This window comes from Mytilus galloprovincialis, chromosome 12, assembly GCF_965363235.1.
Source record: "Mytilus galloprovincialis chromosome 12, xbMytGall1.hap1.1, whole genome shotgun sequence".
Classification (NCBI taxonomy): domain Eukaryota; kingdom Metazoa; phylum Mollusca; class Bivalvia; order Mytilida; family Mytilidae; genus Mytilus; species Mytilus galloprovincialis.
In genome coordinates this window covers 11,683,176-11,827,354 of record NC_134849.1, presented here as the reverse complement: position 1 = coordinate 11,827,354, position 144,179 = coordinate 11,683,176, and the positions used below count along the sequence as shown (strand labels likewise).

The window sequence follows — 144,179 nt, the reverse complement described above, 5'->3', positions numbered from 1 at the left end:
ATTATCTTTTCCATCGTCAAATACTAAAAAATCAAACATGTATTAGATACCATCTGCTGTGAGCAAATATATTTTTTATCTAAACATCGCTTGTTCAGCTTCTGTGGTTCATAATTGTCTTTGTTTAATTTTCTATGTTGTGTTTTGTGTACTATTATTGTCTGTTTGGCTTTTTCTTTTTTAGAAATGGCGTTGTCAGTTAATTTTCGATATATAAATTTGATTGTCCTTCTGGTATCTTGTGTCCCTCTTTTTTTGACGGAGAAAACTTACGGAATATTACCTTTAAAAATAAAATATGCCATTAGCAGTTGATCATCAAACTTCAAACAGCTTATCGTTTACAAATACTATAGTGAATCTTAATTTCTGTCCAGACATTCGGTATTTACAATTTACATGATTTACTTGATATTTGTTTCATTGTTCACCAGTCCTTTTTAGTCTTTGATTATCAATTGATAAACATACACTTGTTTTAATGTATAGAGCGACTTGCTTGACAAATTTTGAATGGCTATATTTTTTACTGGTTGAACTGTTACACGTGCTATAATTACATATTAACACCAAGCCCACCTAGATCTGTCACATTATCCTACTCATAATTAAAACCATGACTTTCAGATTTCAGACGATAACACAACAATTTATTTCGAATGAAATATTTGCATGTACAATGTATTTAAAAATCTGCATGACACATATACTTCCTTCACTTCCTGAATTTTATTATGAAACTCTTGAAATCCTTTAAGATATCCTTTCTGTTTTTTTAAGAGCTGTATCTTCTTTGCATTATTCAATTCTGCTATTTTACATATGTTTATTGTTTGACCTATTCTTTTATAATCTGGTGCCAGCTGTAATGCGTAATATTATCTGAAAGCGGTTCAATTTTGCGTATACATATGTTTTGTGGTGTTTTATGCCCTTGTACATATGAATTACCACAAATTACTGTAAACCAACTTATTTTCGCGGATACTTTATCCCTTTCTAGTCCACTTCGCCGTGATTTAATTTCACAATTTCTGTTATTTTGAGGTAGTTAGATAATGAAAGATCAAAGTTTTCGCGACGATATTTTTTGCGTTATTTTTTGCAAAAATAAATCGCTCGCAAAATTTAATTGGTTTACAGTAATCGTTAACTGGACTGTGTGCTTTTTCTTTTGTGTATGTTTCTGTTTGATCTAGTTTGTTTTACTTACATTATTTGATAGGAAATCTCCTATCCTTTGCATGTACATGTACATGTTGTATTTTCAAATTTTGTTATCATGTTTGTCTGTGTCTATTTCTGTAGTAAATATAAGGGCAATTGTTTCTTCTTCTGAATTTCTACACATTTATACAAAATGTGACCTATTACAGTTTATACGGTATGGGCTCTGGTCATTGTTGAAAGTTATACATGTAAAGTGACCTGTATTGATACATGTAAGCATCTGGGACATTTGGTCCACATGGATAATTTTCAAATTGTCAATACAATCTCATTTTGTTTAATTCATACCGATTACTTTGCAATTAGTATTCCTATTTTAACAGTTCAACGCATAGAATTGAGTAGTACGTTGTGATTACGACAATTAGAACATATTCGTAATTGTATGCGAGATAGGTATTTAATAACTGTTAACCAAACCATGATTATATCCTGCAACTCTTTTTTCAATCTGTGTTTTTGGACACGGTTTCGTCTTTTGTCTTCCAACGTAGGTCCGTCTTGTGTCTTTTAACGCGGTTTCGTCTTATGTCTTCCAACGTAGGTCCGTCTTGTGTCTTTTAACTCGGTTTCGTCTTGTGTCTTCTGACATGGTTCCGTCTTGTGTCTTTCGATGCGGTTTGGTTTTGTGTCTTCCGACGTGGTATCGTCTTTTGTGTTTTTCGACATCGTTTCGTCTTGTGTTCTTGAACGCGGTTTCGTCTTGTGTCTTTCGACGTGGTTCCGTCTTGTGTCTTCCGACATGGTTTCGTCTTTTGTGTTTTTGTGTTTTTCGACGTCGTTTCGTCTTGTGTCTTTGGACGTGGTTTCGTATTGTGTCTTTCGACGTGGTTTCGTCTTGTGTCTTCCGATGTGGTTTCGTTTTGTGTCTTCCGACGTGGTTTCGTCTTTTGTGTTTTTGTGTTTTTCGTCGTCGTTTCGTCTTGTGTCTTTGGACGCGATTTCGTCTTGTGTCTTCCGACATGGTTCCGTCTTGTGTCTTTCGACGTGGTTTCGTCTTGTATCTTCCGACGTGGTTTCGTTTTGTGTCTTCCGATGTGGTTTCGTCTCTAGTGTTTTTGTGTTTTTCGACGTCGTTTCGTCTTGTGTTTTTGGACGTGGTTTCGTCTTGTGTCTTCCGATGTGGTTTCGTTTTGTGTCTTCCGACGTGGTTTCGTTTCGACGTGGTTTCGTTTTGTGTCTACCGACGTGGTTTCGTCTAGTGTCTTCCGACGTGGTTTCGTCTTGTGTCTTACGACGTGGTTTCGTGTTTTTGTTTTTCGACGTGGTTTTGTCTTGTGTCTTCCGACGGGGAGCCTGCTTAGTTATTAGGCAGTTACATGTACCTAATATAAGTGATATTATAGTAGGAGAGGTAAGCGCTTAGACTACGTATTATCTGGGTGATATATGATGTCTATGAAAACGCTACATAAATATTGCGCCACGAAGAGTAAAGATCATAATTAGGTGATTAAAGGGATCTCTTTTGATGAAAAGTGTATGTAAACATAAACAGACCGAAGTTAATAAAATATCTCAATTATTTCGACATGTACCGTCGACTATAATTGCTAGAACTTTTTAGCTCAATACTATTCATTAAGGGCATCATCACACATTTGTTGATTGTTACGATTTGTTTTTGTTTGTCCCAACTCTTAAGCCATATATTACTTTGTCTAAGAACCTTGAAACTCCCATTGTTGTTTAATCGTTTATTTAACTGTATAAGTCATATTCCCTTTGATGCATGACTTCAAATATAAAATTTCAATCCTGGTATCTTTTATGAGTTTATTTAATTGCATGTCTGATATTGTATTCATTGTAATAGAATATTACCACATCAAAAGACATATCCCAACTCAAAACCATTATTGCAAGTCTTTCAGGATTTTGTGATGATCATTTTTGTTCATTAAAACAAATCCACGAGATGTTAACATACGATGTTCGAAGTGTTGAAATTCATGAATTTGACTTCAGCAAGGAAGCTTAAAACTGGACTTTTGAATCGCATGTAACTAGGACAGTTTCATTCACACCACATCATTTTATTTCTATGTACAACAAATATGCATATATTTACACGAAGAAATAGTTAAGCACCCCACGTTTTTTTGAACTGACAAATATAACGATAAGGATCATAGGATCTCAGAACAATTGGTGGCACAAATAATAATGCAGCCTGTCAGGGCATAACATTAGCTTTAAGAAAACACAACAAATTGCAACAAAAATGATAGTTTAATGAATTGATTGTCACAATACCCGAGTCGAGTATAAACACTAAAACATGTCCATTTTAAGAATGGACCTTCTGAGTTTGTTATGCGTGATACTAATGCAATTTCACTTAGAAAACGTCGATTGTAAGTCTGTTAACGATATCCATAGTTCAATATTCAATATTGGATAAAACCACCACGTATTTGATGATCGCACAACCCTGCGTCTCAACCCACCAGATACCCGTCGGATTTCTTGCTGTGGTATTTGTCGCATTCCCGGTACATGCTGATTCCAACTGACGTAAATTTTGTACAGGCGGTTCGGCTGCCTGTACCCGACAGTCTTACGTGTCCCAAATATGATGCTCTATCGGATTTAAATCCGGGTTCATAGCAAGCTATGGAAGAGCAGTTCTTGTTTTGCTTAGATGAAAGCAATAACCGACCTTAAACGATGCGGCCTGGTGTTGTCATCCATAAACACAAGTTTTGCAGCTAATGGGTGGTTATCAAAATAAGGTACAACTACTGGTCGAAGAACTACTCTGATGTATTGATCACCATTAAGGTTTCCTTGTATAGTGACCAAGTCCAATTTACAGTCATGAGAAATACACCCAATACCATCACAGAGCATCCACCTTAAAGGACAGTTGCTTTGATATTTGTTGAGGTATATACTGTATTGTATGTCTCCAAACTCTCATTAGCCATATGTAGCATGCAGAAGAAATCGGATCTCGTTTGCATAAAGGATCTTGGGCCAGTTCCTCAAGTTCCAACCACGACGAGCTAAGCACCATGTCAAACGCATTTGTTGCAGTAAGTGAGTAAACATGGGATGTCTTATGGCCCTTCTTGACTTCAGTCCTGCTAATTCAACCAGTTCCTCAAGGTTCTGGTTGATAGCTGTATATGGAGTAACCGTTCTCTTTTAAGAAAAGGACTTGTTGCAAATGGCATTCGTCTAACCAGGCGTTGCAGTGCCCTGCAATGGTCTACCGGATCTTGGAAAATCTTTTACGTTACTGGTTTGGATGTGTACCCGCAGAAGCCTGCTGACTGCAGTATAATGGTAGGTCATGTGACGTCCAATAGCTTTATAAGATAACCCTGATGACTGCATTCCGATAATCTGCAATCTTCGAGCTTCCGATATTCGTCTTCGTTTCATGTTCACAGAGTGTGAATAAAATTGTCAAATCGCCGGACTTAAATACTCAAACTTTGTAATTTGCACTAGAGGAATGGTTCACGTGCATTATATGTTGATGTCTTACTGAACGGTAAAACCGGTATGGTCCCATCTTTTTAAAGGAACATTGATCTTGTTAAAATCAATATTCATATTCAAATTTACATTTTTGATAAAATACTATATTGCAATATATCAGGGGGTGCTTAACTCTTTTCTTTGTGTATTTTATACTGTTTTATTTATTCAACGCCACCAACATTCTTTCAAAAGAAAGATGCAAATATTTGTTATTTCTCTTCTGTGTTCGTATTTATTCGTTTCTAACAGATTTTTTATTAGTCGGTACGGCATATTTTAAGTTTTCTGTTATTATATTTCAGTGCAATTATTAAAACTATTGTCAATGTGTCTTGTGCAGTTCGACAGACTTACCAGTGTTACATATTATCTGTATTGATTGATTGACTTGACTTTACATTGTGAAGATCAAAGTTGTTGATGTTTAGTTTATTATAATTACCGACTACTATGAGGTATGGGCTCTTCCCATTGTTTGAAGACCGTACAGTTACCTAAACTGTGTCATTTGGTGTCTTGAATAGTTGTCTCAATGGCAATCATTTATGTTATATATGCATAATTACACAAATGGCTTTTCATACATATGAATAATCACAGAAAATTAAAGCATGACAAAAAAAAACGTTAATAGGAAAGAAAAATATCAAAGAGGCATTCACATTCATGAATAGAAATACAACTGACGATACAATGGCTCAAAAAGAAAAAAATACAAACAAACAAACAATAGCACACAAAACATGAAATAGAACAATAAAGACTAAGCAACATGAACCAAACCAAAACCTGGGGGTGATCTCATGTGCTCCGGAAGAGTGAGCAGATCCTGATCCACATGGGACATCCGTCATAATGCTGACTTAAGTACAAACCCGGTAGTAAGTATTTTTTGGTAGGTCACATTCGTAATAAGAGAATGGGGTTGTAGAAACGACATAAGGAAGACTCTTTTCAATTTAAAGTGGAATCGATGTTTTATTAAAATGTATAAAAAATGTAAATAGAACAATCATATAGAACGTATTGATTATATACAGTTAAAAACACTTGTTTCAAAGTCTAAGTTTCATCCATGCCCGTTGTTAGATATCTATTAAAGATTTACAGTTCACCATTTGATACAATGCATATATAATTTTCCAATTTAACTTTCAAAACTTCCCCATATTCTCATTTCGTCCGCTCGGCTAAATCTTCTACCTGTTTTTACTGAGTTAGTAAGTCCATGTCGTTTCAGTAATTGAATTACTGATGTTGATCCCGATTTTATAGCGTACATAAGCGCAGTTCGTCCTGCATTGTCAGTGTCATTTATATCTACATTATTGTCTAAGAGGCACTTTATGAAATCAAACTTTCTTTTTTCATCAACGTTCATATGGCAGGCAATCATTAGTGGTGTAAGTCCATTTGAATTTTTACAATTGATTGTTACTCCACCTAAAACTAAAATCTTCGCAAGTTTAATGTTTCTTGTTGACAAGGCTGTAAAGAGCAAATCTTCGTTCGTCATCTCTTCTTGAATCGACTGGTTGCTTCGTCTAACGCCACAAAAGTCTACAAAATGAATCAAACCTGTCCTTTTATTGGATTGTTAGACAACAAGTTTAACACCTTTCAACAAATACATTCATTATTTTACGCCTCGTCGTTGTTTGATTAGAGGCACTTGATAAAATATTTATGACTAATATTATAATACAAAATATTGCTGAACCAATACAGCAGAATCATACGATGTTTATCACCTTTAACTTAAGGATGGTAAGAATAGGAAAACAAAGAAAAGAAAGATGATTTATCAAAATATCTTGAAAGGGAAAGACAATTATGTAAATAAAAAGACAATACTCCTTTGCAACACGTTCATAATATCCAAGGTCGGTTAAAATGCCGATGTTGTATTAAGTATTTACACATAATGTTTAAATGATGTTTGTACTACAGTTAACTAAGAAAGTTAAATCCCGTGTTCTGTTAACATAGTTTAGATTTAAAATTTGGTGAATTGCTCTTGTCTGCTTTTCGTGTTTTACTAAAATTCAAAAGTTTTATTTGCCAACGCTGAACATATATAAGAAAAATGTAATGCCCTGTTGTTACCAGCAATTTCTGGAGTGGAAGCAAGGGAACGCCAACATATGTCGTCCCATCGTAAATGCTACATGTATAGCCAATACCGATGTTTTAGCTGGTTAAACCGCTGTAACAGTTTACAACTCAGACTATCTATAATTATAACAATAAAATCTTAGATGTAAACAATAAGGAAATTCATCAATGAAACTGCGGATTTTAGGTACTTCGAATATTTTTTTTTTTCGAAATTTCACACAACCGTTGCAAAAAATTTAGATGGCTTTGTGTGTTTATCATTATAATAAAAGAAAAAAAAGTTTTTTATTGACCACAGAACTAAAAAAAATCACGCGTGATTTGTGCATGAATGGGAAAGTAGATAATCAGCAGGCTTACGCGGAACACCCACAAAAGGCAAGTACGTAATTAGCAAATAAAATATGTTGTCACTGAAAAAAAGAAGATGTGGTATGATTGCCAATGAGACAACTGTCCACAACAGACCAAAATGACACAGACATTAACAATTATAGGTCACCGTACGGCCTTCAACAATGAGCAAAGTCCATACTGCATAGTCAGCAATAGAAGGCCCGATATGACAATAAACTAAAATTCAAACAAGAAAGCTAACGGCCTATTTATGTACAAAAAATGAACGAAAAACAAATATGCAACACATAAACAAACGACAACATCTGAATTACAGGCTCCTGACTTGAGACTGGCACATACATAGAAAACGTGGCGGGGTTAAACATGTTAGCTGGATCATAACCTGGGACAGTGGTATAACAGTACAACATAAGAACAAACTATACAAATCAGTTGAAAAGGCTTAACTCATCAGAAGGACAAAAATACAGTTGGACGTGGCCGGGTACTTGTACATCCCGACAACAAACAGACACTAGGAATACATCTGAGAGTACTGGCAGTTATCTGACAGCTAGTTCAAAGCCACTAACAAATAATAGAATAAAAAAAATGCATCTAAGACTAACTGTCAATACGTACACATCTAACATCCAATGGATGTAGTGTAAAGACGTCATAAACAGTCAGCGAAAAACATGACCTTGTGCAATGCCAAGTTACAGGTATCGACAGATTGTAGATCCAAGAATGTGTATATGTATACAAAATACTACTAATATTTAGTTTGCTTTTAATTTACTGATAACAAAATCAATATTCTTACCAATAAAAACAATATCAAATGATCGTAATACAGTGTTGAATTGGTAACCTTTAAGAATAAGTTTATCTAAAGGAGCGATAAGTCAACAAGGATCGTTTCTAAATTTCCGGGCACGGTTAGCAGCATTTCCGTAAAAATGAGGATGTGCTATCCCATTTGAAATAAGTTTTCTACAGGTACAAGCAAACTTCAAAACCAAAATCTTTATATCTATGGAAAAATTTAGTATATAAAGGGAACAAGGTAACAACATAAGTTGTCTCAAAATCTTAAGATTATAGGTTATCTAGTATTTTACTTTTGAGGACGTTTTGTTGCTTTATTCGGTTGTACGCAAGAGCCAATGCAAATTTATTCCCCTCTAAAAATGTATTCGGTTTTGTGAGGTGTAAGGCCGTATGAATTTAATTAGATTCAAATGATATTAACTCTTAACAGGAGATGTTTCTGTGATTCACTTTATGACGGATAGACTTATTAAGTATATCTAGTAAAACAACAATACGATAACAACATAACTACTGTGGATTCATTTATTTTCGTGGGTATCAATGTTCGTGGATTGCTGAAAACTTGCATATTCGTGGATATTTGATTTCGTGGTTGTACCAATCGCTGTATTCAAGCCAATCGAAAATATGAAAGTCGTTGAACATTTGAATTCGTGGTTCACCTGTACCCACTTAGCATTCAAAGAATAATAATGAATCCACACTCCTGTGTACTTAATATGATTACTCTCCGGACCTTTGGTATTAAGTTGGTACTAATTTCATTGTTAATCTCACCTTTTTCAATATCCAATTAATCTTTCTGATTAACATATGGACCTGAAATTCCTTGAAGGCTAAATGTTTTACTTGTTGAACTGTCACTTCATTCAAATAAACCCGGTTGTATCGTACAAGTCATACCTCAATTTCATGTTTTCGGAAAACGATACCATAGTTCCCATAGTAAATGTCAAAACTGTCAATGCGCAGAATACATATATCTGATATGGGCAACGGCTACAAGATATTCATATGAGTTTTGTCTAGTTGATTACAAGAACTTGCGACTGCCACTAAATTTTAAAATGACTAACCTTTTATTTAACTTTTTAGAAGTGTTCTTTTTACTGTTTCATATTGAACTCTAATATATACAGAGATATGTAACTGTGTAGCTATTTTAATGATCACTTTGTACATTGTTTCTTTAATGCTGTTTAACATGTTTAACTTATTAATTTCTTTTTAAATCAGTTTAAATTCAATTTTAGCTTAGTTATGCAAGTATTTTATTGCTGGTTTTGATTTTTCTGAATGAATAGTAAAAAGATTAGGTTCTTAGAATTTTATTTAATTTTTCAAAATGCTTGAAATTATTTCTAATAGTGAAAAATTGAAAATAAAAACAATTGAACACAGGAACATTTTTTTTAGGATAAGTATTACTGAATTAAACACAAAGAGTTTAAATAATCAAGAATCCATTTCACTAAATTATTTCAATAAACTCAACAATTATTTATCATTTCTCAATGTTTGGATGACAAAGCTGTTACACAATATTTGTCCTGATCTTTTGTAAATACATAATTGGTTGGCGTAAAATCTGGTTTTAGCCTTTCAAACATATTTGGAGAAATCGGAATCATCACATTTAGCTCTTTCGTTACACTAACTAACAAAACGTTAACGTTAACATTAATTTTTTTATCCGTCTATTTTCTTTTACATGAGATGTTATGAGACTACAGCTAACTATTTGTTTTTCATGAGATGGTTTGAGACTACTTTTGTCTATCTATTGTATTTTTCCTGAGATGTTATGAGACTCGAGTTATCCTTTCTCTATATCATATATGCTGTTTATCATGTCTGTACGATGTTAATATTGAAGTAAGAATTAGAAAATAATTATTTAACACTATCAATTGAAAAATTAACTCTCTAAGAAGATTTGTTCTAATTTATCATAAAGATTGGTATGCTGTGTGCATATTTTGTCTTCATATCAGTTTTGTTTGGTGTTTCTAATCAGTCACGTTTCTCCAACTATAAATTCCTTCTTTGGATGTGCTGTTTGAAGGTTGAGACTTCAAAAGTAGAGTTAACTCTGCAAACTTTTGAATGTGGTTCTTTTTCAGAAGAAACTGATGCATACTCTGTCGGTGGGTGCAGGCTGTTAAAATCGTTTTGCATTTATTGTTTTGTCATAATACAGATAGAAAGTTGAAAAAGAAAATAGCGAATGTGGCCAAGAGACAACAATTCGACCAAAGAGCAGAAACTTCACCAATAAATATTTAATGCAGCGATAAAATACTGCAACCGAAGGCAGGCCTCAGCTGTTCCCTAAACCAAAATGTGAACTTGTTCATGCTAAACTCCGAAAGATGTAAAATTTGTTTGAAAGATTTCCGAGTCTGATGTCAGAACAGACAATTTAAAAACCAAAAAACAATAATAAACTAACAAAGGGCTACTAGCAGTAACTGACATGACAGCTCAAAAAACTAAGGTACACTGATTTAAAAGCTTATGTTATCATCATATGAAAAAGAAGCACTATTCCTCCTTTTAAGAGTTTAGTATCATTCCAAAGTACCAACGTATGTCATTCTTAATCACCTGACATCAGCATCATATATATGTCATTTCTATATCAGTTGTTTAACGGTTTCGTTAGCTTTTTAAGTGAACGCCGATATTTTTGTGTTTTGTTTAGAATATTACGGTAAACAATTGGATGTGAAATACCTGAACGTATAAGATGTCTGTAGGTTGATTTATAGTTAAGAATAACGTCCTTGGACCGATAATAAATCTAGGTAAATGTTTTGGCTTGTTTGTGTTATTGAAAATCCTGTTGTAACTATTTTTCAGTAATACTTTCGTAAATTAAATTCGTTGTTACATACACGACCGAATCGAACAAGTTGGGTATCAATGATGCTTAGAACAACTAAAAATTTAAAACCACCTCTTATGTTATAAAGTTTTGTATAAAGTTTCCCGTTAAAGATATAGACATTTAGATCCAGTAAGGGCGGCGTTTACATTTAGTATTAGCTATCTTTAAAGTCAGATTGGCAGATACATCTCTTTAGTTCACATACTGAATTCGGCGATATATAGTCAAAATATCTTAATGAAGGGCGAAAGTTACCAGAGGAACATTCAAACTCATTGTTAGAAAACAACTGTCAACGCCATTGATAAAATCGAAAGGTTTAGGAAGTACATCATCATATCATCATTAAACATTTCAATGCTAATACACTGATAATTGGATATTGAAAAAGGTGAGATAAGCGATTAATCAAATATCAACTAAATGCCAAATGTCATGAAAGTAAACATTGAAAGTGCACTATATACTATGTAAATATCATTACCAGTTTAATTCATGTTTCAAAAAAAGAAGCTGTAAGTATTGTACATTTTTTAACTAGTAATATCTAGAACTGTCAATCGTCAAAAAGATGCTCTGATTTAAGTACTTTTAAATAAGTGCATTGTGTTTTTGTGTATCTTTACCACGATAGTCGATAACGAGAACGAGTGTTGATATTGTCTTTTTGTGTATATGATCAGGGTTCCTTTGATAAAATGTACTGATGATTCATATGACATGTTGTACTTAGTATTTTCGTCAAAGTCTTTATTTCGATTACTTTTTTTCTATTCTTGTCGATGCTGTCAGTATTTTTGAATTTGTTATACGTTGTTTATGCAAGATACTGAAAATGTTCCAGATTTTTTTGAAGCAGTTATTGTTTTTAATCTTGTCATACACGTTTTATATAAATATTTGTCTAATTCTTACTCTACTTATACCCTTCCCTGACCTGTTGATTATGTGTAATAAATCAAAGTGTGGAACGTTTGATCGCAGTTCTTTATTGATTAAAATTCAATTACAACGTCAAATTGTCTGGGTTTCCCCTGAAAACCCTGTTGTTCCGCCATGAAAAAAGCGACCATGCATGATAACGTCATTTAGAAAGAACATATCTCTTTGGAAGTCGTTTGAAAACAAGGATTTATATTGTCTGTATAGAGTCTAAAATCATTAGAGAAACAGATTTCACCACCAAATCTCGTGCAATACGATATTTATCCAATCTCGAAAGTAAAATCTTAAATATTTAGAATGCTCGGCAAGCCTTGCTTATTAAATTTGAAAATTTAACTTTCTCGAGTGGATAGATATCGTATCACTCTCGATGCGATGGTAGAATGTATATATTTTTAACTACTAAGTGGTATTTTTTAATTATTATCTATAGTTGTAAAATAGAATTGAAGGCCGTACGATAACCTAAAGTTGCTTCACTTATGTCTTTTGGTCTTTGGTGACGAGTTTTCTGGATTACAATCATTGCATATCTTCTTGTTTCTATATAGTTAAAACATTGATGATAGAAGTTGCAATATCATCGGTCACAAAAGTTTTAACATCGTCTTCCTTAAATGTCCAGCAAAATAATTAAAGGATTCTACAAATGGTGGCCTTCGACAATTTCTGCTCGTTGGGCGGGTTGTTGTTTTTGATACGTTCCCAATCTCTTTTTTTTCAATTTTACAATGTTACATTTCCCAAATTTTTATCTCCCCTCATCACATCTTTTCAATTTAATTTTGTAATTCGATTGTTCCTGTTGGTTCTTACAATTTCAAAATTTTGTGTAGAATTGAGACAATGAAGGTGCAAGCGTGACTGATCCGTAACCGAAGCGGTGGGAATATTTTGATTTGATATAAAATGTAAAGCATAGAAATAAAAGCTGATATAGTTTTGAGACTGCAAACAGCAAACTACAATAAATATTACTATAACATTGAAACCAATTATACTGTACATGGTGTGGACTCATTTAATTATTCGTGTTTAAATTAAGTGATACAATGATTAATATTTTGATTAGATACATGTAAAGAATAGATATATAAAAGTTCAAGAAATTAAATGAAAAAAAAAAATGTATTCTGCAAGTTAAACTTTTGCATTCAATATGTGGATTTTTGGATCGTTCTCATCAGTAATCAGAAGGTTAAGGTCACACCTGTACTATACAATTGACATTAATCAGTTGGCTTAGGATTAGAAGCTATTGATCAAATATCAACTAAATACCAAGTGTCATGACAGTAAACATTTAAAGTGCATTTATAAATATGTTAAAAAATGGCATTTCAAGTTTAATTCATGTTCAAAAAGAAACTGCGAGTATTATACTTTATTTAACTAGAAATATCCAAAACTGTCAATCGGAAAACTGAACTACAGAAGAAGCTCTGTTTTAGGTTCTCTTATATCAGTACGTTGTGTCTTTACCAATATGGCCCATAATTAGAACGTGTGATGATTGTCGTTAGTTTTTGTTTATAAGGGTTGACTTGGGGAATTGTACTGATGGTTAATATGATCTGTTCTCCTACGTTGTGTTTTCTTTATAGTATTTAATACGATTACTTCTTTCGAAACACGTAAACCACGTAAACCTATCATGCTGGTTATCTTGTATGACTACATAAATAGGGTCGATAGACAACTATCAAATCATTTGTAACAAAAACTGAATTAGTATTTTTGTGATTTTACTTTTCAGATATCCAAAATTTAAATCTAGTCTTGTAGCAAGACGCATACAAATGATCACCATCTAATAATTGATTTTGACAATTTGGGATTTTTGAAAACAAATGTTTACTTGATATTATTAATTTCCTAATAAGTTAGTCTGCTAGTAATATGTATAACGATACTGTTAAAAGATAAAATAAATTTATATCGTATTGACAAATATTTAGGCCAAACAATGTCAACTTATGTTTTCTAAATGCAATCATGATAAACAGTTATTGTTGTGTTAAAACAGCTAACATGTATTACCATAGCCTACTGAAATATCTACCTTATAGACAAATCATCATTCATCTATAGAGTCTTTGGTGGGAGGGGGTACATAATCAACATATTGTTATAGATCAAATCAGTTAATTCATATATCATGTCAGTCAAAGGAACATTTGCGGAAACATAGGGTACTTTTGAGAATTGCGTTTTGTGAATTTGCCTAAAGATGACAGCTAACAAGTATATATGTTAATATAAATGGATTTAGGACACGAAGATTGTATATTTAAATAGTATTTTAACTCAACGCACATTACGAAGAATACAGTAAATGTTTGTAACGAAAACAAGTACTGTAGTATGATTAACGGTTAGCTTTGAAATACTCTGACATTTAGGACACTTTTTGAAATTATTATAAATTTTGTTTATATTTGTCATTAAGTATCAACGAAAATGTTAAGCTCAAATGTTATTTCAAGTATAGCCAAAACATATTTGAAATGTCACTTAGTGGATGTAACACATGTTCACTTATTATAAAATTAAAAGTTAATTTGAAAGGTGTATGATAAGCTTTGGTTAAAACATTGAATAATTTAGTATATGTCATAAAAATCAAAATGTCAAGAGTTTAAAAGACAATTACTCAAAAATTATAGCGAAAACAAGTAGATTTCACAATAAATAGGTGATAAGTTATCTGTCGAAAACTTTGACAATTTGAATTTGTCCATGCAGTAGCATTATCTTGTTAACTGTTAACTAGAATGTCGCTCATAGACAAAATTACATTGTTATAAAAACGCAAATGAACAAAACAAAAAAGATATCGAACGAAGTTGAATTAGCAGATGCAGAAGAAAAAACACATGTATCTATTTGAAACAATGTAAATCATCGATATTGATTTGTTATCTGTTATTTTCATTTCATATTGATTTGATTTTTTTATTTAAGTATCATTTCAATTTCCTTTTCTTTTTTTATTTGTTTTATTGACATACGTTTTTGTTTTGCTTTGTATTGTTTTAATTCAAAATTAAGGCCGTCGTTATCAAAATTGATTGACAGCGAATGAAGATGAAACTAGTGATTTCAATGGTTCTATTTAGAAGAAACAGGTTTGTACTGTAAGCTAAAACGAATTGAATATACGAGGAATTTGCACAAATTATACATTCACACTCATATATCAGAAACAAACTGACAACGGGTAAAAAAAGTAAAAAAGACAATTTAACAAACAATAGTAAACATCATAGAAAACAAAAGACTAAGCAACAGAAACCACCAAGGATTGGGGGTGATCCAAGGTACCCCGGGTGGGTAAGAAGATCCTGATTGACATATGGTACCCGTCGTTGTGTCCATGATATCATAAATTATAAACATATGTTTTAAGAAGTTTATTCAATGATTTTAAACATCAATAGTATAAGACAGTATAATTTAATTTCCAGGTACTGACACTAAACCTCAGTTAATTGTTAGCATATTATGTACAAAATGTGTTTTGTTTTCATTTACTCTCATTTACATTTCAGGCATAAACATTAATGCTTGGAGAATTTTTTTATGATTTACATTTAAATCCTTGGGTTTTGAGGGGATACATAAAATCTTTAAAATTAGCTGCACGTTTTAATCACATACTATAGGTAAGAAAATTCATGCTTTTCAACTATCAAAATTAGTGTTTGTCAAACTGCTATTTATCCATTCAAAACTTTCCTGTAAATTGTGTGCAGTTTCAGAAACCAATACATAGCATGACGTGGTATGATATGCTTTGTAAGTAAAAAAATACTAACGATAAAAACTAGAGGAACATTCAAAATCCAAAATTTAAAATTAACTAACACAGCCATGGCTAAAATTTAAAAAAAAATATGTTTTTTTTCTCGGTTGTAGATTTCTTTTAACTTCACCAATTATGAACAACGGTTATCTTCTCCTGTCTTTTTTGTGCTATGTCATCGTACCAGAACACAGTTTGACATATCCTTTATTTAATGTTAAATGTGTTAATTAAATGTTACAAACTGTTTCTTTCAGTTGTCAATTTATTTTTATTTAATTGTGAAAACTCATATAGTTATTGTTTACGACCACAAGAAAAACAAAGACTGAATTAAAACATCGTACCAAAACCATAATGACAATAGCCAATTTACAAATTGACAGCTGGATGCTGTTGAAAAATGAACAGTTACAGCTCTTATACAGTTCCCGTCAAATTTCAAGTTACAATTTGGAGTTAAGTATCATTCAGTACAGTCGAAATAATGTCGAAATAAAAATAAAAAGGATTGTCACGTGTATATAATAGACCTATTGGTGACCTTCCAATAGTCACTGTTTTCTCCAAAGTTGCTAAGACAGGACTATAAATCAATCAAGTAAAGGTCATCACTCAAGAAATTATACGGTCACCGTCATGAGCTGATTAGCCATTATGACAAAAGTGTGTCAGAAATCATATCTGATATTCTTCGTCATTCATAATTACCTTCCATCATTACCGTACTGAATAAAGAAATAACACGACTGGTGCTGTATACGGTGCAGGAAATGCTTACCCTTCCGGAGCACCTGATTTCACTTGAGGTTTTTAGTGGATGTCGTGTTGTTTCTTATTTATTATTATAACTGTTGTTGTAAATGTCTCTTGGTTTTCTGAAATGAACAGATTTTGCAAAACTTAACTTTTCATAAAAAGCGTAGGTTGGTGAACAATATATTTCCACACTTCGCAGTAGTTGTAAGAGTAAGTGCTACGTTGTTAACATGACCTTGACGAGAATGCATTCAAATTTATAGCACGCAAATTCAAACGTTATGTCAACTGTATGAAAACTGTATGAAACATTTCATTAGCACATTTAAATTTTACTGCACGACACTAGTCTAACACATAGCACATAGTTTATCAAGAACAATTTAGATTTTAGAAACAAATAAGACGTACAGTGTAGAAAAAAATTTCAAACGAACATCAAAACATATTTTTGATAATGTATAAACATAAAGGGACAAATGTGTATGTCATATTTCTGCCTTAAATTCATTTCATAATTCTATATCTAACAAATCACCATCTTATCCTCAGAAATAGATAACCTTAGCTGTATTTGGCAAATTTTTTCGGAACTTTTGGCCATCAATGCTCTTCAACTTCGTACTTTTTTTGAACTTTTAACGTTTTTATTCGAGCGTCGTCTGTAAAAGAAACGCGTGTTTGACGTAAATACAAAATTTCAGTCCTGGTTTCTATGAAGAGTTTATATATTAGCAATTATGAATTTTATATTAAGTAATTGATTTGAAATCGAATACTTACCCCCTCCACCCCTCTTTAACAAGGGTGACAGGAGATTTGAAATGTGGTCACAACAGGTTTTCTTCCGCTCAGCAACATTATGTATGTATGTGTCTGTCTCTATATACATTTAGAAGCCTGTAATTCAGTGGCTGTTGTTTGTTGATGTGTGCCTATTAGTTTTTCGCTCATTTTTTGTACATATATTAGTACTTTAGTTTTCTCGTTCGAGTGGTTTTACATTAATTTGTAATGTCGGGATCTTTATAGCTGACTATGTGGTTTGGGTTTGTTCATTGTTGAAGGCCGTATGGTGACCTATATAATTTATGTGTCATTTTGTCTCTTGTGGAGAGTTGTTTCATTGGCAATCAAACAACGACTTTTTTTATATTAACCCAGTAGAGCACATATTGAAAGCTTTTTTCACAATGTTTAATCTTATTTGTCAAATACAATCTGGATCATTCATTATTGAGTTGATGAAGTAATTCAAAAAACTAAAACAATCCTGAAACGCCTTCTGTCTTTTTAAAGGAATGAGGGTTATATTTTTGAATATAGTAAATTATTTTCTACACATAACAATCATGTCACATCCTAAGATGAAATCGACAGTCAAATACCAATGCCTTATTCTCATATATCAGAAGATTTAATTTTCACACTATATATGAGGGTCGTTGATACTAAAACACTTTATATCTAATAAATAATTAAACTTAACACACTCCCCGAACCATATCGTTTAAACAGATCTACAGAACATTATTTATATAAGGACTCACAATCCACCAGTAATTTCTTTGTTACATTATGTATTTGTGGTTAGTTTGTTTGACAAAATAGTTAACCTCATTATGCCATTAACGTATTGACATTTAGAGTCTCGTGATCTCTACATGTTATATTATAGATGTGAATGGCGAAGGAAAAATTTAAATCACTATTCGATGAACAACATCTACAAACGCATGTATGTAAAAAAAAAAACGAAAGGCCAATTTAAACAAAAGTAATAAAACCTAAAAAAAAACTTGTATATAAGATATGTATCTGTTTTATAAAGATAGATAGACAAAAAGCAAACTGTTTGTTATTTTTGATTATATTTTTAATCTTCATTAATTTTATGTTTTACTTTTTTTACAAATACTTTTCGTCTGTAATTTTGATTTCTGTTTAAATGAATAGCTTGACAAGTCATGTAGTAAACGTTAAGTTTGCTAATCAAATTTTACACTCAGTTGGTATTACGTTTCAACTTATGCGATAATGTCGAGTGTTGTCATGTTAAAAACTTTTAAAGACACAGTGAAGTGTTGAAATTGTATTCCTCATCAACCTACGCGCTTTTAAAAATGTAAAGAAGGGCAGAAACTAACTATTCCGATAATTTTTGAATGTTTGTACAGTGCATTTTAGCTGTTAGTCATTGTAAAATGCATATGAAATATGAAAATCCAATTAGAAAGGATATGTCTTTAGCAGTTCGACAAGAAATCCACCGAAACTCCAAAATAAAAGGTTACCATCTGCTGTACCACCTTAATGTATCTTAATTGCGTTGAAAAGCTACAAATTTATAAACCATTTAACAAGTATCTTTTGAGATATTTGGTATACCTTTGTGGACCTTTCAAAATTGATCAATCATACTAAAACAACAACACCGAAACGGTTTCCATAAAAAGCAAATCCAACCAGAATAGATTTCAATGATAATTATTTGGCTTACTGGATGTAAAACAAGTTCCAAAGATAGAAGAGAGATATTCAAAGTCACATGTCATAAATAAACAGACAACGCCGTGGCCAAAACTGAAAAAGACCAATAGACAAACAAAAGTACAAAAACACTTTCAAAAAACATACAAATTGATGACTTCAACTTCACCACTGAGAACGTTTTGGTTAAATGGATTCCTTGTAAGCCTTATCTCCCTCATGCAAAGCTCTGATTCCTGTCACGGATTTGGCTATACTTTTTGGACATTTTGGATTATAGCTCTTCATCTTTTATATAAGCTTTGGATTTCAAATATTTTGGCCACGAGCATCACTGAAGAGACATGTATTGTAGAAATACGCATCTTGTGCAGGAAAATTGGTACTGTTAATGTTATTATAGAAACCTTTTATCAATAAAATCAAGGATGTATTGTTACCTTTTACCGATCTAGGCTCTCGGCAAAATAAAATTTAACAGTAATAGGAGTACTAAATATCTGTTCGAATCATCCAATCCAGTATATGATTTGTTGGTACCTGATTCTTATTACAAAAATCATGCTCAAAGTTTCATGACTGCAAGGCCACATTTTGTTTATTGACTTTAATCATACTAAAAGATAACTCGAATATGTTGAAGAAAACAAACAGCATTAATCGATGACAATCTTTTAACCAATGGCAAAACAAGTCACGAAGCTATTGATAATATTGTTGACTTTAAACGTTTACTGTCGTGCTTATCTATAGTTATTTATTGAAGTTTTGAGGAGCATGAGTATATTAAGCCTTGTTAAGTATTCTGGATAAAGGAAGCTGGCTTGTCATGTTTTGGATTTTTGTCAGATTTTCGGAATCCTCTGGTTTTATCCATTTAAATGCCTTTAAAAAAATTGCCCTGTGACCCCAATTTTTCTTTTTGTATATCTTTTACATGTATAATGATAAGCCATCTGTAAAAGTCTTATAAAATTTTAATTACTTTTCAACAGTGTTGAGAACTTCAACTTGTCAATGATAAAGCTATTAAAAGTCAAGAGAGAATATTTTCCAGCCATAATTTTATTGGCTAATATCTTGAAAAAAAGCACAATGAACTATATATCTGTTTTGCTCTTTGGATTCCTTTATTAATCCCCTAACAATATATAATAGTGTTTTGAAAAGTTAATTTCTTTGAAACTGAGAAGCAAACTCCCTTAAGAAAGAAGGAGAAAAGATACCAGAGGGACAGTCAAACTGACAATGACACGGCTAAAAATAATAATACCAACAGACAACTAATAGTACAGAAGACACAACATAGAAAACTAAGAATAAGCAACACGAACCCCACCAAACACTTGGGGTAAGATCTGGTACTCAGGAAGGGTAAGCAGATCTTGCTCCACATGTAGCACCCGTCGTGTTGCTTATCTGTGTACAAATCCGGTAAATAGCCTAATTCGGTAGGTCACATTCGGAAAACGGGAAAGGTTATGTAGTAAAGACATAAGGAACATATCCGATATCATCTTTGAAATGGTTATTTTATAACGGTCAACCAACTCGTGATGGCGTCCGTAAAATTTACGAAGGGATGATTTCAACTTCAAAATTTGGAACTCTTGGTTTAATATCTTCCTTGTAGCAGCAGCAAATCTCTTTCAAGGGAATCATGAGAGGAAATACACGCCCGGGAATATCGTTTCAATTGGGAGATATATTCAGGTGCTACTGGTATGTTGCTACAAAGAAATAGAAAGATCATACAATTGGAAAGCTCATTTCATCTCTTTTGTCGTAAGGTTTTGTTTTCAAATGACCCTCATTGTCAATTTTAGATATAAGTCAAAATATGAGCCAGATTTAACTGTATCTGTAATAGCCTTTATCTCTAGTTCAATGGAATAGATTCGCTAAACATAGTCACCAAATTTTGTATTATTTAGTGAGCGAACATCATCTATATAGCAGAACGTAAATTTAAAGGATATTGCTTACTTCTTATCTGCTTAATATATTTCCAGTTCTGTTTTTGACTATTTATAATTTTCACGGTTGATGAATATAATGTACTCGTAGAATCGATTTTTATTAGAATTTGTTTTTCCTGTTTTTATTAAATAAATGATTATTTCACAAAGGGAGTTTACACGGTAAAAAATCATCATGTTCATATTTCAATTATTCATCAATCTTTATCAACAACAACTTCAGGGTCAAAGTTGTCGCCAGATGTAGGGATACAATTTGAAAGAAACATTTCTGAGGTTTGCTTTTCTGACATTCAAGTTTTGTTCATGTTGTCCCATTAATTGTGCTAGTACTCACACCTATTTCAATATATGATTGTAATTATTTTATATTTTTCAATTTGAATGTTTCTTTGGCATCTTTCGCCTCTTTTGTATTAACACTAAGCGTGCTAATGAAATCATGAACTGGTCTTTCTGTTTCTCACAAGGCTATAAGTCCTACTTGTTGACCTGTCACAGTTGGGTTTTGGTTTTTTTTTTTTTTTTTTGTTCCGGTTACGTCCAGTCTTTACTGTATAATTCAATTTTGGAAGTCATATGAAGAGGAAATATATATTTGTTTTCGCATTTTAATTTCACATCGGGAACAAGACATATAAAATCATGTTTAGTATATACACATCAATTAACAGACACTTTTTCAAAACAGATTATTTTCAAACAGTAAGTGCATTTTGTTTTTATTTTGCCTTATTATAGTTAAAATAGTTCAAATAAAGTCATTGTAATCATGACAATTTGGTCATATCTGCAGTCTTTTTTGACACTAGTAATAAAGATCAACCTGGTCATGCAGGTGTCCGTATTGCAATTGACGGAAGGACTTGAATTGCAGCACTTGAAATCCTTCATGTAGTGGTTAATTAGTATCCGTAACCACCTAGCTACTTAAGATAAAATAAAAGGAAACGCACAACCTGGAAAATACTCTTGGTATAATGCAGAAGCTACGTGATACCATAACATGAAAAAAGAGAAAGTTAACCATAGTAAAACTGTAATTTCATACATTTTGTTACACAATCGTGTGCGATAAATTACTGTGAAATCAAGGTCATATTAACAAGTACCCACGTGTACTAAAATCCATGTTTACTGTTTAGATAGTATTGATGATCTATTTACTCGAATGTAAGAAATCTCATTTCCTGCATAAAAAGGTAATCATAATTGTTTGAAAAATTTAATAATATATCATCATAATCAAATATATCAAATGTAATCAATTTGACTATTTATCGGGTTTGTAACATTAGCAACACGACTGGTGCAACATGTGGAGCAGGATCTGCTTACTTTTCAGGAGCACCTGAGATCATCCCTAGTTAAGGGTGGGGTTCGTTTTGATTAGTTTTAAGTTGTCTATGTTGGCTTGCGTACTATTATTTGTCTCTATGTCTTTTTCTCTGTTAGCCATGGCGTTGTCAGTGTCTTTTCGATCTATAAGTTCGAATGTCACTTTGGTAATTTTCATCACTTTTGTATGATGTTAAACTCATCATAGATACCAGGACTAAATTTAATATATACGCCAGACTCGCGTTTCGTCTACAAAAGACTCATCAGTGACGCTTGAATCCAAAAAAGTTGAATAGGCCAAAAAAAGTACGAAGTTGAAGAGCATTGAGGACCAGCAATTCCTAAAAGTTTTGCCAAATACAGCTGAGGTAAGCTATGTCTGAGGTAGAAAAACCTTAGTATTTCAAAAAATTCGATACTTTGTAAACAGTTAATTTATAAATATAACCATATCAATGACAATTCATGTCAGCACAAAAAGTGACTCCTGGGCTTGTGATACCCTCGGGGAAATAAATCTCCACCAGCAGTGGCATCAACCCAGTGGTTGTAAATAAACTCATCATAGAAACCAGGACTACATTTTATATATATACGCCAGACACGCGTTTCGTCTACAAAAGACTCATCAGTGACGCTCGAATCCAAAAAAGTTAAAAAGGCCCAATAAAGTACGAAGTTGAAGACCATTGAGGACCAAAATTCCTAAAAGTTTTGCCAAATACAGCTAAGGTAATGGGTTTCCTCAAATAATTTATGCGTACTAGTATTATTTCTAAATCTTAGGTTTAACCGTTATAACATTTTTGAATAAAAAGTAAAATAACAGAAATAACGATCTCTGCAGATATTAAAAACGGAAAGTCCCTTAGCAAATGACAAAGTCAAAAGCTTAAACACATTAAAGAAATTGATAACAACTGTCGTTTGCCTAACTTGAAGTTGATGTTTTACACATGTTAAATATTCAATCATATAAACAAGCGTTTTTACCTACTAGTTTAGAATTCATCATGAATTTTACAAAATGCTTTTCTGTTGGCGTTGCCGTCATACCGAAATGTCCCGACATACATTTCTTATTAAGTTTGTACCTTTTTCAAATCTTAAACAACATCTACAACCTCTACTTAAAAACTGCTAAAAAGTATTTGCTATAAATTATCATCTTAAAACTTTAAATCATAGAAACAGTATTATATAGTTATACCGGTCAAGATATTGACGGATATCATATATACATACAATGAAAATTAACCTTATTAATCATTTATTGATAGATTTTTACTGATGTTCGTCACTACTCTTTCTTTGGTTTTTCATTCATGTCACTTCAAGCCATTTAAGAGATACTTTTAGCATAGTCATAGAAGCATTATTTTTTGTTAGTCATAAAACTAGATTCAACCCACCATATTTTCTTTAAATGTTCTGTATTTTAACAATTTTGCATAACTGGAAAAGGACAGCTGTTATCAAATAGTTCGTTTCTATGTATGTTGGCGTTTGTTTTTGTAGCAGTTCAGTGTTCCGTTGGTCTGTTGTTACTTGTCTTGTAGTTGTTGTGTTTCTCGGTTTTTGTTGGTGACCGATATTTTTTCAACTGTTACGTATGACGCCTTTACACAATACACCTACAAATTATGTCGATTATATTGTAGTGATGTTAATTATTTGGTAGATAAACAGGTGAGACTGACCATGGGATAATTATCAAGTATAACCAAATATCAGTAAAGTGATTATCGAAGTCAATAAAAGTTGATAACAGATATTACAGCTCAAATAGTACATACAATGTATGTATCGTTGTTGAACAATAAACTTACAGAAGCATATCAAGTTATTGGCGAATTTAAAAATTTACAAAAATAGCAATATTACAAAACTACAAAAAAAATGATGCTTCGTTTATTTATAAAACATTTCTCTGTAAGACTACCACTTTTAATTTGTACCTTGTCTGAGATATAAATTATAATCCTGGTACTTTTGATAACTATATATAGGAAGATGTGGTATGAGTGTTATTGAGACATCTCTCCATCCAAATAAAAATTTATAAAAGTAAACCATTATAGGTAAAGGTATGCTCTTAAACACAGATCCTTGGCTCACACCGAACAATTAGCTATAAAGGGCCATTCAAACAAGCTATAAAGGGCCATTCAAACCAGTTATAAAGGGCCATTCAAACCAGCTATAAAGGGCCATTCAGACAAGCTATAAAGGGCCATTCAGACAAGCTATCAAGGGCCATTCAAACAAGCTATAAAGGGCCATTCAAACGGGAAAACTAACAGTCTATTCTATATAAAAACGAGAAACACGTATGAATAACATAAACAAACGTACAAACTACTGTACATCAAATTTTTATACAAATACTGTACTACATATTTTTATCGGAGCTTCAAACTTCTTCAGTTAGAACAAAACTGCGGCAGCTGTCAATATACTAATAGATTAATTTTCTATTTTGTTATAACAATAATTTATCCCACAAATAAAATTTGTTGCAAAATGTTCTGATGTTAGTAATATACCCTCATTTTGATATCTTGTTATACATATAGTGATTTGAGCAACATCTTTTCAGAACGAGATATTGTTTAACAATGATAAATTTGATGGCAATGTTTGTTAAATATCTGTTTTGTAAACTGTTGCTCATATCTATTTTGTTGATTTGATATGTGTCAAAATTGTCATTTATTGAAGACATCAAATGCAATTTGGTGTTACTTATTCTATTTTTTACTACGGAGGGGAATGTCTGTGATTGGCTATCAATCATTAAATAATTGAATTTTCAAGAGATTATGAAAACTCCCAGTGGGAAAAAATGAGTTACCGAGAACAAAAGATATTGCAATATTTCAATGGGACATCTAAGCTTGCAAAAGGTTAAGTGTCCACCTCAAACTAATTGAGGAATGCTTTGATTTCCTTTAAAAAACTTCATTACGACCGAATATTAATGAATATCTAAAAACCTAGCAAAAACTCCTAATTATGTTTAGCCTATTTTTAATGTCAAATATTTTGCAATTTCTAATTATAGTTTAGATAATAATGCTGTTCCTACTAATGTAGTTACATTTCAGAAAAAGAAAATAAATGATACAACACAAATCAATTGATTATAACAAGCTGAATCAAATCCAGACAATACTCACAAGGAAAAAGCCGACGATTTTGTGATTTTACTTTTTAATTAAAAAATAAGACAAATTTCTGAAAACAGAAGAGGTATCAACATCTTGTTTGGTCTCGGACATGTATGAAACAGTATTTTTAAACATGTTATACGTTAGCATTCCTTTGTTTGAAGACCAAGCATAGAACAGTACTCGTTTTCCCAACTGATGAACAATGATAAAAAGAAGCAAATATATCGTTTAGATACACTTACCATATAGGGTATCAACTTCTCTTTAAGTCGGACGACTAAATTACCGAATTAAGACCTTTGCGGTTGATTTATTTTTTATTTCTTGTCAAATAATAACTCTGCGGCTTATCCTAATAAAATATTCGTAGGAATTGAATTTTGACCTGTGAGGGTACGGATATTGGAAATTGAAAGTGCTAGACGAACTTCAAACACCGAAGCAAAAAACAATAGAAGACGAAAAAATATCGAAATTAAGTGAACAGCAAAGTTCTACTTTGAACTCGTTTGAATTTTGGTCCTCAATGCTCTTAAGCTTCGAACTTTATTTGACCTTTTTTACTTTTTTGGATTCGAGCGTCTCTAATGAGTCTTTTGTAGACAAAAAGCACGTCTGACGCATATATAAAATTTAATCCTGGTATCTATGATGAGGGTTTTTTTAATTGAAATATGCGAAATGCCAGCTCTAAATGAATGTTTATTTCCCCATGTATGTGAGGAATATGTTTTTTTGGCAAGTAACACTTCACTACACTGATTTTTTAACATCTTTTTTTTTATCATATTCAAAATTTAAACGAGTTGTAAAATGTAAGGTACTTATATCATCAATCTGTTTCTAATTGATATTTTTATAATTTCAAACAAGGAAGTTAAGAGTGAATGGGGAAGACTTGCATCAGGTGTTCGCTCCATGATATGCAATAATCTGATATTATCTAATGTTTGTCTTAGTATTAGTACTCACACTTTTTCATGTAAATTATCAATTATTAGCACCTAGTTGTACATGAAAACTCATATCTATCTCCAACACAATATCCTTTCTATTTTGATCTGTAAAATTCGAATGCATTTTTTCAATTCACAATTTACAATGTCATGCCAAATAATTAAAATCAACAATATACACATTCAACAGTATACAAAACTTCCGGCAGCATCATGTTTTGTCTCCAAGACACAAAAATATATCAAAGATAGTCCGACATTGACTTTGTAATATGACAGTTACTTTAAAATTGATTGCGGAGGCATCAAATTGTTCAGTTTCTAAGTGTTTTTTTTTATTGTAAATTTTCCTTTTTTTTACGTTTGTTTATGTCTAAATTAATTTGTTTCTTTTTTTTTCTAGTTTTACTATTTTGATATTGATAAAGAATGGAAGTCCCTTCAATCTAAGATATGCTTTTTTCAGAAAAAGAAACTTTTGAATAGAAGTGTTGCATTACATTCATATGCAAGCAATAATTTCAGACTTAAAACAACAACTTGTAAATCAACGCTGAAACTTGAACAATTATAAAAACTTTGTTTTTTTTTTCCATTGTAATTCTTTATTGGAGCTGCCAATGATGTTAGGGAGAATAAGAGTAGCATCACAGGACAATTTTGATAACCAAAGATGGACGAGGATAAATCTTTTGAAAACAAAACATGATGAAACAATTGGCAGAATTGATTTGTTTTCAGTAATCTATCATTTACATGTAAGAATTAGTTATGCTACTTTCATCGATCCAATATTTTTAAGAAAGAGGGGAACTATTTTTTAAAATATTGGACAGTTAAAGGTAACATTTTGGTTTCTCTCAGGTAAATGTTAGTCGAATCACTGAAATAAAGAACGGGTACAACAATGGAATGACATCACAAGAAAGTGTTAATAAGAATTTTAAGAGCGTAGTTGCAAGTATAACAAGAATATCAGAATAAGATTCAGAAAGTATAAAATAAAGTCCGATTTCATACATACATTTACTAGCCTTTACAAAATATGATTTGGCAATCAGAGGGATATTGTAGAGGTATACTAACACGTTTAAGGATATGTTTCGATATTGATTATTTTGTCATCAATTTTAGGTTCATACGAAGGGATTTGGATGGTAATTATGACATAATCATTTTTTTTATTTTTGACATATTTTTAGGCGGAAATGATGCAATAGTAATAGAAGAATTGTCCGGTATTAGTTAAATTTGAATACTTCACTGAAATTTATAAGTCTTAGTTCTATGATTCATGTATGTGTATATGTATATGTGTGTGTTTACTATATGCCATGAAATGGATTTGTATACACAATATGTGATTAATTACTAACTTGAAAGTTCGAAATGTTAATTGCAAAAAAAGGTCGAACATATTGTGTTTTGAAGACCTGTTAATATATCGATTTATGAATGATCTTCTTTAAGTTTACCAAAGACGTACATATTTTAATAAAGAAGCAATATGTGCGTCATTAAAATTTTAAAGGTCACTCGGTGTCATGTCTTAAAAGGCAAACAAGCATTTAATTATAATTTAAAAACTTTTTTATTAAAACACATGTCAAATCTAAACACTGTTTTTGATCACATTTATTTCAAAATTTATTTATGTGTTAAGTAAAGCACTATAACATGTATAATGACATTTTGAAAATCTAGATGTCTAATTTTTTTTTTTCAAATTGCCAATGTGCTTGGTCTCTTGTTAAATAATATTTTATTCGCAATTACACCATTTGTTTGTATTTGTAAATTTTCTTTTTTTTATATAAATCTACATTACTTTAGCTGTATTTGCCAAAACCTTTAGAAATTTTTTTTTTTTTTTTTTTTTTTTTTTTTGGTCCTCAATGCTCTTCGTACTTTATTTGGCCCTTTTAATATTTTGTTATTCGAGCATCACTGATGAGTCTTTTGTAGACGAATCGATCGTGTGACGTAAATATAAATTCAAGTCAAGGTCTCTGTGATGAGTTAATCTACATTTGGTTGGTGATATCTAAATATAAATATCATCTTTTCATATATCTTTCCTTATTTCACTGCACCCAGAAAATTAGCTAATCTTAAAAGTAAGTAAGTTAATTGTGCAATTTAAAGTATCAAATACATAATAATTGATTCACATTACTTTATACAAAATCAAACACTAAACAATATTATGCATGTAATATCATCATGTTCATATTGCATTGTAAGATCTAGATTTATTATGTTTTAAAATTAACAACAGAAATAAACCCAAACAACGAACAAAAAATCCGAAAGGAAATAACATAACAAATACATGTATAACAATAACAAGAGTTAATACAATAAGTCAAACATTTTAATAGTATTTTGAATTTGGCTTTAAAATTGCAGTGTTTTGTTTTGTTTAACTATTCTTAACACGCAGGACCGCAGAATTTATGCTCGTTGAAACTAAACACATAGCTGCAAGGAATTGTAGTGATAAGAAGATGTGTTATGATTGCCAAGGAGACAACTATCCAAGTATATCCTTTTTATTAGCGTACTGAAATACGCTGAATAAAAATTCAGTAAATGTTTAAAACCAATTATTCAGAAATCAATTGAATATCTATCCGCATTAATTTTCAAAAGTATTGATGAAAAGCTACGTCTGGTAAGTCCAAAGATATTATTGGCATTCAAGCATATTTTTTTTCTACATACGGATTCAATGTATATAAGTTTCTGTATATTTTTGCCTAAAAATAAATGTAAATATTTGTTAACTTCTTGAACACAAAATGTCCCTTTTTGTTCACATAATAACTTCATTCACACTGATTAAAAAAAATGGATGGTTTCAATGTACTTTTGCCTGCAGTTATGGAGATATAAGGTACTTCCGATTCATTGAAAGGTGGAATTCCGGTCTCGATTTAATTTAATAGGTATTCATATATATCATAAAGATACTTACAAAATAAGTGCAAACATGTCTACTTCTGGCTTACTCACGGACACCTCCGGTTGATATTTCTCAAGATCAGATGTCAACCATTAGTTTGCAAAGACCCTTTGGTTTTATCATGTACAAAGTTTGAGTTGTATTCAATTAACTTTAAATTTAATAATTTCAAGAATGATGACTCACATACGATGTCATTTGATTGTTTCAAACTAAATTTATCATATGTTCATAACAATCAGGCAAAACATTTTGCACTAGCTCTTATGTATATATGTCTTTAAAAGTGACAGGGGAGATCGATCATAAAACAAGACAAATCTAAATTTAGATTATGACCCTGACCTTTAACCTTGGCTTCATTTTTTTTTCAGTGAACCAAGGACCCTAGATCAATATACTTTAAGTATCATTTCCTTAGCATTCATCATTGTTATGCATTTGTTTGATTTTGTTCTGATTGAGATTATGACATGGTGATGATGGTTGTATCCCTATTTTTACAATTTTACTTATAATGTCTGTTTTGTTCACTCATCGTTATAAATATAGGGGAATTGATGCAACTGTCATACAAGCGCTATTAAACCAGGTTAGATCCACCATTTTCTACATTTTGGAATGCATGTACAAAGTCAGGAATAATACAGTTGTTGTCCATGCGTTTGATGTGTTATATCATTTGGTTTTGCCATCTGATTAGGGACTTTCCTCGGAGTTCATTATTTTTTGTGATTTTACTTTTAATAGAACGAGCCATTTTGTAAAACAAATGTCACTTTTTTTAAAGTTAAGGAGGAAATGCACCAACAGTGTTCGGGGAGATAACTCTTACATAGAAAAGTATATATACGGTTAAGCAGGGTATGTTTAAAAAAAACGCACACAATATGCGATATCAAATACCAACCGTTAAAGCGACATCTTGCGAAACAAAAGTTACACACAAGAAATAATTGTGGCGAATAAAGTAACAAAATAATCATATAACAACTACAGTAAGTCTTTCCACAGAAAAAAAAGGTACCTCATTATGGAATCTATGGACAATTTGGCTCGCACTTGCGCCAAATAGTTTAGCCCATGATTTCCACATTACAGCTGTAAATGGAAATAGATAGAAAAAAATCTTTAATTGTTTATCCTGCATTTGTTTTAAAAAATATCGTAAATATGAATTTACTCTATAACAGTTTTTATACCAAATATATACTAACTTGAAAGGTACCATTTAAATATTCGTCCCCATCTGATTTGTTTTTTTTTATTCTTGTATAAGTTTTTGGTTAAGCACATACATTTCCATTGCAAATAATATAACACGGATGTCCCATCAACACTATCATTTTATATGTTCAGTGGACCGTGACAATGGGGAGAAATCTCTAATTTGGCATTAAAATTAGAAAGATCATATCATAGGGAAGATGTGTACTAAGTTTCAAATTGATTGAACTTCAACTTCATCAAAAACTACTTCGACCAAAAACTTTAACCAAAACTTTAACCTGTAGCTGGACAGACGAACGGAAGAACGAACGGACGAACAGACGAACAGACCAGAAAACATAATGCCCATAAATGGGCCATAAAAATCAATCACATTGCACCAGATGCGCCACTTTTTGTCTCTCATTTTCATCTATGTTGGTGTGTGTCTTTATGAAGATAACAGGCTCTTTCATTTGTTCAATATTGTATGAGACATATATAATTCTTATCCAATAACAATCAAATTCTTTCCTTTTTTACGCTGCCATTTTGAAAAACAAAATTATATTCCTTGGTATTATAAATACAATATAGTCCCTTTTCTATATATAATGATAAGCTTCGCGAATGTGTTGCCGGTTTGTGATACGTAGATAGTGTTTATCTATGAGTACTGGAAAAACATGATGTTTTGTTTTTAATTTTGTTTTTAATTTGTGATATCGCATTAACCAATGCAAAGTACATCAAGTGTATGTTGTTGTAAACCTATTATTTTAATCAAAATATTTATCCGGGTTTTTTTCTGGGTCTTTAGTTTTGTTTTGTGTTTATTCCCTATCTTTTCGCGTTTTTTTTTAATAAACTTATAATTTGTTTTAATAACCACTGGATGTGAAATATGTTATATATGTCAAGTGATAAATGTTATTCTGAAATTAAAAATGTCACTTGGGAAGTAATCAATGTCAATTTTTAATAAGAAAATTATAATGTTCAGACCAGACTTTCGTATGTATCAATGAAATATTTCATGTTCCTGTCTCAACCAATTATAAAACTTGTTAAGCAAAATACAAGTTTTCAAGATCTTGGTCAAGGCTGTCCTTAAAAAGATTAGAAATTAAAATGCTACTTTATTGTGCATGTTTTAGCTTTACATCTATATAAACGAAGAAGTTGTATGGTTCCTAATGAAACAACTCTTAATAACAGTTCAAATGACACTATGTTATGGAAAATGTGCACAACTCACGAACAAGCCAAAAAACATTTTTGTAAAATATAAGAGGAAGCACTGCAGGCAATTAAGGAGAGGTATGTGCGTATACGATTAATTTGCACCATGATGCATCAGTTGGCCATTTACATGTATCTCAATTTCAGATCCAATGTTGTAGAAAGTTAAATAACATAAATACTGAACTCCAATGAAAATACAAACGAAATGTTCCTAATCAAATGGCAAAATCAAAAATGGTAAAACTCGCAAATGTACAACTGTCATATTCATGACTTGGTACGGACATTTTCAAATGTAGAAAAAGATGGTTTGAGCCTGGTTTTATAGCGTTAAATCTCACACTTGTATGGCAGTCGTATCAAATTTCATTATACATGTATTTACATCAATGCGTGAACAAAATAGACATAGGTAAAATTGTAAAAAAATATGTAAACGTGTACAAATCATAGGTTATGAATTTTTTTGTTATCAAATGTCATAATGTTTACTTGACAATATAATCAATAATTCAATTAATTAGTTTAATAAATGGTGTAATCATTAAATTACTTTAATCGTACAATTGACAAAATAATTGTTATTTAATCAATTACATTGAAGGTAATCAGACGCATCTCTGGTACATATGTATTAATAAGAAATAAAACGTGCACATGCACAATAGGGTGTCCCTGGAATGCTGCTTATGTCCATAACTTTAAACAATAGATACATGCAAGTACAAGAAATTGTTCAAATATCCACAAAAAAATAATAATTTATGTTTCGGAGGACACGATTAAATAATAGATGCATAAGGTATTAGAGGGACATTCAAGCTATAATACATAAATTGTGACTTGGATGGAGAGTTGTTTTATTGGAATCGTACCACATCTTCTTATATCTACAGACAAGCACATATTTTAGTTAGACAATTGAAATTGAATTAATGACTTTGCTGTACATATCTAAAAACGAGACTTACACAGGAATCGCAGACTGGTCTTGTTAAAATGATAGTGTTAAGACATTTACATTAAAAAAAACATCAATTTTCATCTGGTCATTTGCATTTGTGGACAAATACATTCCATATTATATATCTTTAAAGGCACAAACAAACGAGACACATACTAAATGATATTGACAAATTGAACAATAGTCTAAGAATTCTTATATATATTGTAATTTTCAAAAGTACTGCTATTGTTATTGAAATAAATATGCAGCAGCTAAACTTAAGTAAATTGCAGTATTTTATAACACACGCTTAAAAACAATTAAGGGTAACTTTCAATGTTTCTTCTCCTTTTGATAAAACAAGAATTGGTTTTGGCGGATATTATGCGTAATTATCAAGTGTCAATTCTCAACTAATTATTGCATAACTAATTGAAGGTACTAGTATTTTCATTTCCGTAATTTTTCTTTATACGGCTTCTTCAATAATTAAAAAAAATACATCTTGTCACCTACAATCATCTTTCTTATTTTGTTTTAATTGAGAAGTGATAACTCAAAACGCATATGGTGTTAATGCATGTTTGACACCAGAATCGTTTTGTAATGCCAGACAATATAAGTGCATAAAGACGCAAAGAAGGTTTTTTGCTGAGTGTTTATATTATGAGATGTTTACTCCTAGATAATGATTGATTTGATTTGTTTTGGAATCACATACCAGTCTAGTTAAAACAATAATATAACAGGTACAATTATAAAAAAATCTGTATTATTTACATTGTGTCATGGATCAAATTTATTCGTTTAACGTATGTTCACTTGTGTATATGTCTTTTGATTGAGTTAAACCATGTGATATGTTATAGTGTGGGTCTCTATGTTTAAATTTTACACTTTTACATATGAAGGTTGGTACTTAAAGCGTGTAAACCCGCTTGATTTGATGTTCAGTAGTTGTCGTTTGTTGGTGTTGTTCATAAGTTTTTCTCTTTTCTTGTTTTTATATAGATTAGAACGTTGGTTTTCCCGTTTAAAATGTTTAACACTAGTCATTTTGGGGGGCTTTTTACAGTTTGATGTTAGGTAACAGTCAGGACTCTGTGTTGGGGACCGTACTTTGACCTATAATTATTTTTCTTTTAAAATTCTTACTTGGATGGAGAGTTGTCTCTTTTACATTCCTACCACATTTTATATCTATAACTTAAGCATCAACCTTTATCTGGTTCGTCTGCTTTTTGGACAGTAAATGCCATGTTACATCTTAAAAGGCACAAACAAGTAAGACAATAACTAAATGATATTGACAAACTGAACAAGATTATTATTATCAATTTTATAATTATCAAAATTATTGCTAATATTATTAAAATGAAAATGAAGCAGGTTATATTAAGTTAATTCCAGTATTCTAAAACACACACTCAACAACACAATTTGTGTAACGTTCAAGGTTTTGAGAAAAAGCAATAAATGGTCTCGGCGGATATTATGCGTAATTGACAAGTGTCAACTCTCAACTAACTATTTTATCAAAATATTGAAAAAACAAATTTCATTTCCGTCCTTTATTTGCATGCGTCTTTTTTTTTTTAAATAACAAAATCACATGTTGTCACCTACAATGATCTGTGTATTTTTATTTTAGTTGTGAAGTGATAATTCAAAACGCATATGGTGTTAATGTTTGACACCAGAATCGCTTTTGTAAGACACAAAGAAGTTTTCTGCTGAGTTTTCAAGTTATGAGATTTTAACACCTAAATAGTGATTGAATGAATTTGATTTGTCTTTTTTGGATTTATAATGTATATGATTGTATTTTATCTAAATTGTTTAACCTAAAAATTTTATCTTTGCGACAGCAAATATTCGACTTTATAACTCTACCTAATTTTAATGGGTAAACTCAAATTAGAGAAATTTTGTTTCAGTATGGTCAAGCTAGAAATACATTTGTGTTTTGTCATTCTAAAAATGACAGTACGGTATATGTTTAAAGGGTTAAAAGTACATTACCGTAATGTGACTGGCTTGATAATTATTCTGATTTTAACACATTTTTACATAAAAAATGCCTATATATTCAAATTCCTCTATCTTAAGTCAGAAGTGTTTGACAATTATGTTATAGCATGCATTTACTTTGGGTGAAATACACAATATTTTCAAAGATTATAAATATGTGTTAATGTTAAAAAGATAGTTTGTTTTTCTTGTCTACATTGTTACTAGTTTGCCATATAACATGTATAAATTTTATAATGTTTTGTAACAAATCTTCTTATATGTTGTTATGTCATGAAAGTTCGAATTTTTATTTTTTTTGTTATTTATTTGAGAAAAGATGAATTTAAGAGGAGGAAGCTTAACAATATTTGTGTTATATGACAGTTCTTGTCCATTCGTTTTTGATACGTATTGTTATTTGATTTTGCCATGTGATTATGGACTTTCTGAATTGATTTTCCTCTAAGTTCAGTATTTTTGTGATTTTACTTTTTTATATAAGTTATGAAATATTTGATAAAAATTGCGTTTGTTGATGTTTGTGAACGTCTATGTAACGTTGATTTTTTAGATGATTGCCAGTTGTGATTGGTGGACGAAGCCTGATTGGAGGAAGGAAATTCATTCAGCAATGCTCAGGGACCTCAATGCTTTTCAGTTGACAAGCAATTAGAAAAAGTAGTACATATGTTAGACCCAGTTCGACGTCCGGCCTCTAATCGACGTCCGTACCTGAAATCGACGTCCAAATCTGAAGTCACATTCACAAATCGACGTCCAATATTTTGATACTTTAATCGACGTCCAATTTCATTTTTGTACGTTATGTATTGACAAAACGACGTCTGATTGATAACTGGAATTGCACATGTTTTGTAGAGTTCAACAGTATGGCAAGTGAATTTTCAAACATTTATAAATACTTTCCTTATAGATTTTTTGTCAACCCGAAATAGGTAACATGTATAATAATATTTATCTTGATAACAGTTAGTCAAATCAATCTACATTGTAGTATGTCATTCCTTTTCATATCAATAAATGACACGCGTGTACGTGTAAGTCAATGTAAAATCGACCGAACGACAAAGAAGACCAAACGACATCAAAATGACATTGGCCAGTCTTCAACTATACACAGAATAGAATAAAGACAACCAATTGGTTTGTGAGTACCATATTTCGAACTCTGTTTACACCTTGAGTGAAACATATACGCAAGAAACTGGCATTATGTTTCATGTTGTTCTGATACAACACTCTTCAGGGTTAGGGGAGGTTTAAGTAACACGAAACCCACCAGATACTGTGGGTAATATCGTGTGCTCCGGAAGGGTAAGCAAGTATATTAGTCTTATAAATAAGACCGTTAGTTTTCTAATTTGAATTGTTTACATTATTTATGCCTTTTTATAACGACTTTATGGTATGGGTTTTTATCATTGTTGCAAGCCGTACGGTTGCCTATAATTAGGCTTCAATATAATTACCAATATTCATTTTATTGGAACTCTGGTGGATAGTATTCGTTGTCTCATTGTAATTATACTACATCTTCTTTTTTTATGCAATCTCTAAAATTAGAAAAAAATGATATCCCAACCTATTAGATACTATAAAAAAGAAGAATACCGGTAGAAGGATATACATTTAGAAAAAAAAAGATTTCAATTGTCATGCACATGCTACATTTTGTATGTTAAAAGTCTTAAGATTTCATCTGATATCGGTTCAGTTCAATTGTGTAGTTTGAGTCCAAAACGGACGTCGATTAGAGAAGGTCAAATTTGGATGTCGATTAGAGAAGCCTAAAATTGAACGTCGATTAGATAAGCATAAAATTTGCCATCGATTTTGAATGCTATTATATTGTGAAGTCAGATTTAGACGTCGATTAAAGACCGGACGTCGATCTGAGTCTTACTCATATATCACTCAGCAAACTCAATTCTATTGAAAAGAAATGTGTTCAATGTTCAGATTATGAATAACTCTGCAATATTTTGACAATAGCCATCCAAAGGAATCCTAAAGAAGGATAATAAGCTCATTATTTTGATTACCTATAGCTCATTCAAATACAAAGACAGATTCCATCTAGTCCAATTTTTTTTTTTATATGAGTGACAATGCACATAAGAATGGGATTATGAACGTGATACTTATGAATATGTTAGCGTCGGGCATCATCGAAGATACTCTTGCTGAAGATGTCGAACCTGGGGCAAAATAATTTGTTCCATTAATGTTATTACAATACAATCAACGTGAATTTGAAGTTTTTATCAAACAATAGCAAAAACTGGAAAATTGAGTCAACAAATTTCTCAACAGATTCCAACCCACAACGTTAATTCAACAACATTGTCGAAGATATATGCCAACACTTGTAGCATGAATTCTCTCTGATAACAATATTAAGGGCATTCGATACAGTTACAGGGAGGTAATGACGTTGCTAACGTAAAATGTTATTTTCGCAACGTCAAACTATGACATATCGGGAAAAGATGCATTTTTCGACAAGTTTTTATCATTCAAACTGATTTAATTTGAAATGGAGTGCATAGACCCGTATTTTTCAAAACGACATTTTGTTTCATTTTGCAGGGATATTATGTGGACCAAATTTTATAAAACTGTAAATAGTGCAATTTTTTTAATTTGATAAATATACAGCAAAAAAATACGTTTTTTTTTTTTTTAAGTCATGACCATTTGATAAATAAGAGCTATTTCTGAATAAAAAATGCGTATTTTTTTAGAATACTTATAGAATACAGAAATTATAAATTATTTAACAAAAAACAATTTGTGTTTATCTTTTAAAACAAAAAAGTTATGGCTTTCTTTCGAAAGAGAAAATACGGCCACAAATCCGAATTTTGAGCAAATATACAAAATTTCGGCCTCATTTAACTCAAAAAGTAGCACATGAAGGTATGTTTTTTATTACATATTTGATTTAATCAGGCAAAAAATAGCCTTTATGGAAATGTTCATCAAACTGTAAATACAGGATCAATACTGTGTCGTATGCCCTTGAACTATTCAATGAAAGAAACTGTTAAAGATATAAACATGACCAATAAATATGTGGTTTATATAAATCAATAAAACGATTTTTTTTGTATAACGATTACTTTTATATATTTTCTTAATTAATTACGATCAATCCCTTTTCACGTTAAGAAAACTACATGTTTGTGTTGATGTCGAATAATAATTTACAGTGTACTAACTTGAAACGATTAAGCACATGACAATGGTGCTTATAATATATTGACGTATAAAGGCCGGATGGTAGCCTTGGTCTGTGCATTGCTGTATATGTATAGTGAACGCATGCTTACAATTTCCCTTAAATTGTATCCAAAATATATTTTATGTGTTTACATCATTTACTACGTGTCAAAAAACACCTAGATTTGCAAATATGTAAACGCAAATAGAACATGGAATAATGATATTAATATTAAGCAAATTAAATTCACGAATATGATGCTGCTTAACTAACTGAATAGTTTATAAACAATCAAAGTGCTAAACCAGTAATAATAGCTAACAAAGATCACATAATTAACTGGACATAATACATATCACATCTTCTTAGTTTAACAAATAAACAAATACATACCCGCTTTCTTTAACAAAACACGACGTCCAAAGCAAGACCTGGTATACAACTAGTTTCCGTTCAAATTTATCTCGCCGTAAAGTATTGAATCATGTTAAGAAATCAACATTTAAATTAATCAGTTACAAATGGTTTACCAATTAATAACAAGGCTTACAAAACCTCACCATGAATTGATAATCGAACAGTGAAAAGTTTTTTGAAATAGATATCGATACACATTTAAGTTTTTTAGGTTTTTTTTCCCGTTGTAAGTTGTAAAAAAGGAAAGAAATATTGTTAACATGGGATTACTTTAATGTGGCAATATTATATTGCTATTTAACATTTTTTACCCATCTTAATGAAAAGATACTGAATTAATTACTCTGATTTTATCAAATTGCATTAAGAATCAAAATCGATGTTCCCCTCCATTGGCAATATATAATTTATCATAGTTTTGATTGAAACACAAAGCAACTGGTTGTGTGATACCATGTCGACTGTCCAATGGTATATCTTAAACCTTCCCGTCTTGTGTCAGTCGGTGTATGTTGTTACAACCCTTTTAATCAGAGCATATATCCGTGGGGTTATTCATAGTTCCAATTTTTGCATCTTGCTCATAAGAGTCCCATCGTTGCAATGCACAGTTTGTAACCTTGATATAGTTCTGACCGCTTATACAGGAAAAGAATATTCCATTTTTAACTGCATGAAATTTCACAACACGTGAATCCATAGGGTGTCCTGTTGAATTTATGTGTCCAGTGTCGTCATTTAGGATTCTAAAATAGTAAGAAGTAAACAAAAGGAATGAGAAGTTATTTCAGATATAACGTTCAAATGAAAGATGACACATGCAACATGCAAACTGTCATTTCAATCTGAAAAATCAGCATATGACAAAATAAAATTGCGTTGGGAAAACGTCAATGTCTTGATCATTATTGCAAAAGTCTGACGTTACTTAGTGACTTTTAATCCAACATACATTCTTGCTTTTCAGGACAGAGCGATATCGGGTTAATATTTGATAGAAAGAAAAAGCATGTTTTGCTTTTCATCTGATTAAATACATAACAAATTACAGTGAAATTGAGGTAATGGTAGCCGTTTTATGCTCATGTTTTGTACAGAGCATAATTAAGACTACGTTTATCTACTCACATTATATATGTATACTTATATTCTTGAATTTGCACTGTTTGTATTTTGGTAACCAAGAGCACTTATGTTTCGTTTTTCTCAAATACTGTTTAACTTGAGAAACTCTTTCTATGCATACCCTTTTTGTATAAATACTCAAATGATAAGTGAATTGCTAGATTAATTCCAAGTGTAAAAAAAATCTGACATACATTATACGTGACATTATTAAAGAATAAGATTATGAAGACTTACATTCTATAGTTCTTGACGGAATATGCATACATAGAACCAGACACATTTACCGCAAGATAACACGGAACTTTCACTTCAATATCTCTTCCAGAATTTGGGACTGCTGATGCACACATCACGGATGTACACTTATTGTTGCTTGTAGCTTTATGTAGTACAATCAACCGATCCGGGTCTATTTGTACTATAGATCTTGTGTTAGGTTGAGTAACATATCCTGTATTTTGACTAGTAATAACCACATCATAAGGCTGGCTTTCCATTTCAAGCTTACTTAAATAAGTTCCAAAAAAATCAAGTAAAATCAGATTCTTATTGTCATAGTCACATAATAAAATGTTCCCCTTTGTTCCTGCTTTCCGAGTAATTCTTCCGAATTTATGGCTGAATAAAGTGTAGTACGAGAATCCATGTCTAACATCTCCTTGGACTGCCAACGCCTGTGCCATTCCTTAAATGTTCGGAAAGAAATATTATATGATGTATTATTGTCATTTGATAACAATATTGCTCATCAAAAAATCATATTGTAGAATTTTCAGTACATTTTTGGACAAAATATGGTGCTGTCAATTTAAGATGTATGCATTACAGTAAAAAGCAATTTCTGGGTCTTAAAAATAATTTTTACTAAAGTTTAAATGTGTAAGACATGATAATGTTTTGCGTGGATATGTTTACTATATTATGTATATCTATGTTTATCTGAAATAGATATATAAGCTGTGAAAACAACTAATTCAGAGAGAAACACATCATATTCAAGTTGCAAACAACAGAAACAATGAAATACTACAACAGCAACAAACGTATCAATTAAAGAGATGTCAGGTACGACACTTCCACTTCATTTTTGCATAAATCTTTAATTTGTTATGAAAACGGAGTTTGAAAAAGTTTTGTTAATATTTGTTTTTGGCTTTTTAATTGAAGTAAAAGGGAAGAGGTAGCGGTTTGTATTTGATCAATTCTAACTTATATACAAATTGAACGTAAACAACTCACAATTGTTACAATATTATTCCATGCATAATTGAGTTTAGTCATTCCAATTGATATTTTTTAGTGTTTCTTTCTATGTTGTGATGTTATACTACTGTTTCAGAAAAGGGAGAAGGCTTGATACCATTAAAACATGTAATCCCGCTGCAAGTGTTTGCAATTGCCCTAAGTCAGTAATCTGTATTTCAGTGTTTGTTTTTACTTTTTTATGTTGTTTAGGGAAATGAATTTTTAAATATTTTGGCCTCGAGCATTGTGAAGAAACATAAATTGTCTGAATGCACAACTGGTGCACTTACATTATTAGCTTGAATGTCATTGTGTGAGAGTCTAAACACGTTCATTGTAAAATCAGGATATAATCTTATTTAATAATATATTAAATAGGCACTCATAGTGATATAATAAATTCTTCTTCTTTCATAAAAATAAACATCATATAAAACTTCAAAACATATAAATGAACAAAAATTACTAAAAATAAATAACCTGTATCAAGTTGGTGTTTCTGTGTTTATCAACAAAAAATCATACTTTCAACATGTTTAGGTGAATTTTTTTACCATAAAAGATTAGTTTTCATCAGGAATGATTCGTCTTGTTCATTATAAGTTTTTCTATGCTGTGTTTTGTGCATTGTTGTCTGTCTTTTTAGCCAATTGTGGTTTTGTTTTGTTATGGCGTTTTCAGTTTATTTTCGACCTATGAGTTTAAGTCTTTTATCTTTTTTGTCTATAACTCGCTTTTCTCGTGATCACTAAAATAAAACAAGAATACCAACAACTTATGCTCCCGATGACCAATATGAACATTTCAGAGAATATTCGCATTCATCTAAGGTTTGTTTTTGCCTGTTTGGAGTTGGATTGTTAGTTTGATTCTAAGAGTTTATCGTTGATATATTAAAAGAAGGTTCATCTCAAAAGTAGGAATTTAATCTTCAATAAAGTTGGCAAACCAATATATAAGTAAATTGATAAAAATCGTTAGTCCCCTTTTATAACATGGCATATAGTAGGTTGGTCGGTTGGTAAACTGGTTGCACAACACAAAGTGTCAAATCATTCCTAAAGATGTATTATTCGAATGATTGAAATGTTGCATACTGTCAATTTTGACGGATTTTAAATACGCTAATCGATCGTTTGGCTTTGTATTTTTGGTTGAATGATATATTGATTGATAGTTTTATAACATAAAGAGGCGGATATTTCATATTGATTTGTTCATTGATTAAATAGTATGGGGACGAAGTCCCCTATTACAGCAGAAAATTCAATAAAAAAAAAAAAAAAAAAAAAAAAAAAAATCGGGAAAATTTTCCGAATTTTTCATTGTACTAATGAACTCAAAATCGTTCAATTTTTTTTTGTCGTGTTTTGTAATTTCCGGATCTGCGCAGAACACATAACTACACATAACTCTACTTCCTTCTTCCGGTCTTGTTGTCGTGAGACTTTGATTAGTCTAGTAAAATATAGGAACTCAAGGAACACAATACCAATATTTCATTTTTAATCATTCTTTGTCTTTGGTATGAATAAACGTTAGGCCTACCTCATGCATTGCGTTTCTTTGTTTACATTGAACATGACGTCATAACTTAAATAACGTCACAAGTAAAATCCCTAACAACAGAACCAAAATCGGAAACGTTACGGTATTTCCGTATCTTTTTTTAAACAAATATTTAAAATACAAAAAAAATAATTTAAACAAACTTTGTCCCCATTCACAGGTAATGCCTGCCTCATATTATGGGGACGAAGTCCCCAATAACAGTAGAAAATTCAATAAAAAAAAAAAAAAAAAAAAAAAAAATTGGGAAAATTTTCCCGATATTTTCATTGTACTAATGAACTCAAAATCATTCAATTTATTTTGTTGCGTTTTTGAAATTCCGGATCTGCGCAGAAATCTACAATGTACTTCCTTTTTCCGGTCTCGTTTGTATGAAACTTTGAGTAAAACATATATTGATCAGTCTTGTATAAAATAGGAAAGAACGCAATACCAATTTCATTTTTAATAATTCCTCGATATGAAAAAAAAAAAACGTTACCTGATGATAGCGTTTCTTTGTTTACATTGTATATGACGTCATAACTTAAATAACGTCACAACTAAAATCCTAACAACAGAACCAAAATCCGGGAAACGTTACGGTATTTCCATTTCTTTTCTTTAACAAATATTAAAGTTACAAAAAAATAATTGATACAGACTTCGTCCCCATTTACAGGTAATGCCTGTCTCATATTACTGTGACATCCAATGACAACCATTTATCTTAACTCACGAAACGATACATCTAGTATGCCCTTAATGAAGGGGCAGGCTTGGAACAAGTTCATCGATTAAAATAGACACGTGTTCAGGTTCATTCGACTAAGCGGGACATTTAAGGGAGACCATTCATCCCCTTAAATTATATTATTTCGTATCAGTATATATTAACTGGTTTTTAATTCATGATGTGTATAGTCCTGCAAAAATACAGGATAAAACACCGCTTTTTATATAATGTTCCGAAAAATATCCTTGCAATTTCTTCTATCACCGCAATGGGGAAATAAGAAAAAAATAGCATCTCCTCACAAAATGTTATTATTTCTTCCATATTGATTTTTCCTTTTTTCCCACAGATTTTAGGAATTTAAGTACTTGTTACGTAACTATGCACTTCGTTTTCATCAAATTTTAAAATGGACTTGGATTTTCAGTTTAAATGTGAATCTTAAAAGAGGAGCGAAAGATACCAGAGGAACAGTCAAACTCATAGATCAAAAATAGACTATGGCTAAATAATAATAAAAAAAAACAGACAAACAATAGTACACAAGATTGATTTAACAACGTATTTTCTGTTTTCCAGTTTCTACATCACGGGACTCAAATGTGTTAGTTTCTTAAATTATCGTTATAAACTTACTTGTTTGTTGATTATAGGGACGTGTAAATTACTTCCTTTGTATAGTATCGCACATTCAAATTTATGAAAGCCTTCATATGACAAATATGAAACTCATAGTTTCGACTGTGCCAATCTGCCAGAACAAAACATTTTGTTTCTACAAAAAAAGCTTTCATTTTTTTTTGCAGTTTTTTTTTCGCATAAAACTTTGTTGTATGTTTTTAATTATAGGAAAATAACCTAACATCATTTGAAAGGTTAGAAACGTTACACAACTTATGTTTACTGTCTGTATTTATCTCTGGAATTTGTTATCAAAGGTACCAGGATTATAATTTAGTACGCCAGACGCGCGTTTCGTCTTCATAAGACTCATCAGTGACGCTCATATCAAAATATTTATAAAGCCAAAATAGTACAAAGTTGAAGAGCATTTAGGATCAAAAATTCTAAAAAAGTTGTGCCAAATACGGCTAAGGTAATCTATGCCTGGGATAAGAAAATCCGTAGTTTTTCGAAAAATTCTAAATTTTGTAAACAGGAAATTTATAAAAATGACCACATTATTGATATTCATGTCAACACCGAAGTGTTGACTACTGGGCTGGTGAGAACATGCTAATTAGTCGTATATAACATGTATAAATACAGTGAGATCAGAGAAAGTCAAGGAAAATATATATTGATATGCAGCAAAGATTGACATTTTATAAGTTAACTTACTAAGCTCTATCAAACAGACACTATCTCGATAAAAACATTTAATATGAATAAATCGAGAAGACTGCAAATACTTGTACAAATCTCGAGACGACCTTTTCTTAGAGTTATATACAAAGAGTTGAAAGATTCCTACTGTTTAGAAATAGTTATCTTTAATTTTTAACCTGCACAGACAGACTTTTAAATGTTTATATTTACGAAAAGACAATAGATCCCTATTGAATGTACATGTGGAAAGAGCAGACCAGTGTGCTCGATTACTAAGTTGTGAAAAAAGTAAGCATACTGTAGAAAGGAGTTTGTACATGTAAATATTTTTTTGGGACGCTCAGACAATTGATGACCCGAAAGATCTTTCGATTTTGTACAATTTAATATTGTATGCATATGATTTTTTCCAATTTTCGCTCTCAATATGCAGCAAAGATTGGCAGTTTTCGAACTTAAGTTACACAAGCTTCAAAAGCAAATATCTCGATAAATACTGAATATAAAACATTGTGTATTCGAATGTATATCTTTAATAGTATAGTTTAACAAGTAATTTCTTTAATATGTACAGTTATGAACTATAAATAACTGTTGATCAGTATCGTCATCGGTTTTGTTTTTAAATGACTTTCTCGACTCATAATAAGAGTGAATTTCATTTCATTTAAATCTGCAAGCCTGTCAATATATCGAATCAACTATAAATATGTGTTGACGTGTTAACATAAGAAAATATTAATTGACTGACACTACAAATTTACATTTTTGTGATTATCACAATTGAGATTTTCAGTGTATGCCTAATAGTTAGATGTGACGTATAAGGAAACACCGTACTCGTTCTGAGCTTTTGTCTGTCTGCAATACACTTTGTTTTCGAAAGAGTACATGAAGGTTGAAAATCATGGGAGGAGCATAGTCTCAAGTGTTTATAGTAAAGAGTATATGTTGGTTAGTGGTTCGTTTTATAATGTTTTGTTTTTCTTTTCAATTTTAATAATTTTGCAAAAAAAGGGAAGGAAAGGGGGGAACAAACTTTCTAGTAGAAAGAACATGACGTTGTTCCATCAATTTGGTATTTCAACTGGCGGTGTTGTCAAGGGTTATTGAGTACGGTAACAGAATGATATCTACTGATATATGCAAATGTTATCTCTTATAAAATGGATAATAAAGGGGTGCATATTGTTGTTAATATTGAATATTGAATACGGATTTCACTTATAAAATTTGCTATATTTGAGAAAATGGCGGCAAACAGCTTAATGTTTTATAAAAAGACAACACTTTTCTATACAATCGAATGATGGAAAAGTGAAATTTACTCATATTTTTTTTTTAAGGACGATGACGGGGTTTTTAAGCGAACTCAACACACTTGTTTTATTGGACTGTTTATGAGGAAATCAACGGTCGATATTTCTTTGAAACTGAAATGTTTTTCATTCTTACATATTGTTTTGACAAAATGAACATTATTAACTATATCATATTTTTTTTAAGAAAAACAAAAATCCATGAAAAAACAATTCCACAATCTAAATTGATAGAAGTATATTTTCTTTATTATGATCGTTGGTTTAATATTTATGAATTATTAAAAGTATAAAATAATAACCAAACATTGTTGATATTGGGAAGAAACGTAAAATTGCTGTTGTTTTAGTGACAAAACGAAGTCGGTGATCCCACTTTTTTCATTCTATTTTGTTCCTAAAATAATATTCTACCTTAAGGCCAAAAATTGCAGTTAGAGCTAAATATGATGATTGTTCTTTAAACATGTTAAACGACAGTATGTGAAAATTTTTATTAAAAAAAGCATCGAAAATGTGCAACAAATATAAAAAGGTATCGGGGGTTGAACTGAAAATAAAAATAATATGCATTTTATTAAATAAAACGAAATGACCGTAGAATCACTCAAAAGTAAAGACAAATTAAAAAAATGAGTGTACAAAAATAGTTGAACCTTTCAAATAATACTCATGATTCTTAATATAATTCTTTAAATTCTAGTCATTCACTGTAGTGTTTGTTTGCTTAAATGTTCATATCACTGAGTCAATAACTTATAGCAGTATTTGGGACAAAATTTTTATTGTCTTAATTAGGGATACTATGCTCATATTTTGACTTTGAGCAGATTCTTTGTAAAATTTCTGATCACCAACTATCACTACAGTCATAACCATGATTACTTTTTAGTAAAAAATACAAAGACAGAGATAATTTATGTTCCAATTTTTTGGTACGACTGACAATGAGATATTTGTGCACCTGACTCTGCGGTTATGAATGTGATACGTATACGATAGTGACATGATTATGACAATTCAAACTGACGATTAAGCTCAACTGATCTCAAAACAACGAATTTAAAATAACAATCTTTGGGAAATCGTATGTACACTTTTTGCGACAATTATTTACGAGGACACGTTTAATCTATTTAGAGCTTAATATTATAAAAGTTATAAATATGAACAAAATATCAAAGTCTGTGGCAGGATTAAAAATGTATAAACGGTAGTTTGTGCTGCATGATTATAAATTGTCTGGATAATTCATTTATACTGTTGTATTTTGAAGATAGATTTAATTTGAATCAATTTCCTAATCTGGAAGGTCTCAATTCCACGTTGGACAACTTTTGTAGCCTGGGAAAGATTAAGCACTTGATATAAAGTTGGAGCATGTTTAAATGGTGACGAGGGTATGTAGGCGTCTATCTGCCTTCATGAATGGTAATTTGTATCTTTGCATCGCTGTTATCATTCCGTGCACGTATGATCACTCAATAATGATTTATATAAGTTTGAATCATCTCCATTTTACTATGTGTCAAAGCAACACATCTCAATTTTCATAATTATTAGTTAACAACACATGGAAAAGTATCTATAGATTTTAAATCATAGTAAAAAAACAGACTCTTAATATTTATGTAAATTATTATAATATATTGAAATTGATATAAAGCTAGTTGACACATGGTTAACTAAATGAAAGTTCGTAAACAGTGAAAGTGATAAAGCACCATTATGGCTGATGGGGATTACAGGATTCACTTACAATACTGGTCACTAAGAAGTCAGATTAAACAAACACGTGAGTCCCCTAATAAAATTGAGGTAAAACAAATATTTTGTTTGATTGACTTGATAAAAACATACAATGTGATTGGGTTTAAATTCGACTATACCTCCCAAAAACGTAAGTACCTGTTTGTATAATCCACATGTACAAGTAACACAAAAGTTCTAGTTAACCAAGAAACCAAAAATGAAATTCTGTTAACATTAAAAATCTTATAAAAGTGAAACTTAAACTAAAAATTTCAACATCGCCTGTTTGTCAAATATTTGTTATAGTAAAATTACAATACTGCTAATATAATAGCACAGTTATAACCGATCTCAGCTTACTAGATCGTAACAACTCGCATACATCTTCATTAATCAAATAACATCAAAAACCAAAACAGTCTTTCCCCAATCATTGACAACATATAATTTATCATAGTTTGTGTTGAAACATAATGCAACTGGTTGTTTGATATAATGTCGACTGTCCAGTGGAATATCTAAAACCTTCCTGTCCTGTGTCAGTCGGTGTATGTTGTTAGAACTCTGACCACTGACGTATATGTGTCCATTGTTATCTGAGCATATATCAGTTGGTGTAAGTATAGTTTCAATGTTGACAGTATACTGATAAAGGGGAAGTCCCGGCGTGTGTTTTGTCCCCTTTATGTAGCTCTGGCCGCATATACATGACAACAAATGTCCAACTTCTACTGCGTGGAACTTCACGACACGGGGATCAATTACTATCCCCTTTGAACGAATCTGTCCCTTTTCGTCTGTGAGGGGTCTAGAATAGTAAGACGTAATTGAAAAAATATGTAAATGACACTAAAACACGATTGTAACATATTGTAATGTTTTAAATATTTACTCAAATTTCTTAACTATAAACTATTTGTTAGCAAACTTTAAGTTTTTGAAATACTAATGATTGGCTACCTCAGGAATAGATTACATCTGCATTATTTGTCAAAACAATTTGTAAATTTTGGTCCTCAATGCTGTTCAACTTCGTACTTTGTTTGGCCTTTTTAGTTTTTGGTAATTTGAGCGTCACTGTTGATTCTTCAGTAATAAACTACCGTGTGGCGCAAGTACAAAGTTTTAATCCTGGTACCTATGACGAGTTTTTTTACAACCATTGGGTCGATGCTTTTGCTGGTGGAGCTTTTATACCCCCGGGTATCACCAACCCAAAGTAACTTTTATGTGTTGACGTGAATTGCCATTGATACGGTCATAACTAGAGATTAACTATAAAATATTGAATGACGACTTACATGTAATAGTCATTAACTGGATATGCGTATAAAGAAGTTTTCAGATTCACGCCAAGATAACATGGGACTTTATTTGGAAGATCTAGTCCAGAATTCGGGACTGCTGACGCACAAATCACGGACATACTAGGATCGATACTTGCTGCCTTATTTAGTACAACCATTTGGTCCGGATCTATTCGTAATACTGATCTGGAGTTCGGCTGAGTAATATATCCTATATTTTGACTTGTAATTGCCACATCAAATGGTTCACTTTCTACGTTCAACTTATTTAAATATGTTCCAAGAGGATCAACTAAAATTAGCTTCTTGTTATCATAATCGCATAATAAAATGTTCCCCATTGTTGTCGCTGCTATTCCAGTTATTCTTCCGAAATCATGGTTGAATGAAGTTTTGAACGCGAATCCATGTCTAACATCCCCAGAGACTGCCAACACCTGTGCCATCTCTACAATATTCGGTACGAAACATTATTTGACATATTCTATAATTATTTGATAACGATTTCACTCACTACAAATCATCATGTATACAATCTTCAGAAAGTTTTCTGATGAAACACGGTGTTGATAATTCAAGATGTACGTATCAAATTAAAAACAAAGTATGGGTCTTCAAAATATATATTGTTTATACAGTTTAAATGTACTAGAACATACACGCGAAATCGCGGGAATTTGGAACCTGCTTAAAAGTATGTAATATGTTGTAGGATGATTTTTTGTAAAAGAAGGAAAGGTAACAAAAGTATCTTAAACATGAACTGGTATCAATATAACGTTTTGAATTTTTCTTTACTTAAGTTTTGTCATGAACTTCATTGTGTAAAAATGTGTCGTTAAATCTTTAATAAAACATGATAATATAGGCTATTGTGATAAAACTGTATATAATTCAATAGTGTGATCGTTTTTGCTTTTTTATATATAGTTGACTTTTTACTCCTATTGTGGAGGTGTGCCTAGATTGACAGAAGATAGACAATACAGATACAGTCATTCGAAACAGATTCCACTAATAAAATAAAGTTTAGCTAAAAATCAAAATAATTCATGCATTCTGTAGATTTTTTTTATTCATTTTCATAGGGCCTGTGTCGTTAAATCTTAAATAAAACATGATAATATAGGCTATGCCTGTGTCGTTATTTACGTGACGATAAGTGAATGACAAAAATGATTGTGTTTATTTTCACACGGCCTGGGTCGTTGCTTACACTTGGGACAACATATAACGATTCAGGCAATGTGAAAATGGCTTGCATGAATCTTAAATAAAACATGATAATATAGGCTATGCCTGTGTCGTTATTTACGTGACAAATAAAACATGATAATTTAGGTTATGCCTGTGTCGTTTTTTGCGTGACGATAAGTGAATGACAAAAATAATTGTGTTTATTTTCACACAGCCTGGGTCGTTGCTTACACTTGGGACAACATATAACGATTCAGTCAATGTGAAAATGGCTTGGTTGAATCTTATATAAAACATGATAATATAGGCTATGCCTGTGTCGTTATTTACGTGACAAATAAAACATGATAATTTAGGCTATGCCTGTGTCGTTATTTACGTGACGATAAGTGAATGACAAAAATAATTGTGTTTATTTTCACACAGCCTGGGTCGTTGCTTACATTTGGGACAACATATAACGATTGCATGAATCTTAAATAAAACATGATAATATAGGCTATGCATTTGTCGTTATTTACGTGACGATAAGTGAATGACAAAAATGATTGTGTTTATTTTCACACGGCCTGGATCGTTGCTTACACTTGGGACAACATTCTTATATAACGATTCAGGCAATGAATCTTAAATAAAACATGATAATATAGGGTATGTAATGTAAATTTGCCAAACTTCTGGAAATATAAACGGAAGAGGAGGTTGTCTAAGAATAAAAGCCGGGGTGATGACGGACACATATCCGGACTTCTTTTTTTCCGTTTTTCTCCCAAAATAACCGAAACTGAATAATCATAAGAATGGATGACAAATGCGACTATTCATGGTACCTACAGGACATACAGTCACAATGATCAATTTATTGTGGAAGGAGGAGAAGCGACACCAAAAATGAGGTCTTCTCGTTTAATAGTATAAATAAGGCAATTGGAACTATTAGCTGGACATGTTTACTAATTCTGTGTTCATCTAGTACAGATATATGAATAGAACTGCTTTAATTCCTAAATTTCAACTGGCCAATTGTTTACATGATCCAACACTTAGACTTCGAGAACTGGATCATTTAAAATCATTATTATACATGCTACATGTATATAATCATTTCTTGACTAAAATTACGTTAAGATAACAAATCATCTGGAAACAGTTTTAATTTGATTTTTCAATTCAGAAAATGATGACTCATATTTGCCTATATATATCTTACGTATAATTTACGCGTGGATTTAGTAGTCGCAATACAGTTGCGTTTTGAAATTTAACAGAGAGAGATAAACTCGTTTGGATTAAAATGTTAAAATGCATTGAAAGTCATATGCAATTTTATGTGTTTAATAGCTATGCACATTCTATAATAAAAGTAAAATCACCATGACAGTTGCATTAAAACCCATCGTATTGACAACGATGTGTGAACAAAACAAACAGACATAATAGGTTAACATGTCAATTTTGGGGTTCAGCAGTCAACATTGTGTTATATAGTCTTAATTTCAATAAAAACAAAAAATATGAAACAAAGAAGCACAAAATGACATATAGACCAAACATGTAAACAAAGATTAAAGAAAATAATACATACATTTACCATTAAATAACACAATGACGGGATGAATAGGTACAGAGCCTCGTCATTTATGTATCAAAGAAACATAAGAAGGCATATAAATAAGCACATAAGCAAAAATGAAAGAAAAGAATACAAAAATATTAAATAATATCACAATAAAGGGTATTTTAGTACATAGCCACGTCATGTGTATCAAAGAAACACCAAAAGGTATATAGACAAATTACGTTAGCACAAATGTGTAAGGGTAGTGTGGAACCCAGTGTCTCGCATACTTTTGCTGTTAATCGCAGGTTTACAAAAAATGAGGAAAACAAAATATTCCTCTTGATAACATCTTATGATTGTAAAAAGCTTCTGCCTTAGTTTGGTCAAAATCCAGGATAGCTTTTGAATTAAATAAATGTTTAAAAATTTAAGTGCAGACTTTATGTTATGTTAACTTGCAGAAAAGCTTAGTCTATTTATAAATTAAAAACAGAAAAAAAGGAATAAATTTTTACAAAATTACCTTCTAGATAATAGCTTTTGATCATAAACAACCTTTAGTCCAAGTTTGGTACACACGACACATTCAGGATAGTTTCAGAAAGTTATTAAAATCTTACAAACTTTAACCACACAGTGAATGTTATGTTTCCTAGCAGAAAAAAAAACTAAGTCAATTTATAAGTAAAATACGGAAAAAAATGATGTTTTTTTACAAAATTTACTCCTGGATACTACCTTATGATCACAAACAAGATTAAGTCTAAGTTTGGTAGAAATCCAGGATAGTTTAAGAAAGTTATTAGAATTTTAAAATCTTTTACCACAGAGTGAATGTAAAAATGTGTCCTGGCCAAAAAACTATGTTTGTTGATAAGTAAAATACGGAAAAACAGGATTGTTTTTACAAAATATACCTCTGGATACTATCTAATGGTCACAAACAAGCTTCTGTCCAAGTTTGGAAGAAATCCAGGATAGTTTAAGAAAGTTATTGAAATTTTAAAAACTTTAACCACAGAGTGATACATATTTCGAAGTGAACATTTAATTATTGGCTGGTGATATTCCTTTGGTATCCTCTAACGGCGTTTATATATCACATTTCGCTCGCTATGCCCCGTTTCTGTTGTAACAGATGTAATCAACGATTATATCAACGACGTATTTTATGTACTATATTCTTTATGTGCCTTTCCGAAATTATGGACCATTAAAGCAGTAGTTGTCGATGGTTGCTGTATATCATATTAATGTGTCGGTCATCAATTTTCTTTTATTATCAGACCGTTATGTGTCTCGTTTGACCTGTTTTGCATTTGTTATGACTGGAAATTTTATAGTTGGTATGGGTTTGCTCATTGTTGATGAATGCCGTACATGCATTTACATAAATCACTTAATTTCTATTGTATTTGGTCTCTTGTAAATAGTTGTCTTATTGGCAATAATACTTATCATATATCATATATCAACCATGTGTAATAATCACTTGTCCTACATTATAATTTACCCACTACGTTACACAGCAAACCTTTAGTTTAACGGTGGTACAGGCCTATTAATATAGAAGTGGGTTTTGTACAGGTAAATTTAAATCGAAACATCATGACTTTTATTGAATGCATTACATACCTCGTATTGTTCCATTTACACTTACAAATGAACAAACAGAATAACATGATTCCAAGACATTAGAATTATGTGTACTAGTCATGTTGTTCAAAGTCAGTACCTGATAATGAATCTACACGGACTTATTAATTGGATCACTTTATAACTATGTCAAATATGTTCACCTGGGGACATAATAGACATAAGCAGACATTTTGTTGTAATCTTATTTTGATAATTTTTCAAACGCAGTTTGGTTGATGTTATGTAATATTGAATACTTATAGTTCCCTACTGTATTTATGATCACAGCATTGACTTTGTATTTAAGAGCAAATTAATTTAAATGGTGGGATTCAAATATATATATTCTTTTTGTATAATGACACAATAAACTTACTTGTTTGTCGAGATACGTGGTGTGTAAATTACTTCCTCCTCAAGTTTTTAGAAAATTCTATATTTATGAAAGACTATTTCAACAAATACAAAGTCCATCGTTGTGACTGTGAAAAAAATTATCTGAATACAATTGACTAACAGGTAATATTGTTCCGAAATTGTAATCAAAAGTAAAATCACAAAAATACTGAACTCAGAGGAAAATCAATACGGAAAGTCCATAATTACATGGCAAAATCAAATAACAAAACGCATCAAAAACGAATGGACAAGAACTGTCATATTCCTGACTTGGTACAGGCATTTTCAAATGTAGAAAACACATTTGTCGAAAAAGAAAAAGAAAAAAATACCATTGCTAACCTCCTTCCCAAATCGTATGTTTTCATATGTAGAACATCATGAACATTCTAGAGGAAAGGTAAACGTTTAAAGGAAAAATATAACCGAAATAAAAAACATAACAATAGCAATAACAGACACATTAACTGATTATATATGGATTATGTTTCGTTCGTCAAAATTGAATAAGCAAAAGAGAACAGTATTTACGTGTTATTGGGTACACTGTATATACCTTTTAAAAAATAGTTTAAATGTCATTATCGCATTGGTGTGTTATGTACAATAAACTATCTCATAAATGTAGTTCCAATGCAACCATAATAAATAATAAAATGATATAATAATGCTATATAATCATATGTGTATACTTTAGCAATTTCAGGTCTTGTTCCGTCACAGTATTTGGGATAGCTTTCATACTAAAACATGTAAAAGAGCGATGAAAGATACCAAAGGGACAGTCAAACTCAAACATCGAAAACAAACTGACAACGCCAAAGCTAAAAATGAAAAAGACAAACAGACAAAGAATAGAACACATGACACAACATAGAAAACTAGAGACTAAGCAAAACGAACCCCACCAAAAACTGGCGTATCATTTATACTACAATAACGAGGTCCAATTAGTTAGCCAGCATGACGTAAAAACGACGAGTCAAAGAATGCAACTTTATATAAATAACTAATATAGGACAATGGTGTTCACTGCATCATGACAGGCTCCCTTGTATTCCAAATAATTAATATTACCAAGTACTACCTAGTTACGTGTCGAATCCAATATCGATATTATTTGACTATGTCACCTGTTACCTGTTAACGTCTATGTACATTCCGCGTCTATCAGGCGCACCACCAAACGGGTATTTGGGATTTGCTAGATATAAACACATAAGTTGCGTCATTTTACAGCGATTAGCATTTCTAAATTTAAACACTAATTCTTAAAGCAGTCGGTTGTTGTATAGAAAAACCAAGACAACTTTAAACAGAAAATTCAAGCACGTGTGATGACTGGTATCACAACATCAAGTCTGAAACGTGGTTCAAGAATATTTTCGTTCGAATATCCCTGTTGATCTGATAATAGATAAACAGCAATACATGATTCAAAAATAGATTGATGTAAACATAAAAAAAAGAAACCTAACCCTCATACTGGGTAACGATTTTGTCTTATCGACTATCTGAATCGGAGGAATTTAGACGTAGTTGCTTACTTTATATCACAATTTGAACTTTTAGTTATCCACAGTGAAAAGTGCATCGCCTCTAAGAGATTTTTCTGTCTAAAGGCATGCACAATAACATGTTATGTGTGTTTTCAATGTATATTTATTGAGAGCATCATCGTTTCTTTTTCGCCAATCTTTTACGGTAAAGAACACAGTTGATATATACTCCCCGTGTCAGACGATAATTTTTAATGCATAATTTCAAGGCCTGCTGACTATTCTCAGGTATGAAAGTTTATGTTTATACCTGATATTTTCAACATCCTGTACAAAATAATCAACCGAATTAACAACTAAGGTCAATTCTTAGTAAATTAAAGTAAGAAAAACACCAATAGCATATCAAATGTATATGCATAGTAATCCATAAACTGCACCTTCGTTTTATTTTTTCATATTTATATAAATAAATGACACCTGGACATAATACAATTAGACAGAAACTCGAAAATACAGATAACAGGAACACAACTAGAGGTAATATATTGTGTATTTGTTATAGATATTGAAATACAGTTAGTTACATATATAAGCAAATACCCGATACGTCTCTCGGTAAACTCATATTGGAGACCCTATAAGAAGATGTTTTTAAGTGGGAAAGAGACAACCCTCCCTCATAGTCACACTGTATAAAACGTTAACAATTATAGGTCTAGATACAGCCTTCAACAGCTATACCTATAAAACTAAAAAACATGAATCTCGTATCAAAGTTGTCATTGTTACTTATATATTCAAAGCTGGTGTATCTTTCTGTGTTTATAATTATAAGTAATAACTTTAATGTTTCCTGCTAATGGGGTTAGATCGCCATTGTTCATCAATGCAATACAATGATTAGATTCCACTGCAAAATGAAATATTTACGGTAGATGTATGTTTCATTATACTAGTAAAATGTGTATTTTATAATTGGCTAACAACAATCTCGCGTCATTCTGAAAGCAGCCGTCATTTTAAATTGAATTGTGAATTCATGATGGTACGTGCTTCTACAATAGAGTGCACAGTTAGGGAAAATAAAGACTTGATAGTTATCTTGGTTTCATGAGTTAACAAAACGATGCTTGAAAACAAGATTATTTTCTTGTTTTTCTTTTATTTATCTTTGCACTTTGAAGTGTTTTTACAAAATTAATCTTTATGTCATTTTTATTTGTTCTTTCATTTATTTATTGGCAAAGAATTGAATTTTAGAGAAGGTAGACGAATAGCTTAAGTGCAATATTAAATATGAAATATGATTTTTTTGTTGGTGCTTGTAAACATTTCAACACCGTTTATTATACCATTGTTGCTGTTATGATTAATAGTCTGAGTGGTGGATGCAACTTCATTCAGCAATGACCAGAGTTCAAGCACAAAACCTTAGAGATGACAATCTTCTGATCAACGTAGTAGATGTACCATTCAGAAAACCCAATTCCCTCAAACAGATTTGTCTTTCATATTCAGATTTCTCTGCTATATGTTGACAGTGGCCGTTCAAAATAATTGTGTAGTCGGGGGCAGCAATACTTTTTTCTGTGAACTATTTGTTTACCTATTATAAGGAGTTGTTTCTAAACTGCTATGTGAAATATTTATAAACCGTTCACTGTCTGTTATCTGTTCTGTTATTATGGCAATGTTGCTAACTATTTTATCTGAAAATAGGTATCCGTTACTCGACACTAAAGGCTGTTCGCTTGTCATGTTTTGGAATTTATGTCAGATTTTTGGAATCTTCTGGTTTTATCCATTTGAATTCCTTAAAACAAATTGCCAATTGACCCCCATTTTTCTTTTTATAAATCTTTTACATGATATATAATGATAAGCCATCTGTAAAAGTTTTATAAACTCCTTGTTATTTTTAATAGATTTTGAGCACTCAAACTTGTCAATGGAAAAGCCATGAAAATAAGAGAGAACATGTTCCCGCCAAAATTTCAAAGGCTTTAATATACCCCTTATCCCCATTCAGTATATGTTAGTGTTATGAAAAACTTGTTATTTTGAAACTGAGTAGCGAACTTCCTTAAAGAGTTCACTGTTTTGACATTATTTCTCTCTGTTAACTGTTATTAACAACATTTATCAAGATTCACGTTAATCATATTACATTTGTTGTTATTCTCGTTCTTTAAAGTTAAACAGCAGATATATAACATGTCTTTGGACATATATGACTGCCAAAGATGTAAAAGATAATAGGACTAACGTGTGGGGTACTCTAACAGCACCTATTTATTGCAGTTTTTTCCCTCACGTGTATTTATGATTTGACAAAGGTTGTCATTCTGGGTTTATTTTGTATATGTTTGCTTATTTACTATATCAAACCACTTAAATTTAATTTTTAACTCATATTGTATTATAGAAAAAACGATCCAGGATTCTATAATGAGGAGTACACAAATGCATCCGTGCTAAAAAATCAACACATGTTTTGAATTATGTCTTTAAATATTTAGAACAAATTGAGATTATTGCATGCTTAGTTATAAAAAAATATAATGTTTGCTTGTCACATAGTATTGTATTGTCGTCTTAAGTACCGGTCTTTGTAAAAATCATGCAGAAGGTGATTTATGGCATGTCACAAAAGTATTTTTTTTGCCCTATATCATAAGAACTTTGGTAGATGGTCAAAATTCTGTCTGTATTTTCCCTGTATTATGCCCGTTGCCATGGTAACCACCAAATCAACATTTTGCCTGAATATGTGAAAAAAGACCCTTTTTGAAAATATAAAATAAGGGAATTTAAAGTCCCATAGAAATAAAGTTAATCAATACAAACAATATGTATATTTACAGTATTGACAAACAAAACCCCAAACTATATAAAAACGTTAAAATTTTGAATTTACTAAATAGTTTGTTTCCATAGCAACCATTTAAAAATGTGTTAAAATTCGAAAATGAAAAATTTCAAAAACTTTAAAATTTTAAATCTGTTTATCTCCCAAGACCAACAATACCATGACATGTCATTGACAAATTTTGAAAGACCACACTCTATATATTAAGAAAATAAAAAGAAAGTCGTGTGTTTTTTTTTTTCTTTAAAAAAAAAATTTAGTCAAAAATTGTCAATTTTCACCAAAATTCAGATTAACAATCAGATGAATAATCAAAAATTTTGAACTTAAAAAGCTAAAACATTCCATTTATATGTGCATTTCTGACACACATTTGTTAATTTTAAACGAGAATATATGATAAATGAAGATATACTTGTACAAAATGAAAAATCATCACTCTGGGTATGGTGCACCCCCCTTTTTTTTCGATTTTTTTTTTTTTTTTTTTTTCAAAATTATAAAATTTGTTGAAAGAAATGTAATATCTCGTTGTGTTTACTTGTGAACTAAGTATTTTAAGAATTTAAGCATAACACAACTTCTAAAGTTGAGGGCAGCATATGTACCCCCTCCCTTCAATCTTATATGTAAGATTTCTCAGAAGTTTAAAAAAAAAATGGTAATACGCATAACCCGTTGTCGTGTCTAAGACTGATGCTGTCAGTGAAAAAGAATAAAGTTGAATTCAAAACTTAATTACTAGTAAGTCTATGTATAAAGATAAGAGGATGTGTTGTAATTGTCAATGAGACAATTAACTCTCAACCAGAGAGCAAAGACATAGAAATAAACAAAAGAAGATCACCGTATATCCTTCAACAATGAGCATAACATGATTATCTATAAAACAAATCTTAAAGAACATTTAAAAAAAATAGCTCAGGATCCTTTCTCTTTCAAAATGGCTATAAAGAAGTTACAGTAACAATTTAATGCAACTCATTGTTGGTTTTTGAAACAGATTGATGCTTTAAAAACTTTAACCCTAGACTAAACAAGAAGACTCACCCTGAAATGTCTGGTTGGTTTTATTTATAATTGAATTACTTTTGAAACTCTGCAAGTGTTATGTAAAGATTTTAATACAAGTATCATATTAACTTAACATTATCGATGTTCTAAGAAAATGAGGTCAGGGTAAGATGAACTATGTCAGACAGACGAAAAAAAGAGAACGGAAACGGAAAATTCAGCATTTTTTCCATTTTTAAAGGGGCATAACTTATTGACAGTACCTGTTACACCAATAACATTCTAACTGTTCTGAATTTTATGGAAATAAGCATTGTGTGTAAGTTTCAAAACATTTGGTTGTGGCAAACTTAAGTTAGAGAACGGAAACAAAAAAGTCAGCATTTTTTTCCATTTGTATAAGGGTATAAGTCTGAAACGGACGTACTTACAGACAAGGGTATAACTTAATGCCCTCTTTGCTACAGTGGGGGCATACAAATTCTACATGTTCTATCTGAGGAAATATGTACCAACGATCTACATTAAATTGTGCAAGAATTTGTCAATGTTTCTATTGTATATGGTGGAAAAGGACAGCTTGTCTTTTATTTTTTTTTTTTAAATAACTGAATTATTATTTGTATACCGCAGAATAATCGCGTTTTTTTATGGTTCTCAAAAATATTTTCCTTGTGGCCCTGAGGAAAATTTGCTGGTCCGAACTATTGTATACTGTTTTGATTCTCAAACCTTTATGACAACCATGTGCAATGACCATTCTTGAATTTTGCCTAATTTAATCAATTGTTATATTTACATATTTTTATGCCCCCGCAGTGGCGGAGGGGGCATTAATGTTTACCCTTGTCCGTCCGTCAGTATGTCCCAACGTTGGTTTCTGTTCTCTATCTTTAGTTTGCCTCAACCAAATGTTATGAAACTTAATCACATTGCTTATTACCATAAAACAAGACTAAGTTTGGTTGTGTCACTTAAACCGTCCAAGAGTTATGCCCCTTTACAAATAGAAATATTGCTGAATTTCCGTTTCTGTTCTCTAACTTTAGTTTGTCTTTACCAGATGTTATTAAAATTATACACAATGCCTAAAACCACCAAATGCAGATCAACTTTGAATTTTGGTGGTGTAACTTTCACTGTTCTATGCAATGCCTCTTTATAGAGGGAAAAAGTTGCTGAATTTTTTGTTTTGTATTTCATTCTTTAGTTTGCCTCAACCAAATGTTACGAAACTTTTACACAATTCTTATCACCATAAAAGTTAGTACACAATTGGTAAGTGTCTTCAGTCATGTCCGTTTATAACTTTTATGATATGGAAGCGGGAGCATCATCTGTGTCCAATGGACACATTCCGCATTTATTTCAAATCTTTTAGATAAGTTAGATTATTATATATTAGAATAAAAAGAAAGGTTCTGTAGTTCTTCTTCAATTTCAATTTTAGCACAGTTAAATCGACATAGTGACAAATAAGTGTTTGCATAAAGGTTTCGATACATGTCGATTTACATGGGAGGTAAATAGTAACAGCCATTATAATCTGACTCTGCGCAATAGTATACTAGTCCACAAAAGAAACGATACAAGGCAATGTATTTTCCATAGATAATGAAATTGGAAACACTGTACCAAGATTAAAACTGTCCCATTTGTCTAATCTTTACAGAGTGTTATTATCTTATCAAAACCACTGATTTATTATAAGACAAAAAAAATATTTTATTTTTTTATTTTTGTTATATCAAAAATAGTATTTTTATAAATAAACCAGATGCTCCGCAGGGCGCAGCTTTATACGACCGCAGAGGTATTGCACAATACTTAACATGATAATTTTGGACCCCGATTTGGACCAACTTGAAAACTGGGCCCATAATCAAAAATCTATGACCATATTTAGATTCAGCATATCAAAGAACCCCAAGAATTCACTTTTTGTTAAAATCAAGCTAAGTTTAATTTTGGACCCTTTTAACCTTAATGTAGACCAATTTGAAAACAGGACCAAAAATTAAGAATCTGAATACACGTTTAGATATGGCATATCAAAGAACCCCAATAATTAATGTTTTGATGAAATCAAACAAAGTTTAATTTTGGACCCTTTTGGCCCCTAATTCGTTGGGACCAAAACTCCCAAAATCAATCCAAACCTTCCTTTTGTGGTTATAAACCTTGTGTTAAAATTTCATAGATTTCTATTAACTTATGCTTAAGTTATTATGCAAAAACCAAGAAAAATGCTTATTTGGTACCTGTTTTTGGCCCCTAATTCCTAAACTGTTGTGACTAAAACTCCCAAAATCAATCCCAACCTTCCTGTTGTGGTCATAGAGACCTTATGTTAAAATTTCATAGATTTCTTTTTACTTAAACTAAAGTTATTGTGCGAAAACCAAGACAAATGCTTATTTGGGCCCTTTTTTGCCCCTAATTCCTAAACTGTTGGGACCAAAACACCAAGAATCAATCCCAACCTTTCTTTCATGGTCATAAACCATGTGTTAAAATTTCATAGATTTCAATTTACTTTTACTAAAGTTAGAGTGAGAAAACCAAATGTCTTCGGACGACGACGACGCCAACTTGATACCAATATACGACCAAAAAATTTTCAATTAAAAAAAATCGAAATAAGAACTTAATTTTTTTCGTTTAAACATGGTGCGCTTAAAATGTTGATTGCCAACCGTCCTTGTGTCCATCTGGCTGTCCTTGCAGCGCTCGCACATGTACAAATAATGTCAGATTTTTACGAAACTAATACTTTAGGTTATTATAAGCAATATCTCAAACAAGTTAAATATTGGTGGTCAATCGACTTTTATAAAAACAGTTATAACCCTTGAAAATAATAAATTTATGGAAAATAGCCCCTTTAACGCTCCCACAGGTACAATTCTTGCCAGATTTTTAATAAAACTTATACACTAGATTAATATCAACAATATCTCGGATGAGTTCTATAATCATGGACAATTGACTTTTTTTAAAGAGTTATGACCCTTAAAAATATTAAAATTTATGAAAAGTGGCCTTGTTAGCGCTCTCGATGGTACAAATTTTTTAATTTTTTATTTTAAGTTTATTTCTGATAGAACGGACGTAGTTTTTTTAGGTCACCGTTTCAAAGGAACTGTGAATTTTGCCATCACTTTGCTTCCGTTGTCGTCTGTCCGGTGTAAAATATTTGAAACATTTCCACTGAAACTACTGAACCAATTTCAGTAAAACTTATAAACTGAATGATTCTTAGGATATCTAGAATAAAGTTTGTGTTCTATTTTCTATTTTGTAAAAAAACATGGCCGCCATGGGTAAAATAAGAACATGGGGGTAAAATGCAGTGTGTAGCTCATATCTCAAACACTAAAGCCTTTTAAGAGCAAATTTTCAGATGAATCTAACAACCCATTGTTGGGTTGCTGCCACTAAATTGTTAATTGTACGGAAATTTTGCAGTTTTGGTTATTATCTTGAATATTATTAATGACAAAGATAAACTTTAAACAGCACAACTTTCAGCAAAGTAGGATCTACAAATAAGTTTATATGACCAGAATTGTCAATTGAATCCTTATGGAGTTATAGCCCTTTAAAGAAATTTTTCACAATTTGTTCATCTAGTTTGCTTCCTTTAAAACAAATCTTCTTCTGAATATGCTTAATCAATTTCAGCCCAACTTGGGAGTTATAATCTTGTATAAATTTAGTTTTTTATTTCCTTGTACTTCAAGAAACTTAGCCACTATGGCTAAAATGGAACATAGGGGTAAAATTCATTTTTTGCTTTTGAAGAAAAAACGACAGATACAAAGAACATTTAAATGGAATTGTTAAGCCACTCATTGATATATATTGAAGGGACAAATAATCATTGATGCAAGATTTAACCAAAAATTACAGGTGATCGATTCAGGTTCTTTAGAGTCAATTTTAAAGACCATGAAATAGCATCTAAAGATTTTAAATTTCTGTTTGGGTTGTTCTCTCTTTGACACATTCCCCATTTCTAAAAAAAATCTAATAGAGTCTATATAAAAATGGTGTAGGGGGTTCTATTATTGACATCACCCTTTGAAGAAATTTCATGTTTTAATGCTCAAAATGTTCACAATTGAATTCCATCTTTTAAATTTTTTAATAATTTTTTGAATTTTGAAAAAAAGGGGGGGGGCACCATGCCCAGAAAGAAAAAATGTCCTTCTCTACAAAAACATCTCTATCAATCATATTTTCTCATTTATAATTACCAAATTTGTGTCAGGAATGCACGCATAAATGGAATTTTTTAGCTTTTTTAGTTCAAAATGTTTCAGTATTCATCTGTTTGGTAATCTGAATTTTGGTGAAAATTGACAATTTTTGACTAAAATTATTTTTTTAAAGAAAAAAAAACACACGACTTTCTTTTTATTTTCTGAATATATAGAGTGTTGCCTTTCAAAATTTGTCAATGACATGTCATGGTATTGTTGGTCTTGGGAGATAAACAGATTTAAAATTTTAAAGTTTTTGAAATTTTTCATTTTCGAATTTTAACACATTTTTAAATGGTTGCTATGGAAACAAACTATTTAGTAAATTCAAAATTTTAACGTTTTTGTATAGTTTGGGGTTGTGTTTGTCAATACTGTAAATATACATATTGTTTGTATTGATTAACTTTATTTCTATGGTTCTTTAAAATCCAATATATTTCAATTTTCAAAGGCTACTTATAGACGTATTTAGGCAAAATTTTGTATGGATGGTTTCCATGGCAACCAAGGTTGAAATGAAAAAATTAATACAGAAAACTTATTTTCATACCATACCTTCATCATAAACAAAATATAAAGACATTCGAAGAGGGGTCATGAATCGCCCATCAACAGGAACCTGCATGATTCTTACAAAGACCGGTACTTAAAAATCGTCATAGGATACCATTGTCATATCCAGTATCAATCACAACGGTCTTTGTGCTCACACGTTTGACGGCAAATATACTCCTTATAATGCGGTTATAGACGTACGTAATAGCCTCAACATTGCAGACATTTTTATTGTAGAAATCCGTATCTGGTGCATACACAATGATAATATAATGGTTTGAACACTATTATAAACGTGACTGTTAACATTCGATCCAACAGGAACAAACCCTGACAATTGAGCTAACAAATTTCTCTACAGAATTCGAACCTACATTTTGAATGAGCAATATTTGTGTAGACGTATGTCCCAATTTGTAGCCTGAATTCTATATGATAATACTGTACATCTATTCGATGTATGAAACTGTTAAAGTTATATATATGACCAATATACATGTGGTTGAGTTCAAAACTATCAACGATAGTTAGTAAACAGTGATAATATTACAGTTTGTTGGTAATTTATTACTAGCAATGCATGTGTAGTAAAGAACATTAGGTTATGACGCCCAATCATTAATGTGTTAAATTTTGACCAATGTTTATAAACTAGAGAAATTAAGAGTCCAAAAAAGTTTAGACACTCGTCTTTGGTTTAACGTATACAAAATGGTATTTGTTTCGGTGTATTGCAGTATACATACTTTGTCGCTTCATTCATATCAATAATGTATTTTATATGTTTAAAATATATCCATGTTACTATGCGTCAAAGCAACACCTCAATTTACTTATATTAAATGGCAAATGAAATAAGTTCTTTATATGTTATAAATATAACAGGCAAGATTTAACAATTGTTAAACATGCATATGAGCGTTTCATTTTGCCATTTGATTAGAGGCTTTTCCTTTTGAATTTTCCTCGGAGTTCACTATTATTGTGATTTTACTTTTTATGTCACAATAAACAAATTAAGTTGTTTTTTTATAATTATGTACGGTGCAGTCCGGTGTATCCGCGCACCTAAGACTTATGACTTCACTTCATTCAACTGATAAAACTAATAATTGGATAATTTTGTGTGAACACATTCATAATATACTTTTATTTCATAAAATCTTCTGTTTGTATGGTTTCATCCTCTGGATTTTGTGTAATGTGTGTCCAAAATTAGGGAAGCCCCTGTTCTGAGAGTTCCTTCAATGTCCGGTGATTTCGCGCATGCCTTCCAAAAATAGCTTATTTGGAATAAAGGAAAGATTTTATATTACGAAATATAGCTCAGTTTGTACCAAACACACTTCCAAGGATGCAGAGCAAAAAATATTTCAATCTAATATTAATTTGACGTAAATAAAACTAATTTTGTCTGATGATGTATTTTTTTTAATGGAAATTGGCCAAATATGGTAAATCACGGGATTTCAATTATTAATTAATTCTTGAACTTATCAATTTTATTCTTTTTTATCCCTTCGGAAGGATAAAACAATAACAAGAACGGTTTTGTATGTGTTACTGTGTTGATCGAAATCAGCTAATGCGCGATAACAAGGGCCGCGCGGACACCGGGGACTCCACTGTAATTCATTATATTATAATAAAAGTAATATTAAGCAAATAAAATCCAAGAATATCATTCTAATTAAGTTATGATTTACAATCACAACATGCTATTGGTTTTAGTGCGAATTAACCTCTAAAAAAAATAAGTGTACTATTTAACAATTCACGTCGATATGAAACACAGGAATCGATTGTGTACATGAAGAATCAAAAAAGATTAACTTCATCGATAATCAAACAAAATATATTTTACATTCGAAAGGAGGAACCAATACTCAATATTTCACAGTTCTCCTTTTGTCAAGGTATTGTATGCATACATGTGATACTGGTTTTCTTATTTGCTACATTAAAGCTGTCTATACTAATAAGGTACAATCATAACTCATATCAATGTAATAATATTGAATCAACTCAGAATAAATATCCATTCATCAAATAACATCAAAAACCAATACTGATTTTCCCCAATCATTGACAATATATAACTTGTCATAGTTTTGGTTGAAACATAAAGCAACAGGTTGAGTAATATCATGTCGATTGTCCAGTGGAATATCTAAAACCTTGCCGTCCTATGTCAGTCGGTGTATGTTGTTAGAACCCTGTCCACTGATGTATATATGTCCATTGTTATCAGAGCATATGTCACTGGGCGTAACTATAGTTTCAATATTGACAGCTTGCTCAATACAGAGATGTCCCGGATAAGTACATTTTGAAATCTTGAAATAGTTCTGGCCGCCTATACATGAAATAAAAGTTGCAGCGTCAATTGCATGGAACTTCACTACACGAGGATCAATAAGATGTCCTAATCGAGATATGTTTTCGTTCATAAGCCATCTGAAATAGTAAAAATAAAAGCACTATATATATAATGAAAAATTGTAAGAGACGAGTATTTATTATATGATTTATGGTTTTAAATTTTCAATCAAACTCCTTTGAAAAATTGCAGTTACGATTAGTTCGTCTCAAAATTAAGTTTGCACCAACATGTCAAATGCTTTGTACATACGGCTGGTCAGTACACAAACAATATTATATTCGACATAAAATATGATTGTTAAAAATATGCTGCATTATTCGTTACACAAATGTTTTATTCTGATACATGTATTGTCTTACCTTTACTTTTGCAAAACGTTTTTAATTTCGGGCTTTTAATGCTCTTAAACTTAGTAATTAATTTTGCTTTCCAAATGTTGTAATAGTGAATCAATCATATACAAAAGTATACACACTTATCAGCCTGATAATAAACTTATCTTTGTTAAGTTTGTAAACTTGGTCGATGAACCAAGTCAGGAATATGACAGTTATTTTGTGCTTGTAAAATTAGTGGATACCATTTATTTTTTTTATTTCTTATTGACTTCCCTTCTCTAATTCATCTTTTAGTTCAGTATTTTTATTACTATTGGGTACGTTCTGTCTCTGATCATGCTGATGTTATCATCAGCCTAGTGTTCCGTGAAAACGTCAATACATATAGATTTTACTACAGTGTCGAGTGTGATACGATAGTTATCCGCTCGAAACAGTTAAAATTGCAAATGGAGGTTACCTGAATGTACGATCAGCAACAATAAACAGATGTTAATATCTTTGGAGACGCTCACAATTATACAGACATTTATTAAACTTTATCATAATTATCAGCATAAAAAACATCGCCAAAACCTAAAGCATACCATTAATATAGAAAACAGTAGATGTTCAGATATCCTAACTCGATTAGGAAGATAGATCAAGAAAACAATTCAAAAACTGAAGGAATGGCATGAAAGTTGAAACAACATGAACATGAACTGACACGCTCACATGAACTGGGACTACTGGCGGAGTTTATATTTTTCAAAGAAGGTCATGATTCATGCAACATGCAACAGTTATACGAATATTTTTTATGTAAAACGCCAGCATATGGTAATGACTAGAAAAAAAGTACAGCTACAATCAAACAGAATGTGGCTGGGTAAAACCTATTATCGGACGTCCACCCCGCTCCTCCAACCTTGGACAGTGATGCAACAGACCAATACAAGAGCAAGAACAAGAAAGAAAAAAAGCATATGATCGATAACAACTAACAGCAGATAGCTTGGAACAGGCATGTATAGAATATTGCGACGTTAACGAGTTAGAGGGAGCCCAACCCTACTCCTAACCTAAGACAGCAGTGAAACCATACAACATAAGAACGAACTATAACATTAATTTCAAAAGGCTTAACTCATCGGAGGGAGAAAAAAAAATAATATTTAAATTATTAATCAGTACACATCCAACATTTAATAGATTTATTGTAGGAATGTGAAAAGTGCTGAAATTTAATACTCGGATACTGGGCAAAATACTCGAGTACTCGCGAGTACTCGGATGAACCTTGAACGTATATTGGAAAGATTTGGTTTGAGGTGGGATGCAGTGTTTTTGATATGGTTTTATTCATAAATTAACTGTTTACAAAATTTTGAATTTTTGAGATTCTAAGGCTTTTCTACCTCAGGCATAGATTACCTTAGCTGTATTTGGCAAAACTTTTAGGAATTTTGATCGTCAATGCTCTTCAACTTCGAACTTTATTTGACCTTTTCACCTTTTTTTGGATTCGAGCGTCACTGGTGAGTCTTATGTAGTCGAAACGCGCTTCTTGCGTATATACAAAATTTTGACCCCATATATTTTATGAGTTTATTTGTTACTACCTTTCATAAACATATTAACGAAAGACAAATGTACTAAAAACATAGCTTTGTGTGTGAATTAAGCAATGAATTACCGACCGCCGTTTCTACAACTAACCTATCATAATAGCAATTATTGTTTGTGTAAGTGTTCATAAACCAAGTTCCAATAAAATCAAAAATATTGACATATAAAGTCCGACAAAGTAGACAATATATGTATCATCTGTGCCAGAGGAGTTGGTACTGTTTATAATACGACTTGTCCATTAATTTGTCAACAACAATATCGGACTTCAAATTACTTTTGCCTTTTCGTAATGCTCAATCTTTTTGATCCGTGTACAAACACCGTTTAAATGTTTGTAATCAGTTGCGTACGGTTCACTGCAGGTCATTTTGGTTTTAGTCTAGTTTACAAATATGATCTGTACAGTAATTTTAGACGAACGACTATTTGACTTTTATTTTTTGTTACAAGTTGTGCACATGAAAACATTCCCTCGGAGGGAAAGGACGTTGATGGTACTACTATAACAAATACTATCCTCAGGATAAGCATATTTATGTTGTTAATTGATTTTATTTAGTATTACGTAGGGGTATTTCAACGGATCTAAAGTGAGTGAAATGTGAAGAGAATTATCTCAAGATGTATAACACGCATTGCCAAACGAGTATCCGAGTACTAAAACTCGGCATTTCGAACGAGTACCCAAGTACTTGAGTACTCGTTGCCTTCGCTAATTTATTGTATAGACGTCATAAACAGTCAGACAATAGTACAATGTAGTGTGCAGACTTATTATCATATCATCAGAAAAACTAGGTTAACTTTTTCTAATATAAATGCATCATGTGCATGTTGCTCCTTTTCGTTGAGCGAATATATACCATGATCGAGGCTGCACAAGTATAGATGTAGCAAATTAAGTGTGCATGATATCATAAATGATTCAATCTACATCCGATATACATTAAATAAATGCTGTTCATAAGAGTTCGAAATCAGATTTACATGTAATGAATGCAAAATATTGGCTTTAATTTCATCCATACTGAACCATTGTGGAAAACATGTAAAAGGGAATTATTTAATGCACTTTATTATCAAGCTTTATTTGTACCGGGATCATTTTTATCTTTATGATATTGTAATATTATTTGTTTGTATATGTGGTAATATTGGAAAAAGATTAGATGTTTTCACAGTTTGTACCATTATAGCATGCACTGTAGTGTGCCATGTTTACGTTTTATTTACTACTATACTGTTTCCGAAACTGCGTCATTATAATATTAAATAAAGAATAAATATAAAAACAATTGCTCATTGACTTGATTAATCTTAAATATAAAACAAATATGACCATATTTATATGTATATAAATATATATTGTTTTACAGAATAAGATGAAAAAAATGACGACTTACAGGTTGTAGCTATTGACTTGATATGCGTATAAAGAACTATACATTTTTACGCCAAGATAACATGGAATCTCGTTTTCAGTGTCCCTTCCAGAATTCGGTACTGCTGACACACTAATGACGGTAGTACACTTATCGTTACTTGCTGGGTTATGAAGTACAACCAGTCGATCCGGATCTATCTGTAATACAAATCTTTTGTTTGGTAAGGTAACATATCCTATATTTTGACTTGTAATAGCTAGATCAAATGGCGTACTTTCTACGCTTAGCTTATTTAAGTATTTCCCAAGAGGATCAACTAAAATTAGACACTTATTAACATAATCACATAATAAAATGTTCCCCATTGTTGTTGCTGCTATTGCAGTAATTCGTCCGAATTCATGGTCGAATTTGGTTTTGTAGGCGAATCCATGTCTAACATCTCCTGGAACTGCCAATACCTGCGCCATTCCTAAAATATTCGGAAACACGCATTATTGGTTACACATTTTCATTGTGCCATAAACAATATATTCAGGATCGGTTAATTGCATATTGCACAAGAGCAAGTACAACTTGAGGCCTATATGAAATGTTATCATTCCAATTTATGGAACGTTATGACTGATTCATGTTGACGATCATCATTATATGCAGTGGTCACAGCATTATACATTTATATGCAGTCGTTACAGCATTATATTATGTGATTACAGTATTATATGTAGTGGTAATACATTATATGCAGTGGTCACAACATTATATGCAGTCGTGCCAACATTACATGCAGTAGTTAAAACATTGTATGCAGTGGTCACACCATTATATGCAGTCGTGATAGAATTATATGCAGTTGTCGGAACATTATATGCAGTAGTCACAACATTATATGCAGTCGTGATATCATTATATCGGCAATTCGGTAGAAAAAATAACGCCTGTTATTGTCTGCAAAATGGATAGACGTGCTTGTCACGTGAAATATGGCACTGTATATTGACTATAATACTTGAAGTGTATTATACATTTTGGTTGTTCAATATGAAATGAACTTGAAACATATAAGTAACGAATTCATTACTTTTAATTACCTTATTCCGTGCACATTTTTTCTTAAGATAAATACAAAATTTATATAACTATAATAAATGCATTCAACTCTAAGTTTCAACATTTTATCGGAATGAACTACCCCTAAATGGATAAAATAATGGCTGTCCAATTTGCAGACGTTTTTTTTTCTAATAAAGTATTAATTCGAATTGCCTAAAATAACACGGTGCATTATCAATTATGACTGGTTTCGGAAATTTCCGATGAAAAAATTTACGAAGTTTACTAAATCTGGATCACCACATAAATTAATCATCATCATCATCATCATCATCATCATCATCATCATCATCATCATCATCATCATCATCATCATCATCATCATCATCATCATCATCATCATCATCATCATCATCATCATCATCATCATCATCATCATCATCATCATCATCATCATCATCATCATCATCATCATCATCATCACTGATCATCACCTTCATCGACAAAACACGTAGTATGTTATGACCACTGCCTATAATGCTACCAAGACTGCATATAATGTTGTGACCACTGCATTAAATGTTTTGACCACTGCATATTCTGTTGTGACCACTGCATATAATGTTGTAACCATTGCACACAATGTTGTAACCACTGCATATAAAGCTGACACGGCTGCATATAATGCTGACACGGCTGCATATAATTCAGTGACCATTGCATGTAATGATGATCATCAACATCAGGCAGTCATGGCGGTTCATACCATATATTGTAATTGTTCACAATCATCCGTAGTAAGAATGTTTTCTTAAAGACTATCTAATATCGAAAAGTAAGACACTGGTAAAAAAAAAAACCCTATACTTGTGTCAGTTGTTGTTGTAGTAATCTATACTCGAGACAGTGAGCATCTGAAGAAACCACCAATGGTTTTGTTTAGGACACATAAATCTACACCTAACTTTTAAGCAATGCTTATTTACGTATTTATTATGCATCCTATGCATTTCTAGAAATATGATCGGTTAAAAACAGCCGCATGGAAATCATGTATATTGCATATTGGGTTAGAAGTTGGACTAATTTCAATACACGGTTAGAAGTAGTGTTGCGTCACTTTATAAAAACAACATGATGTTGAGAAAATCTGAAATGCTTCAACAGATGAAAAAAATGATGATGAATGATTAAAATACATTTTTAAAATACATTTAATGCAAGCAGGTTGTTATTGTTGGCATGTGTTTTTAAATAGACCATTCGAAGTAGGTTATTAATACTAACGGTATTGAAGACTTGATCATTTTGATTATCTTATTTATATAGATTATACAATAGCATTTATCATATCAGACCCATTAGAAGCCCTAGGTCATGATATCAGCCCGAGAACCGACATGCTCGACGGACGATTTTGACCATTGGCTGATAAGGGGTCTGATATAAGAAATGACATGTTATGTTCATTTTATCATATACCTAAGCAGAGGACATTCAGCCCAAAGCTATTTTTTAAACTTATTTTCCTGATTCCTTATATAATTTTTTTTTTTATCTAACTTTGTTTTGTTTTATACAAAAAACGTACCATCGAGGTGTATTTTCCGGATTTAACCGAATGACGTCGAAATGTCATGCAATAACGTTACAGAAAAGCATGCGTTAATAACCGGAACCAGTTGATATAAACCAGATACAGTTGACAACAAAAGTCTTATCACACAACTAAAGCAATTCTGCAAATTCATGAATAAATTTACGTACAAATTAGTTTTATCATGGGATACAATTATACCATTATTTTCTCGAAGCATATGATAAATATATTTATACAGCACTCGTCCTGTTTGAGCAGTCAAAATACGTTGACTGTATACTTCTATGTCATAGTCACAGACCCGATATCACGTTTCCTCATGAATATTTAAATAGTAGAGTCGGGACCATATTTAAATATTCATGACGACCGCTTCAACCTGTCTTTGTTTCCAATGTATTCAACGAATCGACTCAAACTAATTTCTTTTACATTTGTTGGAAAACCATATTTCACTTGTTAATAATTTTTGTTTTAAACCTATAAATCATTATGGTTTATGCTTATTGTTGATATTTAAGTCCATACTCAAACGAATTCGTTCACCATCGATTGGTTTCAACAGGTAATGTACATTTCATTGTGTTGTATATGTTTCCGCCAGATATGAGGCCTTTTTTTCCCAATATTTGAATCAAATAAATAACAATAACACATTAATTATATAAACAACAATTCAAAATAAATTTGTTTCTAGATACAGTATGAAGATAATAATAGTGTATTGACTGGACATATGTACGATCTAACGATTCCGCCCGAAATGGGGAAATATTTCGGCAGAGCCTCGCATTTCCCATCCTTATATCGTTGATATGTCAAGTGAATACGCTATTATTTGGCATGCATATATATGTATATCGTATTAATAACATTAACGGTACCAATTTTTCTGCCCCAAATGCGCATTTCGACAATACATGTCTCTTCAGTGATGCTCGTGGCCAAAATATGTAAAATCCAAAGCTTATATAAAAGATGAAGAGCTAAAATCCAAAAGTTTAAAAAAGTATAGCCAAATCCGTGAAAGGAACCAGAGCTTTGCATGAGGGAGATACATTCCTTAATTTATAATAATTTTTAATATTATGTAACAGTAAATTTAATAACACAATAAAAATCCGTATTTTCATGCCAGTACCGGAGAACTGGCTACTGAGCTGGTGATACCCTCGGGGACTAACAGTCCACCAGCAGAGGCATCGACCTAGTAATAAGTGACTAGCACACTTCGTTACTAATGATATATGATATACTAATATTAGTAATTGGTATATTTTAACTAATTTAATTCGTTCAGGGATAGTCACATATGATAAACTATATTTTCGAAGGTAGAGAGAAAACGGAGGATAGCAAAAAGCATATTGCTTAGCAAAATGCATATTGCACGGTTATTTTTAGAATATCTAAAAACCGATAATCTTTGTGACATCATGTAATAAATTTCATGGACGTCATGTTATGAATTTCATGATATTGTTAAATAAAGGCAACAGTAGTATACCGCTGTTGAAAACTCGTAAACGATGGGAAAAAAAATCGGGGTAACAAACTAAAACTGAGGGAAACGCATTAAATATAAGGGGAGAACAACGACACAACATTAAAATGTAACACACACAGAGACGGACTAAGCATTAGACAACATCCAATGAGAATAACAAATATAACATCAAAACCAAATACATAAATTTTGGAAAGACAAGTACCATGACACGTCTTATAGTGTTGTGAATTCACACTCAAATATAAGAGAAGACAAACGACACAATGGAAACACAACGTTAAAATGTAACACACACAGAAACGAACTATTATATAACAATGGCCATATTCCTGACTTGGTACAGGACATTTTTAAAGAAAAAAAATGGTGGGTTGAACCTGTTTTTGTGGCATGCCAAACCTCCCGCTTTTAAGGCAATGTTAAATATAACATTAAAATGACAACATAACATTACAGGACTACAATACAAATAAATAGGAGAACATATTAGACAAAGAAACACATGAATAATAGTTAACAAAAGGCACCAGGTTTGAAATTCAATACGCCAGAAACCCACCTTGTCCACACAAGACATACCAGTGACGCCCAGATATAAAAGTTCGAAAGTCAAAACAAGTACAAAGTTGTACAGCACTGAGGATCAGAAGTTCAAAAAGGTTGTGCCAAATACGGCTAGGGTTTTCTGCTTGGGATAAGAACATCCTTATTATTTAGAACAATTTATGATATTGCAAACAGTAGATTTTATCAAATGATTATAAAAGATATACATGATAAAACTGTAGTATTAATTAATTACAGAAAACAAAACCCGGATACATTACATAAACCAACACAAAATATAGACACACCCGACTTACATGTAGTCAAGGCATAAACGCAAAAAGTGAAAAAAGTGACGTCACATACGAAGTGGTGAAAAGGCACAAAAATGACGTCACATTTGAAATTCTGAAATAGCACACAAATAAAATGACGTCATATTTGAATGACTAAAATTATTTCTCAAAAATATGATAGAATTAGGATTGATTAAAATTATATTGGAACTAAATACTGATGTTACATTTAATAACAATGCACATTAAATTACTTATTAATAGCAACTGAGGTAAACGTTTTATAAAAACAATATAGCTATGATCGATTATTTGAAAAAGAAAAAAACTTCTAATTCATAAGATGAAAAATTGAGAAAAAAAAGTAAATGAAATAACAACTAATATGTTGTTATTGTCTTGGAGACAATATGATATCTATAAAATTCCAACAAAATCAAATGACGATTTTGATATAAATATGGTGAGAAATTAACAATATATCAATTATAGCCTATTTATCAGGTCAATACAGGATATATCGACCCAAAGAAGTATATCGACCTCGGACTTCGTCCTTAGTCAATATGTAACACTCAGAAACGTGTCCTTCCCCCCAAACATTTGTATTATTCAAACGCCTAAACGTGTCCATTTTTTAATAAACACCCAAACGTCCCCAATCCTTCAAACGTGCCCAATTCCCCAAACTTATCCTATAATATAAAAGGAAATAAAAGATTGTTATACTGATATTCCGTAAAAATTAAACTGTCCTTTTCCGCTCCAAAAAAATATAATTTAATTCCGAGTTACGATTAGTGTAAATTCCTAATAACCGTAAAGTGTAAATTCTTATAACTGTACACATTTAGGCCTTATCCCAAATTCCCGGAATAATTAAGGTACAATCAAAGAGTTCCGGCAAATATTCTTCCGCATCTCATTATATAACTTATCCAAAGTATGTTGTCGTCCTGTCCATGCATGAAATATTTGCCACTGGACGTAATGTCTCTTGTTTGCGTGTATTTAAGTGATGCTCGAAACCAAAAGTTCATAATATAAAACCTTACTACCAGTTTATAATTTTAAGAGTTTTTTTTTCAATTTTTTTGAGAGAATCAAATAGTTTCTTAGTGAAGTTATAAAAAAAATCGGTCGTTACTGGCTCTTTAGATTTTTAAGTTTAACTAATGTTAATCCCGAATAATCGTTAACAAATTTAGGCCCAATCCTGTATAGTATTTATTGTTAATACGATATCGTTCAAATAATGCATGAAATATTTGGCACTGGACTTATGACTCTTGTTTGTATGTCTTCACTTTAGTAGTGATGCTGGAAACCTAAAATTTATTAAAATACCCGATAACCAGTTTATGATTTGAATATCTTTTAAAATTTCAGAACTGTTGAAAAAAAAGGAAGTCAATTCTTTTAAAAGCCCGCCGTGCAATATTCGCGGATTACAGCTGATTTCCTAATGCTTTGTTTGTATAATTGTTCATACAAGCTTAAGCTTTGTTAATAATATTGACATCTTTAAACAATATATATAGGCATTGTTTAACCTGAATATATTATATTTTAATTTAATTGGGTGTTATCCTATGGATTGTACAATGAAAACCAAGCAAGCAAGCTAACCAAAGTGTTGTTCTACATGCATTAGAAAATTAGCTGTAATATACAAGGCATCATCGGAGTTTATTAGTACAGAATAATTACATAGTAAATGATTAATTCAACTGAACTAGAATTGTTTGTTCATGTATGTGCGCTCTAAAGGAGCATAATACTTGCAACTGGAATATAAGCAATTTCAGTCAAAAGTTGATTTATATGTTACAGGTTAAATTTGCAATGACAACCGGCATTGAACCAACTAATACTAATAAATGACCACTTCATCAACTGTGTCCCCTTTTATAGAATTGCCGTAAACGTAATTGATTTTATACATGTTTTAGCGCTAAAAGACGTGAGACGTCCTGGCGTTTAATAGTGGACACGTTTTGGCGAATAACAATTATCGGACACGTTTGGGGTTATCAAATCAGACACGTTTAGGGAATATTGGATATTACGGATTCGTTTCGGGAGAATAGACACGTTTGGGGGAATCGGACACGTTTGGGGGACAGGACACGTATGGGAGTGTTACAAATATAATTCTGTTAGGTCAATATATCCTTGTATCGACCTCATACAAAGGCTATAATTGTATAATATATACGGTCCCAATTTTATATCCGTTTTAATCAAATTTAGACCTTGAATCAGGAACACGTATACAAGCCATTGCTTTAATACATTTAACAATAAATGGTTATGGTATTTTTACAGTTTTAAATTCACAAAAGAAACGCAAACGTACATCGCTGATACATAGGTATAATATCTTGTACGGATTTGGCTATACTGTTTTAACCTAGCCTCCTGTGTTGTATCAGCTCTTTGGTGTTTGTTTATGCATCTGAGTTTTGAATAGTTTGGCTTCGGGCATAAGAGAAGAAAAATAATTTTGAAATGTGTAACACGTTAATATATAACAAATTAACCACGACTATTTACAAACTTTGAGCTTTTATAAAGGGCTTTGTAACGATATATTAATATATATTTAGTCGTCTGGTAGGTCTTTGCAGCTTCAATTTGAATATCACACATTTTGTCTATTTATCTCTCTGATTAAATAGCAATTGGGCGGCACACATTGAGTTGTTTTTTTTTGTGTTTTAAAAATCTCTCAAATGTTGGTGCATCAGATTATTTGATTAGTCAACTGAAGGACATGTTTACCCTAAAATCTGGCAAAGTAATCATTTGAAATGGTCAAACCGAAACATGTGATAGTCAGGGTTATAAAATATATCTCTAATACGTCAGACGTTTTAGGCCGACAAATGACCTTCAAAAGTACAGCCCCAGCCATCTAAGGTCAATTTCGCCTAAGAAAAATCATTCTAATTTCTTTATTCATCCTCCTTGAATTTCAGACAAATTTATTATAAATCACGTCAGTATAGGAACACTGACTATTGAGCAGTTGATACCCACTTGGGCTAGTTTAAGGTTAATGAGAAGGAGGAGGATATGATTCCGTGAATACGTTTTGTTTATCTCCGTCATCTTTATGAACTAGCATATGCTGAACGGTCACTGATTATCATATCAATACATAATAAACTCTGTATGTTTACATTATCAGTATAAATACATATCAGGTCATAATCTCATTCTAATAAAGGTTAGACCTAGATAATCATTCATGAACGTTCTTTTGCACTCGAATATAAATCATATCTTATATTACACACAAGGGGTGTTTGTTTGCTTTACTTCCTGTATAGATCGTTACAGTACCTTAACCATGTTAACAAAAATGGTTGTGAGCTTAAATGAACGGTGACTCCATATTAGTTTTTTATTTAATGTTTCTTTTATAATGTAGAGGATAAAGTCTATTTATAGAAAAAAAAATAGCAAAATCCTATATTTGAAAAAAAAGTGATTTAGACCCTCGAGCCCCTTAAAGGATTTAAAACGTAATTTGTTTGAGGTTTAGGTTGAATACTAAGTTCACACTGAATTTATGGTCACAATATTGGCTTTGTATCTAAATGCAAAAGAGTCTAAATCATGGGATTCAAATATGTTTTATGTTAGATTATTTCTTATGTAACGACATAATAAACTTACCTGTCTGTCGAGATACGTGGCGTATAAATTAATTTCTTCTCAAGTTTATCGATAATTCAAAATTTATGGAAGGCTATTTTAACAAATACATTTGCTCACAGTTGTGACTGTACCTAAGATAATCTGGTTAGAATCGAACATATTTACTCTCTAAAATTGAAGATACTTTGATTTTACGCCGTTAACGTCATCGAATTTGAGTTGAATGTTGCGTTATTTATAACAATTAATGAATAATGAAGGAAAAATATGTTCAGCATCTGTCTACTCAATACAGCTTTCAATGACGTTAACGTGCTGATCTGAAATAGCTAGCATTACTCATGTTCTCGTCAAGTATCAAATTAAATGTCATTTTACAAAAACGTTTTCAAACCCCTTCAAAAAAATGTCATTAAATCGGAAAATTATAGCTGATTCTTTTCTGTTTATGGTGTGGTTCTGAACGGTGAATAACGTTCTAAAAAAGCTTACAGAATTTTCGTCGAAGGAGGCAGTGCTTGGAACTTTGACTTAAACAGTATTAATATTATACTAGTGTTATGAAAAGCTGACGTCCATTATCACTGAATAGGTATACATATTCGTTTAGGGGCCAGCTAGATGAAGCCTCCTAGTTTCTCGCTACATTGAATATATATATATATATATATATATATATAAGTACGTCTGAGCCAGTGACAACCCTACAACAGATGCATCCATCGGTTGTAGGGTTGTCACTGGCTCAGACGTACTTATAAATATAATTATTTTCTGTGACTGTATCTTACATTAATTTGTAGGATCCTTTACTATAGATAATTTAGCTGATCTGTAACAATAACATCTTCATGCCTTATATATCATGTACTGCAGTACGCCGCTAGATTAAAACTGACGTGGAAAGGTAACACACGGCCAGCGAAAGCTCTTTTTTTAAGAGCCCAGGTGGTCGTGTGGTCTAGCGGGACGGCTGCAGTGCAGGCGATTTGGTGTCACGATATCACAGTAGCATGGGTTCGAATCCCGGCGAGGGAAGAACCAAAAATTTGCGAAAGCAAATTTACAGATCTAACATTGTTGGGTTGATGTTTAGACGAGTTGTATATATATATATATATATATATATATATTTACAGATCTAACATTGTTGGGTTGATGTTTAGACGAGTTGTATATACATGATATATATATATATATATATATATTATGTATCGTCTGTCTGAATAGACTAAGTAAAAAAAAATCATATGTGTTATCTGCTACCTTTGATGTCCATAAAGGTGCATACGTACATACACCAACCTCAAAATAACATTCCGCTTCATGTAACTCTCAAAAAAATAATTTAATTGCCAATTTCTCGATTGTAAAGAAAATCGTACAAACACAGCAAAAATTTATTATGATTTTTATGATAAATCGGGCCGGTTAGTCTTCTCGTTAAAAATACTTTACATTTGTCATTTCGGGGCCTTTTATAGCTGAATATACGGCATGACTTTGTTCGTTTTCATGTGCCGTACGGTGATTTATAGTTGTTAATGTCTATATCATTATGTCTCTTGTGGAGAGATTTCTCATTGATGATCATACGGCATCTTTTTTGTATATGGATTTTTTTATCATACATTATGAAAATTGAAAGTACTTTGATAAAAACAATCGTTTAACCTTTCAAACAAAACAAAAATATAATCAAGGGGTTGTTGATAATCAATGACCGAGAGAAAACCACCGACCTTCGATATGAAAACTGAAAATCTTAGTCAATTAAGATTGGAGTCGAGTGCAACCGAAAGGGCAAGGTTCGAATGCAGAACTTCAGTGTTGAAGGGCTAGTGATTACAGTATTAACTATTATACCACCAATGATTTTCCCCTGTTAGTCTTTGTTAAATTCGCACTTTCAAAAAATTTAGGGACCTTTTGAGGAATGTAAATAATGCACATTTGGGCATGCTAGAAATAGAAGCTTTGAATCAATTTAGATGTACAAATTCCCGGTTAACAGTGATTTATTTTATTTTTTTTTACATTCAATGCATATTGTTTGGGTTATGACACCTATCAAAACAATAGCTTGTCACAACTTAACATCTGATTGCTGTGTTTTCAAAAGTTTTGAACCGTATGTATAGCCAATTTGATTAATATCAAAATAGAAGTTTGAGTAAGTATTGCTCATTCTTGTATTTTCGTTTGTATAGCTCGTAATTATTTGTATTTGTTTGTTATTTACATCTTAATAATGCTATAAATTCCATCTTACTAAACTTTGAATTTTTCAAAAAACTAAGGATTTTCTTATCCCAGTAATAGATTACCTTAGCCGTATTTGGCACAAATTCTTGGAATTTTGTGTCCTTAATGCTCTTTAACTTGTTTGGCTTTATAATACTTTGATCTGAATTTCACTGATGAGTTTTATGTAGACGAAACGCACGTCTGGCGTACTAAATTATAATTCTGGTACCTTTGATAAATATATACAGTTATATTTTCGCGTGTATTTTCCCATTCAGCAAAAATTATGAGCAGTGAAAATTTAACCAGCCCATTTTGTCATGAAATCGCGAAAAAAAAATCGACGCAAAAAAAAACGACGGCCCAAAAAAATACCGATATACAGTATACGAATATATGTGTAATAAACAATTTTGTAAAATGACATAGTACAATGTCACAATAATATATAATACAAAGAGTGTAATGCATAATCGAACATGATTGTGTGAATACTTCAGTTCGTCAAGACATCTTTAACGAAAAGCAATTCTAGCTCTTGTTCCGTCCAGGATTTCGTTCTGCAGTTATACTGCTATTTGAGTGTCTACATGAGAATAATGTAAGCCTTTAAATTTCTTACTGATTTCAAAATGTTCAGTCTTTGTGTGCATGTTAAATATTAAGACACGCTAAACAACTACCAAATATATATTCGAAATTGGGTCGGTATCATTGTTTGTAGATATAATATATAATTCTAAAGCTTTAGAAAACATTGAAAAGTCTGACTACAATAGTCATCACCAGACACTGTATCTTCTCTTATCAAGGTGCATTTCAATATAGAATTGTCGTAAATAAAAGCAGAACACTCTGTATCAGTGTGGCAAAGGTCAGTGCAAACGTCAAATGGAGTATTAAATGCTGCTGATATCTCCCCTTTTGTTGATGAGCTTCGTGTTGTTCAATCTTCAGTTTTTTTTATGAACGTCCCTTTGGTGTCTTTTGCCTCTGTTTTATCGTGATCTAGACGACAGAATGGGTTATGCTATATGAATATGAACCTAGTTAATATGTATTGTACAGATCCCGACTATCTATGTATGGAGAAATTAGACGTAGTTGTAAACCTTGATATCATAGTTTGTACAAAATATTAAACGAACGTTCAATTGTTTACAGTGACTAGGTCATTGTCTCTGAAACACTTTTCTGTCTTCCAGCATGAACAAATAAATGTTATGTATGTTTACAATGTAGTTTGAGAGCAACACCGTTTGTTTTAACTGAAATCTTTTTCCAGTGATTACATAACTTAAAAGTGATATATTACGGCACAGTTGCTATATATTCCCAATTCCAGCAGATTAATATAATAATGCATATTTATAACATAAACTTTCATACCTGAACAATCCTTACTGTACATGGAATATAATAGGTTCAGCATCGTGAAATAGTTATCAATACTTTGATATAAATTGCATCTTCCTCCAGTTTTGTATTCAGTGCAGGAACAAGTTGATCTAACCAAGCAGTTATACAGGCATGTGTCTTTGTCAACATTGTTATATTCCAATCTCCCACTTGATATGTCTCACCAAACATCTGCATGGTACAGCCTAAAAAGTAAGGGTTTGTAGTAAACACTGATTTAAAGGCAAGATAGAATAGTAACATTGAAGGTGTTATTTGTTGTTTAATTACTGTCCAAATATTTATGCCAAATAAATCACGAGTGTTAAGGTTTCGGTAAAAAAAAAAAACGTACAGTATATTTAAAGTCAAATCGGGTTTTTTTCTTGAATGACTTTTCACTGAGAAACAGCCTGATTTGCTAGTTGCATCTCTCAAAAGATCTATTTTTTTTTATCTGGCATCATTTTCATGACAAAACAACTATTAGCATGATTTGGTTATTTATATTTTGTTCTTTTGATTTATTTGGTTGCACTTTTAAATAAATGGTCAGGATTCAAAACTTTATATTTACAAATACTTTTTTATCCGATTTATTAATCATATATATTACTACACAAAACGTCCCAATTAGCTTGAATGCAATCGTCATTTTCCGTAATAATATTTAGTTTAAGACGACGATTTATTACGTCATTATCGAGTTTGCAACTGTTGGTCGGTCGAGAAATTTGCGTACGTTAAACAAATGAGTGATTAGTTTACCAAAGAAATTTGTATACCATGACATAAATACAAGGGATTAATAATAAAAGCAACAGTCACATACCTCTGCTTAAAAGTCATGCATCGATTGGGAGAAAACAAAATTCGGCTTCTAACCGAGGGAAATACATCAATTATAAGAGGAAAACAAAGAAACAATACAACAGGAACACTGAAGTGCAACAAAAACAAACGCCAACATACATAAAAACGAACTATTTGATACAATTGATAACTTCCTGACTCGGGACAGGATATTTTAAGAACAAATGATGGCTTGAAACTGTTTTTATGACTAGCCTTACCTCCCGCCTATATAACAGTGTTACAAAATATCGCTAAAATGACAACACTACGCGACAGACATACAACACAAACACACGCAGGCACACTCATCATAGAGAAAAAGTGATATATCTCTTTAAGTTTGGTAACATAAGATATACTAAAATATAGATAATTGCGAAGCGAACACAACGACATTGTTATTTTAGGGATACAGGGATACAAATTGTCCACATTAACAATTAAATGACATCATATTCCTTTTACAATTTTTGAAAAATCTTACTTTTTATTGAACCACACTGATTAAAACGACAAAATTCGTGACGTTTTTATCTATTATGTATTTATTGAGTTTAGTAAATTGATATAAATGATAACAGACACTCGTTATTCAAAATGGTTCTAATTGTTCATCCTCCTGCCCGACATGTCTTTTTTTACCGTATGGTACAGAATTCATAAAGAATGTCACTTAATTATAATATAAAATGATTATGAATAAATAATATACCAGTAATAATTAGAAATAAGTCATAAAGTATGATTTACAGTATTGAGTAGTAAAATAAAAACAGATGTAAACTTATATCTAAAGAAGTCAGTACTCAGTTGTACAAATAGAAATGTTAAGACCATCAGGAGCAAAAAATGATAGCAATATAATTGTATGATGACAAAAAACAATATGACAGTAGTTTACACATTAGCATTATATTCAGACAATAAAAACGTTTTGTGACTTACTTGTTTAATGAAATTTAAAATAAATGAACTTTAATTAGATCATAAATTTAGAAATTCAAATGACAAGCAATGTTTCGTTATAGTAATTGGTTCAAACTTAACATTCGTAAAAGTACTTTCCTTGCATTTTAAACAATTGTTAGTTGGGGGAAATTCATTAACACACATCAATTGTCTTTATTTTCTTGATGATGTGAAAATATACAAAATGCAATTAAAAAAATAGTTATGAATAATGAATTGGAATCATTTGTCTGTATAAAAAATGGAAAATAACACGTTTAATAATTTATTGCGTCCGAAGCGTTTATATGGATTTACCTTAATCAGGAACGCTCAAAGCAAAACATTTGAAATCCGAAGATGTATAAGTACCAAAAATCGTTGAAGAGCTAGCTATATGTCAAATGACCTGAAATAAATAGCCAAATTCATCTAAAGCCAACTTTGCCTGAGGGAGTTGAAACCTTAGTTCCATCAAGGATTTGTATAGTAAGAAGGATTGGAATCTCGCGGTTTATCGTAATCTCTTCCGCGGCGAGACTTCGGTACTCGCCACTATTACTACTACTACTACTCGTCACTTACGATATCGGAACGTGATTTTTTGTACACATGCATCGAGTTGTGTTCTTATTTTTGTCACGTATAGACAATGTCGTAATGGTTAAGGACTTTATTCATTCAAACGTAATAATTATTGATTTTCACTCAAGTTTCAATTGACGAAAAAGCATAATTTAACTGTTTTATTTGATGGACATTGTAATGCAATGTGAATAACGGCAGTTGACAATGTGTTTGTATGTTAACTTCTGTAATTTTTTATTTTCAGTCAATTGTCAAAGAAATTTTAAAAAATCTTATTCTTGTAAATTATGTCATTATATTTATATGCGAATTTGCATCTTCGGAAACTCTTTCAAAAACTTTCAATCTCGGGAAACAGGTGCAAAACATTTTTTTTATGGCAAAAAAGAACTGACAACACATTTCATAGTGGCTAGTCATTATCATAAGTTTGGAACAAGTACTGTTAAAGAGGGAGCCCACTGGTAAACCCTATAAAACTGCCTCTGCATGTTACTGTAGCAGGTTTCAATCATCATAAACATATATAGGCATAAAAGAAACGTTAGCCAGTGTGTTATAAATTATCAATGCAAGCAAAATTTTTTAATTGTACTAATAACATTACATCTTTAAATGCACTTTTGTTTCTTATCAGAGCACTTTCATCAATTTGTGCATGAATAACTATTTGATAGGGCAATTTTATAGTGTCAGCTCTCTGTCATACATGTATAACGGCCTCTCAAGTAGTCAGTCATGGAATTATTTCTGGTTATGTATTATTCATTAACTTGAAAAGAGCGACTTGTCATATATCAAAGAAGACTATCTTTATATAGACATTTATCAATAAATGTCTTTGTAAACATAACTAAAATGTTTCTCGTCTAACAGAAGATACTTTTTGTACAATTTTGCCTTGTATTGACTTTATAGCGCACAGTTACTAATATGCATGTACAACACTGACTTTTGTCTATCAAGGAAAGATTGAATAATTGCTTACCGGTACTTCAACATCATTTGAACTTTGGTGAACTGAGCTGTCTCATTCGATTGACAATCATACCACATCTCTTTACTCTTAGGTCTTAACTTCAAATTTGGTATAAAAACTATTTTTACAATAAATGTCTTTGTTAAGACGTACATGATAACTATAAAATGGTTATTGTCTAACAGAAGATACTTTTTGTACAATTTTGCCTTGTACATGTATTGATCTTATAGCTCATGATTACGAATATACTGTATAATACATGTAAAACAATTTTTGTCTATCAAGATAAGAAATAACAATAGATTGAATAATTGCTTACATCAACATCATTTGTTTCTTTGGTGAACTGAGCGGTCTCATTTCATTGGCAATCATACCACATCCCGCATCTCTTAACTCTTATGTCTTAACTTCAAATTTGGTATAAAAACAATTTTTTGTGCATGTATTATGTATGGGCTGTTGGTTTCATGTGATAATATTTATCGACCTGCTATGCTGCATGGGTTTTGTTGATGGTGATTGACATACATTCATTGATTCAATCATTGTACATGTAGACTACTAGTTTTTAAAATCTTCATTTAATATTGAATGGATAGTTGTCTCATTTCAATCATATCCCATGTCTCCTTGCTTATTTTACTACACATACATGTACATAGTCAATATACACTCAACACCAAGCAGATTTGAAGTATTAAATGAATCTGGCATGTAATGGAATTTAAAAGAAGATGTTCAATGATTTATTTTTATATTAAAATATAGAAATAATCCAATTTAACCCGGGTATCACATGATCATCTATCAAGTCACTATCAAAGTTCCATACACACAAAGCGTAGCTTTCAAGTTTAGGTAGAAGAGATTAAAAGTTAATGATCCAATGAAACATTGTTGGTATATCCTCCATAAATGATATTCAGAGGAACGTTCTGGTCAAAAGTGGCATTCAGTTGTACACTAGTATTTCTATTTCTATTTGAAGGCATGCCATATACATCATGTATATATGTTAGTCCACATGATTAGTGCATGAATGGCCAACTGCTGTTTGCACACAACTGCTTAGACTTTTTTTGGGGACTTGAATCCTTGTGCCTAGACTTTTCTTCTTAACATTCACCAGTTTGAGCATTTTGGAAAATACTGAAAAAAAGGTGTAATATAGTTACATGTGGCAATAATAATACAATATCATATGGCTTAAACAATTCCAATATCAAATATGTCCTTAACAATAGCAATACTACCTCAAGATCTCTGCTAGAACAATTATATTTGCAAAATTTATGTTAGATTTCTATGGGTTTATGCAAATTCAGGAATAATTTATATTTGTAGCAATGTTTCTATTGTTTTAAAATAAAATATTTTGCAATATTGTAGGATCAAAAGATGTCGCAAACAAACAAAAAATCAAAAATAACAATAAAAGGAATAAATGTTAGATATTTTGGATAACAGAATATCCTTTATATATTATATATATATATAAAACTCTAACTGGACTTGACTGAAGTATAGTTTAGAGCAGTTCGGTCTAGAAAAGATAAAGCTCAGGTACATTTGTAATGCACAGGTTTAAAAAAATTATGACGTCTTCCTATTTTAATTATTTGATTTGACGCTGTTGCAGGAAAAAATCTTGCAAGGCTATTTTGATTTTTGCTTGGACACCGTTGCAGGAAAACATCTTTCATTGTTGGATTTGAAGTTGTTGCAGGAAAACATTATTTAGCCTAGCAAAATGCCATAATTAACAGGCATAATAATTAATTGGAATTAAATTTGTAATGCATTTGATATGTGGTATAAACAGATAGAGAAGAAGGGAGTCCATAATAATAACATGCATAATAAAAGGGGGGCAGTGATTTATAATGAAGACCAAAACAGCACTACCCATACATCATTAAAGGCATTAAAGTAGATGAACTATGTTGATGTATCATTATTTTGATGTCAGTAAAAATGTACATTAATTTGTACATAATGTACGTTCACAAATTTACCATGATGCTGGTAAACACTGGGCTGAACATTTGAAAATATTACCATCCATGCATTGTCCCTTTCCACATCAGCAAAGGCAAATCTATGGAGTTTTCTATGGAACATGGCTAGTTAAAATTGATGTAAAACTATTTCAAAACACATGGTTTAACGATTTCATTTCGGTATCAACAGGAAGAAAGTATCAGATTATTATGACAACTGGATCCCCTCCCAATTTAGGCCTGGTAAATTGCGATTCATCTGAGAACCACATTGATGTTTAAAGACAGAAAAGTATCACAATTCCCTTATTTAGCGGTTTGAGCTTTCTTCAATACACTTTATCACCAATGTTTTACGTTTGTAAACATGTTTGAACATTAATCTAGGCCAATTGAAGAACTTTATTAATTTTTCCCAAGCCACCCCCATTTTCGCTCCAGAACGCCATTTTTGTTGTAATCAACTCGAAGAAACGTAAAAAAAATAGGAAAACTAATGCATCAATCACTACGAAATTTACTCAATACACGAAGAAATCATTTATCTATCAGAAAATATAAATTTTATCACTCATCTCCGTTTTTTGAGGAAGGAGTATAAAAATAGAAAATGATGATAGGACCGCCCAATAGGCGGGATAGGGTGAGGTCACTTCGGTCAATATGCAAATTAATTCTATGGAGCCGTGTATTCTTACTGCGATCGTAAAAGTTATTAATTACACCAGAACCCTTTTAAACTTCTTATTTCAAGCATAAAATTTGATAGATATGGATTGTAATACTTACATATCGGGTGTCAATTTGTTTAGGTGATGCAAATATCCGCCATTAATCAAGGCACATTGAGCATTTTCCAGATGCATCACGGGTAATCTCACAAAATCTCGCGCCGCAGAAGATATTTTACTGCAGTCTATGCAAAAACCCACAAGATTCCAATCCTTCTTACTATACAAATCCTTGGTTCCATAATAATTTCAATATTTATAAACAGACAATATGCAATTTGAGTAAAGTTTGTTAAATTATGTCAGTACTGAAGCACTGACTACTGAACTGATGATACCCTCGGGGACTGATAGTCCACCAGCGTAGGTATCGACCCAGTGATGTAAACAATTGAAAACAACAAGTGTGATGATTTATTGCGTCTGAGGCGCTTTTCTGGATTACCCTTCATCAGGAAAGCTAAAAGCAAAACATTTAAAATCCGAAGATGTATAAGTACCGAAAATCGTTGAAGAGCTATATGTCAAAAATTCCTATCTATGGTCAAAATATCAACAATGGTCTTCTTTGTTAAATCTAATTTTACCGCGAATCTTTCCAATTTTAACATATAAATGCATATGAAGATAGATTTTTGCCTGCAAGCGAGTTCTTAAAAATCCCCCACTGATGTTTAATTGGACTTTTAAACTTCTTAGTTGGACGTGTTTTCTGTCATAGTTGAACATCACGATATGAGTTCCACCTTGGTCAAACGTGTGGGCGGTCGTTGTTATACCAAAATATAGTTTTAAACACTTGCATATTTTTAAAAAATGTAGATGACCTAGCTTGATATACCTAGTAATTTTGTCATATCCAATTTCTGACTGTTTATGTCTGTTATTATGTTAACTACTGCATCAACAGGGTAAAAAAGGTAAAATCAAGAAATGAAAAAACTACAGAAAATGTGTAAAGAAAAAAGTAAATTCAAAATAATACTGAACTCCGATTTGTTCTCAGTAGTATTGTAAAAGTTCGGGTTTTTTTTACATTTCCACCTTTTACCTTAGTATGGTTCGTGCAAAGTAAAGCCATATGAACTTCCTATTGAAAGAAATATGTTTAACTAACTAAATGACTATTTTTTATTATAAAACTTCAATACTAGTTCTTCTTTCTCAAGAAAATTCATTAATTTGTCTAAATGTAAATGAAATTTACTTTTTTATAATTTTAGGCTTTCCAGACATGCTTTCCGTATGTATTGACCTCAGCGTTACCCTTACCGTGAAAATTCGGTGGTCCTTATTCAATTCGCTCCGTCATTAAAATAAACTATATCTTATTTTACATGTACTACAAATGCTTAAGACAATATCCATGCTTCTTTGTTGATTGTTTACTCAGGTGACATTCTGTAAACTTTGTTTTCCAAAAACGACAATTAATCAGCTTCCGTTTCTTCACATCAAAGCAGAAGGAGTAAAAAATTGTTATGACTATTATACGATAAAGATGCATAACAAATTATAAAGTTGTACATATAAGACTAAGTTTATGATGTATACTAACATTGTTTCAAGCATTGTATAAACCTCATTTTTCACCTGTCCATCGTTTCATATAACTTAAACGATCACAGTAAGTTATTTACCTTTAAATTTGTATGGCATAATAAGCTCTGTATTGTTCACAAAAATAATAACCTTTTGATAAATAAAAGTTTACAAATGTGGCAATACGGGTACGAAAAAAGAAAGAATAACATATTCTGAACTGATAAGCATGATGTGCTTAAAGTAATAAAGAATTGAATATTCTAAATTCTTTTTAGGTTTCTATCATTTCAGGAAAGACATGAACAGCCGATAATTACAATAGCAATATTATAACTATATACAGGCTAATAGAAAGAACAAGACACTTAGACCGTAAATACATCTAAAACTCACCAAGATAACATGACTACAAATTGGTACGCCAGGCGCACGTTTCATTTACATTATCACTGATTATACTCATTAATTAGTGACATTCAAATCAAGACCATTGGGGAAGATAAAATAAAGGCGAACTTGTAAGCACTCACATTGAATAACTTGAGTGGCACGTTTCCTTTTTCATGATGATGTTTTATTTTCTTTGTTTTGAAAACATTACATTTTGTAATTCCCTTTTTAACATCAATCGATCATCTTTTGTTTTTTCTCGATATTGAAACATGAAAATGCAATTACTTATTTGCAATTTAAATTCGGTTTCTAGATAGACATGTTAAACTCAAATCTATGGTGGGTTCCAAATCTATGGCAGATTCCTAATGTATGGGAAGTGTTACGTCATGCCATCCCAAAGCTATGGCAGTTTTTACAATCCTAATCTATGGCAAGTATTGAATTTTCCTATTCTATAGCAAATGTTTGTTATTTCCAAAGCAAATTGTGTGCAAATGTAAAACAACGCAGTACATATACAAGAAATGACTTGTCTTAAACAAGTTGAAATATACGACAACAGGAGCATATCTATAAACATTTGTGCAATTAACATTCCATAATGGTCAACCAAAACACGTAAATGAAGAATTCATATAACATAAGACAGACTGAAAGATTGAAATGATGCGCCCGTTTGTTTTTTTTTTAATTTGTGCGCGGTAACTGTTTAGTCCATTCATTAGATTAACTAGTAAAGCCCTAAACCAGCAAGAACGCAGGTTTTTATATTAAAAAAACAGACAAATAAAAAGTGGCAGTTTGAATTTTTACATAATGTTATTTCATCGTTAATACTTTTTTATATTTGATAACAATTTATATCAAATTGGTATCTGGTAATTTGATCTTTCACTCTATATACTTTGCCAGCCGTATAATTTTTATCATAAATCTTTTTCAAAAATATCTGGTACTGAAAACAGCGGTGTCCTTAATTATCGCGCTATTAGGCCAGTACAGCATAGTGTGTCCCTCTTTCGGATACATGTAAGAGGTCACATCTTCCTTTGAACCATCCGCAAATTGTTGTCGCGGAAAATACCTTCATCTTGAATGATGTTTGAATCTATGTGTTCCGCCATCGTTATCGGCGGCGATGATGTTATATGGCCTTATTCAATTGTGACGCTATGGAAAAGATCTGTCGTAGATTTGGGGAAAACAAAAATATGTCATAATTTTGATTTGTTTGACGTTTGTAACGTCACATTAGCCATAGATTAGGAATCTGCCATAGATTTTGAACCCGCCATAGATTTGAGTCATACATATATATAATAGTTTTTACCCTGTTATTATGGGAAAATCGCCTTTGGTGACGGAATGGTAGATAACAAACAAGTTGAAATAGGAAGTATACTCTTGTGAAGGAAATAAAAATTGTTAGCTGTATATTTGTATTGCAGTAGACTCCTTCAGGTATAGAGTAACAACAAAATAAAAATGACGTTACAATAAAAGTTCCTTACCGACGTCCTCTTGACGTCACGCTAAAGTTCGTGGATTTCTCAACATATAATAAGTCTTTTAGTGGTCCTCTTGTTAAATCGTCATCATTTTTGCAAATAAATGTACAAAAGTTTTGCTATTTGCAAACTTTCTCAATCAGCTTTGTGAGATCTTCAAATACTTTATGTATGGTGAGTTAACGATGATCGTTAAAAACAACGATATAAGTTTAGTTGCAAGTTATCACCATGATTATAATTTTGTGAGATGAATCGACGTGTCGGTGTTGGTGGTCTTTGTAAAACAATACAGTTGGTAGATCATAATATTTCCGGATTGTGGAAAATAGTCTGAATAAATGTTTTGTATGTGTTTTTTTTTTATTTTTGATATCGCATTAACCTATGCAAATTGCATCAAATATATGTTGTCGTGTACAATGTACCTATAATCTTCTTGATTATTGATCAGGTTGTTTTCTGGTTGTTTTTGGTTTTGTTTTGTGTCTATTTCCTATTTTTTCACATTGTTTTTCTAATAAACCTCTCATTTGTTTTAATAACTACTGGATGTGAGATATGTCAACTTGGAAGTGATAAATGTTATTACTGAAGGGGACAATGTCATTTAAAAATTGAAAAAAATATGTTTGAATTAATTAATGATCAGACCAAGCTTTCGTATGTATCAATGAAATAGTTTATGTTACTGTGTCAACCATTTATAAAACTTTTTACACGATGGTTCAAAATATAAGTTTTAAAGTTCTTGGTCAATGCTGTCCTTACGAAGTTAGAAATTAATATGCTACTTCATTGTGCATGTTTTAGGTCTTCCATCAAGTTTATCCTAGCTTTACACGTAAAAAAGACGTGGTATGGTTCCCAATGAGACAACTCTCACTAGAAGTTTTAATGCCACTTTTATGGAAAATGTAGACAACTCTCTTAAAATCCAAAAACCAGTATTGTAAAATATAAAAGGATGCACTTCAGTCAATTGGGGACAAGTGTACATACAATTAACTTGAACCATGCTGAATCAGTAGGCCATTTGTATGTTTCTCAAAACGGAAAATCCATAATCAAAAGGCAAGATCAAATGATAAAACACATCAAACGAATGGACAATAACTGTCATATTCCTGACTTGGTACAGCCATTTTCAAATATAGAAAATGGTGGAATGGACCTGGTTTTATAGAGCCAAACCTTTTACTTCTATGACAGTCACATCCAATATGTATTATAGTTACAACAATGCGTGAACAAAACAGACAAACTAGGAACAATTGTCAAAATATGTAAGTATGTACACATTTTAGGTTACGATAATGTTTACTTGACAATTTAATCATTAATTCAATAAGCTACTATAAGAAATTGTGTAATCATCAATTTAATTTAATCGTACAATTGACAAAGTAATTGTAATAAAATCAATTTCATTGACGGTAATCAGACATATATGTGGTACATATTTGTATTAATATGAAATAATACGAGCACGTGTACAATTAGGGTTTCTCTGTTTATGTATTCAAAACATAAATCCATATGAGTACAACAAAATACAAGTTACGTATTGCTCAAATATCTACAGAAACCATATTTTTACTTTGGAGGGGACAATTAAAAAATTAAGGCGTAGGATATTAAAGCATCAAATAAGCTATAATGCACAAATTGTGACTTAGATGGAGAGTTGTTTCATTGGCATTCATACCAAATCTTCTTATTTCTATAAACAGACAAACATTTATTTTGGTAAGACAGTTGTGGATGAATTAATACATTTGCTGCACTTTGGCTGAAAACGAAACTTACACAGGAATCGCAGACTGGTCTTGTTAAAATGATAATGCTTAGACATTTATATTATAAGAAACAACAATATTGACAAATTGAACAATAGTCTAAGAATTCTTATCAATATTATAATCTCCACAAGTATTGCTATTGTTATTGAACGGAAAGTACAGCAGGTTAAATTCAGTAAATAGCAGTAGTTTATAACTCACGTTAAATAATATTAAGGGGAACTTTAAAGGTTTCTTCTCCTTTTGATAAAACACTAATTGGTCTTGGCAGATATTATGCGTAGTTGACAAGTATCAATTCTCAACTAATTATTGTATAACTAATTGAAGATACTAGTATTTGCATTTCCGTAATTCATCCTTATGCGGCTTCTTCAATAATAAAAATAAATCACATCTTGTCACCTACAATCATCTTTCTTATTTTGTTTTAATTGAGAAGTGATAACTCAAAACGCATGATATGGTGTTAATGCATGTTTGACACCAGAATCGCTTTTGTAATGCCAGACAATATAAGTGCATAAAGACTCAACGAAGGTTTTTTGCTGAGTGTTCAAATTATGAGATGTTTACTTCTAGATATTGATTGATTCGATTTGTTTTGGAATCACAAACCAGTCTAGTTAAACAGTAATAGAACAGGTACAATTATAAAAAAATCTGTATTATTTACATTGTGTCATAGATCATATTTATTCGTTTCATGTATGTTCATTTGTGTAATATGTCTTTAGATTGAGTTAAACCATTTCAATTGATATGTTATAGTGTGGGTTTCTATGTTTTAATGTTACACTTTGGTTTCGGGTCCATCTGAAGGTTGGTGCTTATTAAAACGTTTAAACCCGCTTGATTTGGTAATCAGTAGTTGTCGTTTGTTAGTGTTGTTCATAAGTTTTTCTCTTTTCTTGTTTTTATATAGATTAGAACGTTGGTTTTCCCGTTTAAAATGTTTAACACTAGTCATTTTGGGGGCTTTTTACAGCTTGATGTTATGTGTGGACCAGGACTCTGTGTTGGAGACCGTACTTTAACCTATAATTGAAAACCCACTTTTAACCATTTAAAAATATACGCAGATCTCAAAATCATTATGATTTTCAAAATTATAAGCCAAAATCTACATTTTACCCTTATGTTCTATTTTTAGCCATGGCGGCCATCTTGATTGGTTGGCCGGGTCACCGCACACAATTTTAAACTAAATACCCTAAAAATGATTGTGGCTAAGTTTGGTCAAATTTAGTCTAGTTGTTTCAGAGGAGAAGATTTTTGTAAAAGATTACAAAAATTTACGAAAAATTGTAAAAAAATTACTATTAAGGGCAATAATATATATAACTCCTTAAGGGGTCAACTGACCATTTTGATCATGCTAACTGATTTGTAGATCTTACTTTGTTGAACATTATTGTTGTTTACAGTTTATCTCTATCTATAATAATTTTCAATATAATAACTGAAAACGGACAAAATTTCCTTAAAATTACCAATTTAAGGGCAGCAACCCAACAACCCATTGTCCGATTCATCTGAAAATTTCAGGGCAGATACATCTTGACTAAATAATCAATTATACCACCATGTCAGATTTGCTCTAAATGCTTTGGTTTCAGAGTTATAAGCCAAAATATACATTTTACCCTTTTGTTCTATTTTTAGCCATGGCGGCCATCTTTGTTGGTTTGTCAGGTCACCGGACACAATTTTTAAACTATATACCCCAATGGTTATTGTGGCCAAGTTTGGTTAAATTTGGCCAAGTAGTTTCAGAGGAGAAGATTTTTGTAAAAGTTAACGACGACGGACGACGACGGACGCCAAGTGATGAGAAAAGCTCACTTGGCCCTGTGGGCTAGGTGAGCTAAAAACTTGACTCTAAATAATTTTGTAATTATTCTAATGTATTGAAATTGACATCAAGGAAATAAAATTTAGGAGTATGAAGCTAGTTAACTTAATGACAGTTTGTAAACAGTGAGAGTTTTAAAGGGAAGTTATAGGTAATGTGTATTAGCTGACTCACTTACAGAACTGGTCATTTAGTCATATAACATACACTCACTACTTGAACAACCGAATAAAAACGTCGAAAACTTAAGCTAACAATCTCGCAGTCGCAATATAGTCAACGTATTGTAAACATACATTTTAGATGCAGTATTTACTATTTATTACAGTAGAAATAAAATCTCTATCAACAGTATTGAAACATATCACGCTTATTTTCTTTTATCAAATAACATCAAAAATTAAAACCGATTTTCCCCATTCATTGACAACATATAATTTATCATAGTTTTGATTGAAACATAAAGCAACTGGTTGTTTGATACAATGTCTACTGTCCAGTGGTATATCTATAACCTTTCCATATGTTGTCAACCGGTGTATGTTATTTGAACCCTGTCCACTGACGTAGATGTGTCCATTGTTATCAGAACATATATCAGTAGGCATAACCATAGTTTCAATGTTGACAATATGTTCATGTAAGCCATAAGATGTATTTGTAATCTTGATATAACTCTAGCCACCTATACAAAAAACAAAGTTATTGACAATAAACGAATGGAACTTCACAACACGAGAGTCAATTACCTTTCCATAGCTGGCTACAGATCTAGTTTTTTCGGCTGTGAGGCATCTGAAGTTGGTAAAGAAAAAATACAAAAAACAATGAAAATTTTTACAAAAAATTGTATGACGATTGTAAACTTTTAACAGACGCGAACATAACACTCATCAGATTTTACCATTATAACAAGCACTGTGGCTTATTTTTTTAGAAAGTTAAACGAAATCGATCAACTATGTTAAGCAATGTCTACGTTTAAAATACTCCCATACTATTTCCGAAACTCCTTCTTTATAATAAAGATAAAGAATAAATACCAAAATAATTGCACACTGACTTAATTAATCGCAAATTAAAAATAAATATGACTGTATTTTGATTTTAAAAATGAGACGAAGAATGACGACTTACATGTTATAGTTATTGACTGGATATGCGATCAAAATACTATTCATTTTTACGCCAATATAACATGGAACCTTGTTTTCAATGTCCCTTCCAGAATTCGGTACTGCTGACGCACAAATTACGGAATTGCTTTGGTCATTGCTTCCTGTCTTATGCAGGGTCTATCTGTAATACAGATCTGATGTTTAGTTGGGTAACATATCCTATATTTTGACTTGTAATAGCTACATCAAATGGTTCACTTTCCAAATTAATCTTATTTAGGTATTTTCCAAGAGGATCAACTAAAAGCAAATTCTTGTTATCATAGTCACACAACAAAATGTTTCCCATTGTTGTCGCTGCTATTCCAGTAATTCGTCCGAAATCGTGGTTGAATGTTGTTTTATAGTCGAATCCATGTCTAACATCTCCTGGGACTGCCAATACCTGCGCCATTCCTTACATATTTAGAAAGAAGCAGAATTAGTTACACAGTGTGATTGTGTCATAAAACAATATATTCAGTAAATCCATATAAGACAAGAGCGAAAGACGTTTGAAGCCTTAAAAGAATGTTTTAACCCAATATAATATAATTGCTCACTAGCGTACAGTGTTATGCATTTATCTTACCGATTATCTTATATGGGAAATTATGAGGTAGGTATTAGAAAAGTAATGTACAATTATCTACCGTTTTATAATGATAACTAATAGTAAAAAAACATTTCAAATAAATTTGATTTTGTCTAAAAGCTTGAACATTATATTATTTTTCTAAAAAAAAACACAACTCTGGTACTATCATCTGTTTAATAAGGTACACTACTCAAAGAGTTTTTTAAAACATACAATCCGAAACTTCTTTTACAGGATCGACATGCTGAAGTATGTTGTTGCTCACAAGTCAGCTATAAAACCAAGAGTTCGTAAATATTACCGACGCCGTCACGAGTTGGTATTACGGAATATATGTTTCACATATCATATCGGATATGTTCCTAACTATGACATAACTACAATTATGTTCCCTTTTCACGAATTAGACTATTTACGAGGTGTGTAATAACATGATCCACATGACGGGTGTCATATGTGAAGCAGGATCTGCTTACCCTTCCGGAGCACCTGAGATCACCCCCAGTTTTTGGTAGGGTTTGTGTTACTTTTGTTTTCTATGTTGTGTCTTGTGTACTATCATTTTTTCTCTTTCTCTCATCTAAAGAGGTGTCTTATTGGCACTCAAACCAATCTCATTTAATATGTATGCATAATGTTTTTGTACTTGTCCTACACAATGTTTTACTTATATGTTAAGCTATTAGTTTAACAGTGTTATTAACTCTTAATATTGTCGTGTATTTTTTTGTACAAGTACATTAAGAATTAGTTACATGTACAATGGCTCATATTATTCCTTGCACACTTGAATATGAACCAACATATTAATATAATTCAAAGGTGTGAACATTATTGAAATAATAATGTGATTGAAGGTTTGCACACTATAATAAAGTAACACTGATCTTGTAATTGGGCCGCGGTATTATTATGTTATGTCTTTTCAGCAGGGGACATAATAACCATATAACCATGAGAAGACATTTTGTTGTCATTTTGATTTGATAAGTTTTAAAACGCAAATTGATGTAATCATGGTAATATTATGTTGAATACTTATATAGTTCCCTACTGTATTCATGGTGACAGAGTTGGTTTTGTATTTAAGAGCAAAAAACTATTTATGGTGGTATTGAAATATTTTATGCCTTTATATATTATGTAAAATGACAAAATAAACTTACTTGTTTGTCGAGATATGTGGTGTGTAAATACTTCCTCCTCAAGTTGATCGTTATTTTAAAAATGTATGGAAGACAATTTTATCAAATATGAAATATGTCGTTGTGACAGCACAAACGATTATCTTATTAGGTTCAAACGTATTTCGTCTCTTAAATTAAAGACGGGTTATGTAATGTATTTCGGTTGTTTTCTGTACTAAGTTAATACTTCAGTTTTATCATGTATATCTTCTATATAGTCATTTTATAAAAGTTACTGTTTGCAAAAGTATAAATTATTCTAAATAATAGGAATGTTCTGGTACCAAACAGAAAACCCTGGCCGTTTTTGGCACATCTTTTTTGAACTTTTGGTCTTCGATGTTGTTCAACTTTGTACTTGCTTCGGCTTTCAAACTTTTGTATCTGGGCGTTAATAGTTAGTCTTTTGTGGACAAAAAACACTTCTGGCGTATTAAATTTTAAACATGTTGCCTTTTGTTAGCTTTTATTCCTGTGTTTCGTTGTCAATTGTGTTTTCTTATTTATTTGTATTGTAGTCCTGCAATGTTGTGTTGTCATTTTAATGTTATATTTTACATGGCTATAAAAGAGGGACGTTTGGCATGCCACGAAACCAAGTTCAACCGACCAATTTTGTTTCTTTAAAAAATGTCCTGTACCAATTCAGAAATATGGTCATTGTTATATTATAGTTCGTTTCTGTGTGTGTTACATTTAAACGTTGTGGTTTTTTTTGTGTCGTTTGATTCCTCTTATATTTGAGTGTGAATTCACATTATTATAAGACGAGCCACGGTACTTTTTTTATCCCAAATTCATGTATTTAGTTTTGATGTTATATTTGTTATTCCCATCGGATTTTGTCTAATGCTTAGTTCGTTTCTGTGTGTGTTACATTTTAATGGTGTGTCGTCATTTTCTTGTATTTAATGCGTTTCCCGCGGTTTTGGTTGATCAGACCCGATTTGGGTTTTTTTCTATCGATTTATGGGTTTGATCATATATAACGGATGTATGAATGCTAATGGGACAACTCTCCTTCAAATTCACAATATGTTAAAGTGTACCAATATATGTACAGTCTTCAATACGAAGCCCTGGCTCAGACCGGACAGCAAGCTTTCAAGGGCCACAATTGACTAGTGTAAAACCATGCTTGCATTCAAACAGGAAAACCAACGATCTACACTTTATTAATACGCTATTAACTGGGCCACAACTAATGATCTCGAGTATGTTCTGCCGGGGAAATTATCGTCATTATGGGAATGTGAAGTTATGTGTTTAAGGAGCCTCTATGGTACAAAAAAAATCAGCAAAAATTGCATAAAAATTACATAACTTTTTTTAACTCATCGGTGACCTATTTCTTTTTTTTTTTAGATAAACTGTTCTTACACTCAATTATTGTAAAATTTTAGCGATTTCTGAAATTCAGTTTTTTTTTTTTCGAGTTTACCATGTTTACTTTTATTTCTTCTATTAAGTACGAGAACACAACTAATTCGTAGTGCATTTCTTTTAGAACACAAATGAAAATTTAAAAAATCCCACCTGCGCTTTCTCAATGACATTTTTACAGTGTGTTGTACTACTTTTGGGACAAATTATATCAAAATGATAGAAAACGTCATCGGCTCTAACTAAAAATATGGACAATTTTGTGTTTAGGGTGTCTTGAAATTTTTTGACAGCTTCCGAAGTGCTGATTGTTAACCTTTTTCAGCTGAACCAAATCACTACTTTCCTGTAAAATTCTGGACCCAAATTTGTTTATCGTGTAATTTCACCCCCCTACTTACAATTTGAGGCATTAAACATGGAGAAATAAATTTGAAAGGGGTATAAAAATTATTTGCAAGTTACCGACTTTTAACACTAGGGACTATATTTGTGAACAACGAAAATCGAGGGACGACAATTGTGGTCTCGGACCATTAGTTCAACAGAAATAAAGTACCTTAACAAAAATGAAAGCTTCTTTCAAAGGTAGATTGTAAGCTAAAATGAACGGTCACTCCATATCTTTATTTAATTGTTCCTTTACGTACAGGATAAAGTTTATTTATAGAAAAAAATAGCGAAATCCTTTATTTAAAAAAATAGACCCGCAAGCCCCTTAAATCTTTAAAAATTTGTTTAAGGTTAAAGTTGAATACTAAGTTCACACTTAATTTATGGTCATAAGATTGGCTTTTTATCTAAATCGTGGGATTCAAATAATAAATAAGTTAGATAACTTTTAATATAACGACACAATAAACTTACCTGTTTGTCGAGATACGTGGCGTTTAAATAATCTCCTCAAGTTATCGATAATTCAATTTTATGGAAGGCTATTTTAACAAATACATTTGCTCACAGTTGAGACTGTACTAAAGAATATCTGGTTATAATCGAACACCTTTACTGTCTAAAACTACATATATTTTGATTTTATGCCGTTGACTTTATCCAAGTTGAGTTGTAACAAACTTTTCTCTTAAGAATGAAGAAAAATCATGTTTTTACAATCAGTCTACTAAACACCGCTATCAATGACGTAAATGTGCAGATCCGAAATTGTTATCATTATCAAGTATCAATTTACAAAAATGTTTCCGAACCCCTTAAAAAAAGTTTTATAATATCTGAAAAAGGTAAATCCACGAAAATACTCAACTGCGAGGAAAATTCAATTGGAAACTTCCAAATCAAATTGCAAAATTAAATGACAAAATACATCAAACAAATGACAAGAACTGTCATATTCCTGACTTGGTACAGGTATTTTCAAATGTAGAAAAATTGCGGATTCAGCTTGGTTTTATAGCGCTAAAACTCTTACATGTAAGATAGTCGCATGAAATTCCATTATATTGATAACAATGCGTGAAAAAAAAATGTCGTAATTAGGGATAAAACAACAACACAAACCCCACCAAAGATTTGGGTTAATTTCAGGTTCTGCTCCGCATGTGGCACCCGTCGTGTTGCTCATTAAAAATATAGTTTTTATGATGTAGTTCTGAATGGTGAATAACATTCTTAAAAATGTTACAGAATTTACGTTGAATGAGGCATTGCTAACCTTTTCACATTAATTAAACTGCGTCAAAAATGTTAATATAATATTTTTTGACAGCCTACATGTGGATAAATACCTGTGATTTGTTACTGCGAACAATAAATGTCCCTTACCATTAACGATATAAAAACGTACGAATGTTCTTAAATCAAAATCCAAAACCATTTGTGGAATAAGTATAAAACACCCACCTCCTCTCTAAATCGATCACTTTCATATGTAGCACATTTCTAAAAAAAGTTCCCGGAAAGGATTTAAACGTCTGAATAGAATAAGTACAAAAGAAAATATCATATGTGTTCTTTGATACCATTGATGTCCAAAATATACATACGTACATCAAAATTACATTCCGCTTGATGATCCTCTCAGAAAAGAAAATTGTAATACCAATATCGAGCTTGTGAAGAAAATCATAAAACACAGACTTAAAAAGGCAGCAAAGATTTATTTTGATTTGCATTAGTTGTTAATCAAATGTAACATGATTTCATTGGTATATACACATTATAGTACATTTAACTAACATTTAATATAATGGGAAAACAGTATATGCTGTGTTACATATTATTTTTCGTTCATGTAATTTGTACATTTCTTGTTTAAGATATTTTACATTTGTCACTTCGGGGCCAATTATATCTGACTTTGCTCATTTTTTATACGCCGTATGATAACCTATAGTTGTTAATTGCTATGTGATTGTGTCTCTGTGTATCTGCCTGATAATGATTCGGCATCTTCTATTATGTATAGAGAATAATACATGGCAAAATCAGAATCATATGTCGTATCATCCCGAGACACCAATATCAGCCCAAGGGCATTTAGGTATAAGATCAATATATAAATGAAATAGCTGTAACGTTTTATGAAAATCAATGTTGACTATCTGAATTTTCAGCCTTATCTAAATATTTGAGGTTTTTTTTCTTACCTATTCATTAAATCCATAAATTTAACAGCCATACACCAAACTATTAAACAACTTGGTATTCTATAAAGTCAAAATAATTTAAAAGAAAGTCTAAACAGAAAATTCTAGCTTTTTTATTCCTTAAATAAATCCATAAAATTGACAGAAATGAACCAAGCTACCAGTTTGTTGAAACATGTTTTGAGTGCCTGCAAAATAAATTTCCTACACACCGATAACATTGATAGCAAAGTTTTTCCTATAAAATATGTTCTGGCCCATCAACTAAATATTTAAAAAAAAAAATCGCCCAACCAAATATTTCCAAACAAAAGTGCTTGCCCCGCCCCTTTTTGCACCGGCCCATCCATCTGATAAATATTGAACGGTCCCTTATCCAAAGCACCTGGGTAACCTTACAATTTGCGTGCTGTTGTTTTAAAAATATTTTTTATTATTGTATTTTTTGTGTGTTTTGTATTTTTATAGTTCCATTTAGCATGCCATAGAATATGAAAACTTGACGTTCGTGACGTCACATACCAAACAATGACGTCATTCAATAAATTTGCGTCACTCCCGAATCCCCGTTCTAATGGACTTATTTTGAGGAAAAAGTAGGGGTGTGATAAAGGGTATGCGATATAGGGTGCGCATCAAAGTTGCGCGATATGGATTGAACAGCAGGCTATATATCAAATATGCAAAACTACTTGTATTTACTACTACAGTACTTGCAACCTTACGCGTTACTGTTTTAGCTATCAGCGGTCATCGATCAGTCACCGATCAGTCAATTTCGCGTCAAACTCGCGTCAGCAATCCTTCAGACTTATAGTAAAAGTAATTGACTGATTGGACTGATCTGACGGATAGTACCGATCGACCATGCTGACGGATTGAACTTTAATAAGTCACATGCCAATCTAATACAAATTACGGAATCTTAGTTTCGTTTAATTCAATTAAAATGGCGACCCGTGAAATACGAACGTTCAAGTATAACTGATACATTCTTTATTGATTATTTAACAAAGTTTTATGAACAAAATGAAAAAAATGTACAGATAAAACCTAAATTAAAATATTATCATTAAAGAATGGTATTTTCCATTTTCATTTAGGTTATAATATGTTCAAACCCGGGGAGTTCTAAAACGGTGTCTATATCGCGATTTAGATTTTTTTATTTTCCAAAAATACTCGGGAAAACGAATTGGAAGGATCAGTTATTGAAAATTTTATTCTATTATTTTCAATACTTAATATTTTTGTATCCTTATCATCATAAAATTCGGTAAATTTATTTTATCACAATCACGGACTTTCTATATTCTTGTCACAATCGAAACAACAAATTACCAAAAATGTTTGGGTTTTTTTAAGCAAGAAATATGAATAATTTTGAACAATGCAAACAACATAACATTATTTTTTACTGACAGTCTAGGTTGCCTTATTAAAAAATAACCATTCTTAAACAATAAAAAGTACCAAAATCCAAAGGCAGTCAATATATTCCATGAAAATGAAGAATAATTTCATGTTTGTTCATCAAAAACAAAACTTTAAGCAGATTTATTCTTGAATATTCCAATTTTGTATAAAGCACCTACATATGAATTTCTTTATAACAACTCATTGCAATTGGAGTTACAATATTTTCAAATTTAGGAAGAAATTTTTGCATTTTAGTCAACGCGTACACAGATTTAGTATCTTTTTCCTTGAAGTGAGCATATATTATGAAGAACAGACAATCCTGATGTACAAAAAGTACTGAACAAATATGGCGGTTAATAATTTGTATCAAAATAAAGTAGTATCTGCATTCTTATTCCACAAAAATAGAAGTTTAAGTATTCTAATTCTCATTATATCTCAATTCTAATTAAAAGAATTGTCTTGAAATGATAAAAAAATAACTGATTTCAAATAAAATAGTATCATTTTTAATAAAAAGAAGAACAATTTTGTATATTTCAAATAATGCGAATAAAATTCTTGTATGATTTCTCTGGCATTCTTCTTATTTGATGAAAAACTACCTATTCTAAACTATATACAGTAAAAAAAATCGAAGTGTTCTCAATAATTTCCATTCAAATGAAGAAATGATTGCTTTCTGGTTTAACAAAATCAACAGTAAACAGATACTTATCCTTCAATTATTCAATTTTATACAAAACTAGCCATAAAAAGGAATTTATAACAACTAAACTGATTGCAATTGAAATTACAATATTTTCAAATATGAGAAGAAATATTTGCATTTTAGGCAATGCCTACAAAATTTAACATCTTTTTCCTTAAAGTAAACATTATTTATGCAGAACAACCAATCCTGATGAAAAAAAAAGTACTGAAATCATATGGTGGTTAATAATTCATATCAAAATAAAACAATAACTGCATTCTAATTCCACAAAAAAAAAATAAGTATTTTAATTCTTATTATATTAATTCTAATTGAAAGACTTGTCTTGAGATTTACAAATAACTGATTTCAAATAAAAAAGTAACACATCCATCTATTTGCACATATATTTGAATGGGTTATGATTTCTTTATATAAATTGTAAAAAGGGGAGGGGGTAATTCCAAGCTACACAACTTTACCATAATCCCATATTGAGACACTCGCTCTCCCCTTCTCCTCCTTAACAGAAATGCGTTTCTGAAAAAAAGTAGTATAAAATCAGAGTAGATACGTAGGACTCAAATCTATAGTGGGTTCCAAATCTATGGCAGATTCCTAATCTATGACGTCATGCCATCCTTAATCTATGGCAAGTTTTGTTATTTCCTAATGTATGGCAAGTTTTGTTATTTCCAAATCTATGACAAATGTTGTGCAAATGGATAGAACTTCAGTACATATACGACAAATTACCTGTCTTAAACAAGTAGAACTATACGACAACAGGATCACGTCATAAAACATTTGTGAAATAAACATTGATTTCCATAATGGTCAACCAAACAATTTTGTAAATGATTAATTTCAACCTGAAAGATTGAAATAATGCGCCCGTAAAAATATTAAAAAACATCTGTGCATGGTACCTGTTTACAGGGGCGGATCCAGCCATTTTAAAAAATGGGGGGGGGGGTTACCACATGTCCCCATTCAAATGCGTTGATCGTCCAAAAAAAGGGGTTCAAACCCCCGGACCCCCCTGGATCTGTCAGTGTGTTAAGTCCATTCATTAAACCAACTAGTAAGTCCTTTAAAAAATAAGAAGGTAGGTTTTTATAAATATCAAAAAGAAGAAAAAAAATGAAGTTCAAATTTTCACATAATGTTATTTCATGGTTAATGCTAAAAAAAAATATCTGTTGGTGACTATTTAAATCAAAAAGGTATTTGGTAATTTGATCTTTAACTTTATAAACTTTTCCAGCCGTAAGCTATTTATTACAACTCCTTTTTCTAAAATATCCGGTACTGAAAAGAGCCGCAGTGTCATTATTCATAGCTAGCTTCAGCAGGTGCAGCACATTTTGCCTCTCTTTCGGATAAAATATGACTACACGACTTTTTATAAACCATCCTTAAATTGTTGTCGAAAGAAATACCTTCATTTGGAATTGTGTTCAAATCAATGGGTTCCGCCATCGTTAGCGGCGACGACGATGTAATATGGCATTATTCAATTGTGACGTTATGAACAATATCTGCGATAGATTTGGAGAAAACAAAAATCTGCCATATATTTGAGCTGTTTGGCATTTGTAACGTCACATTTGCCATATATAAGGAAGCTGCCATAGATTTGGAACCCGCCATAGATTTGAGTCCTACAAATATGCAACTGAATAAGAAGGCCTTTAAAGGATTGGAATATTAAAATTGTTTTAAACTTTGCGAAACGTACACGTTTGTATGCATTTTATTTGAATAAAATAGAGACCATAGAATAAAAACAATCAAGATGACCTAAAGCAGTGAGTGTACAAAAGAGTTTGACCCATCAAATGATGACATGTTTTGATAAACTTCCATGCTTTCAATTCACTAAGTTTGTGAATTATAAATCACATAAAAATTATGTAGTATATGGTACAAATAATGAAAGATAATAAATGTATGCTCATATTTGGACCAAATTTCTTTGTTGAATGTCTGCATGCTCTAATTACCATCAGTATAAGTACTAGTACATTTAAATCATAAAACATGTAAAATACAGAGACATACAGTATATATTCCAACATATTTTGGTAAAACTGTCTATGAGACAACTATGCGCCTTATTCTAAGATTATAAATGTAATACTTATACTATAACAATGATGCAAATTTCAACTGATTTAAAATTGGATTATTAAGCTAAGAATTGATTTAACTGAACTTAAATCCGGGAATTCAAAATTCAAAATAAGAATTATGTGAGTAATATGTACACTTTTTCCGAGATTTATCGCGAAATCTCTTCAGTGCTCGATAGCATTAAAGTTAAAAATACGAAAAATAGATCTAGATCTATGACATGGTCAAAAAGTAATAAACGATATTTTAACATTATTGCTATGTATCTGAAAATTATTTTATACTGATGCATGGTGTAGTTAACATACATTTGAATAAATGTCAGATTCTTCAGGGTCTCAGTTCAACTTGTAACAACTTTTGTAGTTTTAATATGTTGAAAAGATTTAGAACTTGGTGTAGTAAACGCACGTACGAATGGCAAAGTTGATATGCAGTCGTTTGTATGCCACCACGAATGTTTTATTTTTGTATCGTTGCATTGCTGTCTTTATTACATGCACGCATGTGTACTATTTGTCTTAGCTCATATCCATAATTGTGTTATATATGCTTGACCCATCTTCATTGTACCTCAAGTCATAGCAACACGTCGATTTAGAAACTATTTAAACAAATGGAATTTTTTGTTTTATAGATGCAATACCATACTAGATTATATATACAAATGTAAATTATTATAATATAATGAAGTAAAAATAGATAGATTTAACTCGTGAGTATGTTGCTGGTTAACTTAATAACATTATAGATAGCATGTCCCCTAATAAAAACAAGACAAAACAAATATATAATGTGCATGACTTGGCTAAAGCACAATATGCGATGGGGTTAAACCTGTTTGTATTTTAAAAAAAATTTACATACAGTATAAGTGCTTTTTTGTATAATCTTACATCATCGATTTACAACAAGTATCACAAAAGTTCTACCTCATCGAAAACCACAAATTTGAAATCTGTTAAGATCGAAATTTTATGAAAGCGAAACTTAACATTAATTCGCAGTCGCCTGATTGTCAACGCTTTGTATACATGTGATACAATAATTAATAAACTTCGTTAACACAATTATAATTCTCAAATCAATAGAATTGAGACATCTCACAGTTATATCCTTTTTCTCAAATAACATCAAAAATCAACACCGATGTTCCCCATTCATTAACAACATATAATTTATCATAGTTTGGGTTGAAACATAAAGCAACTGGTTGTTTGATACCATGTCTGCTGTCCAATGGTATATCTAGAACCTTGCCGTCTTGTGTCAACCGGTGTATGTTGTTTGAACCCTGTCCACTGATGTAGATGTGTCCATTGTTATCAGAGCATATGTCAGTAGGCGTAACCATAGTTTCAATGTTGAAAATTTGTTCAGTACAAGGAAGTCCATGATAAGTGCATTTTGAAATCTTGATATAGTTCTGCCCGCCTATACATGAAATAAAAGTTCCAGCGTTAAAACAATGGAACTTCACTACACGAGAATCAATAGGATATCCAATACCAGTTATGGTTTCGTTTGAAAGCCATCTGAATAAGTTAAATATATACATATAAATACACATGTATACATATACAAAAAAATGTAAATTAAACTAAGAGACGACTGTACGACTTTCCTATTTATGATAATATGAATTTCTGGTTTTCAGTTTTTTATCAAACTCCGTTGAAACATTTGCAGGTAAGATTAGCTCGTCTCAAAATTACATTTGGATGAAACACGCACATTTTAGAATTTCAACTCACAAAGATTTTATCATCTGCTATATTGTACGTTGATGCAATAACCAATTTACGTTTAATGTGTAGTTTCAGCCGGTTTTTACTCAATGGGGAAGCGTAATATGTCCAAGCACTTTTTGTTGACATTACATGTATTGTTTAAAATATGTTGAATTATTTGTAACATACATGTTTTTCTGATATTGTGTTACCTTAACTTTGTATTACGTTTTGAAATTCGGAATGTTATTACACTTTTAAAACTTGAATTTACTTTCCAACTAGCTTTTTCATGTCAAGGAAATTGTTTAATGCACTTTTATAAAGCTTAATTCTGAGAACATTTCTATCTTGATGATTTTGTCATATTTTTTTTTTGTATATAAAAGATGAGATGTTTTTACGGTTTAAACAATTATAACAAGCACTGTGACTAATATTTGTTTTTCTCGAAAATATTCCGGAATCAATTACCTACAGTGTGTCATGTATACGTGATTTACTGTTTCCAAACTCCTTCATTATTACATAATAATAATTATTGAAGGATATAAAATATAAAAACAATTACTTACTAACTTGACTAATCTCAAATATAAAACAAATAAGAAAATATTTTGTTTTCAAAAATAAGATCGAGTAAAACGACTTACAAGTTATAGCTAATGACTGGATATGCATACAAAGAACTATACATTTTTACGCCAAGATAACACGGAACCTTGTTTTCAGTGTCCCTTCCAGAATTCGGTACTGCTGACACACAAATTACGGTTGTCCACTTGTCGTTGCTTGCTGCGTTATGTAGTACAACCAGTCGGTCCGGGTCTATCTGTAATATAGATCTTTTGTTTGGTAGGGTAACATATCCTATATTTTGACTTGTAATAGCCACATCAAATGGCTCACTTTCTACGCTTAGCTTATTTAGGTATTTCCCAAGAGGATCAACTAAAATCAGACACCTTTTTACATAATCACATAATACAATGTTCCCATTTGTAGTCGATGATATTCCAGTTATTCTTCCAAAATCATGGTGGAATGTGGTTGTGTGTGAAAATCCATGTCTAACATCTCCTGGGACTGCCAACACTTGGGCCATCTAAAATATTTGGAAAAACGAATTATTTGTTGCACAGAGTCCTTGTGCATAACGATACATACAAGGTCGGTATTGGACAAGAGGAAATACAGCTTCAGATATTTATGGATTTTTCAGAACCTCATATATTGTAATTGCTCACTTGAACCCGTAGTAACGAATTTGTCTGACAGATTCTGATATTAGAAAGTAAGACGTTGGTTAAAAGAAATTCATAACAATATGTTAGTTGTTATTATAATAATAAATATTCGACAGAGTGTGAATCGATAAGGCAATTTTTTGCCTGAAAACAATGTATGTTAATATGAAGACCACACCATGGGTTTTGCTGGGTAAGTATTACTCTCCTTCCTACTTATAATCAATGCTTATTTATAAATTTATCTTACCTCCTATGCATTTTTATGAGTATGATTGGAGTTTGAGTGTGTTTTGTTAGTGTTGAGTGTGTGCACATTCTTTTTTCCTGGGTGTAGTTACCTCTCTAGTGTTCATTCAAAATCGCTTGTTAAGTCAGGTGAAGAACAATTTTTACCCTAAAATCTGGAACAGTCTTCATCAGAAACGTTCAAACCGAAACTTGTGGGAGCCAGTGTTGTATAAATACCTTAATTACGTCAGAAGCTAAATTCCGACAACAACAGTAAAGCCGCAGCCATCTAGGGTTAGCTTCGCCTTACAAGAGTGTCCTTCTAATCTTCATCATCCATGAATTTTCAGACAAATGTATTATAAATCATGTCAGTATCGCAGCACCGAATATTAAGCAGTTGATACCCTCTTGGACTAATTTCAGGTAAATGAGAAGGAGGAGGATATAATTCCGTGAATACGTTGTGTTTATCTCATTCATCTTTTGCACATCTTTAATTTTAATTATTTTGTAATGTGTATATTGGCAAAAAACTACATATATAATACTAATGGTAAGTAAGTTCATAGTACATCAGCAAATTCGAAACAAGTACCTAAAGTTGATATGTTGAATCCTTCTATAAACGTATAATATCCCTAATAATAATTTTAAAAAAAAATCTTAATCTGAGATAGAATTTGGATTGGATTGATATTTTTATTAAGTAAAGTTAACTTATAAAATCATTCTATGAGTTGGAGCCAGGGGTTTCAGCAGGCGTACGCTCTTTGCAATGGTTTATTTTTACAAAATATTATTTTTTCAATAAACAAATTTTCTTTAAGATATCTTTTTTAGGCTACAATATTTACTTGTCCACATGGATTTTTGTTTTGTATATATACTATTTTGATAAGAGTATTAAGAGATTTCTTATGTAGTTTTTTTTTTCTTTTTTTCTCATATCCCAAATAAGGCAATATATAAATTGAGTGGTAGTTCAATTTGGACTTTTGAATATATTTATTTATTAAGTTATTCTCAAACAACACTTTTGAACATACCCAGAATATGTGTTCTATAGTTTCTATTGAGTCCGTACAGAAAGTGCATTTACTGTGTTGTTAGACTTTAATTTTGTAGAGTAATTTATTAGTTCTCAAAATTATGTGTTAAATCCTGTATTGGAACTACTGTAATTTGATTTTTTTGTAATTTAAAATTGCAGTCTGTATATTTTGTTCCAAATAATATTATATCTCTTTAGAATTAAGGGCCACTTTTCTTGTGATGTGATAATTGTTATTTTTTCATTTAAAACTTTGTACATGTCTGTTGATCCTTTTGTAGATTTCATAAATATAGAAATAGTAGTAGGTAAAAATTGGCCTATATAGGCTTTATAAGCTGATTACATTTAATATTAAGACTTCAAATAGGAATGAACAGCTGACATTACTCCTTCAAAAAGTTGGTATCAATATAATGTTTTTTAAATTCCTGTAAATTCATTGAATGTCAATCATTATAGATTAAATCATTTATTAGCCAGACTCTCTTTTCAGTCCAGGTTTATGCAGAGGGATTTGTTTTAATTTTAATTTCTTTATTATTCCAAAGATTAGATGTGATAATATCTTATTCATTCTTAAAAGCTACTTTGGTTTGGAGTTCAGTCCAAGCATTAAAAGGATTTCTCACTTGTGTTCTGGGACCTACAAAGAATAATTCATTTAATTTAGTTGTTCTAATACAAGTTAGTAAATAGTTATCAAATGTACCAGGATTATAATTTAGTACGCCAGACGCGCGTTTCGTCAACATAAGACTCATCAGTGACGCTCATATCAAAATATTTATAAAGCCAATCAAGTACAAAGTTGAAGAGCATTGAGGATCCAAAATTTCAAAAAGTTGTGCCAAATACGTATAGGGTAATCTATGCCTAGGATAAGAACCTTAGTTATTAGATTGTTTGATTATTCTTATTATCCAACTTAGTTTTAATCCTTAGATGTATTGTTTTAGATTTTACGTGTTAAGGTCTCTAAGTTCATATATTTGAGCAAGTGTTTCTCTTTTAATTTTGTCTGGTTTACCATCCTAAATAAAATCAGAGAATTTTTTGTATGAATTGATTAAGTAATCCGTTATTAAGATTTGGTTAAGTTAGAAATAGATTATTGAGCTTTGAAATTATAAGACTTTAAATTATAGTAATTTTTCTAATTGGGAATAAGTATTTGTCAGACCAACTTTTCATTTTTCTTTCTATCTCTTTTAATTTTGGTTCAAAATTTAGTGTTTCCATTTCATGTAATTTACTGAATATTGTATACACAAGAGCGTAAATCTGTTGGAACCCCACTCCAATCTCCACTTTACAAACATTGTATCTTGGCTATATTTCTTTTTCCCAATCCAGATTACCTTTTTTTCTCTCAATTTATCTTGAGACCAGATCATTCAGCATATAGTTCTAAAACACAAAGAGATGCATCTCAAATAAGTGTGATGTCATCAGCATATTGTGATATCAAAACTTCTGAGTCTTCAATAGTAATACCTTTTATATTTTCGATTTTTCTAAGTATCATTCCTAAAATATCTGCACATAACAAGAAAATATAAAGGGATAAAAAAAAACTTGTCTGAAAACTCTTTTAATTTAAAAACAAATCTGATAGAAAATTAATCTGCTTTATTGCTGATTGGTATTTGTAAAATAAGTTTTAACCCCGTGTTTTATGGATTTTCCAAAGTTGAAAATCCAGGATAATGTATCAAAAGCTTTTCAAAGTCAATGAGTACGAGAATGTCTGGGATATAATTTTCTTCAGTGTAGTGTAGTAAATCGTATATTAATCTGGTGTTTTCACCAATATATCTACCAGGTATACATCCTGTCTGGTCATTATTATTTAAGATTGTTAAAAATGACTTTATCCTTTCTGCAATGCAACTTGATGCTAATTTATTATACTATTATTTAAAAGACTGATTGGCCGCCAATTCCTCATGTATTGTTTTGGTTTGTCAGCTTTTGGTATGCAAGTTATAATGCCTTGTTTTTGGGTAATAGACATTTCCTCTTGATTATAACCATATCTAGTTGATCTATATATTAATTTACCTATATCAATCCAAATAAAATTTTGGAATTTAGTTGTCTATCCATTCAATCAAGGGCTTTTCTCAGTTTTCATTCTTTAATTGCATTAGTCAACTCTATAAATGATAGTTCCCCTTCTTACGACTCTTTTATATTTTCAGATAATTTTGGTATATCTTTATTGGGTAAAGCATTGTTCAGATTAATAAATGTTATCGTCTCATTTTTGGAATAGGTTTTTGTAATAATTTTTGGCTTCGTTTAAAATTCGTTTTTTGTTTTCAATTATATTTCCTGATTTATCAATTTATTTAGGAATTGTTTTATTTACATAATTTTTTTTTTTGACCTTATATATTGACCCCTCGTTTTATTAGGTCTGTTTTTTTTATCTGTTCCAAAAATTCTGTTTGGGTTTTTCCTTCCAACTTGTTTATATCTTCAGTTAGCAAATGCTCTAATTTATTTGTTTCTTTAGGATTATTTATACTTAGGTAATTAAAGGTATCGAGGTATTGATTTTGCACTAAGTTATAATCTCCTGTTACAAAGGCTATCAAATTCTTCGATTATTTCACTAACTTTATCATAGAAATCAGGGATGTCACTATTTGGACCATATAACGTAATTAAAGTAATATTGCTATCTTCAATCTTCATATTCAATCCTAAAAAATACCATTTTGATCTTTTTTACTTTGTAAAATCTTATATTGAAAATTATTATTAAATAGAATGGTCAATCCTCTTTAATTGAAGAAAATGAACTAAGTACACATTCTCCACCCCCTTGATTCTTAACAAATTGTTCATCTTTTTCAGAAAAGTGTGTATCTTGAAGACAGTACATGCTGCAATCTTTTGCTCTCAGATCGTCTAAAACATCTCTTCCATTTTCGATTGAATTTAAAGTCCTTGTCAGTTGTATAGGACAATCGGAACAAGATTATTTTTCATTTAGAGTATATATGACACAAGTCATTTGAAACATAATTTATATACAATGACTAAAAAAAAGTTCAAAAGAACTGGCAAAAGATAAAGAAAAGCTAAAACAATGTATGTTATGTAGTAATTGTCTGGTCCCTGATTTAAACATGATGTTAATAGTAATCCTGCTGCTATGACATCCTATACCTACATGTATATTTTCCAATAAAATTAAACAATAAATGAAAATAATAAATAACACTATGTTAAAAAATACAAGATATATACCTGCAAAATGGTTTAATCACCCACTAATTGAAATTACAATTTATAGTCTGCTGTGTGCGTGTTGTTGTTGTTGTTGTTGTTGTTGGGGGGGGGGGGGGGGGGGGGGGGTTTGATCGAAAGTTAACATTATGAAATTGAGTTTAAGATATGACTTGAATTATGAGTAAATAAGCTGTACTCTTCACATCAGGACGTTAAGCAACCTACAATCAAACAATCAATCAATCAATCAATCAATCTCTTCACATCATTTTTTTGTAGTTTTAACTATTTTTTAAATATACTGAGTACAGCTCTTGTTTCAAACTAAAAAAAAATCCAAAGGCAATGAAAATCTTTTGAGTTATTTCCCCTTGATTGTAAAAAGTAGATTTGTGTTAAATCTTGAATATTTGTTCTTCACTTTTCCTAATGTGTCACCTTTTAAGGATGTTTACCAATATAATGCACCGTGCATAAAACGTACACCAAATTATGTTGATTGGTTTATGAATAATATAATGTAACTTAATTGGTCAAAAGTCCTTTGTTAGTACATTTACATCTAAATTAGATTTTAATAATAGGCCTTTAGCTTCTGAAACGGTGAATTGTCAAGTTTGATAACAACATGCTCAATATGCTAGAGCCATATATTTTCGTTTAAATACAAATCAAAAGCAGGAAAGTTACAAATCATAATAAGCTAATACAATGCAACTATAATCTAAAGCAAAACAAAGAGCAAAAAACTCAAAGCAAAAACACAACATAAATAGCAAAAGATTAGCACACAACAACAAAAAAGAATAAGAAAATGCAAAATCATCAAACAAGCGCAATTTGTACTTACTGTTCTTCTTCTCATTTCTTTTTAGCCTGAAATATACATATAACAATGTATAATAGGTACATAGTTTCAGAAACATCCATATATATTTTCATTTGTAGATCTAACTAGGTGGTGGGAAAATCATGAAACATTTGAATAAGTAACAAGCATGCTTGCCGAGAGAAGAAAATGTATACATTGTATGTGCTTGTTATTTAAGTACATTTCAAAGACAGTCAAAATATTTTCAAAAGTAAATTAAGTGTAGCATGGAGGCAAAAGCAAAGAAACAATCCTCATTTATAAGGTAAGCAACAGTAATACTGCAACCAGAGTTCATTTTTTAAAACTTTAATGGTCCGGAAGAACACACACCTACAATATATATCGATGGAAAGAGGAAAACGTGTAAAATAAGAAAAGTTAGGTCGTAAAAATACGGAGTCATCACAATTTTGTGAAATTGAGGTCAAAGTCAGACCTAAAAATATCAATATTTCAACCACAAGGACAAAAAGGAGAAATATTCTGATATTTATTCAATTGAATGCTTAAACAACGATTCAATCATAGGCATTTGTTATAAACGATGTTAAAACGACAAATTTGACTACTTATATGAAGAGCTGATATTACAAAATGGCGTTGATTTGGAACCTTCTGGTTTTTTTTCCATTTAAGACATAGCAAAAGAAGAAGTGGCCTAGACCTTTTCACATTCATAAAATTTCGTATTGTTAATAGTGTTTCACTATAGTATATTACAGAATTATTTTCTAAACTATAAAACACCTGTTTATCAAATTATTTCAATATGTTTTATATCTTTGAAAAAACAAATTGAAGCGCTGAAACAGTTATACTTTGATCGAAAGTTAACATTATGAAATTGAGTTTAAGATATGACTTGAATTATGAGTAAATAAGCTGTACTCTTCACATCAGGACGTTAAGCAACCTACAATCAAACAATCAATCAATCAATCAATCAATCTCTTCACATCATTTTTTTGTAGTTTTAATTATTTTTTAAATATACTGAGTACAGCTCTTGTTTCAAACTAAAAAAAAATCCAAAGGCAATGAAAATCTTTTGAGTTATTTCCCCTTGATTGTAAAAGGTAGATTTGAGTTAAATCTTGAATATTTGTTCTTCACTTTTCCTAATGTGTCACCTTTTAAGGATGTTTAACAATATAATGCACCGTGCATAAAACGTACACCAAATTATGTTGATTGGTTTATAAATATAATATAATGTAACTTAATTGGTCAAAAGTCCTTTGTTAGTACATGTACATCTAAATTAGATTTGAATAATAGGCCTTAAGCTTCTGAAACGGTGAATTGTCAAGTTTGATAACAACATGCTCAACATGCTAGAGCCATATATTTTCGTTTAAATACAAATCAAAAGCAGGAAAGTTACAAATCTTAATAAGCTAATACAATGCAACTATAATCTAAAGCAAAACAAAGAGCAAAAAACTCAAAGCAAAAACACAACATAAATAGCAAAAGATTAGCACACAACAACAAAAAAGAATAAGAAAATGCAAAATCATCAAACAAGCGCAATTTTTACTTACTGTTCTTTTTCTCATTTCTTTTTAGCCTGAAATATACATATAACAATGTATAATAGGTACATAGTTTAAGAAACATCCATATATATATATTCATTTGTAGATCTAACTAGGTGGTGGGAAAATCATGAAACATTTGAATAAGTAACAAGCATGCTTGCCGAGAGAAGAAAATGTATACATTGTATGTGCTTGTTATTTAAGTACATTTCAAAGACAGTCAAAATATTTTCAAAAGTAAATTAAGTGTAGCATGGAGGCAAAAGCAAAGAAACAATCCTCATTTATAAGGTAAGCAACAGTAATACTGCAACCAGAGTTCATTTTTTAAAACTTTAATGGTCCGGAAGAACACACACCTACAATATATATCGATGGAAAGAGGAAAACGTGTAAAATAAGAAAAGTTGGGTCGTAAAAATACGGAGTCATCACAATTTTGTGAAATTGAGGTCAAAGTCAGACCTAAAAATATCAATATTTCAACCACAAGGACAAAAAGGAGAAATATTCTGATATTTATTCAATTGAATGCTTAAACAACGATTCAATCATAAGCATTTGTTATAAACGATGTTAAAACTACAAATTTGACTACTTATATGAAGAGCTGATATTACAAAATGGCGTTGATTTGGAACCTTCTGTTTTTTTTTCCATTTAAGACATAGCAAAAGAAGAAGTGGCCTAGACCTTTTCACATCCATAAAATTTCGTATTGTTAATAGTGTTTCACTATAGTATATTACAGAATTATTTCTAAACTATAAAACACCTGTTTATCAAATTATTTCAATATGTTTTATATCTTTGAAAAAAAAAATTGAAGCGCTGAAACAGTGTTTTTAATTTTGCATCTTAAGTTTGTGTATTTTGTGAAAATTAGTATCTAGTTATAGATAAATACTTATCGTGTATTTGCAAAGTCTGGACAGAGCAGTTATAACACGAAATATACTATAGTCACCCAAGGCGAATGCGAGGTTAAAAAAATGAGCGTAAAACAAAGTCAGTTTGGTGCATGCACATTTTTTTAGTGAGATAATTCTGGTACAAAAGTTAACTCATTAATTTTTAAAGGGAAGGATGAGAAATTATACGAAGCAATGCCAATTTTTTAATGTTGTAATTCAAAATCAGTCATGATCATTATATAACTTTTAAAAGCGACACACAATAGCTCAAGTATTCATTAAATAGGGATATGAATCAATCTCTTAGTCATCATATGTGGTTTCAGTACGCGTATTAGCATTACAAGACACTTCCCTTTTTTTAATATATAAGAACAAGATCGGCGCAGGACAGAGTTTGTGTAAAGAAAACACAGTTTTGATTACAAATGCTATCTGGAGCGTAAATACCGTCATGATTCGGTCAAACTCGTCAGATGTACCAATTTTCGAGCAATGTTCGTGACACATATTCCCATATACATATGCATGATATATATATACTGCCAATCCCAAATGTAATGGGGCGAATGTTGCTACAGAAACGATTGATTTTGTTATAGCCATACATTTACGAAGTTTTGTTCTCTTTAGGGACAATATACGGTTCAGAAGGGCCTTTGTGTTATTTTCATCAATTAACTAACAAAATTAATGAACTTTTAGCCTAGGCTCCGTGTTGAAGACCGGACTGTGACCTATAATGGTTTACTTTTATAAATTGTGACTTGGATGGTGTGTTGTATCATTGGCACTCATACCACATCTTCCTATATCTATTATGAAGCTATGCGGGCATCATTTCCATAGAAATACCAAAACGAGAACATAGCCCATAAGAGCACTGGTGGCAGGGTAAAGTAATTGATCTTCTTTTAATGTATCCCGTTGATATTTTTAGACACACCTTTATGTAATTATGAATCTTAAGATAGACTTCAATTTTCTGCAACAGACATGACATCCCTTATATTGAATTCAGAGCTAAACTCTATATTTCATATCCCTTGGCCCCATTGTGTCTGAATTGTAAGGTATCACAATATCTAGTTAGTTCTAAGGTTTGGCAGTTATGGAAGAACAAATCACATCACTAATAATTGTTATTAATGAACTGGCAGCAAGTTCAACTTCTAATTTTTCAGTAACTGTTTCACTTAATTGCGCAGGTGTTGACTTCATTAAGTACTTGGTTATGCATGTATAAATGATAACTAAAATTAATAAGCACAACTTAAAAGACTGTCAACACGTTTAGAGGACTCAGTTGTGTATAGTTCTCTGGGTTTTTTTAAAAGGTTTTTCTTTTACACAAAAACCCTGTTTTCATATCCAACCTACAAGGAAGAAACTGAGCGCGAGATCGTATAAAAGTGTCAGGTTGTGAGGATACACTTTGATCACATATATGGATTTCTGTTGTTTCTAATATTAAGTTCCCCAAGGGTGACTGGGAAATCGAAATGTGGTCACTTGGTCTTCTCATGACCGGCAGCAAAACGAAGTGGGGCGTCCGCTTGGCTGTGCGGGATGTATCAAGTTCGCAGTCACGTCCGGTCAGAATGGAGATGTTAAATCCAATGCCTCTTATATAGGGAATGCCACGTTCTTTGAACGATAAAAACCCTTGAAACAACTCGTTGAGGGGTCCATACTGGCAGGCAATATTTGCCACTGAACGTTAAGCAACTAACAACCAATCAATCAATCTAATTTAAAGACGCACCAATTGTGTCTTCTGATGCAAGTCTCACAACATCACTGATATCCGCCCAAGGAAAGCAGAATATCAAGCGAAGTTGGTTTAAGTATCACCTTGTCACACACCAAATCTCTGCAAAATTCAATAGTACTTTTCCCCCGACCACTTGCATGCATATAATAATTGCTCTGAGGTTAGACATTGATATACAATGTACTTACTATAGCCATTATCCGGGAAAAACCTCTTATCTGAAAGATTTGGTTAACTTTTATAAAAAGTCAAAATTTTATTAACAAAAATATAACTCATTTACAGGATTTACAGGATATATTCAAATCACTCAAAACTAAATTTACTTTTCCTACTAAATCTACACAATCACATCGAAACTATCAAATTGATTGTGAGGGAAAAAATAAATGGTGGAGCTGATTGACGGATAGGAAATTTCCGTAATTAAAAAAGGTACAAATGATGTTTTTATTTTTGAGTTTTTGACAAAATTGTTTGGAATTTGCCCGACAAAGTTTGCATGCAGTATTGCAATTATATGTTTTGTCCTCTCAATGTCAAATACTGTTTTTGAATCATAGGTTTTCTCGTTTTCAAAGAAAAACGCGTTAAATTTCTATCTAAAAAAACAGCCAACTTTAATTTTGAAAGTTTCACTTGGAGATGGTATTATATGTATGTCTGCATCATTCCGATGATCCTTGATGATATGTGCATAGAAACTATTTACGAAAATAGAGGGAAATTTATCCAAAAAAAATATTTTTGGATTTTAAGGTAACTACCCAAAACCGTAAATTGAGGGGTATTTTCTCTTATGTTTTTCTAACAAAACCTGTTGTTAATGCAGAGTAGATTTTTTTTCTAGACTTGTTCTAAAAATATTCAACTTTTTATCTGCTACCCTGTTTATTTCTAGTTCAGTGTGTCCAACACTTTTTTCTAGCTCATGCTGGCCCTCCCGTAACTTTTTAACCTCAAGATTTGTGTTTATAGCATCACTTTTTATCTCATCTACCTCAGATTTTTTTCTGATACTATGCGATTAAACTGTCCTCTATTTTGTCTAGCTTGTTGGATAATATTCCAAATGTTCCGTCTATTCCAATAATAAGCTTATTCAGTTCAGAAATAGACTCTACGGTAGACATAGTCAAAAAAAGAAGTAGTTTCCATATATGTGAGAAGCGATAGAAGTCTCGTAACAGGAAAAAGTAAAATCACAACAATACTGAACTCAGAGGAAAATCAATTTGGAAAGTCCATAATCACATGGCAAAATCAAAAAAACAAAACGCATCAAAAACGAATGGACAAGAACTGTCATATTCCTGACTTGGTACAGGCATTTTCAAATGTAGAAAATGGTGGATTAAACCTGGTTCTATAGCGCTAACCCTCTCACTTTAATAACAGTCTCATCAAATTCCGTTACATTTACATGATGCGTTAAATAAACAGTCACAATCAATAAAATAGTCAAAATATGGGAACATCAGTCATCATCGTATAACAATTTAACAGGACACAACAACATTTACTATCTACGAACACATGGATTGATTTGAGTGTCTGACGTCAGAAAAATTATATACGTCACATAAATTTGTCGTTCAATGTGCATACAATAGTTATCAAAAGTACCTGGATTATAAACAATTTTAAAATTTACATAGGCAATGAGCGCAGACAGGGTTAACAGGAAGTCACTCTTTTTTGTCATTTATGTGTTGTTTTTTCGTACTTAAGGAACTGTAATGGCTCACAGCGGATAGCAAGCTTTCAAGGGCCCCAATTGACTAGTGTAAAACCATGCTTGCATTCAAACAGGAAAACAAACGATCTACTCTTGATTAATACTCTATTAATTGGGCCACAACTAATGATGTTGAGTATGTTCTGCAGGGGACATTATCGTCATTATAGGAATGTGTTTAAGGAGCTTCGATGGTACAAAATAAAATTTGCAAAAATTGCATAAAAAATGACATGACTTTTTTTAACTTATCGGTGACCTGTACTCTTTATTATTTTTTTCAGATAAACTGTACTTACACTAAATTATTGTACAATTTTAGCGATTTCTGTAATTAATTTTTTTTTCGAGTTCAACAGAAAAAAAGTACCTTAACAAAAATGCAAGCTTCTTTCACAGGTAAATTATTAGCTAAAATGAGGTGACTCCATATTTTTATATAATTTTTCCATTACATATAGGATAAAGTTTATTTTTAGAAAAAAATATCGAAATCCCATATTTAAAAAAAATTATTTGTTTGAGGTTAAGGTTGAGTACTTAGTTCACACTTAATTTATGGTCGTAAGATTGGCTTTTTATTTAAATTATGGGATTCAAATATGTTTTAAGTTAGATTATTTTCTATTTGACGACACAATAAACTTACCTGTTTGTCGAGATACGTGGCGTATATAAATTTATACTTTCTCCTCAAGTTTATCGATAATTCAATTTTATGGAAGGCTATTTTAACAAATATATTTGCTCACAGCTGTGATTGTACTTAAGATTATCTTGTTAGAATCGAACATATTAACTCTCTAAAATCAAGATATTTTGATTTTACGCCGTTGAGTTGGATGTTGCGTTATTTATAACAAACATTTATCTGAATAATGAAGGAAAATCATGTTTTTACAATCAGTCTATTAAATACCGCTTTCAATGACGTTAATGTGCTGATCCGAAATTGTTAACATTTTCAAGTATCAATTTACAAAAACGTTACCAAACCCCTATACAAAAGTCTTATAATATCTGAAAAAAAAGTAAATTCACAAAAATACTGAACTCCGAGGAAAATTCAAATGGCAAATTTAAATAACAAAACACATCAAACGAATGACAAGAACTGTCATATTCCTGACTTGGTACAGGTAGGAACATTGTAGATTGAGCCTGGTTTTATAGCGCTAAACCTCTTACTTGTAAGACAGTCGCATCAAATTCCATTATATTGACAACAATGCGTAAAAAAATATGTCACAATTAGGGATATATCATACCAACACAAACCCAACCAAAAATAAGGGGTTAGTTCAGGTTCTGATCCATATGTGGCACCTGTCGTCTTGCTCATAAAAAATATAGTTGATTAGTTTTGATGATGTAGTTCTGAATGGTGAATAACATTCTTAAAACGCTTACCGAATTTGCGTTGAATCAGGCATTGCTTGGCCTTTTACATTAATTAAACCTGCGTCAAAAATGTTAACATAATGTTTTGACAGCCTACAAGTTGATAAATACTGCGAACAATACATGTTCCTTACCATTAACGATATAAAAACGTACGAATGTTCTAAGATTGAAATCAAAAACCATTTGTCGAAAAAGTATAAAACACTAACCATCGAACTTTTTTATATGCAGCATATTTCTAAAAAAAAAAATTCCCGGAAAAAGTTTCAAATGTCTGAATAGAATATTAAGTAAAAAGAAAATATTATATGTGTTATTTGATATCTTTGATGTCCAAAGGTTTCATACGTACATCAAAATTACATTCCGCTTGATGAACCTCTCAGAAAAAAGCTTTAAATGCCAATATCGCGTTTGCGAAGAAAATCATACAACACAGGCGTACATTTTTTGTAAATAGGCAGCAAAGATTTATTCTGATTTGCATTAGTTGTTTATCAAATTTAACTGGTTTTCATTGGTATATACACATTAGAGTACATTTAATTAAATATAATGGGCAAAAAGTATATTCTGTGCTACATATGTGTGTTTCGTTCATGTAATTTGTACGTTAGTACTCTCGTTTAAGATATTTTACATTTGTCACTTCGGGGCCAATTATAGCAGACTTTGCTCATATTTTTTTTACGCCGTATGATGACCTTTTGTTGTTAATTTCTATGTGATTGTGTCTCTTGTGAAGATATATCTCCCTGATAATGATTCGGCATCTTCTATTGTATATGGATTTAATAATACATTATGTAAATTGAGAGTACTTTGATAAAGAAAATCGTTCATCTATTCAAACGATAAACAGTAATATAATATTTTTTCTTTGTATTTGCTCAATGCTTTTTGTTCTTCAAGAGAGGGACGAAAGATAGCAGAGGGACAGTCAAACACATAGATTGAAAACAAACTGACAACGCCATGGGTAAAAAATAAAAAGACAAGCAGACGAACAATAGTACAGAAGACACAACATAGAAAACTAAGTACTAAGCAGCACGAACCCCACCAAAAACTAAGGGTGATCGCAGGTGCTCCGGAAGGGTAAGCAGATCCTGCTCCACATGTGGCACAATAATTTTTCTATGAAGATAATGTTAACTATAACTTTGATTCAGATGTGGACATATAATCGGATGCTGATAATAAGCTTTTGTAAAACAAGCATCTTTGGAAATTCCAGAAAATAAACTTAAAAAGAATCTTAACTATGTTAATGGTCAATGATTAATGCATTGCGTTAGAATTCATTTTCGTTTCCCAGCTGTTGTTTCCTAGAGTTTAGAAATAAAACCATTCCACGCAAAAGGACAAACAGGGGAACTATACATATTTCAATTTTTCTTTACTGCCAGTTATTATCGAAGACATATCCAATGTCGTGTAAAGATCAGTTGTATCTACTTAATGTGATACAGAGCTACTCGATTTTGTCTCCTTTACTAACACAGTTGTTAACATCAGTTACTTGTGTGTTTTTATCGTCGGGTAGGAAAATAAACGAGCGGCTTATGTTTACATTTCAAGGCACAAAAAAAACGTTCTTCATAAATTGCATTGAAAATTATAAATGATAGTTGAAATGTCATTGTGCATTTATCTTTCTGCACTTTCTTTCATTTCACTTTCAGATATATGTATCCAAATGATTGTCTTGAACATTATGAAAAATGTATTATAGAATCACGACTCCCAATGTAGTTATCTTATTCATGGTACCGTATAGCGGGTTATTTTCGCGGGGTGTATTTTCGCTAATTTTCGCGGATAGAACAAAATCGCCAAAATAAATTCCGCGAATTTAAAAGTGTATATGCAAAGGTATTGATAAAAGTTTTGAAACCGCAAAAATAATAACCGCAAAAATATTTCATATACCTGATTCAATGAAAATCGCGAAATTGTACACCCGCGAAAATAACACGCTTTACGGTATATCATATTAATCGGTTCTTGTACTTATACCAAAGAATATGAGCAGGATGTCATATAATAAGTCCTCTACGAAGTACTTCGATGAGCAGTTAGGTATACGTATATATGTGCAATATACAATTTTATAAAATGAAACAGTACAATGTCACAACATATATGATAAAAAGATTTTGATGCAAGATATAGAACATGTTTGAATATTTCACGATTACAAAATAGTCCAGTTCTTGTATTGTCACGGATTTCGTTCTGCAATTATATTGCTAGATTAGACAAGGGTGTAAGCCTTCGGCTTTCTGACTGGTTTTTGAAATTTAATCTTTGGGTTATTTTTCTTATTATACACGTAAAACAGCTAGAAAATATGTTTCAGAATTGTGTAAGTACCATTGTATGTTGGTATAATATATTATGCTATAGCTTTAGAAAACATTGAAAAGTATGACTACAAAAGTGATCACCCGACACTGCATCTTCTATAAGCAAGGTGCATTTCAATATAGAATTATCGTAAATAAAAGCAGAGCACTCTCCCTCAGTGTGGCAAAGGTCAGCACATCTAGCACGTGTTCGGACTGGTACAACAACTTTCATTTCTGAAAGCAAGGTTCCAGAATATTTTCGCTCGAACGTTCCCATAGTCTTTTGATCTAAAAATACAAACAAGCATTGAATGATTTAAACTTATTGAGAAAAACATAAGAACAAGATAAAAATGAATGGTATGAATGAAATTAACATATAACAGGCGAGAATCAGCGTGAGCAAGAATGACTGTTGTGTCCATTAAAATTACCAAAATGACTGTGAACGAATGAATGGATGAATGGTTAAATAACGTCTAATTGACTATTAAATGATGCTGACATCTCCTCTTTTTTTGCTGCGCTTCGTATTGTTCAGTCTTCATTTTTCTATGAATGTCTGTGGTACTGTTCGCATCTATTATATCGTGATCTAGACAATAGAATGGGTTATACTACATGAATACGAACTTAGTTAATATGTATTATACAAACCCCGACTATCTATATATGGAGAAATAAGACGTAGTTGTAAACCTTGATATCCCAATTTGTACAAAATATTAAACGAACTTTCAATTGTTTACAGTGACTAGGTCATTGCCTTTGAAACATGTATCTGTCTTAAAGCATGAAAAATTAAATGTTATGTATTTTTACAATGTAGTTTGACAGCAACACCGTATTTTAACTGAAATCTTTTTTCAGTTATTACATAATTTAAAAGTGTTCTATTACGGCACAGTTTTTATATATTCCCGAGTCCAGAAGATTAATAGTTTAATGCATATTTATACCATAAATAATCATACCTGAACAATCCTTCCTGTACATGGAATATAATGTAATCAGCATATCAAAATAGCTATCAATACTTTGATATAATTTGCATGTTCCTCCAGTTCTGTATTCAGTGTAGGAACACGTTGATCTTATCAAGCAGTTATACAGGCATGTGTCTTTGTCAACATTGTTATATTCGATTATTTCAACTCCATCTCCGACTTGGTATGTCTTACCGAACAGCTGCATGGTACAGCCTATTACATATCAAAGGTTTGTAAGAAAAAAATATTAAAGGCTAGACAGAATTGTTACATTGAATGTCATTATGTGTCTGATTACTGTCATATAATTAATTAGTGCTATATAAATTACGAATGCAAAACTTTTGTTTGAGTAAAATATAGTTCAGTCCGTTAACGTAATACGTGAATGACTTTTACATTAAGACATTTTATTATTTGCTGGATTGGTCTATCAGAAAATCTCAGATTTATATGGCATTATTTCCATAACCAATGTCGAAACTAGCAGGTTGCTTATTTTTTTTTTTCTGTTTATCTTTTGGTTGCACTTTTTATTAAAAATACAATATCATTCATTAATCATATATACTGTAAACCAACTCATTTTCGCGGATACTTTATTTCGCGTTTATACCCAGCTAGTCAACTTCGCGGCGATTTAATTTCGCGATTTTCTTATTTACTTTATGCAGTTTCATAGGGAAAGATCCAGGTGATTCCTTTTCGCGACGATTTAAGGTGGTACCCAACACTTTCACTAAAATTAATTTGGCTCGTTTAATTTTCATAAAATTTTGACAAAGTATTTACTTTGACCCTTTAACAAAAGTATAAAAAAATCAAAAATGTTGAACCAACCGTTTTATCAGAAAAATTACACTGGTTATATAGCAGATTGACAAACACCAATTTTGATCATCGAGAAGCTTAGTACTCCCTTAACACCACAACGTATTTAAAACGTTTAGGTGACTTTACAGAGTTATCTCCCTGTAGTGTTAGGTACCACCTTAATTTCGAAAGTCGCGAAAATAAATAAATAAAATTATCAATAACCTTGATTACAATTGCCGTCTTATCGTTAACATGTTTGTTCAAGGCGACGTTATATGAACATTTACACGTTTTTTGGACAGGAAATCTGCGTCAGTACGTTAACAAAACGAGTTATTGATTAACTTAGGAATTTTCTATATCGCAACATAATTAAATGGGATTAATAGTACAATTGATATATTTATTTAAGTTTTATACACTATTTTTGTTAGGATACAGACAAGTTGTTTAGCGTACACACGGGCCTTGTTATATTGGGGAAAAGGGATACAAATTGCCCATTACATTAAAAGATTACCTCATATATTTGTTTATAATAAACTACTATTTACGATGATTAAAACTGAATAAATCTAACGATTTGAAATCCGATATACTCTGAGTTGTTTTTTTCTTTCTATTCGTTGTTGTATAACAGACAAATTATAAAGGGGACATACCGAAGGATACAAAGATGCAAATTAAACCATTTAATAATTAAATGACGTCATATATTTGTGTATAGTAAATGGCTTTTTATAATAACAGAAAATTGTATGAATCATACGTTTTAAAAAACCCTGAGTTTTATTTTTCTCCACATTCAATATTTTATATTTTATGGTTTGAAAAATCTTACTTTCAGGTCAAAAGTAAAATTACAAAAATACTGACCTCCGAGGAAAATTCTAAAACGAAAAGTCCCTAATCAAATGGCAAAATCAAATGACAAAAATACATCAACCAAATGGATAACAACTGTCAAATTCCCGACTTGGTACATGTCTTTTCAAATGTAGAAAATGGTAGATGAACCAGGTTTAACAGCGCTTAACCTCTCACTTGTACGACAGTCGCATCAAATTTTATTATATTTGACAACGATGCGTGAATCACTATGATTACAACAACACAATAGAGGCTTGACCATTTCATCTATTTCATAATTGTTGAGTTTATAGCAAATTTATCCAACAGAAAGTCAGTATTCAAAATAGTTCTAATAGCGCATAATCTTGGCAGACTTGATTTTGCTACCGTCATTACAGAATTCATACATAACATGATTAATGAGAATGAAATATATGTTATCTACTGATGTTGCTTATATATAATATAATTAGAGTAAACAAAATATGTATGAAAAATTAGGTCAACAAGTACAATTTTCATTATTTAATAATTAAATAAGGTTAATAATCAAATTATGATGTAAACTATATTTAAAAGAAGTCAGTACTCACTTGTACAAAAAGAAATTTTAAAGACCATCAGGAGCAAAACATTATAGCAATATAATTGCATGATGACAAAAAACAGTATAACAGTATTTTACACAGATTTTTTTGAGATAATATAATAGTTTTGTGACTTAATTGTTCGATGAAATTTTAAATAAATGAACTTTAATTGGATCATAAATTTAACAATTTAAATGACAAGCAGTGTTTCATTAAAGTGGTTCAACTTGTACATACTTAAAAGTACTTTCCTTGCATTTAAACAAGGAAATGCATTAACGCAAATCAATTGTCTTTGTTTTCTTAATGATGTTAACATATACAAAATGCAATTAAAAAAAATAGATATGAATTATGAAGTGGCATCAATTGTCTGTATCAACAAAGGTCTTCTTTGTTAAATTTAATTTTACCGCGAATCTTTCCTATTTTAAAATATAAATGCATATGCAGATAGATTTTCAACTGTAAGCGTGTTCTTTATAATTCCCCCACTCATGATTTATACGACCTTTAAACTTCTTGGTTTGACGTGTTTTCTGTTATAGTTAAACATCAATAGATGCGTTCCACCCAGTATTATCCTCGTCAATAGTGTAGGCAGTCGTTGTAATACCAAGATATAATCTTTAACATTTGCATACCTTTTTAAAAAGCAGGAGACCTAGCTTGATATCTAGTAACGGTGGCATTTCCAATTACTGAATGAATTTGTTCGTATTTATTGTAACTACTGCATCAACAAGGTAAACAATGAAATACCAAGAAATAAAACAACATAAAATGTATCACGATTTATTCTCAGTGTTATTCGTAAATTTAAATGTTTGTTATATTTAACTTTTTACTAAGTGTTGTTAGTGCACATTAAAGACCACGTTTGTTCACTTTTAAAATTTCAGTTTTATTGGGGCAAAAAAAAGCTTTTTGTTGTATCTCATTAGAATAACAACCTGGTGAAAAATAAAAGTTTACAAATATGCCAATTCGATATTAAAAGAAATAAACACATATTCAAAATTCTTCTTGGGTTTCTATAACTTTAACCGAGGAGGGACATGAACAGCCAATAATTATAATAGCAATAGCTGTATGCGGACTTATAGACAGAACAACACATCTAGACAGTAAATAAATATAAAACTCATCAATGATACCAAGCTTATAATTTGGTGCGCCAGTGACGCACGAATCAAACACAGTTGGAAGATTAAATCAAAAGCGAATTTCAAAAGAGGAGCCTTTATGCACTTACATTAAAAAACAACTTGAGTGGCAAGCTTCCTTTTTTCGTAATTGCTATGTATTATTTACTTGGGTTACAAAACATTACATTTTTGTAACAATTAATATCCATTAATATCAATCGATCATCTTTGTTTTCTTGATATTGAAACATAAAAATGCAATTACTTATCGGCAATTAAAATTTGGTTTCGGCAATTCGATATAAAAGTTTTTCTTCATTTAGTTTTTGCAACTCGCATTTCGTGACGGAATAATAGAGATCAAACAAGTTGAATTAGGAAGTATACTTTAAGGGGTACCCTTTTAATCGTCATTATTTTTTTAAAACTAAATGTAAATACATTTTGCTATTTATAATGTTTTAGAAGGATAAAATGAAGCTAGGTTAAGCACTGTTTCAGCACCCCACAGAGCAATATTGGACAGCTAACTTCATTATAAAAACTGTGGGTGAACACATGTGCTCCAGAAGAATTAGCACGTCACAAAAAAGAAAAAGAGGTTAGGTTAGGATGTGACTAATGTGATAATATGCACGTTTATATAGTAATCTGTGACACAGATATAGCTATGTTTTTTCATGACCTTCAGATTTCAGACGATAACACAGCACAACATTTTGAGTGAAATGTGTCCATGTATTGAAACCAATACTGAATTCCCTTACTAAATTTTATTATAGGACTCAGGAAATTCTTGAAGATATCCTTTCTGGGTTGTTTTAAGAGCTGCATTTTATTTGCACCTTTCAATTCTGCTATCTTACATATTTTTATTGTTTGACCTATTCTTTTATAAACTGGTGTTAGCTGCATTGCGGAATTTTATCTAAAAGCGGTTCAAATTTGCGGTATAGATATACTTAGCGGTGTTTGTATGCGCTTGTACACAATGAGATACCACAAGCTACTGTAAATCAACTTATTTTCACGGATACTTTATTCAACGTTTATTCCTTTCTTGTCCACTTCGTGGTGATTTAATTTCACCATTTATATTTTATTTGAGTTAGTAAGATAATGAAAGATCAAAGTTTTCACGACGATTTTTTTTCGCGTCATTTTTCTACTTGCGAAACTCGCGAAAATAAAACGCTCACAAAATTTAGTTGGTTTGTAGTAATCGTTAACAGGACTGTGTGCGTTTTCTTTTTCTTTTGTGTGTGTGTATGTTTGATATAGTTTGTTTTCCTGTGCACTAATTGATAGGAAAACTCGTATCCTTTTTATGAACCTTGTGTATTTTCAATGCTTGCCATCATTTTTGTCTGTGTCTATTGCTGTAGTAAATATAAGGGGATTTTTTTTCTCTTCTGAATTTCTATACATTTATACAAAATATGACCGATTACAGCTGATACGGTATGGGCTCTGGTCATTGTTGAAAGTTGTACATGTAAAGTGACCTGTATTGTTAAGCATCTGAGACATTTGGTCCGTTTGGATGATTTTCAGATTGGTAGTACAATCTCATTTCGATTGTTTCATACTAAATACTTTGCAACTAGTGTTCTCATTTTATAAGTTAAACGCATAGAATTGTGTAGTACGTTGTGATTACTGCAATAAGACCATATACGTAATTGTATGCGAGATAGGTATTAAATAACTGTTAACCAAACTATGATGAAATCCTGCAACTGTAATTGTGTTTTTCGACGCGGTTTCTTCTTGTGTCTTCCGACGTGGTTTAGTCTTGTGTCTTTCGACGTGGTTTCGTCTTGTGTTTTTCGACGTGGTTCCGTCTTGTGTTTTTCGACGTGGTTCCGTCTTGTGTTTTTCGACGCGGTTTCATATTGTGACTTTCGACATGGTTCGGTATGTGTCTTCTGACTTGGAACGTCTTGTGTCTTCTGACGTGGTTTCATTTTGTGTTTTTCGACGCGGTTTCGTCTTGTGTTTTTCGACGTGGTTTCGTGTTTTGTCTTTCGACGTGGTTTCGTCTTCTGTCTTCCTACAGGGAGACTGCTTAGTTATTATGTAGTTACATGTACCTTATATAAGTGATATTATAAAAGGAGAGGTAAGCGCTTGTACCACGTATAATCTGGGTGATGTATGATGTCTTTGAAAACGCTACATAAATATTGCGCCACGAAAAGTAAATATCATAATTAGGTTATTGAAGGCATATCTTGATGAAAAGTGTATGTAACCCTAAACAGACCGAAATCAATAAAATATCTCAATGTTACTTTGTTTGAATTATTTCGCATGCACCGTCGACTATGATTGTTAGAACTTTTTTGCTCAATACTATTCATTAAGGGCACCATCAAACATTTGTTGATTGTTACGTTTTTTTTGTCTCAATTCGTTAGCCATATATGACTTTGTCTAAGAACCATGAACCCCACATTGTTGATTAATCTTTTATGTAACTGTTTTAAGTCATATTCCCTTTGATGCATGACTTCAAATATAAAATTTCAATCCTGATATCTTTGATGAGTTTATTTAATCACATGTCTGATATTTTTTTCATTGTAAGAGAATATTACAACATCAAAAGACATATCCCAACTAAAAATCATATTTCAAGTCTTTCAGGATTTTGTGTTGGTCATTTGTTAATCGTTACAAAACATGAAAATAAATCTACGAGATGTTAACATACGAAGTTGTATGTTCGAAGCGATGAATTTGACTTCATCAGGAAAGCTTAAAACTGGACGTTTGAATCGCATGTAGTTAGGACAGTTTCATTCACACCACATCATCTTATGTCTATGTACAACAAACATGCATATATATACACATAGACAATAGTTAAGCAAACCACGTTTTTTCGAACCGACAAATATAACGATAAGGATCATAGGCTCCCGAAACAATTGGTGGCAAAAATAGTGATGCCAGTAAGGACATAACATTAGCTTTAAGAAAAACACAACAAATTTCAACAAAAATAATAGTTTACGGAATAGACTGTCACAAAACCACACGTCGAATATAAACACTAAAACATGTCCATTTTGAGAATGGACCTTCTGAGTTCGTTATGCGTGATACTAATGCCATTTCACTTAGAAAACGTCGGTTGTAAGTCTGTTAACGATTTCCATAGTTCAATATTCAATATTGTGTAAAACCACCACGTATTTGATGATAGCCCGAACTGTATTCAACAGTCTAACGTGTCCAAAATATGCCCTATCGGATGTAAATCCGGACTAATGGTAAGCTATGGAAGAGCAGTTCTTGTTTTGCCTTGAAGAAATGCAATAACCGCCTTTGAACGATGCGTCATAGCGTTGTCATCCATACACACAGGTTTTGCAGCAAATGGGTGGTTATCATAATGAGGTACATCTACTGGCCGAAGAAATACTCTGATGTATTGATCACCATTAAGGTTTCCTTGTATAGTGACCAAGTCCAATTTACAGTCATGAGAAGTACACCAAATACCATCACAAAGCCTCCGCCGTAAGGGACAGTTGCTTTGATATTCCTTAAGGTATATACTGTATTTTATGTCTCCAAACTCTCATTATCCATATGCAGCATGCAGAATAAACCGGCTCCGGTCTGACCAATCGATCTTGCGCCAGTTCCTCAAGTTCCAACCACGACGAACTAAGCAACATGTCAAACGCATTTGTTGCAGTCAGTGAGTAAACATGGGACGTCTTATGGCCCTCCTTGACTTCAGTCCTGCTAATTTCAACCAGTTCCTCAAGTTCTGGTTAATAGCTGTCTATGAAGTTAAAAAAAAGACTTGTTGCGAATGGCATTCGTCTAACCAGGCGTTGTGCCCTGTATTTACGCTGCGATGTCACCAATGGTCTTCCAGATCTTGGAAAGTCTACAACGTTATTGGTTTGGATGTGTACCCGAACAAGCCTGCTGACTACAGTATAATGGTAGGTCAGCTGTCGTCCAATAGCTTTATAAGATAACCCTGATGACTGCATTCCGATAATCTGCAATCTTTGAGCCTCCGATATTCGTCTTCGTATCTTGTTCACAGAGTGTAAATAAAATTGTCAAATCGCCGGACTTAAATACTACAATTTGAAGAGCAATGAAACTGCATTTTGTAATTTGCACTAGAACAATGGTTCACGTGCATGATACGTTGATGTCTTACTGACCGGTAAAACCTGAATGGTCCCATCTTTTTAAAGGAACACTGGTCTTGTTAAAATCAATATCGATCTTCAAATTTACATTTTCGGTAAAATACAATATTGCAATATATCAGAGGGTGCTTAACTTTTTTCTTTGTGTATATACACTGTTTTATTTGTTCGACGACACCAACATTCTTTAAAAGGAAGATACAAATATTTGTCATTTGTCTTTCATGTTCGTATCTATTCGTTTCTACCGGATTTTTTATTAGTCGGTACGGCATATTTCTTTCAATACATTTCAGTGTAATTCGACAGCCTTATCAGTGTGTCATATTGTATTTATTGCTTATGCAGCACCACTTGACTTTTTGTTAAGATCAAAGTTGTTGATATTAAATTTATTATAATACCGACTACTACGAGTTATAGGCTTTTCCCATTTTTAAAGACTGTACAGTTACCTTAACTGTGTCATCTGATCTCTTGAATAGTTGTCTCATTGACAATCATTTATGTTACATATACATAAATACACAACTCGCTTTTCATACATATGAATAATCACAGAAATTGAAAGCATGACAAAAAAAGTAAATAGGACAGAAAAATGTCAAAGGGGCACTGACACTCACTAATAGAAAAAAAACTGACTCTGCAATAGCTTATATAGAAAAAAAATACAAACAAACAAACAATTGCACAAAAAACATGAATTAGAACAATAAAGAATTAGCAACATTAACCCAACTAAAATCTGGGGGTGATCTCATTTGCTCCGGAAGAGTGAGCAGATCCTGCTCCAAATGTGACATCCATCATAATGCTGACTAAAGTACAAACCCGGTAGTAAGTCTTTTTGGAAGGTCACAAGGAAGACTCATTTTAGTTTGAAGTGGAATCGATGTTTAAGTTAAATATACAAAACATGTAGGTGTTATACATGTTATAATCATATGAAAATCTCAATATTAATCAATAAATATTTCAAAGTTTTATTAACATTGTTAAACCAAAATAACACGAATTGCATACAAAATTGTAAATAGAAAAATAATATAGAACGTATTGATTACACACAGTTAAACACACTTGATGTAAAGTTTAAGTCTCATCCATTCCCCTTATTTTATATCTATCAAAGATGCACAGTTCAACATTTTAAACAATGCATATAATATTTCAATTTAACTTTCAAAACTTCCCCATATTCTCATTTCGTCCGCTCGGCTAAATCTTCTCCCTGCTTTTACTGAGTTAGTAAGTCCATGTCGTTTCAATAATTGAATTATGGATGCTGATCCTGATTTTATAGCATACATAAGCGCAGTCCGTCCTGCATTGTCAGTGTCACTTATATCTACATTATTGTCTAAGAGGCACTTTATCAAATCAAACTTCCTTTTGTCATCAACGTTCATATGACAAGCAATCATAAGTGGTGTCAGTCCATTGGAGTTTTTACAATTGATTGTTACTCCACCTAAAACTAAAATCTTTGCAAGTTTAATGTTTCGTGTTGACAAAGCTGTAAAAAGCAAATCTTCGTTCGTCATTTTCTTATGTATCTACCGGTACCTTCTTCTAACGCAAGATATATCTTCAAAATTAATCCAATCTGTCCTTTTATATGATTGTAAGACACCAAGTTTAACACCTTTCAACAAATACATTCCTTATCTTACGCCTCGTCTTTTTTTTTATTAAAGGCACTTCATAACATATGTGTGAATAATAATATAATACCAAATATTGTTGAACCAATGCAGCAGAATCCTACAATGTTTATCACTTTTACCTTAAGTATGGTTAGTTTATGAAAACAAAGAAAACAAAGATGGTTTACCCAAAAAAATCTTAAAAGGGAAAGACCATTATATAAAATAAAAAGACACCACTACTTTACAACACTTTCACAATAACTTGTATGTATCATGTTGTTTATATGACAATTAGTATACAAGTATAAAAAAGAAGATATGGTATGAATGCCAATGAGATAACTGTCCACAATATACCAAAATGACACAGACATTAACAACTATAGGTCACCGTACGGCCTTCAACAATGAACAAAGCCGATACAGCATAGTCAGCTATTAAAGGCCCCGATATTACTATTTATAAACTATCAATCCGTATGTCGGTTAAAATGTTGATGCTGTATTAAATATTTACACATAATGTTTAAATAATGTATGTTATACAGTTAATTAAGGAAGTGAAATCCCTTGTTCTGTTTTTTCTGAAATTTGGTGGATTGCTCTTGACTGCTTTTCGTGTTTTGTTTCCAACGCTGAACAGATATAAGAAACATTGAATGCCCTGTTGTTATCAGCAATTTCTGGAGTGGAAGCAAGGGATCGGCGACATAGGTCGTCCCGTCGTTAATTCTACACGTAAAGCCAATGGAGAGATTTTTAGCTAGTAAAACCGCTGAAACAGTTAATAGTTCGGGATCATGGTCATTCCCTCTTTACAAATCCTAGATCCGCATCTGAATTTGTAAGCCATCTTGATCTTCAGTTTACAGCCGACTATACATTGACAATGAACCAAAATGTCAATAATTATATACGATGGTCCTATTACAAATATTGAAAATGTGTATATATCATTTTCGTTCAGGCTTCTCAAAAGCACTTGTTTGTCACAATTAATGGGCGACATTTGAATATGAAATTTGACACTAAAACAAAAGCACATACTGAAAACTGTACACCACTGTACTAAAGGAACCAAACACAAAAAAACAATTTGGATCAGCACCAGACTATTTATGATTATCACAAAACAAATTTCAGATGGGAACAATTAGGAAATACATCAATGAAACTGCGGAAATTGGGTACTTCAGATGTATTTTTTTTTCTAATTTTCACAACCGTTTCGAACAATTTAGATAAATTTGTTTGCTTATCATTATTATACAATAAAAGAGAGTTTTATTCACCAAAAAAATGAAATAAATGACGAGCGATTTTGTTCATCAAAGGGAAATGTGAATCTCAGCAGGCTTACGTGATGCACCCACACAAGGTAATTGCGACATTAGCAAAACACAATATTTTGTCGCGACCATTTATTTATACATGACATATAAGCGAGTAGAGATTAACGACAATGTGCCCTAATTAAAAATAATAACTAAACATAAGCTATATCAAAATCTTAGAATTATTAGTTATCTAGTATATTACTTTTGAGGAAGTTTTGTTTCATTATTCGGATGTATGCAGGAGCCTATGCATCCTTAGTACTGAAAATGTATTCGGTTTTGTAATGTGTCAGGCCGTGTGAATTTAATTGCATTCAAATGATATTAACGATCAGCAAAAAATGCTTCTGTGATTTACTTAATGACGGATAAGACTTATTCAGTTAACTTCACCTTATTTAAGAATCTTGGGTTTTGATTTGTTGGTAGCCGGTGTATTTTAGCCAATTTACTGTTATCAAATAAATATCGTTCATTTGTTCTCGCCGTCGGGTATATGCAAAAAAGATTTGCCTTTTTTACCCTCTCTGCCTTGGCAAATTCAATGCGTCTTAAAACGTTAACATTCGGAGTAATTAGACAGATACAGCATGTTCTTTTGGGGTATTTGCGAACGATACCAGTCTTGAGAATGAATTTCCTTTGCCTTACGGCTCGCAAAATCTAACATTCTCTCGACTGGAATTTTTTGCAAATACCCCAGCAAGGTATATCTTTTCAGTATCTAGTAAAACTATAATACGATAACAACTTAATATGTTTACTTTCAATAAATTTGGTATTAAGATGGAAATAATTTCATTGTTAATTTCACCTTGTTCAACATCCAATTATCAATTATCAATTATCAATTCATTTGCACGAATTTCTGTTTGATAAACGTAAGGACCGAAAATTTCTTGAAGGCTAAATGTTTAACTTGTTGAACTGTCACTATTGGAATGAATTCAATTTAAGCTGACGCCGACTGGTATATGCCGGTTATAGTGACAGTTCAACACTGTATATGATAACTGGATATTCAAAAAGTTGAAATAAGCACAAATGTTAACTAAATACCAAACGTCAAAAAAAGTAAACATTTGTACTGAAAAATGAACTTTCTAAGAAACTGTGTTCTAATTACTTATATAGATTAGTACAGTGTGTGCGTGTTTTGTCAACATATCAGTTTTGTGTTGTGTTTCTTATGAGTCACTTATCTCCAACTACAAATTCTTATGAATAAGTTGAGGGTTTACACTACAAATTATTTTATGTGATTGTTCCTTGTATGACGAAACTAATAATTAGGGTGTTGTCGGTTGCAGGCTGTTGAAATGATTTTTTCTTATTTGTTGTTTTGTCATAATTTAGAAAGATAAATGGGAAAAAGAAAATAGCGAATGAGTCAAAGAGACCATTACCCGACCAAAAAGTAGAAAAGTACCGAAGTTTACCAATGAATCTGCAATGCAGCGGGCAATATACGAGAATAAAATTAGGTAAATGTTTTGACTAGTTTGTGGTATTGAAAATCCTGGTGTAACTTTTTTCAGTAATATTTTTCTAAAATTCAAATACCTTCTGATATACACCACCAAATCGAACAAGATGAGTATCAAAGGGTGTATTAAAAAAACGGGAAATTAATAACCATCTCTTTTATCATATACATTTGTGTAAAGCTTCCTGGTATAGATATTAAGCACCAGTGAGGGCACTGTTCATTGTTAGTATCTGCCTTCTTTCAACTCAGATTGGCAGATACACCTCTATCTGGACTTACATCTAGAAATTTACAATGAGGGTCGGTTGAAAACAAAACTTTGCGACAAAAGAGATGATTTCAGCTTTCCTATTGTGAACTTTCCATTTCTAAGTAGCAACATTCCAAAAGCAACAGCATACGGGGTTTATATCTCTCGATTGTTACGATATTCCTGTGCTTGCATTTCCTATCATCATTTTCTTGATAGAGGGTTGCTGCTCACAAGGAAGTTATTAAACCAGGAGTTCCAAATGGTGAAGTTGAAATCATCCCTTCGTAAATTTTACGGACGCTATCACGAGTGGGTTGATCGTAATGGAATAACCGTTTCACAAATGATATCGAATATGTTCCTTACGTCGTCACTACAATCTCCTTCCCTTTCATGAATGTGACCTACCGAATTAGACTGTTTACCGGATTTGTTATCACATAAACAACACGACGGGTTCCACATGCGGAGCAGGATCTGTTTACCCTCCGGAGCATCTGAGCTCAACCCTAGTTTTTGATGAGTGCGTTCTGTATATTATTTAGTTTTCTATGTTGTGTCATATGTACAATGTTTGTCTGTTTTTTTTTTCATTTTTAGCTATGGCGTTGTCAGTTTATTGAAGATTTATGAGCTTGACGGTTCCTTTGGTATCTGTCGTCTCTCCTCTTTGGTTTGCATACTATATTCGCCATTATCAAGATCCGATATATAGTTAAAACTTTTAAAAGAGGGGACATTCAAATTCATCATTAGGAAATAAACTGAAAACGCCGAGGCTAGAATCGGAAGGTTAAGGTCACACACTTACGATATAACTGACATTTACAACTTGGCTTGTTAAGTGAAGTTTAAACAAATCAAAAACAAGGAAGTACATCTTCATATCGTTATTAAAGATTTCAATGGTAATTGGATATAGAAAAAAGGTGAGATAAGCACTTAATCAAATATCAACTTAATATCAAATGTTAGGAAAGTTAACATCTTATGTACTATGTAAATGTCATTTCAAGTTCAATCCATGTTCATTGTACATTATTCAACTAGAAATATCTTAAACTGTCAATCGATAAAAAAAAAGGCTATATTTTAATCTCTTTTAAATCATTGCGTTGTATTTTTGTGTATTTTTACCAAAATAATCGATAACGTGGACTTTTGTTGATTGTTGTCTTTTTGTGAATATGATCATGGTTCATTTGTGCCAATGTTTTGAGTGTTTATTTGATATTTTGTACTGTACTCTTACTTAGTATTTTCGTCTTAGATTTTAATTCGATTAATTCTGTTTTTTTGTCGATGCTGTCAGTATTGGATGTAGTATATGTTGTTTATGTAAAATACTGAAAATGTTCCAGATTTTTTTTATGCAGTTGATGTTTAGCTTATAATTGTTTCTTACCTTATCATACTCGTTTTATATAAATATTTCTCTAATTCTTACTCTACATATCCCTTGCCTGACCTGGTGATTATGTGTATTTAATCAACATGTGTTACGTTTGATCTCAGTGCTTTAATGGTCAAAATTCCATTATAACGTCAAATATTCTTTCCCCTAAAAATCTTATTGTAACGTCATAAAAAAAAAGGCGACCATGCACGATGACGTCATTTTGAAAGAACATATCTCTTTGGAAGTCGTTTAAAAAGAAGGATTTAAAGTGTCTGTATGTAGTCTAAAATCATCAGAGAAACAGATTCCACCACCAAATGTTGTGCATTAATATATCTATCCAATATCGACAGTTAAATCTTATAAATATTTAAAATGCTTTGCGAGCCTTGCGTTTTAAATTTAAGAAAATCAAATTTCTCGAGTGGATAAATATGGTAGAATTTATATATATATTCAACTACTAAGATTTATTTTTTAATTAGTTTTTATAGTTATCAAATTGCCATTGTACATTTGTCTACCTTTTATATCGTGGTCTTTCTGTCAGAAGCTTGCTGTGCAAAGCTATATTCGCATTAAGGAAGGCCGTACGATAACCTAAAGTTGTTTCACTTAATATGCCATTTGGTTTTTAGTGAAGAGTTTTCTCGATCAAAATCATGGCATATCTTCTTGTTTCTATATAGTTAAAACATTTATCATAGAAGTTGCACAAGTATCTGTCACGAAATGTGCTTTCAACAAAACTAAGGATGTTCTTACCCCAGGAGTAAATTACCATAGCCGTATTTGGCACAATTTTTTTGGAATTTTGGGTCCTTAATGCTCTTCAACTTTGTATTTGTTTGGGTTTTTAACTATTTTGATCTGAGCGTCACCGATGAGTCTTATGTAACCGAAACGCCCGTCTGGCGTATGAAATTATAATCCTGGTACTTTTAATAACTAACTACTATCAACGTAATGTCTTTCGAAAATATCCAGCATTGAAATATTCATTCGTACACACGTATCATCTATGAAGTCATTTATTTTGCATGGATGCAATTTTGTACTAGTTCTACACATGGTGACCTTCGACAATTCTCTGTTTGGTGGGCGGTTTGTTGTCTCTTTGATACTTTCTTAATCTCATTTCTAAATTTTACAAAGTTACATTTACCAAGATTTTGTCTCCCCTCATAACAATATTTTAATTTGATTTTGTAATTCCTTCGTTCCTGTTGGTTCTTACAATGTCAATCTGTGTGTAGAATTGTGACGATGAAGGTACAAGAAAGACTGACCCGTTACAGTAGCATTGGGAATATTTTGATTTGATATCAAGCTTAAAAAATAGAAATAAACGCTAATATATGTTTTAGACAGCAAACTACAATAAATATTACTATAAGATTGACACAAAACATACTGTACATGGTGTAGACACAATAAATTCTTCATGCATAAATTAAATGATAATATGTTAAATATTTTGATTAGATATATGTTAAGGATAGATATAAAAGTTTGAATAATTAAATTAAAAAATTGTATTCTGAACGTTAAACTTTTGCATTCAATATGTGGCTTTGTTATCGTTCTCGTCAGAAATCAGAAGGTTATAGTCACACCTGTACGACCCCATTGATATTAATCAGTTGCCTTGGGGTTGATTACAATTCATACCAGATGTGAAGTTCAAACACGTCATGAACAAAGCAAAAGTACATCTTCATTTCGTTATCAAAAATTTTAAAGCTAATGAATTGGATATTGAAAAGGTGAGATAAACTTTTGAACAAATATCAACTTAAAACCAAATGTCATGAGGGTAAACATTTAAATTGTACTGTTTACTATGTAAATGACATGTCATGTTCGATTCATGTTCGAAACGAAGTTAATAGTATTGTACTTTATTGAACTAGAAATATCCAAAACTGTCAATCGACAAAATGACTCACAGAAGAAGCTCTATTTTAACTTAGGTTAGAATGTTGTGTGTTGGTGTGTGTGTGTGTGTGTGTTTTAATCAAAATAGTTTCATAACTGGAACGTTTATTTTTTCTGTTACATGTATCTGTTTGTGTATATCAGGGTTGTTTTGAGATAATGTATTGATAGTTCATATGATATTTTGAACTTTCTTTTACTTTGTACTTTCTACTAGAATTTAGCTCGATTACTAGGGCCATGGTGGCCAAGTGGTCTAAGTTGTTACTACTGTAATCACTATCCAGTCACCCCTGAGGTTGCTGGTTTCGGAACCTGCTCGTGCGAGTGCACGCAACCCCGAACTTAATTGAGAAGGATAGTCAGTTTTCCTATCGAAGTTGGTGATTTTCATCACAACGGCCTCTTTACCAATAAAACTGTCCGCTACACAATAGTCCGAAAGTGGTGCTAAAAATTCTCAAAATTCAAAATCGATTACTTTGTTTTATATATTGCAAATACTGTCTGTTTGGTTTATTTTTTGCCTCTATTAAATGTTGTTAGAAGCAAAGTACTGATAATTTTCTGGATATCGGGGATTTACGTTTGTGGCAATTGATGTTTAGCTTATAATGTTTCTTGTGAAATTTAATTGAACAATTTCGGCAAAACTATAACATTAACACAGATATTTATTTTAAAAACAGTGTTATTTCAGCAGTGTCTCCAAGTATTTTTAAAACCTTGTGAATGATCACAAGATATGTATTCTGTACTGACAATAATGTTATTCCTACTGGACAGCTTAAGTGAGTTAATATTTTAGGTGCACAGAATTTGACCTGAAAAAAAAATTCCAAACTATCTTTTGATGTTACTAAAAAAAAGTAGATTACAGTGATTGTAAAATAGAATTATCAATGAAATTATTACAGCAATTCAATATTTAGTTAAATAAAATAGACCGCTGATCCTATATGTAAATTGTGTAAATGAGAGCACGAGTTTATAGAACACCTATTTCGGAAGTGCAATATTGTACAAAACTGTCTACAAGACATTAATAAGTGGTTCGTTTCTGGTGGAATGAGTGTCCCAATGAAAACATTAAACTTTCTTTTTGGAGACTTATCCAAGATATTTCAACCTATACAGCATGATTTTTTTGTATATTTTAATATGAGTATAATTAAAGATGCTTTAAAAAGAATCTCTCATTGCAAGCAATGACTATAAAGCTGAAAGATGTGCATAATATGAGAGTATGACAGTTGTAATAAATAACTGAATTTGACAATGAATGGAATGTTTTTGAAAAACTGTTATTGAATAGCAGCAAATATCTATGTTTGTTACAATAACCTATGACTATCTAATTGATATATTTTAAAGCAAATATTATCGTCATGTTATATCCTTGATCTGTGTTGTTGGCTGGTGTTACGAAAGAAATATGTTTGGTTAATTTTGCAAATATTATTCAACATGCAGATGTTATATTTAAAATAGATAGGGATGTAACTGGATACTCGTTTTGTTTTTGATCGTTTTTTTTTCTCTCTTATTCTTAACTCTTAACTCTACTCTGTTCATTATCATGTTTATTGATTTATTTATTAATTTTTATATTCTTATTTTTTTCAATTGTTTTTTCCTTTGATCTATTTGATAGAAAATGAAAAATATTTCCAACGAAGGTGAATTCATGATAATGATATTGTATATAACTTATATGTAATATATTGTTTGTATGCCATGTAGGTGATGTAGTCAAAAGTTGAAAAATACAAAATTGTTTTTCGTTTGGTTAATACGTATCAATTTACTAACTGTGAATCTTTGTTCACTCATTTATTAAGGCTATACGTTAACCTACATAATTGCTTATCGGTTATGTCATTTGGTTTTGGTGAAGATTTTTTTCAATGCAAATCATTGCATGTATTCTTCTGTGTGCATGGCTAAAAACACTTTGATCATAGAAGATAAAATTTCACAGGTCTCAAAATGTCATTTTATTTTTAAAAATGTCAACGTATTGTGATCCATAAAAGAATTAAAAGGTTGGTACACATGTATCATCTATGAACAAATTTATAATGCAGAGTTTCAGTTATGTACTAACAGATGATTGACATCGGCTGTTGTCTATTCTTTGCGCGGTCTGTTGTCTATTTGACAGGTTCCTTATTTCCATTCTAAATGTATCCAACATTTTCTTCACTACTCGTCACGTCGAATCAATTTGATTTTGTCATTCCTTCGTTTCTGTAACTTTTAACAACTACAATCCTTGTGTGAATCGTGACAGATAATATCCATGCACGACTGGCCATGCATTTGTTAAGCGTTTGAAGTTATTTTGATATGATATAAAGAATAACATTATTTTAACATATTTACCGGAACATATTTGGATGGTAATATTTAGTCTAATCTTAACCGGGATTTGTAATGAGTGTAAAATTTCCCAGATGAATTTTAATGTAAAAAAATACAGAATGATTTGGCTTATATATATTTGGGTAAGTTGATGCAAGCATACGAAGTCATATTGAATATTAGACTGTTATAGATTTATAATGTTTAACCACCATTTTTTATCAATGTGTAAACATGTTAATTTTGAGCTATGGAAATCCAAATAGTTTTTAAAAAGTTTAAAACAAATGTATTTCACTTTGGGTTAGCATACATTAGCTGTCACTATTCTATAGATTTACAACTGTTGGTTATACAGATAAGTTATAATCTTCATTGAAGGTGGCGCACGAATTCGTGTTTAATAATTCTTTTGATGTATCATCTGTATGCAAGAGTTGCATTCCTTTGTACTATGTGCAATGCAACAAAAGTCAATGTGGATTGTCTACCTTGAACTTGTCATAATTTAACCTTCACGTCTAGTTATTTTATTGAGCTTTAAATTCCTTCAAAATTTATCAATGTACTTGATCTGAGTATTCTTTATTGGTTTATTTCATTTTTTTATGAATATATTTTTTTTCATTTATTTGTTTTGTATTGTTTAAAATGAATATATAACAACATAAAGATTTAGGTTTTTAAAAAGACTACAAGTGATCCAGCCTGACGTGCGAGGGATGAACATCCAGTCAAGGTCGTTAAACACTTCCATCATCGAAATATAGTATCTCCCCTAATATAAGAATGATTTGGAAAATTTACCAGAGTTATCTTACATTAATCACAGAGAGCGTTTAGCAAACATTTTTTAAAGATAGTTTAATTAACGT

General features: G+C 31.5%; 1 protein-coding gene and 2 long non-coding RNA genes across 3 annotated transcripts; all 3 read right to left on the bottom strand.

The window, feature by feature from the left end:
- Positions 1–47,366: 47,366 nt before the first annotated feature.
- Positions 47,367–53,574, bottom strand: LOC143054934 (uncharacterized). The gene is made up of 3 exons (XM_076228036.1): positions 53,533–53,574; positions 48,755–49,208; positions 47,367–48,261 (listed from the first exon to the last, which is right to left on the bottom strand). Exons 2-3 carry the CDS (start codon positions 49,204–49,206, stop codon positions 47,847–47,849), a joined length of 867 nt encoding a protein of 288 aa, XP_076084151.1. The 5' UTR covers positions 49,207–49,208; positions 53,533–53,574; the 3' UTR covers positions 47,367–47,846.
- A 32,333-nt stretch (positions 53,575–85,907) lies between these two features.
- Positions 85,908–87,704, bottom strand: LOC143054708 (uncharacterized). The gene is made up of 2 exons (XR_012971796.1): positions 87,234–87,704; positions 85,908–86,324 (listed from the first exon to the last, which is right to left on the bottom strand). It is a non-coding gene; the product is annotated as an uncharacterized LOC143054708 (long non-coding RNA).
- A 7,558-nt stretch (positions 87,705–95,262) lies between these two features.
- On the bottom strand, positions 95,263–97,988 carry LOC143054822 (uncharacterized). The gene is made up of 3 exons (XR_012971836.1): positions 97,934–97,988; positions 96,150–96,586; positions 95,263–95,807 (listed from the first exon to the last, which is right to left on the bottom strand). It is a non-coding gene; the product is annotated as an uncharacterized LOC143054822 (long non-coding RNA).
- Between the last annotated feature and the right edge of the window lie 46,191 nt (positions 97,989–144,179).

Excerpts from the sequence above, each read along its gene's own strand:
- LOC143054934 (XM_076228036.1), bottom strand. The coding sequence starts at position 49,206 with ATGGCACAGGTGTTGGCAGTCTCTGGGGATGTTAGACATGGATTCGCG. Across the intron at positions 48,262-48,754 it reads CCAGTTAATGACTATTACAT|ACCCCTCACAGACGAAAAGG; the intron begins GTAAGTCGTCAT and ends TTACTATTCTAG.